The sequence below is a fragment of the Festucalex cinctus genome, chromosome 11 (genome assembly GCF_051991245.1).
Source record: "Festucalex cinctus isolate MCC-2025b chromosome 11, RoL_Fcin_1.0, whole genome shotgun sequence".
NCBI lineage: Eukaryota > Metazoa > Chordata > Actinopteri > Syngnathiformes > Syngnathidae > Festucalex > Festucalex cinctus.
This window is the reverse complement of record NC_135421.1, coordinates 17,776,527-17,898,422: the sequence shown is the minus strand read 5'-3', so window position 1 is coordinate 17,898,422 and position 121,896 is coordinate 17,776,527. Positions and strand designations below refer to the sequence as shown.

At 38.0% G+C, this 121,896-nt stretch overlaps 6 protein-coding genes across 19 annotated transcripts in view; 4 read left to right on the top strand and 2 right to left on the bottom strand.

Annotated features, from left to right (window-relative positions):
• Positions 1–929: 929 nt before the first annotated feature.
• Positions 930–7,562, bottom strand: LOC144030153 (TRAF3-interacting protein 1-like). 4 transcript variants are annotated; one of them, XM_077536169.1, is made up of 14 exons: positions 7,322–7,562; positions 6,923–6,991; positions 6,679–6,840; positions 6,445–6,573; positions 5,447–5,849; positions 5,258–5,281; positions 4,975–5,056; positions 4,809–4,901; positions 4,609–4,732; positions 3,249–3,285; positions 3,068–3,141; positions 1,660–1,874; positions 1,392–1,572; positions 930–1,246 (listed from the first exon to the last, which is right to left on the bottom strand). In XM_077536169.1, the coding sequence occupies exons 1-13, from the start codon at positions 7,451–7,453 to the stop codon at positions 1,410–1,412; spliced, it is 1,707 nt and encodes a 568-aa protein (XP_077392295.1). In that variant the 5' UTR covers positions 7,454–7,562; the 3' UTR covers positions 930–1,246; positions 1,392–1,409. The 4 variants fall into 4 exon arrangements, with proteins under 4 accessions (XP_077392295.1, XP_077392296.1, XP_077392294.1 ...); XM_077536170.1 differs by having other exon boundaries at positions 930–1,243; XM_077536168.1 differs by having other exon boundaries at positions 930–1,572.
• A 108-nt stretch (positions 7,563–7,670) lies between these two features.
• Positions 7,671–27,559, top strand: traf3ip1 (TNF receptor-associated factor 3 interacting protein 1). 4 transcript variants are annotated; one of them, XM_077536167.1, is made up of 15 exons: positions 7,671–7,772; positions 10,114–10,182; positions 10,573–10,734; positions 11,669–11,797; positions 11,875–12,273; positions 12,349–12,420; positions 15,739–15,826; positions 15,914–15,934; positions 16,275–16,341; positions 17,300–17,392; positions 17,472–17,598; positions 18,701–18,737; positions 18,828–18,901; positions 25,058–25,272; positions 25,988–27,559. In XM_077536167.1, exons 2-15 carry the CDS (start codon positions 10,135–10,137, stop codon positions 26,148–26,150), a joined length of 1,695 nt encoding a protein of 564 aa, XP_077392293.1. In that variant the 5' UTR covers positions 7,671–7,772; positions 10,114–10,134; the 3' UTR covers positions 26,151–27,559. The 4 variants fall into 4 exon arrangements, with proteins under 4 accessions (XP_077392293.1, XP_077392292.1, XP_077392291.1 ...); XM_077536166.1 differs by having other exon boundaries at positions 7,672–7,746; XM_077536165.1 differs by lacking the exon at positions 7,671–7,772 and adding an exon at positions 8,075–8,347 and having other exon boundaries at positions 11,881–12,273.
• Positions 27,560–28,135: 576 nt separating this feature from the next.
• asb1 (ankyrin repeat and SOCS box containing 1) lies at positions 28,136–32,332 on the top strand. Its single transcript, XM_077536174.1, has 5 exons — positions 28,136–28,446; positions 29,012–29,150; positions 29,610–29,912; positions 31,170–31,552; positions 31,778–32,332. The coding sequence occupies exons 1-5, from the start codon at positions 28,350–28,352 to the stop codon at positions 31,906–31,908; spliced, it is 1,053 nt and encodes a 350-aa protein (XP_077392300.1). The 5' UTR covers positions 28,136–28,349; the 3' UTR covers positions 31,909–32,332.
• Positions 32,333–45,303: 12,971 nt separating this feature from the next.
• LOC144030560 (uncharacterized) lies at positions 45,304–74,016 on the top strand. 2 transcript variants are annotated; one of them, XR_013287288.1, is made up of 3 exons: positions 45,304–45,393; positions 63,573–63,669; positions 72,815–74,016. XR_013287288.1 is itself a non-coding variant. In XM_077536982.1 (2 exons), exons 1-2 carry the CDS (start codon positions 69,352–69,354, stop codon positions 72,850–72,852), a joined length of 660 nt encoding a protein of 219 aa, XP_077393108.1. In that variant the 5' UTR covers positions 69,036–69,351; the 3' UTR covers positions 72,853–74,016. The 2 variants fall into 2 exon arrangements, 1 of the variants encoding a protein (XP_077393108.1); XM_077536982.1 differs by lacking the exons at positions 45,304–45,393; positions 63,573–63,669 and adding an exon at positions 69,036–69,973.
• A 15,185-nt stretch (positions 74,017–89,201) lies between these two features.
• Positions 89,202–91,880, top strand: LOC144030553 (twist-related protein 2-like). Its single transcript, XM_077536974.1, has 2 exons — positions 89,202–89,959; positions 91,595–91,880. Exon 1 carries the CDS (start codon positions 89,315–89,317, stop codon positions 89,921–89,923), a length of 609 nt encoding a protein of 202 aa, XP_077393100.1. The 5' UTR covers positions 89,202–89,314; the 3' UTR covers positions 89,924–89,959; positions 91,595–91,880.
• Positions 91,881–112,535: 20,655 nt separating this feature from the next.
• The window catches only part of LOC144030189 (histone deacetylase 4-like), a 112,407-nt gene continuing 103,046 nt past the window's right edge, over positions 112,536–121,896 (bottom strand). For all 7 annotated transcript variants that reach the window (XM_077536253.1, XM_077536255.1, XM_077536254.1 and 4 more), the window contains 3 exons: positions 118,989–119,073; positions 117,316–117,457; positions 112,536–116,050 (listed from right to left, as the gene is read on the bottom strand). In XM_077536253.1, the coding sequence (XP_077392379.1) occupies positions 116,008–116,050; positions 117,316–117,457; positions 118,989–119,073 (270 nt within the window). In that variant the 3' untranslated portion in view covers positions 112,536–116,007. The remainder of the gene's footprint in view (positions 116,051–117,315; positions 117,458–118,988; positions 119,074–121,896) is intronic.

The window sequence follows — 121,896 nt, the reverse complement described above, 5'->3', positions numbered from 1 at the left end:
TATTTACAATGAGCGTCGTTGCACTTCTATTAACGACAGATTGCTCGGCTTCCTTCTTGAAAGACACCAGGATGTTCGCCGCACGACAGCAGAGCGACACTCATTGAACTCATTCAAACCCAAAAACGTGTAAATACGATTTTAATACTTTGTCCTTCACTTCCAAAAACGTAATTATACGTTGTCAGATCTCGCTTTTACCCTGCCGGCTCTCCGTGTAATGTGTTAAAAGCTCCCCTTTATCTCCACCCGCAGCAACACGGTTAAAAGCAAGGAATTGACGGGAATGCTCCAATTACGGCTGCGGGAAGGATTTGTTAAGGTTCGTCACCGCCCCGGTTTTAGAGCGTCAGCCCGGTCTCGCTTCAGATAAAAACCCTGATTGAGGAACCCTTTCGAAACAAGGATAAAATCTTTTTTACAGCGGCTCCTTCTCTAAATGATCGGTTGCACTTGTTAAGACCTAAATAAGTTTAGTTGGTTTTGTTTATCTATTCTAAATAAGCCAAAGTAACTTTATAAGTTCAGGAAATAGCAGTTACCGATGGTAGGGTGTAGTTGTTCGTTCGCTAAAAAAATCTAATCGGTTATTGTGATGTATGACTAAGATAGATTCAAGATGGAAAAAGGGCTGAAAGTGCCTTATTATTTATACTTAATATGTTTAAGTGTATTTATAACTACACAAATCCACAAAAGAATTGTCCCAATTCAATTAGTAAATAAGAGCTACTTATTACTCAATAAGAATCTAGTATTAGAAGTAAATCCTACCATAAGGCGTTTATGCAAACTTAATCCCACTAAAAAGAGCCAAATTCTAACAAATACAATGACAAATATAGAAGTCTACCTGTTTTTATATTTTGTTTATGCAAGCGCAAACAGAAGGCTTTGATGCAGCTTCTGACATGAGGAGGTGGCTTAAAGCAATTGTAGTTATTACAAAAAAATGGCCAGCAGGTGACAACAGAGTATAAGAGAGCAACTAGGGCCATGTTGCAACAAGCTCTTTTCCCCACTGGTTTCACCAGGAATGTGAATAATGATGAAACTTCGCTCTATTCAAATGCTAATTGCTGCAAAAACAGAAACAGATAGAAATTTACTTTTTTTCCTGATGAAAGAAGAGACTCTAACCTTTCTTTTGGTAGGTTCCATGTTTTTATAGCAATCGAACACAATATTCTGTAGACCTTGCAAAATCAGTCAAAATCCAGGGGTGTTGATTCAGTGAAAATGGCTGCTGGGAGTCAATCAGTTAATGATGGGGGGAAAAAAACAAACAAGATCCGGATCAGGCAAAGATGTGAGGGGCCATAGTCGACTTTGACGGATGTGGAACGGATGCATAGAACAAAGCAGATGCTTGCTTGTCTATTTGTACTCACAAGGCGGCGTTTGTCTTTTCAGGACCTGGAGGAGGTGATTGCAGTCAACTTCTTCTGAATGTTCTCCTCATTCGTCAGGACGTTGGACCTCATGGCGCAAATCTTGTCCTGGTAATCTTTCATCTGCTGCTCCAGCTCGCCCAGTTTGGCTTTGAGAGGTTCCACCGCCTGCTCGGTCACTCTAGACAAGCAGGAAGAACAGCGGACGGATGGACGCTCGTACACGTTTGCCCATTTTTCAACCATTTTTACTTGTAAGCAAACTCACTTCTGCTCTTGGAGCAAAGTCTGCGCATGCTCCTTGTTTTCCTTGCGCCAGCCCTGCAGCTCGGCTTGCATGGCGTCGATGTCCTCCTGCACGTAGTCGATGATCTTCCCCAAGGGAATCGCGCTCTGACACACCAACTGGATGGAGGCGCGCAGACGCTCCACCTCCCGCGTCACCAAGTCCTGCTCCTTCTTGCGGGCTTCCTCCGACATCGGCTTCAGCACACGGAAGAGGATCAAACAACAGGTCAGGTCGATCACACTCTTCACTTTTGTTCTGTTGATTGTTCCTGTTTTTTTCCCCCTCCTTCACTTAACTCATTTGCTCCCAAAAACGGATAAATACGTTCTATTTTAAATGTTTTAGGTGTCCCAAAGACATATTTAGACGTTTTTAATATATTTTTTTTTATGCTAGAGCATACAGAAGGCTTTGATGCAGCCTCTGAACTGAATGCAACGGTTGAAGCAATGGTGGTTATAACACAAACGGCCAGCAGGTGGCAGCAGAGTATAAGAGCTCAACCAGGGCCATGTTGGAAAAAAGCTCAATTACTCACAATTCTAATTAGATTTGTCAATAATGATGACACTTAACTATGTTCTTATGCAAATTGCTCCAAAACGGAAACAGATAGACATATACTTTTTTTTTCCTGAAGAAAGAAGAGACTTCAACCTTTCTTTTGGTAGGTTCCATGTTTTTATAGCAATAGAACAGAAAATTCTGTTGGCCTTGCAAAATCAGTTCAAATCCAGTAAAACAGCCGGTAGTGAAGGGGATTGCTTCTGGGAGTGAAAGAGTTAATATCGTCAGTGTTGAATATGAAAAATGTTATGGAAATGTCCGTTTTAGAATAAGGCTTTAACAAAGAAAAATGTGGAAAAAGTGAAGTGCAATAATTATTGTACAATTCTGTATCATATTAATTACAAAGAAGAAATTAATTTGAGAATGTTCATATTTCTGACTAGCTGTTGCCAGTTGTCACACCATTCATCGTTGGCGGAGATTCTCCACACTTCACTTTTTAGCCACTGAAATATCAAATTACAAGTGATTTGATTTTTTTTTTTCATCTCAAACAAGCATAACAATAAAAACTGCATGATATAAGAAAAATAAAAAAATAGAACTATATGATGTAAATATGAGAGTACATTATATAAATACATAAATCTGACATTAAATATGAGGTAGTTTTTGATTGACTATTCCATCTATGACATTGCAACGCCATGTTCAAAGCCACACAATTGTACCTCGAAATTTGCTGACATCTTCTCTGTGACCATAACTGGGTAGCAAGAAACAATTTCAAAGTAGCCCAAGTAATCAGCCAACATTCATAACCATTCTCGTGTTAGAGACAAAAATAAATACATGCATAAAATGATGGTAAGAGTACCTCTCTGGATTTATTGGAGGTTGATGACTGTTCGTAGTCTTTCTTGGTCTCAAGGATCTTCTTCACGAGTCCACCTGCATGAATTGAAAGACAGGTGAGAGATTGTAGAACTCATTTGAAGGAATATCAAAGATTGTGTCCTATTTTAATGGATGGAAACAAAAAGGGGACAACAATGTACCGTGTTTTTCTTCACTGCTGAGGTCTTGTGCAGATTCCTGCAACAGAAGAGACGACACGATGACGCTAAAAACACGTTCACTTTCACTTATGCGAGACCACCTGTGCCATAATTTGGATCTGCTTTTAGCTGGTCTAGAGTGTAGTCCACTTTCAGTCATTTTCGGGGGGGTTTAATCGGAAACACCCTCAGTCTACCGAGGTTTTTTTTAAATTTTTTATTTTTTATTTTAAGAGGTTGATTCAACATGTCATCATCATTCTCTTTTTTGTGTGTGCATGTGTGTATTAGGGATGTAACGATATCGGCAATATCGTGATATTGTGATATTAAAACTAGCACAATATATCGTCGTCATCACGTCGCGATATTAAAGTAGCACATCTGTTTTAAAAGTCGCATTGCTTTCCATTTGTGCAGTTCTAGCACCATCTGGTGGCTAATTATTTAGTGCAGTTTAATTTTCACAAGGCATGTTTTGGGCCTTCTATGTTTCGAATCCACGTCAGATGAAGGGGAACGAACGAAATATGCTTGTGAACCGAGTCGATATGTGTCAATGTGGGCTTACTTTAGCAAGTAAGTGCCTCAATATATATAATTATATTTATATATATTTTTTTTTATATATAATATAGATTTTTGTATTTTTCATTGATGTAATGTACAAAAGCACAATATTGTGTGAATTTTTTTGGATGAGCGCATTTTTTTTTTTTTTTAAACAATATTGTGACCTTTTTTTGTATCGCCAACCTCCCCACAATATCATGATAATTATCGTGATAATATGGTATTGTGATGTTGGGATATCGTTACATCCCTAGTGTGTATACATGCACGCGTGTGTGAGTTTGTGCTCATTAATTCACCTGAAACCTTATAAAAATCCCATGACCCTTCACCTTAACCGGATAATTTGAAGTCTCGCCAGAGTCGTGAAGTTCAGAAGGTCAGGGGACCAGAGGAAAGATCAAAGGAAAGAAAGATGAAGCAAAGTGTAATCCAGCACCAAACAGACACCACCTGCCACTCACAGGGTTACAAAACCAGAATCTCTCATCGACCCCAGAAACATCTAAATTCCAACAGATTTGAGAGATCGCAAGAGACCAGAGAAAAAACTAAAGAAAAGAAGAAAGCAAGGATATATAGCGTATTCTGCAAATTCATAAAAATGGTAAACTAGAATTATCTCGGTACGAAAATGGAGCCCTGTATGTTGCCCATAGCTGTGATAGTGACGGTGTGTCCTTGATTGACTGGCGACCAGTCTGGAAAAATCAACTGAAGTCGGAGCCAGTTGGCCTGTGACCCGAATAAGGAAAAAGAATATCAAAAATGGAGGGATGATGCTTGCCTTCTTGTGGGCATCTGCGGGTTCCGGGGCCGCCTCCGCCACGAGGAACTGCTCATCTTCCTCGTCCTCGTCGTCAGACTGCTTCTTCCCATCTCTGATGACTGACAACTTGGCGCTCGAAAGCCTGCAAAGGAGAAGAACGTCAGATGCGAAACGACACACGACGCGGCTTCTGTTTGGAGGCCGGTGTCAAAGGTCACCTCTCAGGCGGAAACACATCATTGAAGCTCTCCTGTTTCTTGACCGGAGGAGGAGCCCGGCGAGCGCTGGTGAGGCGCGCCGGTCGGCTGTTGCTAGGCAACCAGAGACGCATCAATCGCACTGGTTCAGGTCAGAATGTGAAACGTTGGCGCGGTGGACACCCACCTGGAGGCCACGTCGGATGAAAGCGAGGAGCCGGCAGCATCTCCACTTTCCTTGGAAGGAGTACTCGGACCCTGCTGAGGATCTTTCGGGGGGGAAACAAACAAACGTGACACGGCAAAATTCAGTTTGTACTTGAGGGACATTTCATTAGATACATCTGCACAAACCAAAACTTCTCATGAACAGGCTCTGGCATGGCAGGCTCTGATGATGTTGCAGCATTAAAACTTTAAAAAAACAAAACAAAACAAAACAAAAAACATTTATCCAACTTGTAACTCACCGCTGGCTTCGGTGTCCGATTTATCTGTTGACAAAAGAGAAAGCAAAAGTTGGTTTGGGCAGCATCATGAAGCGAACAGTCACGGCATCAAATTCCTCAAGGCAATCCTTCCTCCCATTCTCAGCCAAGAAAATGAGGTTAATATTTGCATACATTTCCATATATTTGAGGGGAATGCAAAAAATGTACCTCCGAAGGTGTTTTTCCTTCTTTGCCCTTTGGCAGAAGATGGCTGACTCGTTCTTGCCTGACTGTTGGTGCATGACGAAGACGACGAAGGCTTGTGTCTCTCACTCTCGGCGCTTTTTAATTTTTCCCCCGTTATCTCTCTCGCATTGTTGCTTTCCTTCACTTGAACTTTCTCCTGCTCCCTTTCATTGCCGTGCGCGTTGTCTTTAACCTTGTCCCGCTCTCTCTCGCGACTCTTGTCGTCTTGCTTGCCATCTTTGGCGGGCTCCTGTTCTCGCTGGTGGTTCTTGGAAGTGTCGTGGCGGTGTTCCCTCGAGGCGTCTCGACGGTGCCTCTCCTGCGCTCTGGCCGGCTGCGGCTGCTTCTCTGGCCTGCTCTCTCTCTGCTCCGTCATCTTCTTCTCCTGGAATCATTCAAAATACGAAAAAGACTGTTTGCTTATAGGCCGCGTAGGGCCACCGAGGCCCCGTTTCAGACCACCTTGGATAAAAAAACGGGATGATCGTGAGATAATGCGAGACAGGCTGTGATTGCTGTGGATGCCTGGCGAGATTTTCAAACTGTCAAAAAAAAAGTGTAGTGGTGATCACAGTGTCAGCTGTAGTAAAAACGGGGCGCAACTAAACCTGATCATAGCTATCATTTGAAAGCTAAAGCATGTGCTTCATTTACCAATATTGTGTTTTTAGAAAAATACAACTTCGATAAAAAAAATTCAGAGTGTCCAATTTAGGTCCTCCACACCCCTATGCGCTTCTGTAAGCTCCCAGAACTACAGACAGAGAGAGTGAGAGTGATAGTGAGAGTGAGAGAGAGAGAGAGAGAGTGAGAGAGAGAGAGAGAGAAGGGGGGGATAGAGAGAGAGAAAAAAGGACGAGTGTGAGACAAAGCAAGAGAGGGAAAATGGGAGATGAGAGGGAGCAAAAGAGACAGATAGAGGGAGGAGAGACAGACAGACAGATAGACAGACAGACAGACAGACAGAGATAGTGACTGACCTCTCTCTCCGCATGTAGTTCGCGCCCTTCCGCAGCGTCCTTGCCGTGAGATTTGAGCGCGCTTTCCTTGGCCTTCACTTCTAGCCTTTCTCCAGCAAGAACTTTCTTCACCGCCTCCTTACTGGACATCTGTGCAACAAGTGAAGACGCGTCAACATCGCCATGCGCCAGTCGCGGAACGATGAAGGCCTCACATTTGACATCCTCAAGAACCACCAGTGGAGCTCAACCAACCTTGGTGAGGCAGCACTTGGCAATCGCCTGCAGGAGCTCGTTGGTCTTCTCGGGCTCATGACCGGCGACAATATGAGCCGGTCTGACCGCAAGGGGCTCGCCAGTGACCAGTGCCACAACATCGATTGCTTTCTGAAGGAACGCCATCTTCATATCTTTGTCCTACAAGTTTAATAAAAAACAAAACAAAAAAACGCCCATTTACCATCCGCCAGGAAGTTGTGTTAATTTTTGTCCAATTTACCTTTATACACTCTGACTTCAATTCATTCTCTTTGTACAAGCCTTTCAGAAAGCCAGTGGTCCTGATAATCTGGTGAAAGTGGAGGGAAAGTATCAAAATCATACATTCTGGATAGACAGACAGACACTATTGTGTACAAACATTTTAAACGTCTGCACTCCTTCCAGTCTTAGACAAAGTAACAGCACCACCTACTGGCTATTTCGTGTTTAAACAACGTATGCTGCATTCATTCAAGAGAACAAAAGTAAATACGTTTTGTTGTTTACGTTTTTCACTGGAAATACTAAGGACAAGCACTGAAGGCCTTTAATTTGTGATAATTAATATAATGTACGTTTGAGTTATATTTTGGTTGCCTGTTATTTCAACATTTCTTACGCTGCATATAGGTCTCACCTCAGTAAAGATGTCGTGCAGGTATCGAAATGGCGGCTTGCTTAGCAGTTTTTCAGTGAGAGCCGGTTTCTTTATCACTTTGCCCAACGTGCTTTGTGTCTTCTTGATTATTAGAACGTTCACGGCCGCCATTATTCGACAAAGAAGTGATCTTTTTATTTGGTCAGATACTTATACATTTGTCATTTTAACAATATGCAAACTGCCGAAGAGCCCGTGAAAATAATGATTTCGACTTTAATTCGTCATGTTGCTGTCTGGTGACGTCATACTTCACGTGACGAATACGTCATAATTTTCATTTGTTCGTGCGGGTTTGTCCATGTATAATCTATCATTTTTCAGTATGGGGGAATTAGTGTCGGTTAATCATTAATAATTCACTTATGGCCTCAATTGTCCGAACACGGTCTCGTGGAAGTCAGGTGAATATGTTTAAACGAACTGCAATGTACGTACACGTACTGAATTTATTTATTCTAACCTACATTTTATATTATTTGTTTCCAATTTTATTTGTTGAGTTGAAATTTGAATGTATATTTTCAATTTTATTAAAAAATGTTTTAAGAAGTTATTTATTTCGTATGTAGTACACTTGGCAATACTGTAATCGTGTATTATGTATGAAATGAAACCCCAACTCCATACAAATGACCGTTAACGCTTCGTACTGTACTGCATTTGCCATTATTAGCGGCAGGTGGCAGTGTGGGCAGCCTTATAGCTCCAAAATACTGAAAGATTGGTTAGAAGAAGATAAGGAACGCGAACGATTCTTCCTCCCAAATACGCAAGCGCGAACTTTTAGCCAGCTTGGTATTAAACAGAAGCGACTCGGTTTGATTTTTGTCTGCGATACTTTTATTTTCCTTTTTTTTTTCCTTAAAAAAAACTGCTGCAATGAATGCAGCTGTTGTTAAAAAGACACAAGACGCGCTCGGAAAGGTGATAAAGAAACCACCGCTGACTGAAAAACTGCTCAGCAAACCACCGTTTCGATACCTGCACGACATCTTCAGTGAGGTGAGACTGATGCTGTCATGATTATTTGCCAAATGTGGCATTTATGCTCATTTTATTTGCACGTCTGATAAACCAGCATAAACCAAATTGAGCTCGTCTGCTTGCGAGCTTAGCGAAAGTATTAGCTCGCTAGCAGTGCCGCTTAGCAATTTAATTCGCTAGCAATGTCGAAACTACAAGTCAAGGTGCATCATTTTATTGTTGACAAAACCTCCGTGGGATGGCTCGATACATCTGCGGTAAACAAAGCGACAATTAGTCCGAGTATTTGGGCGTTGCGTTTTGTCACCCGGTTGCCATTGACACAACGCAAACAGCGTTGTCGTCAAGTTGCTAGATGCGCTTCTGAGTCGATCTCTGCCGAATGCTTTCAAAATTCTGCATCAAAATAATAAGAGGGTGGTGGTCGTCCAAAATGTAATCTATACTGTTAGTTAGAAACACCTTTGCCATATAGTTCACCGGGAAATCATCGGCAATAAAAAAAAAAATGAAGTTATTTGGCCGTGACCGACAACTGCCTGCTTGCGCAATTTTGCCGTGAATCGCGCGAGAACAAGTACAAATCAAAATATCAACTTCCACAAAGTAATGGAAGTACTTGTTTACAAATAATGTGAAAATAAGTACTTCCTCCTGGGGAAAACCGTCTGTCAAAAAAATGAGAGACAATCTATGTGTAATCAATTAAGATGTAAATCAAACAAAGGTAAAGTAACCAAAACTATTTGTAGTTTGGAAGCACATACATTGCATCAAACGTTTCCAAAATTCCATCAATCCATGTTCAGAATATCCTGTTCAGAGTGGTCAGGTGCTGGAGTTTATCGCGAAAGGTGGACTAACTACACTTTGAATGAAATGCACCCCGCCTACCTGAAGTCAGGTGAATGTGCCACTATAGCATCAGTGACGTATATCTGGACAGACGTCCCTCAAGGCTCTATTTTGGGGCTATTTCGTTTATAAACGACCTTCCCCAAGTATGTACAAATGTTAACATGCAAATGTGTGCTGATGATACTGTTATTTTCACCCATGCAAAAAACTACATTCCTTGTATTGGACCTCATTAGATTATGAGCGTGTACCTCGTCAATTTATGTAGAACAAAGACAGCGCTAGCGCACAAATCTCCAAATGTGGACCATCAGATGCAAAAAGATTTCCCAAGACGTAATGGCACGTAACACCGGTGTCAAGTACAGTAATTGAAGTTTCCAGTTCTAAAAGGAGACACCAACACTCTTCTTCAGGGAGTTAGTGTTGTATTTCACCTTGCCTGTTTGTATATTTGATAAAGCACAATGTGTCAGTAGTTGCAGGTGTTTGAAAGGAGTCATAATTTAAAAGGGTTCCCAGGTGACTTAATTAGGTCCGACTGATATGTTTTGTTTTTGTTTTTTTCCCAGACTAAAATTTAGATAACTAATTAGACAATTTGTTTAAAAAATATATAATGATTTAAATTACGGTTTACGGTTTGTTAATGCTTAAAAAACTAACATTAAATTTGGGGTACTGTATTTCTTTAACTTTACAACACAGGAAAATCTGCAAAAATTGGGTCATTTTGTTTATTTTTGTCGAAGGTTGAATTTCATTATTTTTATCTTATGTTGTACTGTGTTTTAATAAAAATACACCCATTTTTATTTTATAAAAGAGCTAATTTTTCCCAATTAATCGGCCGAGTAGTAGTCTAAATGAAGATTCTCTGACATTCTTCAGTCAAATTGCTAAATAGTAAATTTCTCCACTTTCAGATCATCAGAACAACTGGTTTCATGAAGGGACTGTACAAAGACAGTGAATTGAAGTCTGATAACGTAAAGGTAAGGTTGCCTTCCTTACTTTGTGTATCCCTAAACTTCCATTTTGCACAACATTTTGATGACCGATTCTGTTCTTTGAGTCCTGTTGCTGATTGTCTGTCATGCATTCCATAAAATGTCACTCGGGTTTTGTTTGTGGGCAAGCAAGCTTGAAGTCTTCTGGCTGAAAATTGTACTCACTAGTAGATAAAGTGGTCAACTGAATAATTGTCATGTTCTATGAGTTTATGTGGTGACGCAGTTGGCTGAGTTCGCCATTGTTACACGCAAGTCGAAACTCAATACCTTGACCGTGACTCATTCGACAGCAAACTTGAAGCAATTGACCTCACACTATCTCATACTCTTGTGTTTACCACTGATTTTTTTTTTCATGTTCATGTCTTCTAGGACAAAGAGACAAAGATAGCATTCCTTCAGAAAGCGATCGACGTCGTGATACTCGTCAGCGGTGAGCCCCTTGCTGCAAAGCCGGCACGTATCGTGGCTGGCCACGAGCCCGAGAAGACCAACGAGCTGCTGCAGGCTATTGCCAAGTGTTGCCTCAATAAGGTTTGCTCATGCAAATTATTCAGCGTATGAATGTTTTGGACGAAGTCTTGAGCAGTCACCTCTGGAAGAGTGATGAAGTCCTTTAAATGAACCCATGAGTGCGTGGACGAGTAGATCAATTGGCACCCGGGGAATAACAAATGGTAGTTGTTTGTACTGTATGTCTGTTATGGAGAAGAGTCCCTGTAGATCAGATTTTTATTAATAGTCAAGGACACCGATAACCGATATTTGGAGCCGATAATCATTTTCACTAAGAAGGGAAAATATTGGCATCAAAATTTGGAAAAAAATACAAACTCTAGCTCTTAATTTTTTATTTTTTTATTTGTATTTTTTTTAGAATTTTAAAGCATATGTTTATTGAGCAACTTTTAGGGTTAGTAAAATATTGGAGTTTTTTTTTTTTTTTTTTTTTTTTAAGACTTAGACTTGACTTTATTTTTTTTTTAAATCTCAATAGACATCTTTATTTTTAAAATCTAACAAGTTCCGGGATCTCCCAGGGGCAGTACTATGTTTTCAAAAGTTAAATAAAAACAAACAATTGTTTTCTACACTAAATAATAGGGGTGTTAAGAAAAATTGATTCTGCAATATATCGCGATATTACAGTGCGCAATTCTTGTATCGATCCAATATGCGGGCGAATCGATATTTTAACGTCAATTTTTGATGGAAATATTCAACAAAAAGTCTTACTTAGCATGGAAAAATATTATACTAATGGAATGTTCAAACATGAAACAGATTGCAACCTGTTTGTTAAATACAGTTAAGTTGCACTTCAATAAATTATCATACAAATTTTACAGTGTACATTATTACATGATTCTTCAAAATGGCCGATGATGATATTCATCAAAATGTTGAATATCGGCGCTGATATTCGGCCTATCCCTAATTGAAAGACTTAAAAATATTTCATCCAAAGTTGCCCAGTGAGGAGGCAGTGAAACGAGTACTTTCCGGAGAGAAGGTGGACTTGAAAACCAAGGCCACATCCAAGTCCCAAGACAAAGAAAATCGAGAAGGACGTGAGCATCAGTCATCGGAAAGAGAGGTAAAAAAAAAAAAAAAAAAAAGTAAATGAAATTGTCATTCCATCTTTCACATTAATGTTATTTTGTATGAATTGAGGAAAAGAAGCGGATCGAGCGCAGTGGGAGCAGAGAAGACAAGGACCCGGGCCAGCCCCGAGAGCGGGAAAGACAGCGACGAGATGGCGAGCGAGACCAGCGCCGCGATCGGGAACATTCCGGCAAGAACCAGCGGCGCGAACAGGACCACGACAAGAGCCGCGAGCGAACGCGAGACAAGGACAAAGGGAGAGGGAAAGACAGAGACAAGGAGAAGGAGAAAGACCTGGAAAGACATCAAGACAAGTCGAGTCGAGACCGAGACGGAATGAGAGAAAGAGATTCTCACAGGGACCCCGAAAGAAGCAAAGACAAACGACGAGAGCGAGACAAAGAGGCAGAAAGGCGCAAAGACAGCGACGACAAGAACACAAGTAAAGAGAGAGACAGTAAAAGCAAGGTATGTCAAGAAAATGAGAATTTTTAAGCCCTATCAATATTTTTCTTACATTAAAATAAATGTCTTCGTACCCAGGATAGGTTGTCGGAAATACAACAAAAACCCACCGAGGACGAGCCCAGAAAAGCAGTCAAACCTGCACCAGTTGTAAGTTCTGCCCTTTGCAATACTTCACAAAATATGAATTCAAAAAATAAATAAATAAAAGCCAGCTATATATTAGATGTTGTTAGTAAGATGTTTTCTTTTTATTGCTCCTCGTCGCGTTCTTGGAAAGGAACCAGAGGCAGCTGATGAGGTATTCAGTCTTATAGCACAGTCGTGATTAGTGATTGCAGGCCTGACTTGTCTGTCTATTTGGGCCTCAAATCTATTTTTTTTTCTTTTCTTTTTTCTTTTTTTTTTTTTTGCTGAAGTGATCATTAGAATTGCAGTGTCAGATGTAATTGCTACTGTTCGTTTGGAAATTTGAGCACTATTTGTCTTAACTTGTATTGTTTGCATGTATAGCTTGCAGAGAAAGTTGAAAAGCAGGTAACTAAGATGTCATTCAATTAACACGTTATTTTTAACCCGACTGTTTTGATGAGGGTCAGAATGACCCACCCTGAAATCTTAAAAAAATAAAATAAATAAACAAAAAATAGAGATTGTTTGTTTGATTCGGTGTAGAAATTAGGGTTGCACAATATATCAAAATCCAAAATATCGATATTGGCCCATGTAATATCTATATCACAAAGGTATGCAATTTAATTAATTTATTTTTTACCAGTTAGTTTAGCCGCTAACTAAAATGTGCACCGCCATAATGCATCCACATTATCAAGAAGTGCCGTAATTACAAATAATTAACGAAGAATACTTTGAGTTTACTTATTTTGTCACATGAAAAAATGTAATGCTTTACTTAATTAGATGATAAAAATGTATTTTCTTTACGTACATGTTAATATTGCCAAAATATTTAATATCGCTATATTCAGCAATTATATTGCATATCACGTTTTTCCAATATTTTTTTTTTTTTTTCTTCAACTTTATTCCAGACTCTAAGTCCAATACAAACGAATAACAAAATATACACCATCAAAAAACAATAAAAGAACAATAAAAAACAATAAAAAACATTAAAAACCAATAAAAAACAATAAAAAACAGGGGGACTGTTATACAGTCATCAGGCAGTCATACCAATGTTTCCACATCCTAGACTGATACCGTACAGCACTACACTTAATATCGGTCAAAGACAGCACAACTTCATTCATAGTCCTATTCAAGCGACAAATAAAACTGTATACAAGCTTTCGCAAAGTAGCTTGTAATCCGTTTATTCTAGCTGTAACAAACAGCTCACTTGCTCTAGTCCATCTTGGTCTCCTAAGGAGCACCCGCAAAGCGTCATTGTAGGCCACCTGCAGCCTTTGCAAACTTCCTTTCTTGTAGTTTGACCACAGGTGAGCTGTGTACAGCGGTGTACAGTATGATTTAAACAATTCGATCTTCACCTTGTCCGTACAGAAACCAAACCTGCGAGCCAGAGTGTTTGCTTGTGCGTATAATGTCCTACATTGCCTATACATGTCATCATCATCAGACAGATCTTCTGTGAATATATGTCCCAGATACTTTATTTTATTCCTCACATGAAGCACAATATTGGACAGATAAAAAGCAGGAAATGTCAGACCTTTGTCTTCCCTCGTTCTACATATCATAATCATACTTTTATCTGCATTATACTTGATGTCATGCTCCAAACCATAACTAGCACAGGTGTTGAGCAATTGTTGTAAACCAGCAGTACTCGGGCTGAAAACCACCAAATCATCTGCATACATCAGATGATTTAGCAGCAAATCACCACTATAACAGCCAGTATTGCATGCCTTCAGCCTTACTGACAGCTCATCCAAATATAGGTTAAAAAGAACTGGGGATAATACCCCCCCTTGTCTAACCCCATTTGTAGCGCGAAATGGTAAGGAGACACTGTTCCCCCATTTAATTCTCATCGTCTGCTGAGCATACCAATAGGTTAAAATTCGAACAATATAATTTGGCACACCCCTCTGTATCAACTTCATAAACAGCTTCCTGTGATTTACCCTGTCGAAGGCCTTGGATGCATCCAAAAAGCACATAAAAATGGATGAATTCTGAGCTTTATATTTACTAATAATTTCTTTAAGAGCATAGATACACATATCTGTACCTAAATTTGCTTTATAACCGAACTGGCTGTCTGAGGATGTAACAATTTTTAAGATTTTATCCAGCAATATTGCTTCAAGAACTTTCGACACAGTACTGGCCAAAGCAATTGGTCTATAGTTATCTGAACTACCAATCTTCCCAGCTTTATCTTTAATAACAGGAACTAATAGCACAGTTAGCATGGAGTCAGGCAAAAACCCATGAACAAAAAAAGCTGTGAAACAAATGGAGATCAGGGGAAGTAACCTCGCACTTGCAAACTTTAAGTGCTCAGCTGAGATGCCATCCAAACCAATAGCTTTATTATTTGACAAATTGGAGATAGCTTTCAGTACTTCATGACCAAGGATTGTATCTGAGCTGTCAACTTCATTCACACAGTAAGTGTTACTCTGTACACAATTAAATAACCTACTATAATGTTGCCGCCATAACTCCAAGATATTATCTGTTCCAGTTTTACCATCAACAGCACATGGTAGAGAATTTTTTGTTTTCATGGCCCTAACCTGCTTCCAAAATTCATATGTGTTGTTACACTGCAGTTTCCTGGCCATAGAATCAGCTCTCATTGCCTGCTCATTTTTTACAATGAAGCGTAGTGCATATTTATATTGTGCATTAGTGACCCTCTTATACTCATAAATTGGACCACATCTTGGCCTTCCAGCCAGCATCCACTCTCTAGAAGCATCACGTGCCTTTGCATAGAATTCTGCCACATGAGCATTCCATCCCGGTTTTACTTTCTTTTTAAATTTAGGCTTTTGAAAACATTTACTTGACCTAATCAATGAATCCATTATATCCTCATACATAGAAGAAATAGCTAATATATGATCAGAGTTCTTACAGTTATTGTTATTGTACAGCCCTAGTAGAAATGTGACAAACCTTTCTGTGTAATTTTAAACAAATGACATACATATAAAATAAAAAGAAGACAAGAACAAATCCATCCAATTTTTACTTTTTTTTTCATTTTTTATTTTTATTTTATTTTTATTTTTTTAACCGTACATATTTATTTTTAAAACTTTTTTACTTCCTGATATTTTTTTAGTATATGAAATATGGTCAATTTGACCCATAACTTCAAAATAATAATATAGAAGAACATTTGATAGATAATTTGCATAACTGGCAAGGCTTACCCCTATCTTAAAAAAAAATAAAAATAAAAAAAATCGGAATCACAATTTGAGTTCCATATGCTTTAAAGATATTTCTTTGTGTTTTCTGAAGACCTCGTCCCAGTCGGACAGTCCAGCAAGAATACCTCGGCCGTCTTCTGCCAAAGGGCAAAGGAGGAAACCTCGAATTGCAGGACAGGGTAAAAGCGCCGTCCCCTCACAAAACACATTTTCATCGTGGAGCTTTTACTTTTTCTCTCTCTCTCTCTCTCTTTGTCTGTCTACAGATGAATCTGACAGTGAGGCTGGTAAGTGGTTCTATTTTCAGACCAGACTCAAATGGGGTGGTCAGCAATTAAGACAACACCTCGTCTTATGCTCAATTAGACATGTTTGATCATTATTATTACAAAATATTACAAAACTAGATTGTGTGACTGCGATTGGCTGGCAACCAGTCCAGGGTGTACGCCGCCTACTGCCCAAAGCCAGCTGAGATAGGCTCCAGCACCCCCCGCGACCCTTGTGAGGAATAAGAGGTCAAGAAAATGGATGGATGGATTGTGTGATAATAATTATTATTATGTGATCAAATTGAAAAATAATATGACGTAGTGAAGTAAACACCAGAACATTCACTTCTCACAGATGCTGACCCTCCCAAGGAAGGTGGCGATCCTGCAGGTGCCTCATTTCCATCGGAAATGAACTCCAGGTCTGTAGCAACAACACAAGTTCGTACTTTTGCAACACTTTTGTAACAAAAAAACTTTAAAACGAGGTAAAAAAAAAAAAAAATGTCGCAGTTGTATTATATATATATATATATACAGTGTATATATATATATATATATATATATATATATATATATATATATTGTTTTTTCTTTAAATTTAAAAAGGACTCAAAATCAAAGTTTTGTACGAAAAAATATATACCAAAAAAAAAAGACAAATGATTTATTATATAATAACATTTTGCACGTACACTTTTTTTTGCCCATCTACAAAAATTGCTGTCATCTGTCCTTTTTAAAAACCCAAATGTGGAGTGTATTTATGATTTTGTTACAAGCAAATGCAATCATTCAACATTTGGCTCTTTGTAGCTGTCACAATGTTCAATCATATTTTGGAAATAATCGACAGCAAGTTAACCATCTTAACTCATTCACTGGCAGCCATTTTCACTGAAGCCCCTTCGTTTTGCTGGATTTTGACTGCTTTTGCCCGCACAATATTGTGTTCCATTGCTGTAAAAACATGGAACCTACCAAAAGAAAGATTAGTCTTTTCTTTCATCAGGGAAAAAAAGTATATTTGTGTCTGTTTCCGTTTTGCAGCAATTAGCATTAGAATATAGCTAAGTTTCATCAATATTTACATTCCTGGTGAAAACACTGTCAAAAAGAGCTTGTTGCAATAAGGTCCTGGCTGATCTCTTATACTCTGCTGCCACCTGCTGGCTGTTTTTTTTTTTTTTTTTTTTTTTTTTTAATAACTACCATTGCTTTAAGCCACCTCTTCAGTTCAGAAGCGGCACCAAAGCCTTCTCTATGCTCTCTAACAAACGTATAAATAAGTTTTTGGAGTGAAGGACAAAGTAATAAAAAACATGTTTATACATTTTTGGGATTGAATGTTAATGAATTTATGCTCATTTCGTTGTGCAGCAATAAGCGACCGGCGCGGCCCAGCAGCGCTCGTCCGGCTCCTCCTCGAGTCAAGAAACAGGAGAACTTTCCCGAAGGGGTCCCAGCTGAGAGGTGACCCCCCCCCCCCGTCGATATATATTCATTTCTTATTGGACAACACTTTCATGACTTGCTTGATGTCTCTTTGCAGGCTTTCAAGTGCCAAGTCGTCAGTCATCAGAGACGGGAGGAAGCGGTCGGATGATGAAGATGAGGAAGACGAGCAGTTTCTTGTGGCAGAGGCCGCTCCGGAAGCTGCAGATGCTCATGAGAAGAAGGTCAGCCATGATGATAACAATTGATTGTCCAAAGCAGAAACATACTGTAGACACACAAGCAAATTGTCAATTGTAGTCTTCAATTGAATTAACAATAATATTAACTGGGGATGTAACGATATCCAAACATCACGATGCGATATTATCACGATATGAAGAGTCACGATACGATCATTATCACGATAGTGTGTGGAGGTTGGTAATATTAAAAAAAAAAAAAAAAGTCACATTGTAAAAAACAAAAAAAAAAACATGTACATGACAGCAATGCAAATAAACAACCTACAATCTCTAATAACAAATGTATGCACATATCGAGTTCCTCCACATATTGCCTCGCTTCACAAGCATGTCACGTGCCTCTTCATCTGACCATTAGCATGGATTTTCAACAGAGAAGGGCCAAAACATGCCTAAACTGCACTAAAAAACTAGCCACCAGAGGGTGCTAGAACTGCACACATGGAAATCAAGCTGACTTTTTTTTTTTAAAAGATGTGCTGCTTTTAACTAATTTGCTCCCAAAAACGTATAAATACGCTCTATTTTAAATGTAAGTGTCCCAAAGACGTATTCATACGTATTTTTATGTTTGTTTGTTTGTGTTTTATGCTTGAGCATACAGAAGGCTTTGATGCAGTTGAAGAAATGGTAGTTATTACGCAGCTGGCCAGCAGGTGGCAGCAGAGCAAAGGAGCTCAACCAGGACCATGTTGAAAAAAAAAAAAAAAAAAAAAAAAACCTATTACTCACAATTTGAAATAAATTTGTGAATAATGATGAAACTTAGCTATATTCTAATGCTAATTGCTACAAAACGGAAACAGATAGAAATATACTTATTTTTTCCTGATGAGACTGATAATCTTTCTTTTGGTAGTTTCCATATTTTTATAGCAATAGAACACAATATTCGATGGGCCTTGCAAAATCAGTCAAACTCCAGTAAACCATCCGGGAGTGAAGGGGATTGCTTGTGTGAAAATAGCTGCAAGTGAATGAGTTAATATCGTGATATGACAACGATATATTGTGGCTGTTTCAATATCACGATATTGCCATTATCGTTACATCCCTAATATTGTCGTCCTTTCTGTTCCAGGAATCTGCACAAGACCTCGCCGGTGATGAAGAACATGGTATGCTCATGTTGTTCTCCTCTTTGTGTGTTTCTATCCATAAAAAAATATTTGTCATAAAGTAATGTTGTCTGTTTCATTTTAATGCAGGTGGCCTTGTCAAAAAGATCCTTGAGACCAAAAAAGACTACGAAGCGTCACCATCCTCCATTAAATCTAAAGAGGTACTCGATTCTTACCTTTCCTTTATTGCCCACTAGAGGGTCCCCTTAACCAATAAACATGTGACATGACTGGTAGGCCTATCAACGACTTCAATGAGACGTTTGTGAAATGTCTCCGAATGTTAATCGCTCGGGCCGCTTTTGAAATGTGCCGTGCAACCCTGCTTATTATCACCGAGGAGATGTAAACAAAAAGGCAGCGCAGAGGTGCAATTACGCTGCCTTGAAACCCACAAAAATGCTCCCCCTTCACCCGAGTCGAAGGTCCAATATCCTTGACAAGCAAGCGTGGCTTTGCAGACCACACACACGCACGCACACAACTGATGCACACATCAAGATGTCTGGAGCGAAAGAAGCTCTGCGCTTGCTCAACAGCTTCACAAGTAAAAACGACTTGTGCTTTGCATGCGATATCATCAATGTCTGCGACGTATTCGTCCTTCACGTTACGGACGTTCGAGTGGACACATTTTCTGCTGGTGTGGCTGTTTTGTGTTGTTTTGACAGTAGCGAGGTGTCTAAGCGCTCAAAATAAGACGTCATGGTGGGTGGTTGCATATATAACTTAAAACTTACTGTTATGCAATAACAGTGGGCAAGATGTGAATTTTGAAACATACACACCCACCAGAGGTGCGACAAAAGATTACGGGTGTTGAAACAAAAAAAACTCGTCCCGCAAAAATGTTGAAAATGTATGTTGAAAATTCACTGAGATGGGTGTGCAATTGACCTTTGGGCATCATTTGAATTTTCAGGTGCACAACGAGTCTTAAAGGGATACTTGACTCATTTGAACAATTTTCAGCAGTGAAAAGTTCATATTTTGTTCAGAATGAATTTGATAACTTCATTATTTTTCATGTACAATTAATACCTTTAAAAACTTATTTTCCTGTTGCTGTTGACTGATGATTACATCACCTGTGCTGAGGAAGTAGGTAACGGCCAATCATGGCTTACCTGTTTTCTGAGTTTGGTCAGTAAACTGAGCCGAGATTGGTCGTTACTTACTTCCTCAGCACAGGTGATGTCATCATCAGTTGACAGTAAGTAGAAAAATGTACTTTTTAAAGGTATTAATACATGAAAATTTGAAAAATAATGAAGCTACCACATTAATTATAGACAAAATGTAAATTTTTTGCTGCTGAGAAAAAAAAGGGTACTAAATGAACTTTTTTTTTCCATGAACTTTTTACTGTTCTGCTACTATGAGTTGCTCAAAAGGGCTACCGCTATTTTTAATCAGTACATACATTTTTTATATATATATTTTTTTTACAAGAGCTTTATTTTTTAGTCTCGAGAAAATATAATGCAGCAGTTACTTAACGATTGATAGGCTAAATTAGTGTTGATTTTCTTCAGAAAGGAAAAAAAAAAACAGGACGGGCCCCGGCTTGGTTCCTCCTTCGTTCGGTCTTCTTCTGTGCAGCTAACTAGCAATCAAAACGAACCAAAATGCTAGTCCCGGTTCTACTCGATTCATGGTTCTCGTTGCCCAACTTTATCGCTCATCTGGTTTTTGGCATCTCGTCGGCCAATTTGACAGAAAACGGAAGCACATCGTTCAGACCTTGACGCTCTGGATAGCCGCCAGATGCGTCAGTTTTCATATGTGCGCTGGTCCAGGTTGTGGAATAGCATAGTGGCTAAACTCACGTCGCTAGCTTCTGGTAATCAATCGCTGCTAGTCTTGAAAGATTTGCCATTGCGGATTTAAGCTCGCACTAAAATGTTTGTCTCATAATGCACTTTGAACTAATTACTAGTACTCATTTATAGAAGGTGAACAATCATCGTAAGTTGTCAGTATAGTTGTTAGTCATGCTGGTTTGTTGAAAAAAAAAAAAAAGTGTATATTTCTGCATGATTGTCTGAACTAACACCTGCGTCAGCATTATTTCATTGTTGTTGTCCACGTGAAAGTTTTGTCTGCGTTTTGGTGGTGTTCTGTGGGTGGTCTTCTGCACTGAAGCGCACTTTCCCCCGCGTCCCCGTCTCGCCCACCCCTAACACTGATGGCTCGACTGCTTTGGACTGTCCTTCATGTAGAGAGGCCCCCCCGACCACCGTCTCTGACATCATCCGTCATAAAACACGCCACCGAGGAGCATCAAGTCATTTTTACATGAAATAAACTTCCAACCAGCTTTTTTTTTTTTCCAAATCTGAAATAGAAAAGGGCTTTGTTAAAATGATGTGAACTAACCGTGTAGGATTTATACTGATTATCCTAATTCAAGATTCTCAGTTTCCCCAGAGTCAAAACACGCACCGCAGACTATCATGTGCGGTTTCCAAAGATCGAGCGGCGCAGGTATGTGCGCACGTCTGCTCCGTTGGGGCCTTACCGCCCTCGTCGGCTGCGCAAAAGAATTCCAAATGACTTCCTTCCTGACATGAAAGTGCAGCCGGGTCAGTTGGATGGAGTCATTTTTCCTCGTGTAATCACGGCCTGAAAAAACGTAAATATTGAACTTGCTCATTCCATGTTGTAAGTCAGGTTTGAAATTTCAGCTGCCACCATTCCTGAAAACGGGCTCAGCGACTGCTCGGACGTTTGTGTCTTTCATTAAAATGCAGTCGCTGCTTGGCAGGACTGTACCTTTCGCACTAATTCAATTACGCTGGCGCAAGTAAGTCACAAGACATGTTGAGGGGGTGGCCTTGCCTTGACCCCCGTTGGCAGCATTGTATATTTATTCACGATACTTGCACAGAATTTGCCACTCGCAGCAGCGGCGTTTTCGTAAGAATGTTGTGTACTCTCGGGCCCGCTTTCAAATTTGGCTTGATGAAGGTTTGTAACGTATAAATAAACGGCATGGCACACAAATGGAAGGCTGGCGAGCGAGCGGAGAGGGGCTGGAATACTCTGTAGTCAAGAAAATAAATATTCTACTCTTGCAGCACCTTGTAAACATGGAGGGGGCAGACATTTTCTCGATTGGTGGTGGAGCACAAAAAGAAATGAACTTAAAGTTGAATTAATCGTCTTGTTTCTTTTTGACACTAAAGACAGGATTTGGTCGCATGCTAGTTGCCCGTGACGGTGGGGGAGAAAAAGCTAATTGTAAGCATTAGTGGTGGGACTGAACTGATTGTGATGACAAAGGGTACCCGTACATCAGGATAACTCAAGTTGATATCTGATTTCAAAATTGTGGTGACTTGTGTGCCAAAACACTTGAAATGAAGGCCAAACATGCCAAAAGCAATCCACTTTTCCCAATCCATATAGTGTGTGACACTTTTAAATATTGTCCTGTGAAATGAGGGTGGGTTTGACTAGATGTGTCCAAACTGTGGCCCAGGGGCCTTTTGTGGACAGCTGGCCATTTTTTTTAAGCACCATTAATAATAACATTCAACACATCTCCCAACACTATGAACTCTTTCACTCCCAGCACATTTTTGGTGTTTTACTAGATTTTGACATATTTTGCAAGGCCCACAGAATATTGTGTTCTATTGCTATAAAAACATGGAACCTACCAAAAGAAAGATTAGTCTCTTCTTTCATCAGGGAAAAAAAAAGTATGTTTCTATCTGTTTACGTTTTGCAACAATTAGCATTAGAATATAGCTAAATTTCATCATTATTCACAAATCTGTTTAAAACAGTGGAGAAAAGAGCTTTTTGCAACACGGCCCTGGTTGATCTCTTATACTCTGCTGCCACCTGCTGGCCGTTTTTGTAATAACTACCATTGCTTCAACCATTCTCTGCAGTAGAGAGGCTGCATCAAAGCCTTCTGTATGCTCTAGTGTAAAAAAACATAAATACGTCTTTGGGACGCAGAACATTTAAAATAGAACATATTTATACGTTTTTAGGAGCAAATTATTATTATTGTAAAAAAAAAAAAATTTGGTTCCCCTTTAAATGCTTGAACTGTCTGAGAAAAATGTTGTCAAAGTCCGCCTCTTTCCTCACTCTGCGAGAGCCGTGCTGCATTATGTCCCCTCAAAATTGGAAGTCTGGATATTTTTTATTTTTTTTAAACAATATCAAATGAAGAATTTCAAGAGTAGACACCCGCATCGACCTTTTTGTAAAGGCAGACTTGTGTGACGTCGATGTGTTCACACAGCACCGTTGGCAAAAGAAGTCGGCGTGCGGTCGCAAATAAAAGAAACGAAGACCCGAGTATCGTCTGCGCTACGCAGACCAAACCAAAAGCCTGGTCGAACCGCAATGTTTGCGTAGCTGCAGGTTTCTCAACACCCGCTCCGAAGCCACCCACCTCGATGGCGGACCGCGGCGGCGAGGCTTTTCCACTCTCGCGCTCAAAAAAACAAAACAAAAAAAACTCACAATCTTGATGTCCGTTCTGCAAGTTCAGCAACTCAATAGAGCGAACGTTATTTGCGTGCGTCTTTTTTTTTTTTCTTTCTTTTTTTTTCTCCATTTTCATTCATTCAGCAGGTGTCTACGCCGCCACGAACGCGAGTCCAACTTGAAAGGAGGACCAAGTGCGGCACTTGTTACTCAATACTGTAGTCAAATAAGCCCGCCGCCACAGCTTGTTACTAAACTAAACAAGAACTACGAGTGCAGGTGCGTCTGCACAAATGAGTGTTTATGTCTGCATGGATTGTGTGCCAGACACACGCGCACACTTGGACAGTGCGAAGGCTTTTGGACGGGCAAGCCCAGCTGAGCAAACATCCTCACGTATGTTGCGTGTTAAGGGAGGTACCCCAACTTTTTTTCATTAGTGTAAACCTCCACCCCACCCCATTGAGAAATTCTGTTAATTAGTCGAAGTCAACCTTAAATATTTCTTGACAATAATATATTCTATATGACCTCACTTAGTCTAAACATGACATTCTGATTCATATTACATTTGTGGAATAAATTATGACGCAAAATCCAGCCGTTTTTTTTTTATCTATCTTGGGGGCGGCCATTTTGCCACTTGCTGTCGACTGATGATGACATCACAGTTGCTCAGGTCTCAGGTAACAACCAAACAAACAAACAGTTCAGCTTCTGAAAACTGGTGAGCTATGATTGATTGGGTTGTTGCCTGAGCACTGAGCAACTGTGATGTCATCATCAGTCGACACAGCAAATGGCAAACTTGCTGGATGGATAAAAACGGCTGGATTTTGCTTCAAAACTGTTATTAACCAGAATATATTTAGACTAGTGGGGTTGCATAGAAATATATTATTGTAAAAATAAATAAATAAATAAAAAATTAGGATTGATTTCCCTTCTAAATAATATTTTTTCCTCGGAGAACACATCGTTGCTGTTGTTTCAAGCTGCAGTGCGTATCTTATATCGCCCCCTAGTCTCTGGGATTGTGCATTACATTACATTACCAAACAAAGTTGAAGTATTATTAGGTATTATTCTCTATACTGTATTGATATCATATTCTGTAGTAAACCAACCAAAAATTTGTGAACAGACATTTCTTTCTGACACATATGATGATTGGCCGATGTGTCAAAAATGTTGTATTATACTACCAACTACTGCCAACGAGGACTTGCTTGATGTATTTTTTTGGGGGGGTCTACAACCTCTGAAGTACCCGATAACTTTAAAATAGGGCAGGTATCAGTGCTTGCCATCCACATCAAAGTGTGCTTATGCCAACCCAAGGACCAAACAGTCTTTAATATCTCACTAAAGCAAATGACTGCTTAGATCATCTTCCCAAATTCTTTTAGCATTACATTATAATTTGAACAAAACTGGGTTATTTAATTTTTTTAGTCGTTACTGTGTTTTAAAAATAACAACAACAAAAAATCACTTTAAATCTTGAGGTGACATGATGATGCACGGCTCCTGCAGAGTGAGAAAAGAGGCGGCATTTACAACACTTGACAGACGGTGTTCAAGAGTGTAAATAAATTTGTTCTCAAGATGTTTTCAACACTATAAATGGGTTAATAATGTGTAAAAATAATAGTACAGTTGCGGACTTAACAATCCAGCCAAGCTAAAAGACATGTTGCGGAATACTGTACATTTATTGTTTTATTTCACATTTGATAGTTGGGCAGGTGACTCCACAACCTCACAAGTCATATTTGCATAATGTGTCCGCTTTTCAAAAAAAGCTTGTTCAAATGAATCTTTGCTTCATAACCACGCTAACATCACCTTTTCATGGGCTGAAGCCGGTGTCGGAGGAAGCCCGCAAGAAGGAGCAGGACTTGGTGACGCGCGAGGTGGAGCGTCTGCGCGCCTCCATCCAGTCGGTGTGCCAGAGCGCGCTGCCGCTGGGGAAGATCATGGACTACGTGCAGGAGGACATCGACGCCATGCAGGCCGAGCTGCAGGGCTGGCGCAGGGAGAACAAGGAGCACGCGCAGGCTTTGCTGCAGGAGCAGGAGTGAGTATTGCACGTCGCCCGATGATGCAAAAGATGTTTTGGAAGAACACGTGTATGGATGCAAATCACTGACCTGTATATATGACTGGATAGCCGATAGCCCATACGTGCCAGTGCAAGCCGTTGAAGTCACAGGGCGGCCATCTTGTTACTCCCACCTCGCGAGCAGACTACTGTATAAACTATATGGTATACGTACAGATGAGACATATACAGCTCATAGGCAGTTAGTATAAGGCCGGAGGCGAGGTGCCGGTGTAGTCACTATTTTTTAACAAGTGAAAAAGTAAATAGAAGACCCCCTTTTTTATTTTACCACTCAGTACCACTCAGGGAGACCCCAATATTAGATTTGGCAGAGGCATCTTTTGTTGAATTACAGTTAGAATTATACTTTTCCTCCTGTACTAAACATCATTCAGCATATAATTTATACATGTATTTGAGGCAAGTTGTAAAATATCTGAAGTCCTTTTGTTTATGTTTAATAAATTTAAAATACCATAAATCATGTCGTTTCTACTAAGTACTGTCTCAAATGCTCTCCAATTTGGATACCGTAAATGTAATAGGATCGTATGCCGAGCAACGTTTCTTGGGAGGAGCAATATGGCGGCCTCGCGACCTCAAAAGTCTTGGCCTGTCGGCTGTCCAGTCATATTGACTGACTGAATGTCACTGAATTGTGTTTGTGTTTGTGTTGATGCTTGCGCAGAGCGACCGAGCGGGCATTAGAACCTCTTAAGGCTGAACTTTACGAACTCGACCAAATGATCAAGGACTACCAGGACAAAATTTGTGCGATGAGGTCCAACATACTGAGAAACGAAGAGAAGATTCAAAAAAAGTTGACTGGAATTATCACCTCTTCCACTTGAAGTGAGAAATCTTAAAGCGTTTAAAAAATATATAAATATAATGGAGTGCATAAGTTGAGCTCCATTGTCTTGTAAATAGCCTCAACTAGTTAAAAAAAAAAAAAAAAAAAAAAAAAAAAAAAGACTATTTCACACTGGACATCTTTGTGTACTGTACACGCAAACATCTGTTGTAGTACCACAACTGACCTGTGAGAGGCAGCATGGTGCTACAGGGCATCCATGCTGCCAGAAAATATCAAGTAGAAAAAAAAAAAAAGGCTGCTAGGCTAACGGTTAGCTAATCTAGGAACAACATTTTGCAACTCTTCTCTTTAGGCTCTATCCGAATTTTTAGGAGTAACTTTTGGTACAGTAACTGCGTTAAGCACTCGTGTGGTCAGCGCTAACATCTCTGATCAAAGTGGTATTTGTACGCGCTTTGCAGAAAAAAAAAATAAATAAAGAATGCCACAAACTAAATTAAGTGGTTGCTAATTTCCAAACATGATCATTATAGTAATGATGCTTACATTTTATTCTTTACTTCTAATAGAGACACTAGTCAGGAAAATTCCGAAATACTCCAAAATGTATACATTGTGTTGCTAATGTTTACCGTCTGCCCATAAAGAGAAAAATATTGTAATATTTAATCCTCATTTACGAGTTTTATGCCTCTAATATTACAGTGCCTTTGAGTGATAAATTGTAATTAATATTTGGGCTTGAAAGTTGGATTTTACTGCATGTGTTTATCATCAGAAGTCGAGCATAATCCAAGATGAGCAATATTAAGAAACAAAAATCTTCCATTTTTGAGTTTATTTTTGCCATTTATGAAATCTTTCTGAATATATACACTTGGATTTTGTTAACACGCGGGCATCTCTTTGACTATTGGATGTAGAATATTTCTCTCGTGCACGTCCAAGTAGCTTAGCTGGCAGGGAGGATGTTTTGCTAAATGGCACATATTTTTCATATGTAAAAAGCTATCAGACATATCGATTTACATCTTCTCCTCCAAACTTTTCGCCCTTAGCAATATTTTCTATCATGTGCATTTGCGGCATTTTCAGACACAGCTGCACTTTGACGTGTAAATAGTGAAAGTAGCATTTTGAATACATGTTCATTTTATTTGTATTATTATTATTATTTTTTTAATAATAGTGTTCCCCAGCTGACCCTTGACCCTAAAATACTAAATTGATGGATGACTGAATGACAGTTTGCAGTAATGAATAAATAAAGTTGTTCTCACTTGTGTTAGGTCATATAAGTTATATGTACATCGTCAAAAGGGTTGCAAGTGTATTGTGAACCATTTACACTGTATATTATGTACATGTGGAGATTGTATTATAGCTCATATAATTATCTGTTTTTTGTAGTGAAGTACAATAATAAAATGTCTCCAATAAATATCTCCGACTCATTTTCCATCCTTGAAGCACTTGAGCAAAAATGTTTTTTCCTCAACTTTCATGTGAGCGAGACACAAAACAGCTGCTGCCACGTGAAACGCCACTTGAGCCACTTTTTTTTTTTTTTTTTTTTTTTTTTTTCCAAGCAGACCCTGACCCGCAAAGCAAAAAGATTGAAGTTGACTGCCCACCTGCTCTCAGCCTGGTGCACAACAGGTGGATTGGAAAACAGAAAGAGAGCTGCTCTTGGTTGAAGCCTTGAAAGATTGAAGTCATTCCTAATATCCCCCCATAAAAAGCTGATTTGGCCTTTCTTTCGTTATCCACAATGCTTCAGTTTGCTAATGAGTGATTAGCGACTACCTTTCAACGCATTTGTGTGCCAGGAAAGAGCTTATCCTTTTGAAGCTTTTATCATGACCTCCACTGGGGTCTCCAGCATGACCCCTGACTTATACAAAATGTGCTAATTATGGGAGTTTTTCCCTTACGTCCTGAATTTACGACGCATTTTTTGTCCCTACGACCAACGTTATAAAGCACGTTGAACGCCGCCGTATGTCGAGGACCAGTTGTCGTTGTGAGAACCTTTTGGGTGCGCTGCTGCCCCTTTAAATGCAGCCGAGCTCCATGCGGAAGTAAATCGTGCGCTCAGCTGACGCGCGTCCGCACTAGTGTCAACTTTGTTTGTTTCCCGATCACATCATCTCCGGCTTCCTGTTTACCGAGAAAACAAAACAAAAAAAGCCAAGGAAGGCCCCACGCGGTTCGACCTGGTCCTACAGGAATCATGGCCGAGGGTCCGGAGGCCGATGTCGACGAACCGCCTCGTTGTCATTTACCTCCTCTCATCACCGTTAACGATCTGCCCGGTGCTACTGCAGCAGGTAATTTGGCAACATGCAGGCAGCAACACAGTCACGTTCAAGATGTGTTCACGCAGGCATTTTGTGCCACTTCAGGTTGGTAAGACGATGGAAGATGCGCACGCAGCTCACAACGCCATCAGCACAATTCTATTTTTCAAAAGCTGGAGCAACACCTTTACTAAGATATGAATTACGTTCTGAAAGAGAACAATAAATAACAAACATTTCAAGATAGAAGCTAAATGCATTGTTTATGCATGTGTATAGCCAATGTATAATCATTTTGTGTATATAGTGTCTAGAAATGTAAGTACCGCTTCATTTAAAAAGTACAATCCAATTATTTACACATTGTTTCAAGAAACATGAAAAGCTGAAGTAATAAAGCCACAAATGTATTTTTTAATCTGATTTATCACTTGTGTGAATGCTTAAAAGACTAAAAGTCAAAGTGGCTGGTGTTAAAAAAAAAAAAAAAAAAAAAAAAAAACACGTGAAGATGACTTATTTGATCGCAATAAATAACAATTCGATTTTTTTTCAAATGGTAGAACGTTTGACGTCAATGGCGTGTCCCCGGCAGGTCGCAACCTGAAAGAATGGCTGGAGGAGCAGTTTTGCGACAAGCCTCTGGAGCAGGACGACATGCGGCTGCACAACGCCGCCTACGTGGGCGATCTGGAAACCCTCAGGAACCTGCTGCAGGAAGACGCTTTTCGACAGTAAGGCTCGCTCAGTCATGGGCAAAGATTGTCAAACTGGCAAATGATTTAACATAAACATTACGCTTGAAAATGCTCGCAGTCACGTGACTGCTACGTGGGTGAAGCTGCCCATAAGAATGGAATGATTGTGATGTTGGTAACAGTGGCAACGTAAGATGGCTGCCATCTGACTTGAGCTGTGAGGGAGGGGCCTGATTGATTATGTCCATTCATATATGTCAGTGTCACAAAACGAAATGTCACCGGTTTGATGCAAGGTTATTTTAGTTAACGAGATAACCCAAATTGAAATAAATATTTTCCATGAACAGAAAATGAAGAAAAACTCAAACTGAAACTATATTTTGTTTACGAAACTAACTATTGCGAAAATGACCTTTGTGTTTTTTTTTTGTTTTTGTTTTTTTAGCTAAAACAAAGCATTGTCAAAAACAAACTCCTTTCCCTCCTTTCTAGGCGCATCAACGAGAAATCGGTGTGGTGTTGCGGCTGTCTGCCCTGCACGCCTCTGCGCATCGCGGCCACGGCAGGCCACGCCGCCTGTGTGGCGTACCTGATCGCCCGGGGGGCCCAGGTGGACCTGGTGGACGTCAAGGGCCAGACGGCGCTGTACGTGGCCGTGGTTAACGGCCACCGCGACTGCGTGCGTATCCTCCTGGAGGCCGGCGCCGACCCCAACGGCAGCCGCCACCACCGCAGTACGCCGCTCTACCACGCCGCGCGGGTCGGCCGCCTCGACATACTGCAGGAACTCATCAGGTTCGAGAGGGGGAGGGAGAGGGTCGCACTTAATCGTTTAGTACGATTCAGAATCCTTTTTAAATGTCCCCAAAATGGATTTTATTTCAATTATTTTATACTGTCTTGCCCTTGTTTGTGTGTGCCTTTTATTGGGAGCGCATGTTCTACACGATTTGGTCACTTAGGGGCAGTGTGATATCACGTGTTCTGATACAGTCACAAAGTTATTCCAATAAAAGTTGTTTTTTTGCAGTGTAGGAAGAGCCTATGCCTGAGTAATTTCCACGTTTTTTCTAACCTTTATTATTATTGTTAGCATTCTAAGTTAGCATGATAAGCCTATGCTTAGAAAATGCTAAGCTAATACTTAGCTAATAGTAATGCTTAGAAAATGTTAAGCTAATGTTAATTTAGCATTCTAAGTTAGCATGTTAAGCTAATGCTAATACTGTTGTAAATGTTTTCTACCCTTTCATTATTGTTAGCACGCTAACTTAGCATGCTAAGCTAATACTTAGCTAACTAATGCTTAGCTAATAATAATGCTTAGCAAATGTTAAGCTAATGCTAAGCTAATGTTAATTTAGCATGTTAAGTTAGCATGTTACGTTAATGCTAATGTTAATTTAGCATGTTAGGCTAATGCTAATTAATAAAAATTATCAGCTTACTTATCAGTTATCGACATCGGCACTTTATTAATTATTGGTTTATCGGTATCGGTTGAAAATAGCATTATCGTCCATCCCTAATGAAAACATTATTCTAAATGCACTAAATACACAACATATATATTATTACTACTACTACTACTACTATTATTCGTAGCAATTACTAGTTAATTTCTAGAATAGCGTTCTTTTGAGTGACAAAAGTGCCGCGGGTAGCTCACTAATTAGCGTTAGAGAGTCAATGGCACTTTCCATTGGGTGTTAGCCTTGAGCTAGCTACGTTTGGGAAACAAGCTAAATTGTCCACTCTGTATGGTCAGTTAGAATGGAACAGGGTGAAACATACCAGAAAACTCTCTTTGAGGGAAGGCTTGCTGTCTTCTAAACTGTACAGAGGGCAGAATATACTGTAAAAGCAATTCAAATTTATAGCTATAGCTACATAGAGTAGCAGCTGTAGTCCATACACTGTTTTTGTGGCAAGAAAAAATATGTTCTTACAATTAAAAGCTTAGTTAAAAAAAAAAATAAAGATTCTCACCCTAGTGCATTTGTTGCAGAGAAAGAACGTGAAGGCGTGACGTGATGTTCTTTCTTTCTCCAGGTTTAATGCCGACGTGGACATGGACCACCTGCTGGGTCCCCGACTCCTGTTGAGCGCCCGCACCTTGAACACGTTGGTGGTGTGCCCGCTGTACATCAGCGCCGCCTACCACCACCTCCACTGCTTCCAAGCCCTGCTGGAAGCCGGCGCTCAGCCCGACTTCAACTACACGGGGCCCGTTTGCCGCGAGGCGCTGAGGCGCGGCCTGGCCTCCTGCCTGCTGGACGCCGTGCTGCGGCACGGCTGCCAGGCGGCCTTCGTGCAACTGCTGCTGGACCACGGAGCCCGGCCGGCGCACGTGGCCTGGGACGAGTCGGCGGTGGACACTTTTAACCGCAGCAAGGTGGATCCGGAAGCGCTCCGGACCTTCTTTGAAGCCAAGAGTGAGTCCGACCGTTTACAAATTGTTTTTCCTCAGATGCTTTCCAGATTGTCCTTTTGTCAATCCATCGACATCAAAAGGAAACTCAAGGTAGTCTAGATGTGTAACAAAAAATATTTGAAGAAAAAACAACAACAAAAAAAGTGTTAACATGAGCGTGCAACAACCAACCAATCGGTTAAACCTTTCTGGCTTCCTGATTGGTCCTCTGCGTCTCTCCTGCCAGGCTGTCCTCGCAGGCTGACCCACGTGTGCCGCGTCGCCATCCGCAGAGCTTTGGGCAAGAAGCGTCTGCACCATATACCCTCACTGCCGCTTCCGGAAGCCATCAACAACTTCCTGCTTCACCGAAACTGACAAGCTCCGTTGCTTGGCCGTCTTAAACACTGAATGACCATCCTCACTCGGGTGGATGCGAGTTATTTACAGTTGAATGCATTTTATTACTGTACTGACTGTCTATTTATTATTGTTTATTATAAGCAAAGAGTCTTGTATGTATTCATGCTATACGATTGACCTAAGTAATCAGCAGTAGTACAAGCGTGGAACCAGAACAGGTTGGACAAGAAATGTTCGAACGTGCTCATGTAGTCTTGTTGGGTTTTTTTTGTTTTTGTTTTTTTTGTTTTTTTAAGAAAATTTAATATGCTAAAGCGATCAACTATCATTAATGGTGTGGAAAGTCTTTTTCTTTTTTTTAAGTCTGTTTACTAAATGTGTGCTACTTACACTTTGTATTTTATCTTATTTAAATTCAGTAAAACCTTTATTAATCCTACGTTCTCTGCTATGTTTTCCATTGTCGAAATTGACACAGAAGGCTTTCGGCATGACCAGGATGTAAGAAAAATTCTCCCCAAGTAAGTTTTTCTTTTTCTTTTTTTATTTTATTTTTTTGTTTTTTCCCCCCTTACTGAGATCTGCTTCAACTCAGCATACACATGCAAAAATGTTAATACTCTCACCGGCTTACACAAAGTAAAACCACAATGGGCGCTGAAATAACGTCCATCTATCCATCCATCCATTTTCTTGACCGCTTATTCCTCACAAGGGTCGCGGGGGGTGCTGGCGCCTATCTCAGCTGGCTCTGGGCAGTAGGCGGGGGACACCCTGAACTGGTTGCCAGCCAATCGCAGGGCACACAGAGACGAACAGCTGAAATAACATGTTACTAAATAATTCTTAAAAATATATATATATTTTTTTTATTTAAAAAAAAAAAAACAGGCGCTGAAATAACATACTAAATAGCAATGATTTAAAAAAAATATTAAAATCGGCACTGATACCATGATACAATTTCTTTGAAATTAGTTTTTAATTAAAAAAAAATGGGTGTTGAAATAACGTGATACTAAATAACCATTCCTTTTTAAAATTATTTTTAATTAAAAAAAAAACACAAAAGGGCACTGAAATAGCATGATACTAAATATATTTTTAATAAAAAAAATGGCTGCTGAAATAACATGATACTAAATCATTTTTTAAAGATCACTTTTAATTAATTAACCCTTTGATGCACAACATATTCACATGCCTTCTAATGCACAACTTGGTCGGGTCACTTTTGACCCATGTTGTGCATCAAAGGGTTAAAAAACAAAAAAAAACAATGGGCATTGAAATAACATGATACTAAATAATTCTTTACAAATATTTTTAATTAAAAAACAATCGGTGCTGAAATAACATGATACTAAATGGCAATCCTTTAAAAATATATTTATTTTTAATTACTGAAAAAATCTTTTAGAAAATCAGGTATTTCTTGTGATTTTATTATACTGTACGGTTTCAAGACGTCTTGTACCCTAAGTAGCAAAGCAGCCCCAGAATATACATGTTAGTCTCCCTTCTCCATGTTTAACTTTTTTTTTTTTTTTTTTACTTTTGACCGTGATTGCCATTGCTTTCTGGATATGCCAATATCTAATGTAAATGACGTATTTGATGTATTGAATATGTTTTTGATTGCAAGTAAATAACAATTGAATTGTGGTTTACTAGAGGTTTCAGCTCTTTTTATGTAAAACAGTAAATATGCAAGTAATTATTTTAGCATTAAAAATATTCTTGGACTTAAAAGTTAAATAGATTTCTCCTTGTAAGCGTATTATGAGTTTGGTGATGACTGTTCTTATTTTAAGACGGATAATTAGGTACATGGTATAATTCAGTCTTCATGTTGGGCTACTTCACAAGCTCTTTTTTTTGAACAATGTGAACATTGAACAGCCTGTCACAGTCCAAACTGGATGTTCGAATTCACATTTTAGATTCTACAAAACCTGCCAAAATGAGTGACAAGCTTTTGTGGCGGCTTCTCCGAGGTCTCTAGATGGCACTGTCCTCCTTTCAAGTTTTCCCGATCAAGTGACGCGGTGCCTTTTTGTTTTCTTTCTGTCCCCTTCTCTCCAAGAGTCATCACTCATGTTTCCAGGACTCAGAATGTGTCTTCCAGAGGCACAAAAGAGACACGCTCGCAGAACTTAATTTAGGACGGATCCAGACACAAAACAGAGATCAGCAACTCGAGTGCGTGGTTGATCAACTGCCTTCTTCCTGTGGGAAGGCTTCGCTTTCAAACGCATTTTAGGAAGCCGCTTGATGTGGAAGCGTTCGTTACGGTTAAATTAGAGAGGGAAGTTTTTGGGCCCAGTTGTGAAGAAAAAAATAAATAAAAATCAATCCTGTTGTGGAAGACCAATTTTGAATGTTGATGGCCTCTGAGTGGAAGTTGTATGCGCCAAAGAAGAACCCACAGGCTGTGATTCATCATTAACAAGACGCTTGACCTTAGCAAAGCTGCCCCAGAACAAAATGGAGACCAGGCTTTCTTTCACTGGCCGCATATTTTGCTTCACAATTGCCGTGATAGTCTTGAGATTGTACTCTTCAAACCCCAATCCGTGCTGGGTGGAATAAAGCAGCCCCAAATCATAATCAAGATAAGCGTTTTTTTTTTTTTTTTCATTCAGCAGCCTTCCCGAGTCAACATGTCATCATCATCATGGCTCTCTTTTTGTGATTGTGCGCGTGTGAGTTTCTACTCTTTAATTCACCTGAAACCTGTTGGAAATCCAATAACCTTCACCTTATCTTGATACTTCAGAGTCCCGCCAGAATCGTCAAGTTGTCAGGAGACCAGAGGAAGGACCAAAGGAAGGAAATATGAAGCAACATGAGATCCAACACCAACCAGACAACAACTAAAAAAAAGCTAAAAAAAAAAAAAAAAATCCAGAATCTTTCTCCAATCCCAGATACGTCTAAATTCCAACCGGGTTAAGGAGACATCAAGAGACCAGTAGAAAGACTAAAGGAAGGAGGGAAGGATAGATGAAGCAGAGTGAGATCCACAAACGTCAAGACAAGCTCTCTGACTCTGGTCAGTACTTTTGACTCCAGAATTCCTCGTTTAATCCCGAGATTTCACCTTGTGCCAGATGTAGCCTTAGAACAGCCTCAGAACATTAATGAGCCAATTTGTAAAAAAAAAAAAATCGCACCTCTTACTACAATTGTCTGATTCTATGTGAACTGACAAACTTGATCTTAATGCACAATGCTGCCAGCTACACAGGTGGTGGGCATATATAAGAGTATAACAAGTTCTCAGGGCATTGAATCGATCGCAACTTGTCTTCAAAGACACCACAAGACAAGAAGGTGAGTTCTGTCCTCACTAAGCTTTGATGATGAAAACTGTCCAGGCAAATCAGGGAGGTAGAATCACACACCACATCACAAGATAGTCACTCAGAATCATAGTTTAGAGACATCTATGCCTGTCTCTGTGCCCACATTAGGAGCGGCCACCCCCCCACTGCCCCACCCCAACATGGAATGACGTGAAACCGGACATGTTGAGGGCTTTACTCTCAACAGAATTGGCGCAGTATTTGGGATCGAAGACGTCTTTTTCTCGCACATCACTTCAGCAAATTCCCATTGAACTGAGCGAAGACGGCTTCCGGTTACGCACGGGATATGTCATCACGATCACCTGACCAGGAACATGGCGTTCAACAATCTGATGCTTAATCAGTTCAGGGAATATGTGCTTCTATTCTTTGTACACAATGCCTAATCAAATACTGGTAAATGATTATTAAGTGTTGTATCGCTTTAAATTCCGTAGCCAAAGGAGCAATTTTCATTTGTGCTGCTCTCATCAAGCCCCCATTTTGAGCTTACGCTAACTTGTTACCATTTCGGTAATTGCCGCGTGTCTTAATTCGCATGATCTCATTCCAAAGGCATTCCGGAACTCTTCGTTTCCCCGCAATTACGCCATCACTATAACGCACATACGCATGCACGCAGATATTCTGCTGCAATTATGTCTTGAAGCCCCCCTTTTTTCTCTTGCCACACAGCGAGGTCGGTGGACTTTGTCTAAATAAATAACAGCGGTCCCATTTGCGACGACATAAAAGTGAATTTGTCGTGAAACGGTTCCAAGTCAAATACCCGCTTTCCGTTTGCGAGTGTGAAAATATTCCCCGTTTTTCATTCCGTTAAACCTGCGTACGAAAGGTTACGACTTGCATCCTGCGTCAAATTCCTTCAACTTTATTGATCTTAATTAGGATGTATATAGTCTGGAATAGCAGACTTGTGAAACTGGCGCTTCAATGAAAAACCTCAAAAGCGGCTTAATGAGACTTAATTTGACTGTTTTCCAAAGGAGCCAGTAATAGTGAAATGTGGCAGGAAGGATGTGAAGTGATTGCCTCTGTAATTACTCTTGCCGTCTGTAACGCGGCTCTTATACGTAATTGGTTCCCTCTCATTTGACTGATGTTTTAGTTATTGTGTACGTAATAAAGTCTGTCCGGTCCCTTGGCACGAGTAATGATGCTTTAAAAACAAAAGAGAAAAGTGTTGGAAAACAGCTGCGGACAGGGTTAAGCCTCTTTAACAAGTGGAGTATCAAGTGGTGTCAATGTTAACTACAGTACATTAGAAGTAATACTCAGACATGATGAATAGGTTCGGTTTAGTCTTGAGGTCGGAAAACAAACCCAGAACGCATGATTGTACCCTTCTGCTCTGGCTGCCTTCATACTGTAGTGAAAGTCAGGAGAACGTCGCAGCAAACAGGTGGCAAAAGTACTCGTACACAAATAGACTTACAGATGGGCCTTCTGGTTTAAAAAAAGACTGATTGATTCAACTTTATTATTCTTGATTTGACTTATTTACAAAACTAAGCTAGCAAGATTTGAATGTAGCCTCACTTCACTGATCCCTCCATGGCCCAAGTCTGACCAATTAAGCCTCATACTTCCATTCATAATTGCATGAATTGCATGAGCCGTGATAAAATACATACAGAGATCACATACGAATCCATCAATCAAATTACTAAGCTAATATTAAGCTAGCATTAGCGCTGTAAATAAGCCGGCATTAGCCACGGCTGCTACGTTGGTTGCATGACTTACTCGTATTGTTACTATAAATTTAAATGTTACAGGTTTGATGTTTTAGATTTTGGAACGTAATCAATTGAAATTTGAAAAGGGATGATAAACGTACTACAGAGATCACATACGAGCCCATCCATCAAAATACTAAGCTATGAGTAAGCTAGCATTAGCACTCTAAATAAGCCGGTATTAGCCAAGGCTGCTACATTGTTTGCATGACTTAATTGTATAGTTACTATAACATGTAATGTTACAGGTTTGACATTTTAGATTTTGGAATGTAATCAATTGAAATTCAAAAAGAGATGATAAACGTACTACAGAGATCACATACGATTCCATCCATCAAAAATACTAAACTAAATAAGCCTGCATTAGCCATGGCTGCTACGTTGGTAGCATGATTTACTCGTATTGTTACTATAACATGAAATGTTACAGGTTTGATGTTTTAGATTTTGGAATGTAATCAATTGAAATTCAAAAAGAGATGATAAATGTACTACAGAGATCACATACGATTCCATCCAAAAATACTAAGCTAATAGTAAGCTAGCATTATTATTATTATTACATATTATATATAGTATTATATTATTATAGCATTAAGCTAGCATATTATGCAATTAGGAGTAAATGAGGGCAGGGAATTTATTTATTTATTTATTTTATTTTTTATTTTTTTATTGTTTAAGCAAAGCAACTTAAATGCTAGGCCAGATCACACAATCACACAGTTGCTGTAGCGATTCATCTGATCAACCCATTAAGAGGGAATTCGGAAATCTAATCGGTCTAAACGCAAGCTAAGCTTTCTAGCGGTATATTTACAGAGTTACAAAGTGTGACTGCCTTGAGGTAAGCGGCACAGTCAGCTTCCAATAGCTGTTGGAACAGAGCAAAAAAAGATCATGGTGATTTGATTAGCATTTAGCATCAGCAAGCGATCCCAGCTAACGCAAGCTTTTATAGAAAATGGATGCTTCCTATTGACTATATGGTTGTAAAACACTTCCATTTCGTCCTATTAAGGTCCTGTTCACCTGCAAGTTGATATCCCATTACCTCCAGTCCACAGAAGCCTACAACTTGTTGAACTGACGCCACCTGCTAAGTTGTGCATCGTGTCCCGCCACGCACTTCATATGAAGTGTGCTGCTCCCAGCTTCCTCTCATTGAGTGATCATCAAGTGTTATTTTCAAACATTTGCTCTCGTGGGTGGCTTGGAGGGGGACCAGCCTCCCCGTTTTTCCATGCCCGCAGGTTGGGTCTCTCTGGTGTGGGATTCCCAAGCCCTCAGGAAAGCAGTTGACAACATTCCCACAGTAACGGCCACCGGATGACTTTCTTCCACTTCTTCTCTGGGCTGTGAAACTGGGATTTTGGCTTGGCCCTCTCGTTGTCAGCGGTTTGGGAAGCTGCCCAATGCTTTTTTTTTTTTGAGAAGGGGGCAAGGTTGAGAAAGAGGAAGAGGAGTCCCCACCCACCCCTCAATTCCACCCTGAGATCTTCTCGTTTAGGGTGCGTAGCAGCTCCACAGCTTTGTTCCACGTCCAAGTTTGCCCTCACCAGCCCGGCCCGCCCCTCTTTTCTTTCCGCGGGATCTACTTGGTGGCGGGAAAATCCTTCCCACAAGTAACTCGGGTCTACGGAAGTAATTTAAACATGGGTAGTTTTCTGTAATGGACACTGTCATTAACTAATCCCAAATCATTTATGTCATTCAATTTCAAGTTAAAGGGTTATAATAACTTGTCCACCGTGTCACACGCTCACATTCACACTTGTAAAAATAATGTTGGTGCTTTAGAGTCTTCAAGGAACCTAAGAAGCATGTTTTTAGGATACAGGAGGAGGCTGGAGTATCTGGGGAAAACTCACAGCAATGCTGGTAGTGGCCCGATACCGTAATCACCCATCCATTCTGTTTTGGGGGATGCTAGAAGGAATAAATGACACTTCCATTTGTTTTAATGGGGAACAATTACAAATTTCAATGACAAACATGGCTGCGGAACGGATTAAAGGCGAAGTCAACCCAAAAAAATGTTTTTTTTGACAAGAATATGTTGTTCTATGCAATCTAAATATGGAAGTCTGATTATTGTGCTAGTGGACTATCCAGCTGTTTTTTTGTTTGTTTGTTTTTTTATCCATCTCAGGGGAGGCCATTTTGCCACTTGCTGTCGACTGAAGAACACATCAACGTTGCTCAGTTTCTCAGTAATGTAAATTACCCTGCTATTATTTTTGTTATTGCATTTTTTGTACTACAGAATTGTTTTGTTCCATTGTGCTATTGTAATATAGGTGTCGCTTTTATTTTGAAGTAAACAGGAAATGGTGTCATAAATCGATATGAAATGACGTGACGAACCGACATACCGCCATTAGTAGCGTCGTTCCAAGGTCAAAGAAGACGTGTGTGTGCGCCAGAGAGAAGGAAAACAACTAAAGTTAAGGATTCACCGACCTATACATTAGCACCTGGTTGAGAAGGGAACGAGGTTCGTACAAGTCATGTTTACTGTTTAATTAATATCGCTACATTTCGTTGTTTGTGTGATTTGCTGCATTGTGTAACACTAACGTTTTCACCCACTAGAGTGTGCTAATGCACCACGCTATAGCTCAAGATTCTGTTTTGTTTCCTGAGAATTTGTATTTCTGTTTGGTTTATTTTTGTTTTAATGAAATGACAAAGTCAAAGGTCAAGGTTACAATTTTTATATACTATGATAATTGTAGGCAAAGAAGATATCGTAAAGGCTATAAAGCCACAATTTAAGGTAATGCATTTACAGTATATCATATACTGTAAATGCACGCACAGAACATGCCGTTTGAGTTGTTAATGGTATTTTATTTTATTTTGTATTGTAGCTCTCACGGTGTGTTCACAATAAGGGAAGGTCAATAAAAGATTGTGGACCATCAGTTGAAGAGACCACCTTTATTTCAACCCAGGATGCCACAGGTAACAACCAATCAGAGCTCTCAGGTCTTAGGTAACAACCAATCACAGCTCGTCTTCAGAAAATCAGGTGAGCTGTGATTGGTCGTTGCCTGAGCAACTGTGATGTCCTCTTCAGTCGACAGCAAGTGTCAAAATGGCCGCCCGCCGAGATGGATGAAAACAGCTGCATTTTGATTCATAACTCATATTCCACAAATGTAATATTAATTAGAATGTCGTGTTTAAACTAGTTGGGTCACATATAATATATTATTGTCAAGAAAATGTTTTTATGGTTGACCTCCACTTTAAACTGGAATCTCAAGGCCATTCAAATGTCTATTTTCCATAATATGTCTCCTATCAACAAAATTACTTTCACATTAGCGCATGTATGACATCATAACATAACATCAAGAGTGCAAAACTTGGATGACGTCATCTTCCTGTTCTCCAATTCCATACAGGAAGATACGACTCCTTGCATGCGCTGTGTGTGTTTGTTGACAGTGAGTGAATTTTATCTCATCTATTCAATTTCTGCCTGGGCACTTATGTTTAGTACAAGTGAGCGACGCCCAGGCAGGATATAGCTCACCTCGTGTGCAGCGAAGGCAGGAAATGACAGAGGACGCTATCTGCAAGCCGACCGCTAATCGGAGATACGTTTAGCGGCGTTTTTGTAACGTGCATAAATCAGCGCCGACGACATCCACCGCCGTGCGCGTCTGCTGCCAGTTAGCAATTAAGCCCAGCTCGTCTCTTTAATCGGCCGCCTGGAAGGGATGCCACTCCATGCCTCCTCTCTTATTTTCTCACCCGTCGTCTGTCGCCACACCCACTGACGGAGTGGGAGGGGACGGTCTGAGGTTTGCTAAATGTAGCAGGTGGACAGGTGCTGGACCTGAGAACTGTCTTTAACTCATTCACTGCCATTGACGGAAAAAGACGTCAAATGATGCATTTTTTTTGCTGGTCTGGCAATGAATGTGTTAATAAATAACTTTAAAAAAAAAAATCAAAGTGGCCCTTGCAGCTTTCTATTTTTCTGTCTGTGGCCCTCAGAGGAAAAAGTTTGGACACCCCTGCTGTACATTATATCAGCAATTTATAATTGCTTCATTGATTTTTACCACGTTTAACTCATTCACTGCCATTGACGGAAAAAGACGTCAAATGATGCATTTTTTGCTGGTCTGGCAATGAATGTGTTAAAGTCGACATTCATATTCTTTTTCACAGTTTAAAGCGGTGCCCAAGTGTCTTAATAACATGTCTGAGTCTTGCCTTCGTCAAAATAACCCACGCATTAAGAATTACAGCACACTTTTGCTTAAATTAGCCGGTTTAAGGGGAGGTCCTGTCATCCCGACCCATAAATAAGAATTAAGTTCTCAAACATTTTTACCAGGTTAAATAAACTAATAGCTCGTAGTTTACACCTATGAAGCTAAACAAAAAGCAAACCTAGTTGTGCACACGAGCTCCCACAAAGACAGCATAGATTGTATTTTCCCTTATGATGGCAGCACTTCATCACCAAGCAGCCAAATTACATTCGTCAACTAGACTAAGTGCAATTTCTGGAGAAATCGTGTGGTAAGGCTGAAAGCTGAATACTAATAGCTGAATGCTAAGATTTGAATGCATGCTTATGAAGTAACTAAATTGAGAGATAAATTATGGAACGATGACATCCTGGTTACTGGACAATGCACTTTACCAACTGCCAACGAGCAGTATCAAACACCTGGTAATGATGATAAGTCATATGTATGGAAGTGGGTGTGGAAAGTAACACTTAGAAATAGATCGATGTCTATCCCCTTGAAAATGAATGAGGAAAAGTTGACATTTAATTTAAATTGTGCGAATACTGTAAATAATGTGGGATCAGACAATATATACCCCGGGAGGCGGGAATGTTTGAAGCAAGTTGAAATTTGAACAGTGTAAATCGGAAGTATTATGTGGAAGTTGTTACATGGCAAAAAAGTGTGGAGAGTAAAAATCACAATAACATGTGGGAATGCTTCAGCATTGGGCTTTTTGATACTTCTGACCAGGCCATTTCAAAATAAAATACATAATAATAAAATTCGGTCAACCTCCAATTCATATTCAATGAATAGCTTGAAATTCTCCAAACATAAGTGGTGAACTGCTAGAGATAAAATAAATCAATCAATCAATCAATAAAAGCATGTAAGGTTACCCACAACCACAACTGAAAAATATTGTATATTTCATAATTACAGTATACAAAAAGTCAAAGCCTCCAAACTTAAACTCCACCGACACAAAAAAACAGAATGCAGCTCTACTTACCTTTTGGCTTTTGTGTAGCGTGCAACCTACAAGGCGCTTGCGTGAAGCCACCATTAGCTATTTTATGTCTAGCCACCTGGGGGGGATGATATGGGGGGGGAGGGGCGCTTGATATGTAAATTATCCGTTGCGTAACCATGTGACAAAAGTTCAGAGCGTCCCACATTTTTGGGGAACAGGCAGATAACAAAAGATGGACTCGGTTGTTAAATGTCACCCTCCAGAGACCCGACTATTTGTACACATGCACTCAAAAAGTCACTTTTTCATAAAATTGTCGCCTTTGAAGCACGAACATCATGTTTTGCCCAAATCAAATTCACGTGTTTTTTTTCGGACAGGAAACCTGTTTTGGATTAGCAATTTAGTTTCCTGGGAAACATCGGGGCGTAACTAATCATTCAAATATGAGAAGATGAAAAGGAATATGTGGCTTACAGAAAATCTGACAGAAACAATAGGCCTACGTTTTTAACAAGGCTGTTTATTTGCCCATGATATTGAGCAGATGGCTAACGATGAGTCACCCAAGCCAAAATACAAAAAAAAAACAAAAAAACATGCCACTTTTGGGCGTTAGTCCTATTAAACACGCTTCAATAAAGGCACCGTCCTCCGCACGCTTCGCACTCCATCAAAATAAAAGCTGGCAGGCCAGTCGCAACGTACCACTCGCTTTACATTTCAGCAGCTTCATATTTCTGCTTGATATTTGCTTCTGCGGAGGCCAAACGGCCTTTCAATGCTGCAATTCAACATCATCTGGCCAATAGAAATACAGATTCACAATATGAAATGAATGGGAATACAATATGTTGCTCAATTGCAGTTCATATTAGAGGCGGGAACCTCTGGGTACCTCACGATATGATGCGATATGCAATACAAGGCTCACCACAACGATTAGATCACGATATGACGATACTGCGATTATCGATATATTACTCCGGTAATAGATCCACGATAATCTACGATAAAACTAATCATATGATGATAATAACCTTTTGGCTAGTTGCAACAACCGGTCGTCATGGTAACAAACTAGCCAGAATTTAGGTGGGCAGTACTGTATGAACTAAAGCTCAATTCACACTGGCTGCGGAAAGGATGCGGTGCGTTTTACGTACGGCTTCCGCAAGGTCCTATTTTTTAAACAATCGCCACGCTTGCCTGTGTCACATCGATTTGCTTTTTGGACATTATTTCTGGGACTTCTACCATGGGCAAGTATGGTTTGTGTTTAAATAGTGATATTTTGTCATGTTTAATTTATTCTGAGCTATTTTTTTTGTCTTAAATGTCCGACGCATGTAGCTAGCTAGATTCCCTTAAAAAAAAAAAAAAAAAAAAAAGCAAGTTCGCAAATGGTTTTATTTTGAAGTATATAGGATTTACCTTGATGCGACACGCCCGACTTCCCGTCCGGCTGGTGTCACTTCTTCAGCTTCATGAAAATCCGCATGCGGCATCCAGAAAAAATAGAACGCATGCAGAAACCTTCCGCATCGTCGCAGTCGTTCCTCTGGTGTAAATTGACACGTAGACTTGAATGCGTTCTATTCCTGCGGCGTCTTTACGGCCGCCATATGGAAAACGCACCACATCCTTTCCGCAGTCAGTATGAATTGAGTGTGACGATATATCGATATCGTGATAAATCATGATACATTGTCTCCTGATAGATTATCAATAGGCCTACGCAAGTATCGCAATATTTTTTCCACTTGCTGTCGACTGAAGATGACATCACCTGTGCTGGATTTGGTCAGCAAACTGAGCCATGATTGGTCAACACAGGTGATGTCATATTCTGTTGACAGCAAGTGAAAAAAAACAATTTAAAAAAAAAACATTTTTCAAGGTATAAATTGAAAAAAAAAGAAAAAAAGTTTTTTATGTTGTCAAATTCATTCTGGACAAAATATTAACTTGTTAACTGCTGAAAATGTCTCAATGAGTCAAGTATCACTTTAATTGCTTAATTTGTATTATTTAACTTAGTAGACGCTAAATAAGACTTTTTAGGTTTAATCTGAATGCCAGAAATAATAATAAAAAAAAAAATTGAATGGTGCTTTTGCCTCTGACCTCTTCACTGATGTATGTGGCGTGAAGCCACACACACGCACACACACAATAATGTTTGTTTTGTTTGAGGTGTGCTTTTCGAGATGGTATTTGTGTGCCCGGCCGCGACGATAATGAACCTTCACGCTTTGGATTGCCGCTAACTTGCGTTTGTGTATTTCTTTTGGAGTGTGGAAGACCCACGCGGGAAACGGGCCTGTTGTTTATTTGCCTGCAACGCGTAAACATGTCAGATCGTGATACTCTTTTATTTATCACATCCACTTGACATGTGCTAATAGGAAACACATTTGGGATGAAAGCGCGCATGTGTGACTGAATGTGTGTGCGTGCATACAGGAATAAAGCAGGACTTTTTTTTTTTTTTTTTTTGCTGGCTGTGCAATATGTCTCACACGTGGGCAGCCATTCGCAGCCCTTACACAATCCGAGAAGTGTTGCATGTATCGTATGTGAAACTTAAATATGTTCTGAGTAAAGAATTATGATTATTATGATTATTATTATTATTATTATTATTATTATTATTATTATTATTATTATTATTATTTTAGAGGTTTTGAGTAAATAGTCCTAACTCCTCTCCCATTAAGAAAATCGCTAAAAATTTAATTACTGTTAAAATTCTATTAATAACTGTTATTGCTAAATTGATTAGAAATTTTTGTTGTTTTACATATCACTATTTATTATCATTATTATCATCACTATTATTGTTAATTGGAAAAAAAACGACAATATAAAGACGGCAAATCAAACTCAAAAATGCATGTGTCTCATTCTATTCATTTATTGTATAGTTCAATCTACAATGATCGTATCACAACATAAATTTACACTATTGTAGCCGGTAAAAAAAACCTAAAAAAAAAAAAAAAAAAAACCTACATCTTACCTGAACATGGTACAATCCAGGTCACCTTTGCTTTAAAATGCTTTGGTTTAGTTCATTCTAGGTTTGCTAGTTGGACTTGGCAACTTGGAATCTCAGCACCCCCGAGGAAACGTATAAATGCCGAAATCTGGTAAGCCCACGTAGATATGGATTCGTTAGTTTGTTTATTGTATTAAACGGCTTCTTGACATTGAACTAATTTCCCAGTGCCAAATTTTTACTAGCAAAGACTTTCAAGGAACACCAGTTAGCACTGCCTCGGCCTAGAGTGCATGCGTTAGCTCAACTTAGCATTTGTTTTAGCTACTTAGTACAGTATACATGTTTGTTTTAACTTTGTGCATGCTAGCTTAGCAAATGCTAAAGTGGAATGTTTTGACTGACCCCAAGGTCAACTTCACAAAAATGTTCAAAAGCAAACTTTTTTTTTTTTTTTAACCTCCCCAATGGTTAAGTGTTTTTAGACACCTGCAAATGCATCTTTCTTTTGAATGCGCAGTCAAGTGGACACATGATGTGTTTAAAGATAATTGTTGAAAGTGTGCAATTTCATTGACAAAAGCCGGATTTGAAGCTTTCTTTGAGATACTTGTTGATATTTTTTGTGTGCGTAATCAACGTGAATGTTGTGTTTATTCATGAGGTTAAGTAGTGGAAGATAAACTGATAAATTGAATTTTAAATCATGAAGAGGAACTAAAACGCATCCTTGAGGAACACCAATTGCTGCTGATACCCAATCCAATAATAATCAATTCATCTCAATTTATAATTTTATAATTTTCTAGTGTTTTTAAATAACCAGCCCCCCCCCCAGTTTGTTTGGTTTTTCAGTTGCTGTTTTTGACAACAAGACATTGTAAATTCAAGTCTGCGTTACACATATTTGCCTTATGTGGCTCTATCTATGACTGTGTACATGATACATTCCCACAGTAAAGAAGATGAAGAGGCAAAAACATGTAAAAGCAAACCAATCACCCAACAAACAAACATGGAATTGTCTGCGTGTAGAACCAGTGACAGAAGGACGCGTCAGGGCTGCGTAACCACACTTGAAGGGCAAATTCATCATTGTGCATCATCATAGCGGGGGAAAAAAAAAAAAAAAAACTCATCCAGCTGCGGTTGCTTCTTTGAAATTTACTGCCACATCGGTGCCCAAACAAGTCGGCATTTGAGATCAACACACGTCAACAGTCACTTTCTACACGACATTTGCTTTGTGATTTCATACTGCGAGACATTCTTTTGAGGGATTACATCAACGGGAAGGAGAATCAAATCACGCGTTCCATTGGAAGCCGTAAACGTGTTGTCACATCTCTGATTTAAAGGAGTCCGTTTCTTGACAATTTAAAACAGTTCCCGGTTGTTTTTCACGCTGAACGTCAAAATTTACAACAGGTGTTTGATCCATGGATGGGCAAGACATTTGCTACTTCAATTAGAGTTGGTACTTGTCAATTTAGACTCTTGAATGTGTTTTTTTTTATTGAATAGGATTAGGACCGGTGGGGGGGGGGGGGGGGGGGGGGGGTAGAAGGGTTGGCACGATTCTCACTTTAATCTCAGAATTCTGACTTTAATTTCAGAATTCAGATTTGAAACTGAGAATTCCGACGTTAAAGTGAGAATTCTTTTTATTCTAAAAAAATATGACTTTAAAGTGAGAATTCTGATTTTCATCACAGAATTCTGACTTTAATCTCAGCATTCCGATTTGAAAGTGAAAATTCCGACTATAAAGTGAGAATTCTCATTTTAATCACAGAATTTTGACTAAGAATTTTCACTTTAATCTCACAATTCTGATTTGAAAGTGAAACTCCCGATTTTAAAGTGAGAATTCTCATTTCATTCTCAGAATTCTTTTAACTTCAACTTGTATTTTATACTTGTGATGTGTTTATATTTATATGTTGAATAAAACAACCAACCCAAAAAATCTGACTTTAAAGTCAGAATTCTGACTTTAAAAATGCAAATTCTCACTTTAATCTCAGAATTCAGATTTTGTGATGTAGAGATATGCATTGGGGGAGTCAGAAAGTCAGAATTCTGAAAAAGTCAGAATTTTAACTTTAAAGTCAGAATTCTCAGAATAAAGTCAGTATTGTAACTTTAATCCATCCATTTTCTGAACCGCTTGCTCCGCACAAGCGTCGCGGGGGGTTTGGGGGGGTGCTGGAGCCTATCCCAGCTGGCTATGGGCAGTAGACGGGGTACACCCTGAACTGGTTGCCAGCCAATCGCAGCAGAATTGTAACTTTAAAGTCAGAATTCTGAGATTAAAGTTAGAATTTTCACTTTAAAGTCAGATTGCTGAGATTAAAGTCAGAATGCTCCCAACCTTTTTTTTTTTTTTCCCCCTCTTCAATGGCCCTAATCCTCTTCCGTAGTTTTTTGAATGTATGTAGAAACCATATAATAAAACCACACAAGCATGGCAACAACATGCCCCGATCCCAGAGTCAAACCCCTTGAACCACAAAATTGTGAGACGGACGTGCTAAGTACTACTTTGGTATGCTGCTTGCATGAAAACCAATTACTGTGAATATGGCCGTTGATGGAAATTGTAGGAGGAGGGGTTTTGTTGGTGCTGGATTTCACTTTGATGGATTGGATGTACTGGCTTCTATGGATCTCACTCTGCCTTATCGATCCTTCCCTCCTTCCTCTCTTTAGTTTTTCCTCTGGTCTCTTGATATCTCGCTAAATTTGCTGGAATTTAGAGGCTTCCGGGGTTGGCGTAAGACTTTGATTTTGTAATCAAGGGGAAGGCAGGAAGTGTTTGGTCGGTGCTGGATTTCACTTTGATTTATCTTTCTTTTCTCCTTATTTTTTTCTGACCTTTTCTCTGGTCTCCTGACCATTTAAACTTCACGACTCTGGCAAGATTCTGAAGTACCTGGTTAAGGCGAAGGGTAATGGGATATTTATAAGGCTTTAGGTGAATTAATGAGTATAAATTTATACGTATTTGCACGCACACGCACGCACGCAAACGCACGCACGCAAACGCACGCACACACAAAAAAAAAGAAAAAAAAAAAAAGAAAAAGAGCAATGATGATAAGACGTTGAATCGGTAAGACTACCGAATGAACAATTCTGAGCTCTACGGGGGGGAAAGAAAAAAAAAAAGGAAATTGTTCCTCTCACCTGCGTATCGCCTCGGTCACGCTCGCAGCGAAGGACCAAGCGTGTCTCGCCTCTCTCCGTGTCGCGGCCTAATTCGAAGCATCTTGCAGGGGATGAGCGTAGGATGTGACTGCGGAAAAATAAAAGAATCATAACGGGAGGATCAAAGAAGTCGTGAAAATCTATTCCTTCTGGACACGGCGGGCTCTGGCATAAAACAAAGGCCGTCAAAAGTCAAGACAGACCGAGCGCAGAACGGGGGACGGAAGGATAAAAGGGGAGAGAAGAAAGTCCTGAACTCTGCAGCTCACGAAGCGGCTCATCTGCAGCACGTGCGGCCGCTTGATTTACACGCGGCTCCACCGGGCCGCTTCCAAAAAGTAGTTCACCTCCACCTGCTTCCCGCAAGTATGATCACACAACACAGCTGCGTCAGGTCCATAATTCTACTGTCAGAGTGCACTTTGTGTTCTAATTTACCGGAACGTTTCATGTCAGTGTCTTCTTTTTTTTTTCTTCTCTCAATACAAGACAACACGCAGATGGCCTCGCTTCATTTCCATTTGTGTACTGCACGTAGAACCCAGCTTTGTTATCATTCTTGCAAGATAATGAGAAACATGCATAATATAGCACAAATGATAATATTGCTCTCAGAAATAAGCACCAAGGCAGTGATATGACTGTAAGGCTTGAAATAAGCAGTTCTGCGTCGTAGTTTGCTTTCGCAATTTGCCTTGTGCACCTCATCAATCGAGATGTAATGGCAACAATATCGTGATATTGCATGATTAAAATTGCCGCAATATCGTTGTCGTTGCGATATTGAACGCAGCACATCAGTTAACAAAGTGAGGGTGTATTCCATTCGTGCAGTTCTACCGCCCTCTGGTGGTTAACTCATTTGCTCTCAAAAACGTATGAATATGTTCTATTTTAAATATTACCATGGTCCCAAAGACATATTTATACATTTTTTTTCAATGCTAGAGCATATACAGAAGGCTATGATGCAGCTTCTGAACTGAAGAGAATGCTTGAAGCAATGTCAGTTATTACAAACACGGCCAGCAGGTGGCAGCAGAGTATAAGAGATCAACCAGGGCCATGTTGCAGGAGCTGTTTTCCCCACCGTTTTAAACAGATGTGTGAATAATGATGAAACTTAGCTGTATTCTAATGTTAATTGCTGCAAAACTGAAACAGATAGAAATATACTTTTTTTCTCCTGATGAAAGAAGAGATTAATCTTTCTTTTGGTAGGTTCCATGTTTTTATACCAAGAGAACACAATATTCTGTGGGTCTTTCAAAATCAGTCAAAATCCCGTAAAGGTGCCAGGGGCAAAGGGTTGCTTCAGTGAAAATTGGCTGGTAGTGAATGAGTTAATTAGTGCAGTTTAATTTTAATTTAGAATGTTTTGGCCACTGTGGCAGTTATTTTGTATATAAAGCAGTCACACCAGCAAATGTATTTATTTCTTTATTTTGGTGGGGGCAAAATTATAGGTTTTTACACAGTATTGTGAGTTTTTTTTGTTTTGTTTTTTTTTTAAATATCACCAACCTCCCCACAATATCGTGATAATAATCGTATCATGAGATTCCTATCGTAATATTTATCGTATGTTCCTATGTATCGTATGTTTGGATATCGTTACATCCCTATTCATCAACAGGTATTGAATAGCAAAACTGAGAATCAACCGCCAAGATAAGCGCCAAAATAAAGCAGAAGAAGAAGAAAAGGAGGAAGCTCTGTGCTACTTGTGCCATAGCAGCCAGCTAGCTGGCTAGCTAGCTAGCAGCAAGCTTTGGCTGGCTACAATTGCGCCTAATTACATTGAGGAGTCGCTCCAAAGTTAGTAATTATCGCCTCCGTTGAGACAAATAAGCTACATGACAAAAAGAGAAGCCATGCTAATTGTTAAGCTAACTTGAGAGTTACACGGCTAGCGCGGAGTTAAGTGCTTGGGTGACGGAGACCACTTTTTTCGTTAAAGCGGAGAACATACAACTTTAAACATCAGAGTTATTAAGTGTCAGGACTCAAGAGAGAGAATTCCACTCACTAAACAGAATGGGAACCAGAAATGAAATAACTTCCATTACACAGTACATCAGTCAAGGGGAGTGACCTGGTTTTGTGAGGTTGCGGCGTATATTCCCCAAAACTGCATGTTGTTGGCCACTTTATTCTTGATAGACGCATATCCATCATTGTGTAGCTTTTTGACATTTAAGATTTAAAAGTATGTTACAAGGGCTGATCCAATTTGCATAAAGCAAAGACCAAAGTCAAGCGGCAAGATGTTGGGCCACACTTGAACAATGCCGAACGTTTCGCAACACTTCAAAGAATCACAGGATTTAAAACACAAAACCAAAACATGAGAAATGTTCGCTGCCGCAGCCGCACGCTTTCTCTGGAGGAATAACAATTTGAATTCCCAAAAGCCATTTCAAAGCCGCTGCAATGAGAAACACATAACCCAGATCTCAGCGACTCTCATGTTTGGACTCGGAGCTTTTAGTGTTTTAGTGAAGGTGCCACGAGGTCTTGAGATTGTCACTTTGGGTGCAATTTAAGGGAAAGCGAAGTGTTTAGCGTGTAAATCACGACCTCCTTCAAGTTTCTCTGAAACAAAGAAGCTGTTGTGCGACAGCTTCGAGGAAGTCGCTCCGGTCGGACGATGGGGCCTTTGAGATCACCGCAAAAGAACAGAGCAGCTGAGTAAGTCCATAACTCATCCTCAAAAACAAACTCCCTTGTCTGTAAATAAGAGCCAACTCGAACCCCCGAGGGCGACGCGGAGTTTTTGTGGTTCAGCTTTAGGAAGGCAAACAATGCTGCAGACCGGAAAGGATGACACATTTCTGTAAAATATGACACTAGCGGCTTAAAACATGAGGATGCACCATAGTGAAACTGATAGTTAGATTTTTTTTTTTTTTTTTTTGGTCTGTCGCTATACATGTTAGGATTAGGAGTGAGACAAAATATTGTCATTCACCCCATAATTTACTGTCACTTTCCTGCTGCTGTCATAAAACCATAATTAAATTATTTTAAAAATGTCAGACGCCACACATGACGTAAATGATCAATTCAAATGTTCTACGCTTAAATCTTAACTAAAATAATGTGCCAACAATAAAAACGTGTATAATATATATATATATATATATATATATATATATATATATATATATATATATATATATATATATATATATATATATATATAGTTGAACGCTTCAGTTGCTGCAGTACTTACATATTCCATGTAATTCTTCTATTTTCGGCCTGGAAATGTTTCGTATACAAATACTTCCTGGATTTACGAATTTAGTACGCGCTAGCGAAGGTTCCTAGGGATGTAAAAACTGCCACAATATCGTCTTCGTCATGTCACGATATTAAAAGCATCACATCTGTTAGTATTGATGATTTCCATTTGTGCAGTTATAGCACCCTCTGGTGGCTCATTTTAATTTAGTGCAGGTTAATTTTCACAAGGCATGTTTTGGCCCTTCAATGTTTAAAATCCACGCTAATGTTCAGATGAAGGGGAATGTAGTATGCTTTGAAGCGAGTCAATATGAGGAGGAACTCAATGTTTGCTTGCATTAGCAAGTAAGTGCCTCAATATTAAAGGGATACTTTACTTATTTGGCCATTTTTTGCAGTCAAGCATGAATATTTTGCCTATTATAAATTTGATATTTTCATTATTTTTCATGTAAAATTAGTACCTTTAAAAACACATTTTGCAACTTGCTGTCGACTGAAAATGACATCACAAGGGCTCAGGTAACCAATCACAGCTCAGCTTGTGAATGTCACATGACCAAACCTAGAAAACAGGTTGTCATTTTCAGTCGACAGCAAGTTGGAAAATGTGTTTTTAAAGGTACTAATTGTATGTGAAAAATAATGAAGGTATCAAATTAATTATCGACAAAATATTAACTTTTTATTGCTATATTGGGCTAAATAAGTGAAGTATCCTTTTAAGTGTTATTAAAGATTGTTGGTTGTTTATGTGCATTGCTGTTACGTACAAAAGCACAATTTTTTTTTTTTTTTTTTGTATGAGCTCTTTTTTTTTTTTTTTTTTTTTTTTTTTTTTTTTTTTTACAATATTGTCCAATTCCAAGGTCAGCACAGTAGGTACCGGTACACTCCAGTAGAAAGGTGTTCATATCTGTCAATTCCATATTTAGATAAATGTAATAATCTAAGTTCACGTGATGACATTGTTTCCTTTACCTGTATAAGTGCGTGTGCTTCTGCCGTGTGGCAGCAGATCCTGGGTGGCCATATGCTGCGATTTTTGAAAACCCCACCACGGCTTTTCACCGCTGTTTTTCATTCGAAGTTATCGGCATATTGTTTGAAGGCCGCTGCGGACCTCACAGACTGCACTTATAACAAAGTGAGAAGCACACCGAGGCCTTAGGAAAACCTCGGTTAAGGTCATCCGTGGCAGCTGGCATGCAAGGCGGCCTACAATAATACACAGTTTCGTCCCTCTTGACGGCCATCAGTACACACTTGTACAGTCGCGGCGCGGCAAAGGCGCACGCTTGCGCTGACATCTCCAGACAGTGAAAAATAAACGGAAAGAAGGAGGGGGGAAAAGAAGACGCAGAACGAATTCCAGTGTTGTGAGCGAAAGGAAAGCCGAGCCCAGCCATCGTACACGACGACGTCCACGCGCGGAGTGTTAAAGTCGAGTACGCCTCCGCCAAGGAAGAAGCATGAAAGCAGCAGTCATTAAAATACTTTTGAGAAGACGGGATGCTTATCAAATAATATGAACCACATTGCGCCACTCTGGATTTAGAGTCGGGCTAGTGGAGATAGCGTTACCTTTTCAAGTGTGCTTTGATGTCCGGACCTTCAAAGGTGCTTCTGGGAAAATGAAAGATGTCTACTTTAGGTCAGTGGAGATCTGGCTTCTGTATAGTGGTGCCTCGAAATATGAGTGACCTGGCTTTCAAGTTTTTTATGGGCTATGAGCCGTCGTTTGGACCATTTTTTGCTTTACTTGTGAGCAAAAAATGGAACTATGAGAGCTGTCTGGCAGCAGGGAACTCGATTCGCTTCACAGCAAGCAGCAATATGACAGATAGTGAACAACACTTACTCACTTGAAGTTTACTGTCAAACAAAAAATAAAACTGACAATTACACATCTGTATATTAAGCTTTGGTTGAGAATAGAAACATTAGCTTATGTTATGCTAAACAATGCAATACGGCATAGACAGGCTAACTAATATTGTTGCGGTGTTGTAATCCTTTAACTCATTGACGCGCAGCCATTTTCTTTGCGAAACCCCTTTCTGATAGATTCTGCAAGGCCCACAGAATATTGTGTTCTATTGCTATAAAAACATGGACCCTACAAAAAGAAAGATTAGAGTCTCTTCTTTCATCAGGGCAAAAAGTAGATGTGTATCTGTTTCCATTTTGCATCCACTAGCATTAGAATATTGCTAAGTTTCATCAATACTCACATTCCTGGTTAAAACACTGACAAACAGAGCTTGGTGCAACATGGCCCTGGCTGATCTCTTATGATCTGCTGCCACCTGCTGGCTGTGCTTTTAATAACTACCCATGCTTTAAGCCACCTCTTCATGTCAGAAGCTGCATCAAAGCCTTCTGTTATGCTCTTGCATTAAAACAAAACAAACAACAAAAACAAAAAACAAAAAAAAGATTTTATTCTTGACATTCCATTTAATTATATCGTGTAGTTCATAACCTAACCTCCCGTCAGATGGTATGAAAAAACAGCCCCATTTATCTGGTGGATTTGCGCAACAAAACTTCCCCCGACGTTGCTGCCAGGCGTGATTAGACCTCAAGACGATGGCAAACCTCTGTAAAAACACCAATCAACATTTCCTCATAATAAACGTTGAGAGACGGATGGTCAGGAGGGGAAATATTTTCCATGATGCTCTTTAAATTTTCCACCCCAAGCTGTCTTAACAAAAGAAGAGCAAGGCATCGATTTACAAGACAGAAGCCAAGGTCACTCAGTCAGACCAGTTGAATTCTTCCTGCTGCTGTAGCAAAAATATTTTTGTTTTGTTACTTTGACTTTAATTGGAACGTGTGGCTTGATTGGAAACATCAGAGAGTGAGTGATGTTAAACAGGTTCTTTTTTTTTTCCCCATTCAGAAAGTTCACGCATTGTGTAATTCATAATATTATGTAACATTTTTGGACTCTGATAACAATGGAATTGTTACTTAACACTTTAGATACTGTTTGATAGTTAATGTTTACATTTTTCAGATGTTTAATATTAATAATTCAATCTGGCCACTTGGCCTTGTTTTTTGTTTGTGTGTGTGTGTGTGTGTGGGGGGGGGGGGGGGGGGGGGGTGATTTCATTTTGGAGACTATTGGAAGTTGGAATGAATTTTCCTTCTGGAAGAATGAAGTATCGAGCTAACTTGCTAGCTAAGTAGCCACCTAGCTATAGTAGGGGTGGAAATCTTTGACTGTCACACGATTTGATTCCGATTTTTGGGTCCGCGATTCAAATCAGACTCTATTTTCGATTCAAAATGATTTGATTGACCATGATTTCTGTTTGAACTTATAGATGAACAAACAATCGTCATGAGCTACCCCAGTGTGACTCGCTAATGCTAATTAGCTTGCTACTCATCCCACTTTTATCACTCAAAAGAACGGCAACTCACAAAATGTTTCAGGAATGTATACAGAGAAGCATCTTAAGATTACTCTCCGGCATGGACTCTTCTTACACTGCAAAAAAAAAACAAGTTTTATTGGCATAACTTGACCGTGACTTTTTCCTTCTACTCTCTAACGTGGCTACAAACGTAACTTTATATCAGAATGCGCGGAACCACACTGCCCCTAAGTGGCGTAATCGGGTACAACATGAACTGAGTTCTCAGTAAAGGCACACAAAAACAAGGGCACGTCGACAGTCTAAAATAATTTTAAATAAAATCGATTACAACAACTGCGATTGGCTGGCAATCAGTCCAGGGTGTACCCCGCCTACTGTCCTAATCCACCTGAGATAGGCTCCAGCAACCCACGAAAATGGATGGATGGATGGACGATTACAACAAAAGAAAAAAAAATATTATCAAAACAATTTCCAAGAAGATGAGCGAGGACACCTCAGAGTCACACCACAGGATAATCGGCCAGGATAATCTTTTCTATTCGAAAAGCTATCCCAGATACGTGTTTGCGGTCTTTCTATATGCACTTTAATGACGGATCGCATAAACAGGTCCAGAGCGCAGCCGCTCGACACGGCTGTCTGTCTTTGCCATTTCCCTCTGATGTTCTCAGTCACTCCGCCCTCAAATTCCTCCAGCATGCCTCATTCCTTTTTTGCTGCGGGCCAGGCCGTCTCCCCGGGGGCTCATCTTCAGGAGGAAATTATTTTTCATTGCCACCAAAACACTGCGACTTTGGGCCGGCTTGGCCTCTTGGCCCTCGTGATGGTCGTCCAGGTTGTAAGGTCGTACTTCCTCCTGCCAGTGAGATGGAAGTTGGAAGGTCAAGCCAAGCATCACGGTGAGCCAGTGTTGACTCCACTGAGCAACATGTGGTTGTAGATCACACTAAAGCTCCTAAATGGACTTCTTTAAAGTCACGGGGTGTCCAATCCATCTTCACTCGAGCAACTCTTGTCAAGCTTTGTGGACGTTTTTGACCGTAATGGCCCTCCGAAGTATTGTTTTGAGTCGGAATAGCCGTCACTTTCAGATTCTCTGAGACATCCATCCATTTCCAATATGGCTTATCCTGGCCGAGGTCACAGACTGCTGGAGCCGATCCCAGTTGACTTGGGGGCGAGAGGGAGGGAAGACCCTGGACTGGTTTTAAGGCACATAAACTATACAGGGAGTCCTCGAGTTAAGGCGCACTCGACCGAAGGCGTTTCGACTATACAGTTAACGGTTACGCCCGGTCCGCCAGTTTGGTCCCATCCGCCATTTTGGCTCTGCGTCCACCATATTGCCCACAGTATAGTGTTAATTTTGTCTACCATTTTTAAATTTAGTCTCAGTTTTAGTCCAGTTTCAGTCACGCTTGTTAGTTTTTATCACAGTTAGTCAACCTCATCCCATTTTTAGTTAGTCCATTTTTAGTCGACTATAAATATTTATTTTAGTCCAAGAAAACATAATTGTATTCGTCTAGTTTGAGTCAGGCGGCACAGCGGTTAAGTGGTTAGCACGTCCGCCTCCTAGTACTGAGGACGCAAGATCGAGTCCAGGTTCCAGCCTTCCTGGGTGGAGTTTGCATGTTCTCCCCGTGCCCGCCCGGGTCTTCTCCGGGTACTCTGGTCTCCTCCCACATTCCAAAGACATGCATGGCAGGTTAATTGGGCGCTCCGAATTGTTCCTAGGTGTGCTTGTGCGTGTGGATGGTTGCTCGTCTCTGTGTGCCCTGTGAATGGCTGCCAACCAGTTCGGGGTGTACCCTGCCTACTGCCCGAAGCCAGCTGGGATAGGCTCCAGCACCCCCGCGACCCTTGTGAGGAGCGAGCAGTTAAGAAAATGGATGGATGGATAGTTTTCGTCAACAAAAACTGTCACGTTTTAGACTAGTTTTAGTCAGGACAACCATTTTACCCCTGTATATATTTTTTTTGTCAGCAGATTATATTGAATCAAACTATTTCACATAAAATTTTCACATTTTTAATGGAAAAACAACTTGACATACAATTACAGTACAGTATATCAACAAGTGGCTACTATGAGCTACTATGCTATGAGCTAGCAAGTTAGCAATCATTAGTTAGTAGTCACATTAAACTTATTGTTGGAACATTATAGCCGTTGGATTAATGTTAAATTAGAACTATAATTTACTTGTTTTGTTTTTTAACCTTTCACAGTGAATCCATCTCCTGTCTGTCCCATGTGTTTGTACTGTGTGTCACATGACAGTGTCACAGACGTGACAGATTAGCAGACAAAATTTTACAAAATCATATAAATTTCATCTCGTTTTTGTTCATGACCTGAAATGTCCATAGATTTTAGTCCAGTTTTTATTAATCCATCCATCCATTTTCTTGACCGCTTATTCCTCACAAGGGTCGCAGGGGCTGCTGGCGCCTATCTCAGCTGGCTCTGGGCAGTAGGCGGGGGACACCCTGGACTGGTTGCCAACCAATCGCAGGGCACACAGAGACAAACAACCATCCACACTCACACGCACACCTAGGGACAATTCGGAGCGCCCAATTAACCTGCCATGCATGTCTTTGGAATGTGGGAGGAGACCGGAGTACCCGGAGAAGACCCACGCGGGCACGGGGAGAACATGCAAACTCCACCCAGGAAGGTCCGAGCCTGGACTCGAACCGGAGACCTCAGAACTGGGAAGCGGACGTGCTAACCACTCGACTACCGTGCCGCAGTTTTTATTAAGTGAAGTACATTTTCATCTCATCTTCATTGGTCGACGAAAATGCATACTGATTTAGTCCCAGTTATTGTTTATTAATGAGGGTTTTAGTCTAGTCTAGTCTAGTTTTAGTCTGGTGAAAGGTGTGTTGACGAAATTATTTTTGTCTAGATTTTGTTGATGAAATTAACACTAGCCCGCAGTGTTTTCCCCTCGTCCGCTATTGAACCCTTAGCTAGTGCTAGCGCTTATGCACCTGTGGGAGTAACTTTTGGCTTTTTCGCCCTCTTTTTTTTTTTTTTTTTTTTTTTTTTTCCCCCAACATCATGGCCCCAAAGAAGAAAGCTATGTCTTGTTTACCACAAAACTGATGTTGTTTATGTACAGCACTTTGTATACAGCAACACCTGTTCTTAAAGCGCTTTATAAATAAAGTTGAGTTGAGTTCTATCAATGTTGGTCCAGCCAAAAGAAAACCAATTACCATGGAAACGAAGCTAGACATCATAAAAAGACATTAGCAAAGACTTGGACTTCAGTCGGACAGCATCTTATTGTTTTATTTTAATGTATTTTAGATCTTTTTTTTTTAATGCAAATTATTTTGATGTAAATATTGACTTTGACGTCGGCCCGGATCTCAGACGTAACTCGAGGACTCCCTGTATTGTTTTGAACCAGTTCTTCTCACTGTGTCCCAATTTAGGAGAACAAGATGCGTGACTTTTGCTTTGAGAATGTGGCGACTCATCAAATTGTTTACACGCTTCTGGTCATTCAGGTGACTCAGCACTTTGTTCATTGGCTTCATTGATCACCGTTGCCACGCAATGGTAAACCAAAACAATTAGCTCATTTCTATTGTAAAAAACACAGATGTACCTTTCCTCAGAAAGGCCAAAAGTCAGGAGGAATTTACTAAGGAAGCAAAAGAAAGCCCAAGAGAGTTTGAGTGAACTTGTGGCCTCAAAAGCTGCGGGGCAAATTTGAGCTGCTTATCTCGATCAATTCATTTGAGGAGTCACTCTGGTCCGCGATTTTGCTGGCGACTAATCGTGGGTGTGCCCAGCTTCTTGCCAAAAGTCATGTGGGATAAGATCCAGCTCACTGACGAACCAAATGAGGGCAAGCACAATTGAAAATGGATGGATGAGGCGGCTGGAGTCACGCTGGCTGAAATGATTTCGCCAGTAGATCTCGTCTGTAAACAAACACAGTGCAGCACAACCATTGACATGCAGAAGTCACATCTGACATTCAACACCCACACTTTCATCATCAGTCTCGCACAACTGAAGGAGCTGAAATGAATTCATCGTAATGCATACTGATGTTTTTTTTTTAAAGAATAATATAGTAGGGATAGACCGATTATCAGCCGGGCCGATTAACGGTGCCAATATTTGTCAAAATGCCAAATATCGGCATCGGCCTTTTTACGAACCTGAAGGCTGATCAAGCTGGGTGGTGAATGCTTGTGAACGTAGCGCATTTAGAGTTTTCGTCAGGATTTGTAAGACGTTCACGTTATTTTTAACCAGCTCTGTTAGTTACTACCGTATTGCTGCTGCTGTGTTACTGCCGCGTCACAGGCACTGTTTGGAAAGAAAAGCTAAAGTATATTATGAAACCTTTGAAAACTCATTCGGTGTACTGTCTTTCTTTGTAAATATCTCATGTTTCAATGTGGGCACATGCGGCTTATAGTCAGGTGCGGTTTATGTATGTACAAAATGCTTTTTCCTTTAGAAAAGTACTGAGTGCGGCTTATAATCAGGTGTGCCTTATGGTCCAGAAATTACGGTACTTGCAAATGAATATCGGCTTGAAATATCAGTTATCGGTCTCCTTGACTACTAATAATAATCGGTATCGTATTGGCCTTGAAAAAAAATATATCGGTCTATCACGATAATATAGAGTAGAGACATTTTTGTTTTTGGTGGGAGGCTTAAACAAGTTATTGGAACGGACATTTCAAGGTTACCAATGGCACGTCTTGAACTACAGGGAGTCCTCGAGTTACGACGTTTCGACTTTACACCCGTGCCTCGTCCGTAGCATCTTCTTTTTCATTAATTTCCCACAGTTATCACGCCATTTTAAAGTTATTTCAACTTGTTGTTGTTGTTGTTGTTACCTTCAGGAACGGACGTCCATCGAGCAGGTCGGCTCGCAAATCAGACGCATCACATTTCTGTGTTTAAGTTTCCATTAGCTCCGCTCTGCCGTCCATCAGCAATAAATGTCCGTGTGGAAACGCAAAATATTGGTTCCGGTATCTTCTGGGTGGCACAAATTATGTTTTTCTTTTTTTAATTACTGTACAAAGTATTTTGATGTAAATATCGACTTTAACGGTGAGGACTCCCTGTAGTTTTCTGTTTCTCATACCAATATTTACAGTAATTGTGACTCAACAACCAGGTTAGCGATAAACTCCAATTTATGTCCAAATTCCGGTTACGTCACTGCCTTAGGAACGCTGCTGGGCCATATGAATCGCAGCCGTCGTAATGAGAAGGAAGCGGCTCGTCACGCTTCTCGTGAAGCCAAAGCTGATGGATTCAATCAATGTTGCTATCTTCTGGACTACACCAGACCGGCCCTGGACCTGATACAGTATTTGATTTCTTCGTATTATTTGAATTCCTTTCCCATTTTTGTCCTTCTCAGTTTCATGTTGCCTTGATCGTTTGCCCCCCGCCCATCCTTTTCTCGACTCAATGTTGAATCACAATGAATCACTGATTCTCGTTTTTCGCTCGTGGATGTTTAGTTTTTCCCCTCCAGCTCCTGGGAATCTAATTTCCTGTTTCTGCTCCCGTCAACTGATTGATGTTTACGTTTAACAATCTGTTTCTGTTTTCAACTCTTTTCTCCTTCTTTCCTCCAAACTTGATTCTTTGTCTTTTTTTTCCCCGCCAAGATTTGCTCGCTATTGTCTACACGGAACGTTCCGGCGCATAGCGGAGGATAAAAAAAGATGGTTTAGTATTTGGCAGCAGTTGAAGCAGTTTGAGAGCGGCAACACCTCCAATGTGCGACTTCAAATCCAACGTACACATCCGAGCGGGGACTTGAACGTTATTTGCGCTCAGAAATGTTTTCATTCGACATCAACTCATGCTAATGCTGTGGCACAAGTTGACGCTGAGGGTGAGAATGTAAAGACGCACGTCAAGCTGGTTGCTCTGTCAGGTTAGAGGTTAGCAATATTTGCATAGACGCAACTGGAGCCTCAAGGCAAGGTTCACACTTTGAGTTAGCATAATGCAGTTATTCCTCTGGAGTAAATACTAATTTATGGAGAAGTCTTTTTGTTTTTTTTAATTCAGTGTAAGTAGGCACTATTTATGGTGGGGATAGGGACTTGTAAATACATTGGAGGAGAAAAAATACTCAAAATTCTTCAAAAAAATGCTGTTAAAAAATGTAGGAAAAAATTACAAATGTTAAAAAAATTATTATTCTAAAATAACAAACAAAAAAACCCTCTATTTTTCAGGTTTACCATTCAATTCTTTATTCTTTGAATTTTCCTTTTATGATTTTTAAAAATATTGTTTCCGTTCCCATCTCGATTTTTACATGGTGCCGTCATCATATCGTGTGGGAGGTTTTGAATATTGGTTGTTGTGTAATTCAGATTTCAACATTTGTTTTCTTGGCTTATTCTGCTTTCCAAACACTCGGGCCTCATAGCTATTGCACATTGTTTCGGTGCATGTGGAGGTGCAATTGGCGGGGCGTGACGCTCCAAAGTGCCCCCCCACCCCACTGCAACTGTCAGCCGCTCATAGAAAGCAGACGTTTAATTGCTCTCAGATGGCGAAAGCGTTTGGTGCGAGACGAAGGGTGTGATCGTGCTCGCCGCGCGGATTCATCCATTACGCCAACCATTTTGTCCAAATGGGGTGTGGTAGCACATCAGGCCCAGGGCCAAATACTTGCAACTTTGATAACAAAATACTTCTGGGGAACACGTTTCAGTGACCAACTTCCTTCCAGTTGAAGTTGTTTGGCTGTCGTTCAGACGATGAAGAACGTTGAGATGTTTGTGTGCTGCTGACACATCTGCTGTCATTGACACTTAAGAACATAAATTGAGACTTGAAAAGACACATTTGGTCGCCCAAGTACTCGACAGTTGACAGCATAAACCAGATTGTTTTCCTGGATATGTGTTGTCTGATGTTTGGGGTGTACCACGCTAACTTGGAATCTTACCAAACTTGGAAAGTTTTGGCAGGTGGATGAAGATTCTCATTACGCTTCCAGAATTTAGAAAGTTTGACAATAATAGCTTGTAAACTTGTTCCGCTTTTATCAGAGAATAAACGACAAACATTTTTGATATCCCCCAAATGAATTATCAATCAATGAACTGTCAAAAGTATTGATGTCTCTTAAACGAGAGACAATTTAAAGACACGGATGTCATTTCTGGATACAGCAGTCCAAAACTGCTCAGAAACATTCAAATATCTTTATCATTCAAAAAATAAATAAAATAAATAAATAAATAAATAAATATATGTTGACCAATGTAATAAAGCAGGCCAAACAAATTGTCCCAGTATTATACACAAGTACAAGAGAAAGAAACTCCTTTTCAGGGGTGACTTGTGGGGACATATTATACACAGGTGCTTATTATTCATTGGACGTTACGGTACTTATTGGTTGTGTAAAAACATCCAACTGATGCGACCGGAATGATCAGAATTGACCGTTTGCTCAGCTAAGACTTTACAGTTACGTCACACATCTGGAGCAAAGCGTTTCCTGTCTTGTTCTGGAACATGTTGTGTGCAGTTGATGATTAGCTAGTTTAGCTAGCTAGCCTGATTGTAAGTTCAAGTCATTGTGAGTTTATTGTAGCTAATTAGCTATTTTTTTTATTCTGTGCTAAATGTTACATTATGTAAAATAGACCAAAAGAGAAAAGTCCAAATCTACTCTAACTCTAGTGATTGACATGTAATTCATATTGATATATAAAGAAATTAATATTGATTGAAACTACGGTAAAGCTCAGAAGAACCGTTCGTAGCCACTGGACCAACTACAGTATTTACCTTCCAGCTCTGTGATTGCACCCTCAATAGAAAGGTGGTGACAAGCTCCAATTGTAGATTCTTGCTGGTTTTATGGATATCCATATCAATTTTACTTGAATTCATTTTGGATTATTTTTGCTGTAATGCGACCCAAGCGTTTGTTTCCTTGTGACTTTGATCACGGGCTAATAAGAAACAAACCTCGGCACAGTTGAGAAACAACCACACAGTCCACGCTGATGGTGTTGTCTCATGAAACAGGAAGTTCATAAATCATATTTAGGAGGACTTAAAAAAAAGGCGCACAGCAACAAGATACTTGATATCTTACTGACAGACAGCTTATTGTCTGATTCAGTACTCTGCAAACCTTGCAATTTACCTTCAATGGTCAACCACGTTTTCTTGAGTTCCTGTTTGTTCCAATGTTTTTTGTTGTTGTTTTTTTCACTATTCAACTTTCTACTCTGAAGCACCTTGATGACCGAGACGAGCGGGTCAGCGGACAAAGAGAGATGAGACGATGATAAAGATAGCAGCTGGTTTCAGCAATGACCTAAGTCACCTTTTGCGAAAGGAAGATTCCGTCCGTCCGCGTGTGTTGAGTGTTTTCTTCGAAGGAATCGGAGTCTTAAGTTTGAGGACATTTCCATCTGCTTTCAGTGTCCTCATAAAAAGTTACCTGCAAGCTTCACGGCCAAATCCATCAGATCGTCAACGTTCCAGTTGGTCCGCATCACTGAAAGGAATTAACTTGAAGGTAAATGCTATCAATCTCTAATTTACTCAATTGATTTGATTTCAATTCACAAGAGTTTAGTTTGATTTAATTTCGATAGACGATCTTGCGTCCTCAGTACTGGGAGGCGGACGTGCTAACCACTCAACCACCATACTAAATGCCACATAAAAATGATCCAGTCAAATGTATTGTTTACATTTTCTACATGAAAAAAGTACAACAATCCCCAACTAGGGAGACTAAAACCGTGCCCAAACATACACTTGGATGTCCAGTGACTCCATGAATTCGTCCCTCCCCCACCAAACAAGGACTCGAGCTGCTCAATGACATGGTTGGTTGTCATGCCGCCCCTAGAAAAGCTCAGCTTGCGTTGGTTCTGACCCCCCGCAAACACAACAGTAGGACTATATTTCCCATGATTCTTAGACACGAAACCAGGAAGTAGTGCTAGTTCCGGGATAAGGAAAACACAACTTCTACCGATTTGAATGCAAATAAGATGAAACAAAGTTGAATTCTTCCTTCCTTACCTGGCCGTTCTGTCGGACTTCAGACTAGTGAAGCTCCACCCTCGAGGTCCTGTACCGCTGCTGTTGGTATGGTGTCAAAACATGATCCAGTCCAAATCAGTTGCACTTTTTGAACTGCACAGAATGGCGTTGACAGCGCAAAAGTCTTTGCTTCCCTTTCATACTTTCTCCTACCTGTTTTTATAAATCCAAGTGTGGAGTTTAAAAGGACACAGTCAAAGTCACATGATCTGCCTTCCACCTGTTATACAAGTTCTCAATGTCCTTTTAATCAAAGCGGAGGCTGCAGGCCATCCAGCCCAGGGCTCTTTTATTTTTTATTTTTTGCAAACGAGAGCCGGTGCCCCTGGAGGGCCTGTTTGCTTTGGGCCCACTTTACCTTCTTGATGCCTTTTACAGACTCGCTGCCTGAAAGGCAGACAGCAATGAAAACAGCGCCGCTTCTTGCCTTCAATTTGCTCCATTTTTTACAATAGTCAACCAAAACCTGCCGCAGTGCTGCCATTCACTTCATTTCCCGCATTTTTGTGTCGTGAACCGGTTCGGGCTCAGCTCAGCTCAGACGCGGCGGGCCGATCGGAATCCCGATCTGCCGAGTCGTCAAGGCTAACTTGCGCTCTGAGCTATCGCTTCGATGTGCCGTGACGCTCAAAACGGCCAAGTTCAGATCAAAGCGGTCAAAAAGATGCTCAGCCGCCAAGACGGATCCCATGAGGCCTCTGGAAGCGCGATTCTTATCTACCCTGGACACAAACAAACAATTCGCTCAACACAACTCTGCGGTGGTTTGCTGTAGTTGGGCCACAAGACTTTGCCAAGACTTCTTAATAGGGCTGGGAGATATGGCCAAAAATTAAAATCACATTTTTTTCCCCCAGTCATTCAGGACGATCACGATTTTAATCAATTAATAAACCCAAAAAACATTTATTTAAAAGATTTCAAGAATTCCTGTGCAGAATGTTCAGATAACAATGATTCAAAATATATTTTTTTTCACATCAACTTAACATTCACAGTTTGTGCTTAAATGGCATAATTAATTAATTAATTTAATAAATATCTTGCAAACAACCATCCGGGCATTAGGCCAAATTACAGCTCACAAAAACATTTAGTTGGAGCTGGAACATAAGAACAACAGCTTTTAATAATCCAGAAGACAAAACTCGATTTCACGATTTCGCAAATTTTCAACGATTCGATTTTTAACATGACGATTAATCAAATTAATTCAATTTATTGCCTAGCCCTACTTCTTAGTTACTCAAGCAAACGACTGTCCACAATTTTGAAAAAAAATAATAATAATAATGATATATGCAAATATTCCATGCAGTTGAATTCCCATGATGGTAGTTTGAAATTGAATTAAAATCTTGTCAAAGAATGAACACTGCAGGTGTTTTTTTGTTTTTTTTTATTTATTTTTTTTATAACTTTTTGTGACGTTCATTAAAATCCAACATCAATCCCGTTCTCGTCATCTCATGTCTTGAAAGGCAAGCGAGAGGGTTTTGTTATTTTTCTGTGTGAAAGTTTAGTTCACAGAACAATGTCTACTATATTATAAGGGATGTGAAAATGTGGTGATTGTAATTCCATTATCGATACTTGGCAAACTTCGGAGTGCGTCAGCCTTGACGTCATGTTTGAAAAAAAAATCTGAAACAAAATCCACTTGCGTGTAACGTCTATCAATCAATCGATTATCCCTAAATGAAAACTTGACAAGCATGCGATCGCGTCGATTGCGCAACAAGGATCCTCCCGAGCGCAGATGAATTGTGAGACTTGAAACAATTGAGGCCAGGCTGCCTGTGACAGGAGCCAATGTGTCTATAAGTGTCAGCTGGGGCTGAGCTGTCTTTGGCTGAGAGCAGCCAGAAGGTGCTGACATGCAGGGGGGCTTAAATTTGGTGGGGGTCGGCCCATGCAGAGTCGTCAGGTCTGGCTGCGTCCGTCGTCATCACTTGTTTAATTAATGAGGTAGAGCCTCCAAAAACGGAGGGAAATTGATGGAATCAATTGAGTTCTAATAGGATGAATATGTTCAATTTAATGACCAAAAATTGTTACGTTCTGAGATTGGATCCCAAAAACGCAGACACAGATAAGATTTTACCTATTTATTCACATCAAGAGGCGTGGAACAAACTTGACTAGACGAGAAACAACGAGAGTTGCACAGAGGAACAGAGGTAATAATCCGACAAAACACATTTCTCGGACAGCTTATATAGACAGTGAATCGATCTGATTGGTTGTGGCTCGACATATGTGTAACAGGACTGACATGGAATTATTTGATTGGCTGTTGACCAGATAAAGAGATTAAAGATTCTTGACATCACATCGCTCCTGACATCACATAGCTTAAGACCAGTTGAAACTTGACGCCGGTTACATCAGTTCAAAACAGACACTTGACCTCGCGGTCATGACCCAAAAATAACCCTTGCATGACCGTTAATATAAGTCTTACATGACCCTTGTCACGACAGTAAGCATAACCCTTACATGACCCTAGTCATAACAGTATAAGCATAAACCTTGCATGACCCAAACATAACCCTGGCATGACCCAGTCATGACAGTATTCAACTTCCCTGGCCTTGCTGTTTCGTGAATTTGTTTTTTTTAGCATGTTTTTCTTACGTTTTTGTTTGTTTGTTTGTTTGTTTGTTTGTTTTTTTAAACAGGAGTGTACCTTTTTGTTGGGGGGGGGGGGGTGTAATCCATGAATGTTTGAACTAGGGGTGTCAACATTAGTGCATTCATTTTGAGTTAATTTAAAGTTCCTTTAATGCCACTAATTTTATTAATGCGCGATTAACTGAAATTACTGGGGGAATTCCAGTCGCGACGCATGCAGCAGATAGGTCCAAATCAAAAGTTTGCAGTAATAAATGTAATAATAATGCATATATATGTGGACACTGAGGTCAGGTTGTATTTTCCAATTTTAAAAATGTGCAGAATTTCACAAGTTAATTCACATTCAAGATTAGATAGCGCTTTATATGAAAATGAAAAATGCACTGAGCTGTCACCACCGTCTGACAAATGCAATTATGCCATCTAGTGGCAGGGAAATGACCTCGACACAAATCAATATCACTTGTTTTTTTTACAGTACAGTTCATCTGTTTAATTTTAATTCAATTTTATGAATTATTATGAAATGATTGTATCAATGACTAAAACATGCAGCCATATTTCTATTAGTTTAACCTTTTTCCACTTTTATGTTAACATGAGTATTAAAACTTAGAAAAAATATTTTATTGTACATTTAGAGCAGATTGGTGATTAATCGTGAGTTAACTATCGGAGTAATGTGATTAATTATGATTACAAATTTTAATCGCCTGACACCCCGAGTTTGAACATTGAGTATTTAGACAAGAAATGTTAGAAAATGTTCACGCCTGTTTAGAAAAGTGTATAAAGTGTCTGAGGGGTTTTATAGATATAAGATATATAATAAAAGTTAATTAAAACACAATGCCCATTAAAATGAGGCAAACATTATTTAAGGCTTTACATTCTATTTAATTGTCATTCCGTATGTTTTTGTGATGCACGGCATGGAAAAAGGCTGCATAGACATTGTTATGGACTATTTTTTCTTTTCATGTTGTTATAGGCTTTGTGCACCTCTCAAATGACCTTAAGGTTGGTCTCATTTACTGAAAACGCAGCCGCCCTATAGCTCCCAAATTCATTAGGCAACATTTAAATCAAATTGACCTCATGTTTCATTCCTGCGTAATGCTGTTGACGTGAGGCAAAAACCACGACGGTTGCTGTCAATTACCATCACTTAATTGTCGGGAACGGCTTCAAAACAAACACGTGCGTGTTTATTTGGTGCGGCTTGTAAGATACAGGAGAAAAAAAAACGACAAGAATGCTGACATGATTAATGTTTAGATTGTACCGTCATCAAACCATCGCATGCGTTGCGTTGATTGCACTCACGTGCTTTTATCCCCCTTTTGTTGAAATTGCAGCACTTTTTCCACATCTATGACTTAAATGAACTGAAAAATTGTGTAAATAGTTTAAAATTACAAACGCCTGCTCTCACCTTTTTTGTCACATGCACCTGTCTTTGTTTTAGAATCAGCTGCTTCCGAGGGAAAAGCCCCTCTTCTGTCCTACTTTTTTTTTTTTTTTTTTTTTTTTTAAAGAAGTGCAGATTTGCTACAAATGAGGATTTTGTGGGGAAATAGAAAGCACGTGTTTGCAAACACCCATGATGGATTACTTTTTAATCCACTTTTCTTAAATTCAAATCATTTTTTTAATTTCACTCTTTAAAATGAAAGAAATGAAAGGGGACAGAAAGAAGTAATTGTTTACATTTTGCAAAGTAGATATATTGCGGACAAATCGCGATCAGATTATAATTGCTAAATAGAGTTGAATCATTCATGTGGAACGAATTAGAAAACTATAATCCATTTGGGGTTGTTTGTGCGTATATAATACGCAGTAGGATACTTAGGTACACCTGCAGCTGCAAACTCTAAAATATATGATTAATAGCGAAGTATTCTTTTGATTTAGCTCAATTTTAGTTTAAATCTATAAGCGTCATTTCCGTGTAAATTTGTCTTAGTGTCAATTAGTTTTTCTTCTTCCATTTTTGTCTTTGTCCAAACTCATTTTGAGGATTTTTTTTAAGATTCGAATTGCACGTACTGCCTAAAATGAATAAACACGCCACGTTTGTCATGAAATGAGATTTGTAACACTTTTTTTTTTTTTTTTTTAAGGGCTTTGGTGTGTTTCTGACAGTAGTCAGCTGAGTTTAAATAGATCCAACCGTCCCCATTCATGCAGCAGGCCCACGCACGCGCCGCATAATGAGCGTCGCAAGTCCTCCACTATAACTAAATAATAGTGAGTGTTTTGTCAATATTAGCAGGACTACTTGCATGGAGGAGGGCTTCGGGGTGGGGGTCCTAATTGGACACGTGTTCTTCCCCATTCTTTTTGTCATTTGGAGATCAACCGATCCTTTTGTAATTGAAAAAGTGAGAGTTCTCAAGAGGCTCCTTTCAGAAAACATGGAGGCCTTGCAAGTATATAACGTGCGCAATTTTGACGCTCCTCGCGTGGTCTTGCACCTGCATGCTCGCAAATCAAATCTTGAGCGATGGACGACGTTCTGTTCGATTTGGATCAAGATGGCTCGCCAGATTTCGCCTTTTGGGGTCAGATGGAGCACAACTTGCAGTTCCAGACGCAGCTGGACACTTTGTTGCTGGACTGCAGCAGCGCGGCGGCGGCGGCGGCGGCGGCTGCGGGCGGCCAATTGTCGCCTTGGTCCTCTCTGGGCTGCCAGTCGGTTTTCCCGGAGGCCCATGAGCTCACCTTCGCCGACTTTGACGCGCATGAGTCCCCCGGGGACGAGGAGCTAGCGGACGGCTTCCCCGCGGACGAGTCGTCGGAGGCGGCGGCGGCGGCGGTGAAGCGGCAGCGCGCGCGCCGGCTGCAGACGTGCCAGCAGCCGTACAAGGTGCAGAGGCGCGCCGCCAACATCCGCGAGCGGAAGCGGATGCTGAGCATCAACTCGGCCTTCGAGGAACTGCGCTGTCACGTGCCCACCTTCCCGTACGAGAAGCGGCTGTCCAAGATCGACACGCTGCGGCTGGCCATCGCCTACATCGCCCTCCTCCGGGAGATCCTCGTGTCCGGATGCGACCCCAAGTCCTACGTGGACGAGTGCATGAAGAACGGGTACAGGGATCAGACCAACGCCATTTGGAACACGAGTGGTGAGCAAACCTGATATAGATCTGCCTTCAAAGTGACAATGAGGTAGTTTTGAGAGAGAACAGAGGGTCCTCGTTTTACGACGGGCCTGACAGCTTTATTTTTTAGGTCTTTTTGAAAACAGATCCTGTATGTACTCCTCTTTGTCAATTGGCTCGTTACATATTTTCAACCTCTGTTGATGACTCAACATGACATAAAAAGAAGTAAATTGAGAGCCTTTTGTTCAACTTTGTTGATTGATTCACATTGGGGAAAAACAGGATTGTCGTCGATGATGACGTAATAAATTTGACGAAGCAAGATTTCCCCCATCCATGATTTATTTATATATTTTTTTTTCAGTTGTTAATTTAGCATTTTCTTTTATTCATTTGACAAAAGGGATCTTTTTCTTTTCTTAAATTCTCATAAGAAGTGTATTGCATTAACTTTGAGGAAAAAAACCCACCTTTTTTTCTGACTAATTTTTTTGGGGGGAACTTTGGGGTTTTTTTGAGTAATTTTTTTCAGCTTTTTTTTTTAGAATTTTTTTTTTTCTGATTTACTGAATATTTTTTTTCTGTCTAAAAAATATATTTAAAAAATTGGGGGAAAATTATTCAGAAAAACAAGATGAAATAAATAAATAAAATATATATATATATATATATATATATATATATATATATATATATATATATATATATATAAAATATTACGGGAATAACAAAATGGCCACCCTGTGACTTTTCAACGGTTTGCACTGGCGTGCATGTATGGGCTATGGTCAATCTAGTCATATATACAGTCAGTGGTCTGCAACAAGTTACTTGGAGTTCAGAGGTAAAAAAAAAAAAAAAAGTCAGAAAAACAGAAGTTGGTGCTCTGTTTTTTGGAATATTTTTTTCCCGTTTTTTTTAAATATTTTTTTCCTCCTGTTTTTCTGAGTATTTTTTCTCCTCTTTTCATGAATATTTTTTCCCTGTTTTTTAAAATATTTTTTATGACAGAAAAAAAATATTCAGTATAACTGAAAACAAATTATTCAGAAAAACAGAAAAAAACAACTCAAAAGAACAAAGCTCTCCAAAAAAAATTAGTCAGAAAAACGTTTTTTTTGTTTGTTTGTTCTCTGAAGTGAATGTGATATGCTTCCATATTCTCACTATGTAATTTAATATGAGGGAAACTATCAGGTTTCAACACCAACCCAGTGAGTTGTGCCATATACATAATCAGTATACATTTATTTTTTTACTTTTAAGTGCATTTCTGAATCTTTCACTTTTTTAGGCAGAGGTAGCAAGTTCTAGCTACTTGAGTTAAAAAAAAAAAAAAAAAAAAAAAAAGTTAAAAAATAGAAGTATAAGCAACAAATGTATAAAATGGTGATGATAAATTGCCTTGATGGGTCTCCAGTGTGGATTTATTGGACATAAGCCACCTATTAAAGTCAGAAGTAGAGTATATATGTCCAAAATATTTGGGTAAAAGTGGAACCACTGATACAACTACAGACTGAAATGTACTCAATAATTTCTATTTTCACAACGGTAACTTTAAAACACAAAATAGTTTCCCTCTTCTTGTGTAGCAATGAGAGGAAGAAAAATCATATTCTGCATGCTGCATGTCGGTAGTTACGGTATTTATTCAAATCAAAAGTTATCCAACATTTGCTTGACTTTTGCTGTCAAAACAGTGACCCCCCCCCCCCCCCCTTCCCTTTACTAAAGTTGTGAACTGATGAGAAAAAAGTGCTAAATTAGCTCATGATAATGTCCAAAACACGCCTCATAAATCCTCAAGATGTCAGTGTCTGAATCCCGTTTCTCTTTATAGTATCAAGTGCATTTTGACAAAGAAACTGGTGATGTGTTTTCAAAAGTAGGGAGTGAAAGTAAAAAGTTATCTTGATGTTTACAAAATTATGGAAGCGTAGAGCTTGCCAATATGGAGTAAACATTTTTGGCTGGCGACTATGTTTGAACATACTCGCAAATATGTTCGAACGTATTGAAATATGTTTGAACATACTCGCAAATACGTTCGAACGTACTTGTAGGCTACATGCTACAAAGTTAGCATTCCTTCCCATAATGCTACGGGGTATTATTTGCTCATGCGCAAGTGAAAACAAACACCTATTTTTTAGGCGTTTGGGCCACATTACCAATTCATTAGAAAATTAAGTAGACAAAAAACAGTGTTTATTTGTAACTTTTACGATTTATGTCTGCCGTGCATGATTTAGGTTCATCATTTTTCGCCCCATAATGCAATGGGGTATTATGCTTGTGAAAACCCCATGGCATTATGGGAAGGTATGCTAACTTTGTAGCATGTAGCCTACATGTACGTTCGAACATATTTGCGAGTATGTTCAAACGTATTTGCGAGTATGTTCAAACGTATTTGCGAGTATGTTCGAACGTGTTTGCGAGTATGTTCGAACATATTTCAATACGTTCGAACATATTTGCGAGTATGTTCGAACATACTTGCCAGCCAAAAATGTTTACTCCACATTGGCATCGCTACGCTTCCGTACAAAACAAAGCTTGTCAAACATGATTAAAAGATTGAATGGAAAGAAAAGTTATTATTATTAAATGGAAACGTCATTTCAAGTAGTGTGAGCTGCACACTTCCACTCCCAGGTGTGTTCCTTTTGGCTATTAGCACTCCAGATTATATCCAAGATTTTCCTTTTTTGTTTTGTTTTTTTAACCCCTACTTTATAAATTCTGCTCTCAAGTCTCATTGAGTCGTAAGTGTGCCTCCATATAGAAGTCGTTAAACAGTCATTGAAACGTATCAAAAACTGGCGTGTTTGTCCCCGCTTTTGTGTTTCCCCGCAGATCTGACAGCTCGTCTCTCGTGGATAAAGTGGGATTAGTTGAGGGCCGTGCATGGGGCACCCCCGAATGTGGATGGAGATCTCCATCTTGCTCTCTTCTTCGACATCTGCGGACTTCTCACTGGCTTCGCACGCGCCTCGGCCCTTTTAAGATTGTAATTTGTTGTCGGCCAGCGAGGCCTCGGAGGGACGGAAGGGCGTGGGCATTGTTTGCCCCAATGGATGCCACTTGTCACACTGGCATGAGACTGAACGACTTTCAGGGCCTTCGCATCCAGCGTTTGAGTGTTTGTTTGTTTTTTGTTTTTTTATTCCATGAGTCTTCATGTGTGAGAAAAGAGTCTTGATCATGTAAATGAGATGACGGAGAGATCCAGATGACGCCACTACGGAAGCTTGTTGACACTTGTTTGTTTTCCCACTTTATTTATTCATTTATTTATTGAATTCTTTTAATTATTGCTAATTTATCCTCAAAATGAGCCCCTGACACCTGTTTCATTAATAAACTCAATAATACGTCGGACATGTGCATCATAACAGGACGCACGAAAAGATCTCAAGAAGCAATGACTGAAAGTTTTAACTGTTCGCCACTTTAGTCTGGAGCGGTCATTTTAGGCAAATTCCGGGGCTCATACTTTAACAAACTCCAGTGAGGAAATTGTACACCAAATAATAATAATAATAATAATAATAATTTTGTAGCGCCCTTGTAAAGTTTGAAAATAAAATGGGCCCCCAACTCCAGTTGGACCATTCAACACAAAACTTGATGGGTTTGTCAGTCATAACATGAAAAACACAACAGGAAGTCAGCCATTTTGTTTGGAGGTATAGTAGGAAATCGCCCAAATGAGTCTCATTTTGAAGAGATGCAAAACTCTAAATAGTTTTAGTTTTTTTGGCATCATAGTTTGGTGATCATTTTGAATATTTGCTCCAGAACTCCTTACTATACTTTGAGAAACAAAAAAAAAAGAAAAAAAAAAAAGAAGTGATTTTGAAGGAAAATAAAAGGAGTATTCTAAGTTTGTTGGCCTCATTTCAATCATGCTTTTAAAAAAAAAAGTGAACAAACCAGCAGCATGTGAAGACCTTGCGAAGACTCTCTCGGTGGAAAACTTCGAAACACTCATTAGACTGCAACTTTGTCATATTTTTGATGAAACCTCTTCAATTAAAGCTTCAAGTTCACACTAATGCATTTTGATTGCTTCATTTCATTTCCACTGTCAAGAATATTTTGGAGACCACAATGAGTCAAATTCTTTGATTGTGAAGAACTGGCGTCCTATATTTTGCATCGGACTCGTTTATTGATTAACGTTCGGCGCATTTGTACTGACAAACATGCGAGGCAGGTGTGTTTATCGTGCCTAAGTCTGGATCTCGCATTTGTAAATACAATTAGATGCATCACATCCTGCTGGAACTATTGACGTCTGCTTCGAAAAATGTGTTCAACAGACCTGCTGTAAGGTCACATGGCTACAGTATCTCTCAAAAGAAAAGATCTTTCATTAACGTGCCAATGTGGCTTACTTGATTTTATACGTAATCAGTATGTTTTCAAAACAGATGGGGCTGAAAATAGCCAATTTTGAGATCTCATGCAAGTGAGCGATAGTTCAACAAATGCTTGCATTAATAGTGTAACAGGTGTGAAATACAATTCTATCAATCAGACACTTTGGCAGCCAGTGTGACTCTGAAGTTTTCCTTTTGAATCAGCTGGCTGACAAACTATTAACTGTGTTGTTTCACTCAACTGTTGATGATTGATTTCAATACTGTTGAGCTAGCTAGCTGGCTAGCTAGCGAGCTCACCAGTGTTGAAATCATTCATCATCTGGCTAGCTAGCTACGTCCGACTCAACATAGTGTTCTCGTTATTTTTATTAATGGCTATTGTTTTTGCCATCTTTATGCTTGTTTACATTAATAGTGTAACAGGTGTGAAATACAATTCTATCAATCAGACGCTTTGGTGGCCAGTATGGCTCTGACGTTGTCCTTCCGTATCAGCTGGCTAACAAACTAGTGACTGTGTGTTTCACTCAACTGTTGATGATTGATTTCACCACTGTTGAGCTAGCTAGCTAGCTAGCTCAGCAGCGTTGAAATCAATCATCTGTTTAGCTAGCTACGAACGACTCAACAACATAGTGTTCTCACTATTTTTCATTAAAGGCTACGGTTTTTGCCATCTTCATGATTGTTTACAAGATATCAACACTGTGTGCTGTTCCAACATTACGTAGCATTTCTTCTGTAGTTGTGTGTCAGCTTGTTCGTGTTTATTATTTCTCACTTGAGAAGTTTAGAATGAAACCACCTGACTTTCTGTGGAAATGATCCAGGGCTATCGAGCCGCCTTTGCTTGCTAGCATACCCTTCAAGCTTCCCACCATCCATGCCATTGAAGATGATGACCAAAAGCAATTATTTTTCACATTCTGGCTGAAGAAACTGTCAGGTGTGTTGAAAGGAGGTGGAAAGTGCGTTTAGTTGTTTTCATTGTGGACATCAGGAATTAGGAATTCATGCTAATAAACTTGTTTGGCGTAACCCACGCACATAACAACATACTGTTCATGTTGGCCAAATAAACAGTTTAGAACACCTGTGAGGCAGACTGATATGTAAAATTAAGTGTGCAACAAAAAACATGAATGGAATGACTTGTCCAATCAAATTGTTTGGTTGGAACGGTTGTAAAATAAATCATAACACACGAAAATCCTTCTTGTGAAATCATGTCTGAGAAGAGAAGAAAAACGCTGACTTGCTATAAGCGGCCGACACTCATCACCATGGCGACCGAGTGTGTTGGTACTTTAATAGCTGTGAAAGCCTTGTTAAAAAGCTCACCTGCTTTTCTCATTACATCTCTTCACAAGGGCTCTCACTGAACCTCAGCGAGCGCGTGAAGCCAAAAAATGCGGTGTCGTCTTTAAAATGTGTCCCCAGGGGCCCGTACTCAAGGCCCCCCGAGCAGTTGGGAGGGTGGGGGGGGGGGCGCATTTGAAGCCTTCTGGGATGAGCCCCGGAACATTAAATAATTCCTTGGGTGATGTAGTAACGCGGCCCCCCTCCCAGAGAACACAGCAAACACACGACATGGAGAGAAGTAAACACCAGCCGCCACCACCCGCTTTCGATGAGGTGTTAGAAATGTGAGCTCACGGGGCCATCAGGCTTCGTCTTAAAAAGCCGGCCAAGGCAGTTCACCTTTTTTTCGTCTCGCTTTTTATGATTTGTTTTACATCAGGTTACCTCATACACGCATCATGGTAATTCTCAAATGAGTGGGAGTACCATGGAGGTGTTTTAACTTCCACCACCCAAAAAAACAAAACAAAAAAAAACAGACAGTGCACTATGATTGTACTTTAATAGCTTATAATAATCAATTAAATGTAAAGAATTCAACCGTTTTTAATCACACTTTTTGCTTCAATTTGATGGACATTGTGCTCCTCCTTTAGGTGTGCAAGCCTTGGCCACCTGAGGGCAGTATAACGCAAACATACAAATACTCATCGATACGACTCACTCTTCAGTAAGTTGTAATATTTGACATTTGTTGCAGTTCGTGGACATAATGCATTCAAATTTCATATTTATTCACACATATATAGCATTGGTTAGTCACCAACTCCCCACAGGGCCATGTTTTTATTTTTTTTAAATAACTGACCAATATAAAATGCCTTTCTTTCTTTGAATATGCAGTTTTAACCTTTGCAACGGTTTCCTGAGACATGATGGCAATATCAGGTTTCCGCCCGACGCCAGCGATATGTTCTATTTTCTGCCAGTGTCCCTTCAACGTTTATGTTGAAATATCCGTTGCGTGAAAGTTGTAACACTGTAATAGATGCTATTCATTAGCCTTTAGCATTAGCATTAGCAAGTTTCTCATAGACAAGATGTAGACGTGGGTGTCAGTGTTTGATAATGCGTTGATGAGTTAATTGATGCCGTAATGACTGAAAAATTGCTACCTCAACTAAATATTGAGCCATGTGGCACCCCTTAAGTTTTATCTTACAAACTGTATCCTTTCTGTAACTGTCAAAAACAAGTGTCGGAGCCATAATCTGTGAAGGGAGTTGTGTTTTTTTTTATTTTTATTAATTGCTTGTATTGAAATAAATAATGATAGAAAGTGTATACCGTTGTTGTATTTCAGTCCTGGCTTTGAAGTCTTGACCAGAGTGTGGTCATTTTTGTTTACTATGCCCCCTACTGGCCATGTATGGGTACTGCATTTAGAGGTGTGCACTTCTTGCCAGGGTCAAAGGGTAAAAAAAAAAGCAAGATGTCTACCTTAAGTGTGGGTGTGCCACTGACCTGAATATATAACTGGGTAGCCGAGGGCACAGGGAGGCCATCTTGCTACTCCCGCCTTGCGACCAGACTATTGTATAAACCAGGGGTCTCCAAGTTCGGTCCTCGAGAGCCCCTATCCAGCCTGTTTTCCATGTTCTTCTCCACTAACACACCTGATTCATGATCGGGATCGTTATCAGGCTTCTGCAAAACTTGCTGATTAGCTGTTCATTAGATTCAGCTGTGCTGAAGGAAGGAGACATGGGAAAAAAGGCTGGACAGGGGCTCTCGAGGACTGGACTTGGAGACCCCTGGTATAAACTATACGGTATACGTACAGATGAGACATATACAGGTCTCAGGCAGTTAGTATGAGGCCGGAGGTGGGGTGGAGGATTTGTGCCGGGGTGGTCTATTTATTTTTATTTTTTCTGGCTTTTTTATCGCTCAGTTCCTTAGATTCCAATATTAGATTTGGCAGAGATACCATAAATCATGCTGTTTCTACTAAATACTGTCTCAAATGTTCTCCAATTTCGATACTATAAATGTAATAGGATCGTATGGTGAGAAACGTTTCTTGGGAGAAGCAATATGGCGCCCTCGCCACCTCAAAAGTCTTGGCCTATAGGCTATCCAGTCATATATTCAGATCAGTGGGGTGTGTGGACAATAGGTTAGGGATGCAAGCACGCTCCTAAAGCTCTCCAAGCCATACTGTTGAAATAAACAGCTTAACTATTTTTGGTGACACAGGTGACACTGAGTGGGTGACAGTAGACTGCAAAGGCCTCCTCTTTGTTGACACCCGCCGATCTTCACCCCGCCCGTCCTCAGCTCAATCAGCAGAATCAACACGGCCGCTGTTTGCTCACTCGTCGTCTTCTAGCCTGCCTGAACTCTGTCGAATTACGCGTTAGGGCGGCGCCTTCACCACTCAGGGACGGTTAAGGGGTGCTGGGGGGGGGCACCTGGCCGTGGCCCCGCATGGGGCTGTGAAATGGGCCCAACCGTGGTGCTAACCTTGGCACCCAGGTCACAAGTGCAGCGCTAATTACGCCAGGTTATTTGTGCACCAACAGCACCCGAGTGCGCAATCCCGCCGCTCGTTTGTTCAACAAATTCAACAAGTGCCGCACCATCCCCCACCACGCTCTTCACGCCTGGTTAAAGTTCAGATGCTGGAAGTAGTACATCATAATGGATATAATGATATTATAAGCAGTATAATTGCTCCACAGACACTGTTTTTTGTAACTGTCAAGGCAATGAAGTGCATTGGAGTTAATGGCGGGTTACGTTGCTGCTCTCAAAAAGCGAGAAGAAGTTCAGGCCGCCAACGGCGACAATTTCGTGGCAAATCTTTGGGAAATGTTGGACGCTCTGCTCGCATTAGATGACGTAGGCTATCGACGCTTTACAATTTTCAGCCCAGCTGTTAAGGATGCACGCCATTTGGGCTCTGTTGGACAAATTTTCCAAGTAGGAGTTCACCAAAGGACACAACTTGGAATTCAGCGGAAATTCTGGCTTCAAACCAAAATGGAGGCTATCTCAGGAGTGCTTTTTATTTTTTATGTGATATTTTTAAACTGACACACATGTCTATAGGGGAAACTTTTGTTGGGGGTTCATTTATTTATTTATTTAATTTATTCATTCATCCATATTTTGTTAGTTTCTGTTTTTTATTTTATTTGAGAGTTCTTGGTGAATGGGATTTGGGGACTCTGCTGCTATGAAAAAGCAAAATCAAATCAAGTGTATCAATTTATTGAAAAGGGTAATGTAAGTTGAAATTAATTTGTTTTGTGGTTTATTTATGATTTGAACTATTAAAACCCTATAATGCCAAACGTATCATATTAAATACAAGACATTTTGAGCCATCTATTTCACAAGTATAATGTTTTTTTTCATTAAAACCCTGACGTATATAATCTGACACATGCATTGCACAGATAATCCATTAGAGGGCAGTATCATCCATCTGATGGCTTGTCCAGTGACTTTGCAAGATCGCTCCAATTGAGAACGGAGAGACACCGATGGTAGTTATTAACTCATTTACTCCCAAAAATGTATAAATACGTTCTATTTTTAAATGTCTTAAGCATCCCAAAGACATATATTTTTTTACGTTTTTTTTTTTTTATGCTAGAGCATACAGAAGGCTTTGATGCAGCCTCTGAACGGCAGAGAACGGGTGAAGCAATGGTAGTAATTACAAAAAATGGCCAGCAGGTGGCAGCAGAGTATAAGAGATCAACCAGAACTGTTGAAAACAAGTTGATCTCTTCGCAGTTCACAAACAGATTTGTGAATAATGATGAAAACTTAGCTAAATTCTAATGCTAATTGCTGCAAAAATGAAAGAGATAGAAATATACTTTTAGAACACAACATTCTGTTGGCCTTGCAAAATCAGTCAAAATTCAATAAAACAGCCGGGAGTAAATGGGGTTCAGTGAAATGGCTTGGAGTGAATGAGTTCATAGTGGGAAATGATGTTTGAAAATATGTTTGATATGTCTGTTTATTGCCATGCGATTGGCTGGCAACTAGTCCAGGGTGACATAGGCCCATAGGCTCCAGCACCCCCCGCCACCTTTGTGAGGAATAAGCGGTCAAGAAAATGGATGGATGGATGGATGTCTGTTTATTTTAGTGTTGACAGTTATAAATGTACGAATTTAAAGCATTGTGACCTGATGTATCAAATATGACACAAATCAAAAGTCATATGTGGAAGTTGATTTTCAAATTTTTTTGGTCATATTTGTTTGTTCAAAAGGACCAATAAATACTCTATATACGATGAAGCAGGATTTTCTCTCATATATTTCAATATAGGCAACAATTGCCTGTGTTTGATGTTGGTCTAGTTCCCCCGAACAGTGCGGCTGTATTGTATTTCAGCGAGGGTCCAACGAAGGGTTAATGTAAAACTAGACCATCTCGGGTATGTTGGCTGGATTAGACGTCCATGACTCTATAGGGCAGCAAAGCATATGTCGGCATATACAGTATGTGAGTATGGGAGTGCATGTTTATATGTGTTCATGCAAAGGGGGTGGTTACTCTAACCCCCGCCTCCATCTTCATGTATCAAAGCAAACGCTGACAGTGGGGGTCCCTGGTATCCCGGGCCCCCTTCCATGCTGGAGACAAAGCAAGCGAGTCTGCACGGCATTAAAGAAAACTTTAAACGCTTCAAGCTGCTACACACTCCCAATTAAAGCTTTTATGAAAGGGCGATTTCAGAAACACCTTGTCATCAGACCGCAATTATGTGGATATGAATGAATGAATCAATGAATGAATCAATGAATGGCCGCTTGTTAGTTTGCTTACTGTCGAGTGTTGTTTTCTTGGCCAGCCTGTTGTTTCATTCACGAGACAGAGCTCGCCTCAGGATTATTATTATTTTTTTTAAATATGGCTGCCCACGTGGACTGTCAGCTTTTGCAATATCAAAGGATTGTGCCGTTTATTAAAAGCCGGGAAATCTCTCTCTCTCTCTCTTTTTTTTTTTTTTTAATCAGCTGTTATTACTTGGACGTGATGTAATCCTCTCGCGTCAAGCGATCTCCAAATTAGCTTCGCAATCAAGGCTGACGTGCGAGTTGTTATTCCGGAATGACTCGGATGGGTGAGTCACACTTTTACTGGAAAAGCAACACGCAGTCAAACACACGCGGCTCTTTGCTTTTTTTTTTTTTTTTTTTTTTTGCCTCGCAAATAATTCGGACAACAAAGGCGAGCAAAAAACAAAATATTCATACTTCTAAAAAGGCAGAAGATGATTCCTAAGCGAGTTGTGGGAGTTCATTTGGATCGCAGTGGGGAAATTTTTTTACATTTTTACTAACTAACTAACTAACTAACTAACCACTCGTGTTTTGGGAGTAACAACATGGACGCCTCATTGAAAGTAACAGATGTTCACTCTAAAAACAGTACTGTCAAATACAGGGTCAGGCAAAATGATCTGACACGTTTGATAAAAGACAAATAAAGTAAAGAAACAAAAATGTGTTTTTATTTTCGAAAAGTACGTATAATGCCATTTTTTTCATATAATGCGTTTTTGTTTTGTTCCATTATTTTTTATCATGTCTACCAAGTTTGAAGTGCAAACAGAACACTCATTGTGTTGCAGTTACAGATTTATTTGTTTTGATAAACGTTTACACAATGAACGCGCCATGTTCACCAGTCCAATTCATGGCATCAACTGAAAAAGAAACAAGAAATAATGGCACTATACAGAAAAAAAACAAAAAGGCATTATATGAAAATAAATGGAAATAAAACACTTTTTTGTTTCTTTACTTTGCCTTTAATTAAACCTACAAATGTGTCAGATCATTTTGCCTGACCCCGTATAACCCAAATTGGGTCAAAGGTGACCCAAATGCTTTGGTTAATCATTTAAACCAAAAAGTTGGGTCAAATGAATCACACGCAAAACAACCCCCAAAAATTGGGTTTTGGTTTATTTTTTGACCCAAATTTTGTTTTTTGTGTAACTGGTCTCACAAAAAAAAAAAAAAAAAAAAAAAAAAAAAAGTTGTTGTTTGGGGAGTTATTCATTTGACCAACTTTTTGGTGTACAATTTGAAGTAAATAAATAAGCTAAAATATTGTGTCAATCCCCCAAAATGGGCTGTTTTTGGGGATTATTCATTTGACCCAACTTTTTTGGTTTAAATAAATGACCTTTCTGACCCAATTTGGGTTATATTTACCCAGATTTTAGTTTTTCATACACAACCCCAAATGTGAGCCCCCCCAATATCAGTTGTTCTGTTACCAAAAAAGAAAAAAAGGGTTGTTTGGTGGGTTATTCGTTTGAACCAATGTTTTGGTTTAAATGAAGAAATCAAAACAGTCCCTTTTGGACCCAATTTTGGTTATTTGTTTTTAGAGTGTTGGGTCCATGCAGCAAACTAGCAGCAATGCCTCAAGCGTGTGAAAATATTGATTTCAAATCAGACTGGTGGCATGAAAGTTGCCATGCACAAATGACTGACAAACAAGGAAGCAAACAAAATTCGTACTACTCATTGTTGCTTTTTTTTTTTTTTTTGGTTGTAAAATTGGGTTCACCAGATTTTTTTTTTCTTGATGAGTATTTGTCACCACTTTTGATGACAATAGAGTCAAATTGATCTAGGAGTTTCTGTTGTTTTCATTTTTGAGAGATCACATGATCACATGAGATTTACGTCTTTGGTCACGAAGCGACAAAATCGGGACCAAAAACATCCTGATTATTTTCACGTGTGTGCCAGGCCTAATTGCTCTCACCAGGTTGTCAGCCACGGGATAAACAAAATGGACGAATGGATAAATGTGTGAATATTTGGATGATATTATCAAGTCAAGGAATTTTTGTTTGGGATGTTTTTGATACGGATGGAAAATAATTTTCTCTAATAGCATCTTGCGTGGCCACAAGTAGCTTGAAAAGCGATTGTGAGCAATGAGAAGCAGCTGGAGGTTTCCTCGCCCAACAATCTCGGCCGCATCTTGAAACACTTAAACGCACGCACACGTTGCATGAAGAGACAGGTGTAGATAATCAGGTGATAATGTATACAGATCGTTCGGGGTGAGCGTCACCACGCACGCACGCAGCGTTGACGTCCAACGAGACGCGATTGATCCTGGCGCAAATTCCGACGCCGACAAATCATCTCTTCCATAACGTCACTCGCAGATGCGAGGAGCGCTTCGGTCGACTTCAAAGTGTTTTCCACCGTTGACCTTTTGACCTTTTTTGGGCCTTCCTCGTCTCCGTGTCGTCAACTCTCGTGTGACTTGTTTTGTGTTTTGAAGGCAAGCAGAAGACAAAGGAAAGCTGGTCGAAGTGCGACTCGCTCGCTTTCAAGGCATAAAGACGGAAGCGCCGTCGTCGTCGTAACTCTCGCCTCGATTGCTTTTTCATCTGACCGATCATTTCTCCTGCTCGCCCACCTGCGTCTTCAGCTTCCGTACGGCCGCTTTCCACATTTTAGGCTCACTTTCAAAAGATTTTCTTTTTTTTTCCCCTTACAAATACCTGACAGCGTATAATATTTTGTAAAGTGGCACAGTTGACTGAGATCCAATACTAGAAATATTTTGGGTAAAAGTTCATCTTTTGAAAGTTAAAAACTATGAATACAAATAATTTAATGTTTTATTATATTTGTAGATGTTTGGATTTTGTGGCCTCTTTTTGGATCAATTTTGCTTTCAATCACTTCCTTTCATTGTTCATCCGTCCATCCATCCATCCATCCATCCATCCATCCATCCATCCATCCATCCATCCATCCATCCACTCATCTAGCTGTCTCTCCGTCCAACTATCATCCTTCTATCCTTACGGTTTTTATGCGATTCAATTCATCCATTCTATCATTCTATTCATACATTTCTCCATCTTTGCATCCATCTTTTGTTTTCTCATTCATCCATTGATCTATTGTTCAATTCATACCTCCATTCTGATTTCATTCCATCCGTCATCCTCAGTTCTGTCATTCCGTCCAATTCATCCATCATCCATCATCCATCCATCCACCCATTATCTATCCATCCATCCATCCATCCATCCATCCACCCATCCATCCATCCATCCATCCATCCATCCAACCGTCCATCCATCCATCCAACCGTCCATCCATCCAATCATGCATCCATTCATCATCCATTGTTTCGTCATTCCATCCATCATCCATCCATCGATCCAGTCATACATCCACCCATCATGTATCCATCATCATCCATCTATCCACCCATCCATCATCTGTCATTCATTTTGCCCTTCATCCTTTATTTCATTTATTTAATCCATCCATCCATTCAACCATCCATCCATCCATCCATCCATCGAACCACCTCCCATCCATCCATCCATCCATCCATCCATCCATCCATCCATCCATCGAACCACCTCCCATCCATCCATCCATCCATCCATCCATCCATCCATCTCTCTATCTACCATCCATCCATCCATCTGTCTGTCCACATCGATTCTATCATTCCATCCATCCATCCATCCATCCATCCATCCACCCATCCACCCATCTAACCACCTCCCATCCATCCATCCATCCATCCATCCATCCATCGAACCACCTCCCATCCATCCATCCATCCATCCATCCATCCATCCATCCATCCATCCACCCATCTAACCACCTCCCATCCATCCATCCATCCATCCATCCATCGAACCACCTCCCATCCATCCATCCATCCATCCATCCATCCATCCATCCATCCATCCATCTCTCTATCTACCACCCATCCATCCATCTGTCTGTCCACATCGATTCTATCATTCCATCCATCCATCCATCCATCCATCCATAATCCATTGTTCTGTCATTCTACCCATCATCCATCCATCTATCTATTCATGCATCCACCCATCATCCATCCATCTTTCCACCCATCCATCATCCGTCATTCAACTCGCCCTTCATCCTTCTGTGAATCCTTTTTATTCCATCTCTCCATCCTTCCTTCCATCCATCATTGTTCCATCATTCCGTCCATCAACTCTCCCATCCATCTGTCCTCCCATGTCGAGTCTCTCATTTCATCCATCCTCCAATCAAATCCATCCATGTTCACAAATGTCACTTGAGCATTTTCAAAGTGTGATCCGCAGATTCTGCATTGGGTCAGTTTTGCCGGGACACAAAATGTCGTGAAATGTGAGTCCCGCCGTCATTGTCATTGTCACCGTGCAGAGTGCGTCTCGCCGGGGCAAGCCGGCCCTCGTGTAACTGTTCACAAGCGTCATCAGGGGAAGGGATGGGCGAGCGAGACGTTGACTTGCACGCTTCCATGTGTGAAATATTACCTGTGTGAAGAGCGGCGCACGCGCTTCACATTCAGGGCCTGTTTCAAAATAAAAAGCGCTTCAGCGAAACGTGACGCAGAGGCCGTTCGTCTCAATTCTTGTAGGCCAACGGCAGATTTCAAGCACAAGTCGTGTTTTTCAACACACTACGATGTTCCGCTTCATTTCCAGTCTTCTTGTACAACATAAATATCCACTCGGGACACTGGAGACATTCTTGTCTGCAAAAAAAGCAAAGCGTAAATGAGCCAAATTGCTTCTTAATGTGATGCGGATCCACGGTTGACTGATTGGATTTGAGACCTAATGAGTGTAATTAACTTGCAATAAGAACGCTCTTATTTACATTGTGTCAAGTCAGCTGTTTGATTTTTTTGCTCTCAAAGTAAAACAATCATCATTTTTATTGCCACAAACCAAAGAATGACAATCTTTCTTTTTTTTTTTCTTTTTTTTTCCCTTTTGTCAGCTCCTTACACGGACGAGTCCACTCAGCTGATTGGGTCGCAGTGTGCATTTCTGGCAGCGGATGAAGCCGACGCTATAATTTGAGCCATGTGTGCACAAGAAACATGACATGTCAGATGACCTGCACGGCGGACTTCTGACGAACAACATGGACGACATCTGCTCCAGGTAAACGTATCGGTCGACGTTCTCGTGTTCCTTGCTTTGTTTACTAACTTTTCGGATATAAGATTTATCGAACCATCTGTCTTTTGGTTAGGGTTTGAGCCACGAAAGATTTTTTGTAGTCGACTCTCGTAGCCCGTAGGCAGTATTGTGACCCGTTTTTGGCTTTTTGGTTCTGACCAAGCCATCTCAAAATAAGATACCGCCTACGGGATAAAAGACAAGTCAAAGTAGCTTAGTCAATGACATCAATGATCGTTTTCTTTTTTTGTAGCCTATTACGGATGAGTTTCACAAAAAGACATATTTCGACCGACTGACCTACGACCGACCACATAGGTCGTTTTGAAAAGGTGTCATGTTATGACCAAATGTTGCGTATTTTAGTTGAGCGCCTTCTAGTGGCCATGTTTAGTAGCGCAAAAATACTCAAGAGAGTTTTGAATCCGGTCCGTGCATGTTTTAGTGCTTTTGTTTTAGTGTTGGCTACATGTTTTGTTTGTGTTGACTTTATAGGGGTGTGAATTGCCTCGTACCTGACGATTCGATCCGTATCGCGATTCATAGGTCACGATTCGATTCGATTTGATACCGATTAATCCCGATATGAATTTTCAAGTCGATTGTTACGACTTTTTTTTTTTTTTACTCAATTTAGAAAATACCATTCAGTAAACTTGTACATGTACACTGTAAGATTTGTATGAAAATTTATTATTTATTGATCTCAAACTTCAGTTTTATAACTGTGAGCCACTGTATTTAACAAACAGGTTGTAACCTTTTTCATGTTAGAAGAGCATTGAAATAAAATATTAAGGCTTAATATTCCATTAATATAACATTCTTCCATGCTTAAGGTGTGAAAGTTAGACGTTTTGTTGAATATTGTTTCATCAAAAATGGATGTTAAAAAATCGATTCGGCTGCCTATTGAATCGATTCGAGAATTGCGTGCTGTAGTATCGCGATATATTGCCGAATCGATTTTTTTTTAACACCCCTAGTTGACTATATGTTTTGTACGACCTCACTGTGCCTTTTCCTAATCTCAACCATTCGTGTCCCATGTAGATGTAACATGTACTGTACAAACCTCATCCTAACCCAAACCATTACACTAAAAATAACCGCAATGATTGTTCTTGGACGGTTAGCTCAGTAAGTTATATGTCAGTCTTTTGCACAGAAGATTCGATAGAGGTCGCTAAACTACAGTATGTGACACATGGTCGTATTTTGGTGCATGGTAAAACGACCAAAATGGTCGTTATTGTTGGAGGACTTGTTGAAAAAAAAAAAAAATAGCCGTGATTGGAAAAGGCTAAATGCTACTCTCATCCACCAGCAGCTCATTTGCATACTCAAACCCGCAGTCGTCTTGTTAGTTGCCAAACTTTTTGCTCCACCGCCGGCAACAGCAGCATTTGGTGAGTCGGGTGGCGACTGGAACACGAGATGCCAAAATCCGGATTAGCAATTAATTGACTTCAAGCTGTTAACGAGGAGTATTAAAGGCGACTAGTTGATTAGTCGACTAATTGGTTCAAAAACTGAAGTAAACAAGAGTGACTGTACATGATTATAGCCATTATTTGTACATTTTCTATCTTGCTGATCTATTTATTCATTCTTCAATCTATCATCCATCCGCCATTCCAGTTATCCATCCATCCATCCAACCATCCATCCATCCATCCACCTCCCATCCATCCATCCATCCATCCATCCATCCATCCATCCATCCATCCATCCACCCATCCATCCATCCATCCATCCATCCATCCATCCATCCATCCATCCATCCATCCATCCATCCATCCATCCATCCATCTAACCACCTCCCATCCATCCATCCATCCATCCATCCATCCATCCATCCATCCATCCATCCATCTAACCACCTCCCATCCATCCATCCATCCATCATCCATCCATCATCATCCATCCATCATCATCCATCCATCCATCCATCCATCTAACCACCTCCCATCCATCCATCCATCCATCATCATCATCCATCATCCATCATCCATCATCCATCCATCCATCATCATCCATCCATCCATCCATCATCATCCATCCATCCATCCATCCATCCATCTAACCACCTCCCATCCATCCATCCATCCATCATCCATCCATCCATCATCATCCATCCATCCATCCATCATCATCCATCCATCCATCCATCCATCCATCATCCATCCATCCATCCATCCATCCATCCATCCATCTATCCATCCATCCATCCATCCATCCATCTAACCACCTCCAATCCATCCATCCATCCATCCATCCATCCATCCATCCATCCATCCATCCATCCATCCATCCATCCATCCATCCATCCATCCATCTAACCACCTCCCATCCATCCATCATCCATCATCCATCCATCATCATCCATCCATCCATCCATCATCATCCATCCATCCATCCATCCATCCATCCATCTAACCACCTCCCATCCATCCATCCATCCATCCATCCATCCATCCATCCATCTATCCATCCATCCATCCATCCATCCATCCATCTATCCATCATCATCCATCCATCCATCCATCCATCCATCTCTCCGTCCATTGTCCCTTCATTTCTATTTGTCGAGATCACACGTCTCAAACTCCAGTCCTCGAGGGCCGCAGTCCTGCATGTTTTTGAGGTTTCTCTCCTCAAACACAACTGAATCATATAATGAGGATCATTAGCAGGTTCCTGCAGAGCTTGCTGATGAATCAGGTGCGTTTGAGGAGAGAAACCTCGAAAACATGCAGGACTGCGGCCCTCGAGGACTGGAGTTTGACACCTGTGGTCTAGATTATTTTCCCCCAACCTTGATCGAGCTAAGGCACATATTTGACATTAGCAAAATCTCCCAAACAGAAAGAGTGGAGAAGCGGTAGTAAAACAGGCCGAAATCCATATGTAAGGCATGCAGTGCAAAATCATTTGTGGATCATTGTGAAATAATGTGTAAATTGAGAATTAAACATCAGAGGCAGCTGTCCTAATTTCCGTGGGCACTCCAGTGCCAAAAATAAACAATATTTAAGAACCTTAAACTTATGTTTCCGACATCCTCATACACTAACTCGGCATCAGACCAAACCTTTGTTCTCTCCTCAGTTTACTTTCAAAATGAGCTGAAGGTGCTTTTTATGGTCCAATATGGAACTCTCTCTTTGCACTATAATTAGATTTTTTTTGTCAAGGTGAAGTTCTCACCAAATCCCTGCGAGTAATGCCCCCAAATTTCCAGCCACGAATCCAGAGCGCAGTTGCCGTGTAAATAAGTGACATAAGAATTTGCAGGAGGACGCAGGCAGGCCGCAAGCAGGCTCCCCCTCCAGCTTCAAAAAACGCCCTCCCCCTTCCAGCCTTCAAAGTATTTAGCATCCCAACCCGGGATGAGGTTTCCAAAAAAAATTAGGAAAAACTTCCTGCGCGAGGAGAAGACATGCCAAGCTCCACTCGGACGCCAGCAGTCGCCTTTTAAGTGCACAGGCAGGGCGCGTGGAGGGCTCCGGCGTCCTTTTTCCCCTCATCTGTCGGATACTTTTTTCTTCCTTTCTTCGTTGGCTCTTCGATTTGTGCACCACGGCTTCGAAGGTGGACGCCGCGTTCCCCTCGCTCCCCTTGCATTTCTTCAAGCGAGAAATGGAAGAGGGCTCGGGCTCCCCGGTGTCCCCCGCCGACAGCCTGGCCTGCACCAGCGAGGAGGAATTCGCCGAGCGCCGGCCGGGCAAGCGCTCGTGCGCCCGCAAGCGGAGACCCAGCAAGAAGTCGGCCGCCGGCGACGACAGCTGCGGCAGCGGCGGCGGCGGCGGCAGCAGCCCGGCGCCCCTCAAGCGCAGCAAGAAGCCCAGTCCCGGCGGAACCGGCGGCGGAACCGGCGGCGGAACCGGCGGCGGAACCGGCGGCGGAACCGGCGGCGGAACCGGCGGCGGAACCGGCGCCCAGTCGTACGAGGAGCTGCAGAACCAGCGCGTGCTGGCCAACGTGCGCGAGCGCCAGCGGACGCAGTCGCTCAACGAGGCCTTCGCGTCCTTGCGCAAGATCATCCCCACGCTGCCCTCGGACAAGCTGAGCAAGATCCAGACGCTCAAGTTGGCCTCGCGCTACATCGACTTCCTGTGTCAGGTGCTGCAGAGCGACGAGATGGACAACAAGATGTCCAGCTGCAGCTACGTGGCCCACGAGAGACTCAGCTACGCCTTCTCCGTCTGGAGGATGGAGGGCGCCTGGTCCATGTCCGCCTCGCACTGAGGGCGCGCGCCCGCGGGGTTCGCGGATGCCGAAGCGGTGCGTAGACCACACCTGATCCCATTTATTTATTTATTTTTAAATAATTCATGCTTGTTTTTTTTTGTTTTTTGTTGTTGTTGTTTTTTAACTATAAGTCTCAATTAGTTTCGTCACTTGGTTTTATAGTTTGTTTGTTTTTTAATGAATCACTTTTTGGTTTTTTTTAATAAAGCTTGTATTTTTTTCGTTTTTTTTTTTTTTTTTTTAACTATGTCTCAATTAGTTTCGTCACTTGGTTTTATAGTTTTTTTTTTTTAAATGAATCACTTTTTTTTTTTTTTTCTTTTTTTTTGTATTTTGACCATTTTCCAGTTTTGATCCAAATGACAATATTTCCAATATGGGAATCGTTATAGTCCATCGTATTTTTTAAGTTACACCTTTAAATCTCAATTTGAATAATTGGTAATTTTTTAATCTCTTAATTTTTTTTTCCTCCCTAAATTGTATATTGTAATTTTTTAATCTTAGTATACGCTCAAAAAAAAAAAAAAAAATCCTGCAGGAAACGCCCATGGGTGTAGCTATATAATAATAATTATCTTTTTTTTTTTTTTTGCCTTGTACTCCTTTCATTACACATGAACAACTTTCGCATTATCATTTTATAAAGTCTAGTGTTGTTATTCGTGTGGAGAGCAGTTGAAAATAGGGGAAAATATGTAGGAAAAAAATTACGGGAAAAAATGAAAAACATTTGAAAGAATGTAACAAAAATAAGGAAAAAATGTTTAAAATAAAGGCAAAAATCTGCATGTTTGTTTTTTAAATGACGTAGGCCTATGCAAGCACACGGGCAACTTCAAGTTTCTTCATATATCACTTCATAATCTATGTACTTACAGTGTGGAAAATGGCACATGGTACTTGTTATTAATAAAAGGGAGAACAGGAAAAAAACATTGAAGGACTAAAAAAGAAAATAAAAAGACAGCAAAACGATTTATTCAATCTGACTCCATTAATTAAGGCTAATATACTAATAATTAAAAGACATGTTCCCCATTTGAATTTTTTTTTTTGTGCAACTGGTCCTTTTCACGCATGAATGGCAGCAAAATGAAGCTGCAGCAGGCATGCAGGCCTCCCAGCCTCATCTGCTGAATGCGTGCGCACCGCAGGAATGAGTGTCAAAACTGCTGGGCAGGACAAAATATCATTTTCAAAAAAGCACACAAACGGGGTGAGATATTTTTTTTTTGCGGGTTTGCAAGAAGAGCCAAATAATGAAATGGTGTTCATGTTCAACTGGATTGAAATCAATATAGAAAAACGTTGAAATATTCAACAAGGTGATTCTAAAACATTATTTCGTCACAAGAAATTCAAATAAACAGACCCTCAATATATTTATTTTGTTTTCCCTACCGGTGCCAGTCGTGTTTTTGTTTTGTAAACCCTTTCAAAGTCTATTTTCTCCTTATAAATAAATAAATAAATAAATAAATAAATATGTCCTCCAAAAGACGAGTTATTCATGAAAAAAAATAACAAGCCGTTATCCTGCATTAAATACCGTACAGTATCTCATTTAATGACGTCATAAATCCTAACCCTCAACATTAGAGGTTCTTTCAAAAAAAAAAAAAAAAAATACCACATCCTCATTTGTGGTTGATTTTTCTCTTGCAGACTGTCACCAAAAGCCAAATGGACTAACGAAGAGCCCATGGACGCATATGTGACACACTGAGGAGTGCGCATGCGTGTGGCCGCACACTGCCTCTGACAGGACGTTGTTGAGCTGCTGTTGGGACGACGTGACAGACAGCAAAAGTCGAACAGAAGGATATAAATATATTTTCTTTTTTTCTAAAATTGTTCCCCAAAGACTTTCCCAGCAAAGTTTAGATGTGGACATGAATGCATCTTGTACATAAATGTGTCCAAGTGTGCCAATAATAGCCTGCAAAAGGACCAAAACAATCCCACACGTGGTCACTCTAAACATTTTTTTTGTAAATTTTTGCTTATTTATTAAAACATATTTTTGAAGGAAATGTTGTGCATCTTTTTTTTGGGGTTTTTCATGTGATGAGTAGAATTTGTAACCTGAGAGCCAATTTCTGGTCTGCTGAATACATTTCCACATGCAGCATTCATGGTGAGGGCCTTGGATAATGTACCCCCACACCCCCTCCTTTTTTTTTTTTTTTTTCCTCACAGCCCTTGTTATGGTAAAGATCATAAAAGTCACCTTCATTACAGCGGCAGGAATTTTCAGCCACTTTTACAAGGCGAGCACATAAAAAGCGTGCTAATGATTCCAAATGAGCCCCCCCCAAACAAAAGCAAGATAAGAAGGACAACATTGCGAAGGACTCTTGAGGGCGCTTAAAAACATGAACGTGAAATTGTTGCCTTCTTGTTTTCCCAGACGTGCTTTTGATGCAATCGGAACTCGTGTGAAAGGACTTCATTGTTGAGGCGAGCCCGCCTGGCCAATGGGAAGGCGGCAAAAGTGTGCGCTTGCATTTCACAGCCTTACAAAAACAATCGACGGCAATCTGGCTGCATGGCTGGACTAACAACTGAAGCCGTAAGCTTGCAAAATGGGGTACACACATACCGATAATTGGGCCCAAGTCATCAAAGGTCAGATTATCGTTTATTTTCCATGTGTGATTTCTCCTCACTGATCTGCTCGGAAACCAACAAGCAAAAATGTCACATTTGTTCAGTGTTTCAATGATCATAATCGGGCTCATTCCTCTCCAATGAAAGTCGGCAAAGGTCCGATTATCAAATGTCTCAGATTATGCTGATCCATTATCCTGTGGTGAGCGTTTATTATTATTTTTTCTTTCATGATCTTCTTGCAAAAAGGTCGGGCCAATAATCATAAATACGACTAATCCTTGTTGACATTTAAAGTGATGTTACACGCATGTCGATAATCAAACTTTCCATTCAGTCAACAAATGCCAGATTATTGGATCTTCCTCAAGGATTATTCTGCGTGATTATCCTGTGGTGTTTGGTGTGTGGTATGATTTTATCTCCCCAATCTGCTCTTCAATCATAAATTTGAAATTTGCTCTATATTTAAAGTGTCGTACACAAATGATAATCGGGCCAATTTTGAGCCTGAATATCTCCCTTCTGTTCAAAGTCGGCAAAGGATTGATTGTCGAATGTCTCGGAAAGATTATCGTGAGTGATTATCTTGTGGTAAGATCAATAATCGTAAATGTTAAACCATTTCACTATTTAGGATTGCAAATCTTGAGGTGTGTTTTGTCAACACGAGTTCGGAAAAGTTACAGATCGTGACATGAAATCGATCAATTGATGGCAATATCGTTTTGTGTGCGGTGCGCTGTGTTGCCCATCTGGAGTACACCATACACGATAATGACGCGACACGGCACTGTTTAGTTTCAATTGTCCTGGTTGTGCAACACGGAATGCTCATGATTGTTTTCAACCAAACCAAATGATTTAGGATGAAAAAAAAATCTGAATATGATGCAGAAATGCATCATCCATGTTTTTTCTTTAAATGGCCAGAGATGATAACTTGTGTGCCTCCCCCCTTTTGGCTTGTGATGCATCACTTTTGCGTCATTGGTGTAAAAAGAAAAAAAAAGAAAAAATGCCTGTGGTTTCTTGGGCTGTGTTGTTGAAATTTGAGCCGCTCAGATGACAAGATGCACTCAAATGACTCCAAATATGGAGCCTGACCTGCACACTGATTGACAAGTATATGAAGTTCTGTCTTCATGAGTAGAAATGCTTGTCTTGTCGCAACACCCTAGCATCGCCTCTACCCCTCCCGAAACAAACCTGATTGACAAGTATATGGAATCTGGCAGCTCCGTGAATTAAAAGGTTTTTATCCTATTCACAGGCAATCATGTTTTTCAACATTCTGGGCTCCACTTCAACAATTGAAGCCACTCGCCTAGTCACAACGCCCTGGCCATACTCCTGCATACTGATTGACAAGTGTACAAAGTGCTGCCTCCATGAGTGAAAAGGTTTTCATTTTATTCAAATGACTTTTTTTTTCAGCATTTTGGTTTCTGCTTTGGCAAGTAAAAGCAGCTCGCCTAGTTGCAACACCCTAACGCCGCCCCCCCTCTCACGTTGATGGACAAGTGCAGGAAGTGCTGCCTTCACAACTGAAAATACTTTGATTGTCTTTACGGACAACCTTTTGAACATTCTAGGCTCCACTTCAACAGTAGAAGCCACTCCCCTAGTCACAACGCCCTGACAATACTTCAGCATACTTATTGACAAGTGTACGAAGCGCTGCCTCCATGAGTGAAAAGGCTTTCATTTTATTCAAATGACTTTTTTCAGCATTCTGGTTTCTGCTTCGAAAAGTAGAAGCGGCTCGCCTAGTCACAACACCCTAACGGCATCCTCCCACACTGATGGACGAAGTGTAGGAAGTGCTGCCTTCACAAATGAAAATTCTTTGATTTTCTTGATGGTTCAACCTTTTCAACATTTTGGGCTCTGCTTCAGAAAGTAGTAGCCTTGTTGCAACACCCTAGCATGATAATGAAAGTGGCTCAGCAGTGTGGGGGCAGCGAACACCTGGGAACTGCTTTACTGCTGAAAACCATAAAAAATAAAAATAAAAAAAAAAGTCTCCTTTAGATGCTTAAAATATTCACACGAAAGATGGCATTGTGTGTGGACGTTTGGCGCGGTGGTCTGGGTTGCCGCCGGCCGCCCCCCCACCCCTCGCTTCTTTCTCAGTGGGAGCCCGTTTGATACCCGCTCGTTATTCCGGGCCCTCGCAGCTGAGTGGCGCACAAGCACCCGGGGGCCACGCTGCTCTCATGCTGGTGCGAGCCATCCAGATGTTTCCTGTAAAATCCGGCGGGGAAAAAAAGCTACAAAAGTTTAATTTGCTGTAAAAGGGAATTAAAGGGATGGTGGGGGGGGGGCGCTTACGTTCTGCGCACCTCAAACGGAAATCGGTCCGGATTGGAAAGAGAGGACAAAATATTGTTGAAGAGGCCAGAAGATTCTGGAGACAAAAAGTCGAGGTCGCTAAATGCTTTCAATTTGGGGTCAAACTCGTATTCATCATGGGACACAACCTCTGGGTTACGAGACGACACCCCCACACCCCCATTCCACTGACCCCCCCCCCCCCCCCATCACCACCACCAAACATGTCATTCATTTGGATGATTAGTTTGATAGTATTGTCAAATGAGTTGAGTTGCATTCACTGTCCCTGTACCGTGCGTGTATCTCAAATGATTTCTCAGAAGTCAAGCAAAAACGGAAAAACTGATTGTACTTCCTTGATCCCAATCCCTTTTTTGGGCATCTTACAGCATTATAGTGAGTTTTTCAGCAAAACGGGAGGGGGGGAATAAATTACCCCCAAAATGTTGAATAGGAAGTCGACAATGACTGTTCGCCTTCTGTGTTGACATGGCAACTCGGTCAAGATAATAATAATAATAATAATAATAATAATAATAATAATAATAATAATAATAATAATAATAATAAAAGGTCTGCAAGAGAAGTGAAGAGGCAGACTAGTCTTGGCTATTGTTGCACTGCACATATCTTTTCTTGTGCACACAAGGACGGTGCAGTTATATAAAGCGTCTTCATTTTCCATTACGATGATGGCGTTCATCCCTGAAGTAATCAAGCCTCATCAGCGTCTTTTGTTTCCTTCCAGTTTGGCACTTTTTTCCACTCACGAAGGCCGCACTGACAATTTCACCTCCGCGCCGACCCGAGCACATCTCCGAGCGGATCGAACTTTGGCTTCGCTCTCGTTAGCCAAACGGTAATTAGATTTTTCGCAATGCGACTTCTAACTGGGGAATCTTTTCAAGGCTTGTTATAATGGCAACAAGCAATCAAGTGCAATAAACAAAGCCAGTCCTTGTTCCGTTTGAACATTTCACATTTGTTTGCATTGTTTTCACTCGGCTTCTTGTGGGGCTGCAAAACCTGCTGGAAGAAGTCAGCGGAGGCCATTGAGGCAGACGCCTCACGCTTGTTTTTTATTTATTTTTTGCCTACTGATGAGCAAAAATCTTTCCCTGCGCTCATTAGCGGCAGCGATGGCCACAGAGGTCAGCCCAAGTCAGAAGGTCGCACTATTTCAGGAGCCCAGTCGCTTGCTTTTGTTTGGACTTTTACTCGCGGGCCGTGCCGGACCACCCCCGGTGTGAGAAAAGGGGGGACGGGAAATGGAGGCAAAAATAACAACATGACAACCACAGCCGTGATTTTGAATCGATACCTCACGTCACGTGTGGAAAGATGATGAGCAGTGACTGTTACACACTGTAAGGACAAAAAAAAGTGGATCACTCGAGAAGAGAAGGACCTTTTTAACAGTTCCCACATTGAGCATTGAAAAAAAAACTAAGGGGCTTAAGCTTGACCCTTGATGAACACCCCCCAGGTGTCTTCTAAAATTGATGATTAAAGTTCTTTTTTTTCTCTTTAAGGTAAAAGTAGAGCAAAACATGATTAACTCATTCAATGCCAGGGACGGTTTTTCACGTCTTTTAAAGGGATACTTGACTCATTGAGCCATTTTCAGCAGTAAAAAGTTCATATTTTGTCCATAATTAATGTGGTTAGTTCATTATATTATATTTCTACTTGCTGTCGACTGATGATGACGTCACCTGTGCTGAGGAAGTAGGTAACGACCAATCACGGCTCAGTTTACTGACAAAACCCAGAAAACAGGTGAGCCAAGATTGGCTGAAAATGGTTCAGTGAGTCAAGTATCCCTTTAAGAATCCAGACCTTCAATCGAAGGTACATGTTTATGTATTTAAAAAAATAATAATAAAAAAAATCATGTGGTAGCGTAAACTAGAGTGTGAAAATGGCTGCCAGTAAATATTATGAACAAAGTACATTTTTACCTTCAATTGTATACAAAACCCATTTAGATAATTGGCACAACGTAAAGAAACTGAAAATGGTTGTTGGTGACTTATCACGTCACTGACATGAACAAAAAAAGTTGCATGCTGTTGTTTAAACCAAAAACTAGCTAGCTAGCTTGGCCCACCCCGAGATGCCTTCTAAAATTGATGATTAAAGTTCTTTTTTTCTCTTTAAGGTAAAAGTAGATATGGTCAAACTCATTCAATGCCAGGGACGGTTTTTCATGTCTTTTAAGAATGCAGACATTCAATCCCAGGTACATCTTTATGTAAAAATCACGTGGTAGAATAAACTGGATCCAATGTGAAAATGGCTGCCACCAAATATTTTTGAACAAAGTACTTTTTTACCTTCATTTATATACAATAACATTTGAGATTATTGACACAGTGTAAAGAAACTCAAAATGTTTGTTGGTGACTTACAATGTCACTGACATGAACAAAAAAAGTCACGAGTGGTTACAACAGCTAGTAGCTAGCTAGCTAGCATCGACTCGACTTCAATCCTGTCAAAATAACTTTACTAGAATTTTGCTAACATTGTGAACCGAGTAACAAAACCCAACATAACTGTAAATGTTTTTCCGATTACAAGGTTCCAAGTTCGAGTTTTTTTTTTGTGTTGGCTACAACAACGCATGGCTGAAAACATCAGCAGCATCAAGAGGTTTTGGGATGATGTGTTTGTTTTCATGCCTTGTGAGTTAACAATTCAAAACAAAAATAAAACAAACAACAATCACAACGTTTGCTGTGACCAAAAAAAAAAAAAAAAAAAAAGGATCTCACAAGGGGCAAGAGAACATCCGTGTTTACGTTTGGATGTTTATTTTGCCACCCTGTCCGATTACAAGAGGCCTGTGGTGGTCTTCCTTTTCCACGCCTCGTTTTGCGGCCTATCCAAAAACGATTGTAATGACCGTGATCTGTAATTAGTCTCGCTTGGCCCGATCGGCATCGCTCATTTAGACGCTGGAACCTGCAATTAAAATGTGCTGTGTGATGAGTCCAGCTGCGTGGATGCGCGCACACGCACACACGCGGGTGGCTGCGTAATGATAGAGCGAACTGACAACGGCAGACGCTGAGGCCGCAGACCGCAAAATGTCACAGCGAGGAATCACGCGGAAAAAGAAGCTCGCGACGCGCGGAGGTGGGCGGAGTGTTGCCATCATTCAATCCGTCGTGAGACGTTTGCGCGCTTTGTTGTGGCGGCAGGGCGGCCATCTTGCGGGCAGGCCCTCAGGAAGCAGTAACGTCCTCCACCTCGCTCCTGACCCGACTTTGCGGTCGGGTCACCGGGTCACGCGTCGCTTCGCGCTGCCCATGATGAATGTGCGCACACGTACGCGGTGTGCACGCATACTGACTTGCAAGCTTCCAATTAAAAGCTCAAAAAGTGGATGTCTCTAAAAGTAGAAGTTTGAGGAGTGTGATTTTAATAATAATAAAATAATCAGGGGTCTCATCCGATTATCATTTTTAATTGTATTGCATGACTTCAATATTTAACTCACGGTTAATCAAATTAAATTATTTAAAACCTTTCCATACTAAAAAAAAATGTTAAACTAATAGAAATATGACTGCATCTTTTAGTCACTGATAGTAATTTCCTAATAATTCGTAAAATTTAGTTAAAATTAGGGATGTTCGATACCACTTTTTTTCAGACCGATACCGATACTCAGACCCTCAGTACTCACCAATACCGATACCAACTGCCGATACCAGTAGTACATTTTGACAAATAAAAAAAGTCACTAAAAGATATTTTTAAACAAATATACTTCCTTTAATTTTGACAAAAAAAAAACAGCACAGTCACTCTTCAATAGTTTTAACGCTCAAAATAAAACACAAAAATGCTCTTTTAGTTTAAGATTCACAATTTTGAAGGATTTCCAAACCGGTGAAGTTTTGGTGAAAAACTGCTGCAAGCTAGCGCCAGTTACAGGCAAGGATGACTCAGTTAATGTCTGCCATCGGTCGCTAGTACTTGTCTGCGTCACGAATACTCGAGTACTTGAAAAAAGGCTGTTATCGGCCTGATACTGATACCTGGTATCGGTACTCGCCCATCCCTAGTTAAAATTATAAAGATGTACTGAACCTAAAAAAAAAAAAACGAGTCACATCGATTTGTGTTGAGGTCATTTGTCTGCCACTAGATGGCGTAATTTGTAGGCTGTTGGTGATGGTTTAGTGCATTTTTCTTTTCATAATAACTCATTCACTGGCAACCATTTTCACTGAATAATCCCCTTCTCTCCTGGCTGTCTTCCCTGATTTTGACTGATTTTGCAAGGTCAGCAGAATATTCTATTCAAAATTTTTGTATTTTGATGTTACCACATTAATTATAGACAAAATATTTTTATTGATGAAAATGGCTGAATGAGTCAAGTACCCCTTTAAATAAAACGGTAAATATGATATGATCTTTATTGTATGATGTCATGAATATACGGTGCCGGTTCGGTTTCTGACAGGACTACCAACATGATTGAGGGGCCGGTATTTGTTAAATGCTGAAATGCTTCACGTGGGACCTTGGCTTGAATTACTGTTTGTGTAGCCCCCTTTACGCTGAGCTGAAGTACATAGCAGCATTGCGAGGCACAGACGGACGGACGGACAGATGGGGGGGGGTTGTTGGCATCATAAAACCGGCGCATTCTTGACCATCGTCTCCCCTTTGGGATCTTTTCTTCATCAGCATGGGTGCAAATATTGTCTGTTGAGCTTCGTCGCTTTGCCTTTCACGCGTCCGGATGATTTACACAATCTGACCAGCTAACAAAGTCCGAGCCGGCGGCCGCTATTGACACTCTTGATACTTTCTTAATTCTGACTTTGAGACTGGAATGCGCGTTTGTTTGAGAGGAGCTCAGGCGCTCGTCGTATTTGCTTTTGAAATGTGTTGTCTTTGCGTTAGTTCCACCACCGGCAGGGATTCGCGGCTTGTTTATTTGGAGACAAGCTCAAACCTTTGACCTTCCCCCGATGGGTGGCGAAACCCGGACCAAGCTACTTGATGCTGTTACTCAGCGGCTGCCCTCGAGTTAACACTCAGTGATACTCTACTTAGTGGACTCTCCCTTTCCAGTCGTCCAGAACTTGGCAGTAGTGTTCATTTTATCCGCCATTTTTAAATTTAGTCTCAGTTTTAGTCCATTTTCAATCACGCTTGTTTGTTTTTAATCATAGTTAGTCATCCTCATTTAGTCCAAAAAAACACAACGATTTTATTAGTCTAATTTTAGTCAACTAAAACTGTCAACATTTCAGTCTAGCTTTAGTGAGGACAACCATTTCACCCCTGTATTGTTTTTGTCAGCAGATTATGCCAACAAGTGGCTACTATGGCTCCATGCTACGAGCTAGTAAGTTAGCTAGCATTAGTTAGCGGTCGGTCCATTGATGACAATTTTTTTTAATTTATAGATTTTTTTTTTTTAAAAACGACCATGCATAGTAAGGCTTTTTTTTTTAAACTACCATTTTTAAATTTATATATATATATATATATACACATATATTTTTATTTATTTATTTATTTTTTAAAAAACAACCATGTATAGTAAGCCGTTTTTTTAAAACAACCATTTTTTTAAATTTATATATTTTTTAAAAAACAACCATGTATAGTAAGCTTTTTTTTTAAACGACCATTTTTTTTTATTTATATATATTTTTAAAAAACAACCATGTATAGTAAGCCATTTTTTTTAAACGACCATTTTTTTTTTAAATTTATGTATTTTTTTTTAAAAAACAACCATGTATAGTAAGCTTTTTTTTTTAAATGACCATTTTTTTTTTATTTATATATTTTTTTAAAAACAACCATGTATAGTAAGCCGTTTTTTTTAAAACGGCAATTTTTTTTACATTTATATATTTTTTAAAAAACAACCATGTATAGTAAGCCATTTTTTTAAACGACCATTTTTTTTTAAATTTATGTATTTTTTTTAAAAAAACAACCATGTATAGTAAGCTTTTTTTTAAACGACCATTTTTTTAAATTTATATATTTTTTAAAAAACAACCATGTATAGTAAGCCATTTTTTTTAAACGACCATTTTTTTTTTATTTATATATATTTTTAAAAAACAACCATGTATAGTAAGCCATTTTTTTTAAACGACCATTTTTTTTTATTTATATATATTTTAAAAAAACAACCATGTATAGTAAGCCATTTTTTTTAAATGACCTTTTTTTAATTTATGTATTTTTTTAAAAAAACAACCATGTATAGTAAGCTTTTTTTTTTAAACGACCATTTTTTTTAATTTATATATTTTTTAAAAAACAACCATGTATAGTAAGCTTTTTTTTTTAAACGACCATTTTTATTTATTTATATATTTTTTTAAAATCAACCATGCATAGTAAGCTTTTTTTTTTAAACGACCATTTTTTTTTATTTATATATTTTTTTAAAAACAACCATGTATAGTAAGCTTCTTTTTTTTTAAACGACCATTTTTTTATTTTTTTATATATACTTTTAAAAAACAACCATGTATAGTAAGCCATTTTTTTTTTAAACGACCATTTTTTTTTTAATTTATATATATTTTTAAAAAACAACCATGTATAGTAAGCCATTTTTTTTAAATGACCATTTTTTTTTAAAATTTATGTATTTTTTAAAAAAAACAACCATGTATAGTAAGCTTTTTTTTTTAAACGACCATTTTTTATTTATTTATATATAATTAAAAAAAAACAACCATGTATAGTAAGCTTTTTTTTTTAAACGACCATTTTTTTAAATTTATATATTTTTTTAAAAACAACCATGTATAGTAAGCCATTTTTTTTTCAAACGACCTTTTTTTTTTTACATTTATATATTTTTTAAAAAACAACCATGTATAGTAAGCTTTTTTTTTTAAACGACCATTTTTTTTATTTATATATTTTTTTAAAAACAACCATATATAGTAAGCTTCTTTTTTTTTAAACGACCATTTTTTTATTTATTTATATATATTTTTAAAAAACAACCATGTATAGTAAGCCATTTTTTTTTAAACGACCATTTTTTTCATTTATATATTTTTTAAAAAACAACCATGTATAGTAAGCTTTTTTTTTTAAACGACCATTTTTTTTTTTATTTATATATATTTTAAAAAAAACAACCATGTATAGTAAGCTTTTTTTTTAAACGACCATTTTTTAAAATTTATATATTTTTTAAAAAACAGCCATGTATAGTAAGCCATTTTTTTTTTCAAACGACCTTTTTTTTTTTTTAATTTATATATTTTTTTAAAAACAACCATGTATAGTAAGCTTTTTTTTTAAACAACCATTTTTTTCATTTATATATTTTTTTAAAAACAACCATGTATAGTAAGCTGTTTCTTTTAAAACGACCTTTTTTTTTTATTTATATATTTAAAAAAAAACAACCATGTATAGTATGCTGTTTTTTTTAAACGACCATTTTTTTTTTATATATATTTTTTAAAAAACAACCATGTATAGTCAGCCATTTTTTTTAAACGACCATTTTTTTTTAAATTTATGTATTTTTTTAAAAAAACAACCATGTATAGTAAGCCATTTTTTTTAAACGACCATTTTTTTTTAAATTTATGTATTTTTTTAAAAAAACAACCATGTATAGTAAGCTTTTTTTTAAACGACCATTTTTTTAAATTTATATATTTTTTAAAAAACAACCATGTATAGTAAGCTTCTTTTTTTTTAAACGACCATTTTTTTTTCATTTATATATATTTTTAAAAAACAACCATGTATCATAAGCCATTTTTTTTTAAACGACCATTTTTTTTTAATTTATATATATTTTTAAAAAACAACCATGTATAGTAAGCCATTTTTTTTAAATGACCATTTTTTTTTTAATTTATGTATTTTTTTAAAAAAACAACCATGTATAGTAAGCTTTTTTTTTTAAACGACCATTTTTTTTAATTTAGATATTTTTTTAAAAACAACCATGTATAGTAAGCTGTTTTTTTAAACGACCATTTTTATTTATTTATATATATTTTCAAAAACAACCATGTATAGTAAGCTTTTTTTTTTTAAACGACCATTTTTTTTATTTATATATTTTTTAAAAAACAACCATGTATAGTAAGCTTCTTTTTTTTTTAAACGACCATTTTTTATTTATTTATATATATTTTTAAAAAACAACCATGTATAGTAAGCCTTTTTTTTTTTAAACGACCATTTTTTTTTTATTTATATATATTTTTAAAAAACAACCATGTATAGTAAGCCATTTTTTTTTAAATTTATGTATTTTTTAAAAAAAACAACCATGTATAGTAAGTTTTTTTTTTAAACGACCATTTTTTTAAATTTATATATTTTTTAAAAAACAACCATGTATAGTAAGCTTTTTTTTTTAAACGACCATTTTTTTTAATTTATATATTTTTTAAAAAACAACCATGTATAGTAAGCTTTTTTTTTAAACGACCATTTTTATTTATTTATATATTTTTTAAAAAACAACCATGTATAGTAAACTTTTTTTTAAACGACCATTTTTCTTTTATTTATATATTTTTTTAAAACAACCATGTATAGTAAGCCGTTTTTTTAAATGACCTTTTTTTTTTAAATTTATATATTTTTTTAAAAACAACCATGTATAGTAAGCTGTTTTTTTTTAAACAACCATTTTTTAAAATTTATATAATTTTTAAAAAACAACCATGTATAGTAAGCTTTTTTTTTTAAACGACCATTTTTTTTTATTTATATATATTTTTAAAAAACATCCATGTATAGTAAGCCATTTTTTTTAAACGACCATTTTTTTTTAAATTTATGTATTTTTTTAAAAAAACAACCATGTATAGTAAGCTTTTTTTTTTAAACGACCATTTTTTTTAATTTATATATTTTTTTAAAAACAACCATGTATAGTAAGCCATTTTTTTTTCAAACGACCTTTTTATTTTTTTAATTTATATATTTTTTAAAAAACATCCATGTATAGTAAGCCATTTTTTTTAAACGACCATTTTTTTTTAAATTTATGTATTTTTAAAAAAAAACAACCATGTATAGTAAGCTTTTTTTTAAACGACCATTTTTTTCATTTATATATTTTTTAAAAAACAACCATGTATAGTAAGCTGTTTCTTTTAAAACGACCATTTTTTAATTTATTTATATATTTAAAAAAAAACAACCATGTATAGTATGCTGTTTTTTTTAAACGACCATTTTTTTTAATTTATATATATTTTTAAAAAACAACCATGTATAGTAAGCCATTTTTTTTAAACGACCATTTTTTTTTTAATTTATGTATTTTTTTTTTAAAAACAACCATGTATAGTAAGCTTTTTTTTTAAATGACCATTTTTTTTAATTTATATATTTTTTAAAAAACAACCATGTATAGTAAGCTTTTTTTTTTAAACGACCATTTTTTTTAATTAATATATTTTTTTAAAAACAACCATGTATAGTAAGCTTTTTTTTTTAAAACGACCATTTTTTTTAATTAATATATTTTTTAAAAAACAACCATGTATAGTAAGCTTCTTTTTTTTAAACGACCTTTTTTTTTTTAAATTTATATATTTTTTAAAAAAACAACCATGTATAGTAAGCTTTTTTTTTTAAACGACCATTTTTTTTCATTTATATATTTTTTAAAAAACAACCATGTATAGTAAGCCGTTTTTTTTAAACGACCATTTTTTTTAAATTTATATATTTTTGAAAAAACAACCATGTATAGTAAGCTGTTTTTTTAAACGACTATTTTTTTAATTTATATATATTTTTAAAAACAACCATGTATAGGAAGCCATTTTTTTTAAACGACCATTTCTTTTAATTAATATATTTTTTTAAAAACAACCATGTATAGTAAGCTTTTTTTTTTAAACGACCATTTTTTTTAAATTTATATATATTTTTAAAAAACAACCATGTATAGTAAGCTTCTTTTTTTAAACGACCTTTTTTTTTTTAAATTTATATATTTTAAAAAAAAACAACCATGTATAGTAAGCTTTTTTTTTTTAAACGACCATTTTTTTTCATTTATATATTTTTTAAAAAACAACCATGTATAGTAAGCCGTTTTTTTTAAACGACCATTTTTTTTAAATTTATATATTTTTGAAAAAACAACCATGTATAGTAAGCTGTTTTTTTAAACGACTATTTTTTTTAATTTATATATTTTTTTAAAAAACAACCATGCATAGTAAGCCGTTTTTTTTTTAAACGACCATTTGTTTTATTTATATATTTTTTAAAGAACAACCATGTATAGTAAGCCATTTTTTTTTTAAACGACCATTTTTTTAAATTTATATATTTTTTAAAAAACAACCATGTATATTAAGCTTTTTTTTTAAACGACCATTTTTTTTCATTTATATATTTTTTTAAAAAACAACCATGTATAGTAAGCCGTTTTTTTTAAACGACCATTTTTTTAAAATTTACATATTTTTTTTAAAAACAACCATGTATAGTAAGCTTTTTGTTTTAAACGACCATTTTTTTTTATTTATATATTTTTTAAAAAACAACCATGTATAGTAAGCTTTTTTTTTTAAACGACCATTTTTTTTTATTTATATATATTTTTAAAAAACAACCATGTATAGTAAGCCTTTTTTTTTTAAACGACCTTTTTTTTTTTTTCATTTATATATTTTAAAAAAAAACAACCATGTATAGTAAGCTTTTTTTTTAAACGACCATTTTTTTTTCATTTATATATTTTTTAAAAAACAACCATGTATAGTAAGCCGTTTTTTTTTAAACGACCATTTTTTTAAATTTATATATTTTTTAAAAAACAACCATGTATAGTAAGCTTTTTTTTTTTAAACGACCATTTTTTTTCATTTATATATTTTTTAAAAAACAACCATGTATAGTAAGCCGTTTTTTTTAAACGACCATTTTTTTTAAATTTATATATTTTTGAAAAAACAACCATGTATAGTAAGCTGTATTTTTTAAACGACCATTTTTAAAAATTTATATATTGTTTACAAAACAACCATGCATAGTAAGCCGTTTTTTTTTAAACGACCATTTGTTTTATTTATATATTTTTTAAAGAACAACCATGTATAGTAAGCTTTTTTTTTAGACGACCATTTTTTTTTATTTATATATTTTTTTTAAAAAACAACCATGCATAGTAAGCCGTTTTTTTTTAAACGACCATTTTTTTTAATTTAGATATTTTTTAAAGAACAACCATGTATAGTAAGCCATTTTTTTTAAACGACCAATTTTTTTTTATTTATATATTTTTTTTAAAACAACCATGTATAGTAAGCCATTTTTTTTTAAACGACCATTTTTTTAAATTTATATATTTTTTAAAAAACAACCATGTATAGTAAGCTTTTTTTTTAAACGACCATTTTTTTTAATTTATATATTTTTAAAAAACAACCATGTATAGTAAGCTTTTTTTTAAACGACCATTTTTTTTTTATTTATATATATTTTTAAAAAACAACCATGTATAGTAAGCCTTTTTTTTTTTAAACGACCTTTTTTTTTAAAAAATTTATATATTTTTTAAAAAACAACCATGTATAGTAAGCTTTTTTTTTAAACGACCATTTTTTTTCATTTATATATTTTTTTAAAAAACAACCATGTATAGTAAGCCGTTTTTTTAAACGACCATTTTTTTAAAATTTACATATTTTTTTAAAAAACAACCATGTATAGTAAGCTGTTTTTTTTAAACGACCATTTTTTAAAATTTATATATTTTTTACAAAACAACCATGTATAGTAAGCTTTTTTTTTTAAACGACCATTTTTTTTTATTTATATATTTTTTAAAAAACAACCATGTATAGTAAGCTTTTTTTTTTTAAACGACCATTTTTTTTTATTTATATATATTTTTAAAAAACAACCATGTATAGTAAGCCTTTTTTTTTTAAACGACCTTTTTTTTTTTTTTATTTATATATTTTTAAAAAAAACAACCATGTATAGTAAGCTTTTTTTTTAAACGACCATTTTTTTTTCATTTATATATTTTTTAAAAAACAACCATGTATAGTAAGCCGTTTTTTTTTAAACGACCATTTTTTTAAAATTTACATATTTTTTTAAAAAACAACCATGTATAGTAAGCTGTATTTTTTAAACGACCATTTTTTTAAATTTATATATTGTTTACAAAACAACCATGCATAGTAAGCCGTTTTTTTTTAAACGACCATTTGTTTTATTTATATATTTTTTAAAGAACAACCATGTATAGTAAGCTTTTTTTTTAGACGACCATTTTTTTTTATTTATATATTTTTTTAAAAAACAACCATGCATAGTAAGCCGTTTTTTTTTAAACGACCATTTTTTTTAATTTAGATATTTTTTAAAGAACAACCATGTATAGTAAGCCATTTTTTTTTAAACGACCATTTTTTTAAAAATTTATATATTTTTTAAAAAACAACCATGTATAGTAAGCTTTTTTTTAAACGACCATTTTTTTTCATTTATATATTTTTTAAAGAACAACCATGTATAGTAAGCTTTTTTTTTAAACGACCATTTTTTTTAATTTATATATTTTTTAAAAACAACCATGTATAGTAAGCTTTTTTTTAAACGACCATTTTTTTTTAATTTATATATATTTTTAAAAAACAACCATGTATAGTAAGCCTCTTTTTTTTTAAACGACCTTTTTTTAAAAAATTTATATATTTTTTAAAAAACAACCATGTATAGTAAGCTTTTTTTTAAACGACCATTTTTTTTCATTTATATATTTTTTAAAGAACAACCATGTATAGTAAGCCATTTTTTTTAAACGACCAATTTTTTTTTATTTATATATTTTTTTAAAAACAACCATGTATAGTAAGCCGTTTTTTTAAACGACCATTTTTTAAAATTTATATATTTTTTACAAAACAACCATGCATAGTAAGCCGTTTTTTTTTAAACGACCATTTGTTTTATTTATATATTTTTTAAAGAACAACCATGTATAGTAAGCTTTTTTTTTAGACGACCATTTTTTTTTATTTATATATTTTTTTTAAAAACAACCATGCAGAGTAAGCCGTTTTTTTTTTAAACGACCATTTTTTTTTAATTTATATATATTTTTAAAAAACAACCATGTATAGTAAGCCATTTTTTTTAAACGACCAATTTTTTTTAATTTCTATATATTTTTAAAAACAACCATGTATAGTAAGCTTTTTTTTTAAACGACCATTTTTTTTAATTTATATATTTTTTTAAAAACAACCATGTATAGTAAGCCATTTTTTTTAAACGACCTTTTTTTTTTATTTATATATATTTTTAAAAAACAACCATGTATAGTAAGCCATTTTTTTTAAACGACCAATTTTTTTTTATTTCTATATATTTTTAAAAACAACCATGTATAGTAAGCCATTTTTTTTAAACGACCATTTTTTTAAATTTATATATTTTTTAAAAAACAACCATGTATAGTAAGCTTTTTTTTTAAACGACCATTTTTTTTAATTTATATATTTTTTAAAAACAACCATGTATAGTAAGCCGTTTTTTTTAAACGACCATTTTTTTTCATTTATATATTTTTTTTAAAAAACAACCATGTATAGTAAGCCGTTTTTTTTTTTAAACGACCTTTTTTTTAAAAAAATTTATATATTTTTTAAAAAACAACCATGTATAGTAAGCTTTTTTTTTAAACGACCATTTTTTTTCATTTATATATTTTTTTAAAAAACAACCATGTATAGTAAGCCGTTTTTTTAAACGACCATTTTTTTAAAATTTACATATTTTTTTTAAAAACAACCATGTATAGTAAGCTGTTTTTTTTAAACGACCATTTTTTTAAATTTATATATTTTTTACAAAACAACCATGTATAGTAAGCCGTTTTTTTTTTTTAAACGACCATTTTTTTTTATTTATATATTTTTTAAAAAACAACCATGTATAGTAAGCCGTTTTTTTTTGTTTGTTTTGTTTTTAAACGAGCCCTTGCTTAAAACATGGAAGCTTTCACTTGTGGAAAAAAAAATGGCAGAAGTTGCATGTTAAATGTATCTATAATGTCCTACTCACTGTCTTGCTGGGTAGCATGGAGGTCAAGGTTGCTAAAAGGTAAGTTTGCTGGAGGTCAAAATGAATTTTGAGGACCAAAATGAAAAACAATTTATCACTGTCGTGTCCGCCATTTTGGTTGTTTACTTTCGCCTCTGACGCTTTCAGGTCGGAACTGGGAAAAACCAACTCGGATATATCCGACTTCCGACCATCCTCGAATGCAGTATAAAGTAGCGATTGGAAAAATGAGAATGCCATCTTGAGGAGTCAAAAAAATATCCCAAGTGCTTCATGAAGCTTCATTTTCCCATCACTAGTGTTAAAATCAGCTCTGTGAGAGTAACTGTACTTCCGTACGTGGCGGAAGTTGCTTCCTCTTTTGTCTTGGAAGGTTTCGCCCAATCTGACATGAAGTCAAATGAAAAGTGCATTTCTGCTGAAGCAATCTTCAAAGCGAGCCCAACTCATCCCTGGAGTCATAAAGACATCACGCTCGTCTTCAGACGAATGAAGGGCGAGCGCGCGATCTCGACGCTCGTCGTCAGCAGAGAAAAGTCAAGCCCGAGCCTAAAAAAACACTTCCTGGTCCTGTTTGGACTCAACTTCAAAACGTTCCCAACACAAAGAAGCATACTTCCTCGTAATAAATGGAAATGGTAGCAAAATGGATTGTTGCACTTTTTTCTTCTAACGGCGGAGGCAGACAGACGCGCTCGTCAGACGCTGCTAGTTTTGGCTCGGCGGGGGAAACTAAATCATTCAACGGCGGAGAAGGCCAGTCGGCCGCTGTTATGATAACTGGCACCGCTGTGAAAAAGCTGCTGGGAAGATCGCGCAATGGCTTGGACACAAAAAATAAATAAAAATAAAAAGCTTCTCACTCAGAGGGGAGCCAGCGTGTTTCTATTCTCAACTCACTCTTAACATGACAAATCGCACTTTTGTGCTTTTGGGGTCTCATTTAGACACATTACGACTCCACGTCGCAACATTATGGAAAACCTTCGGCAGCATTCCTGAAAATGAGTCTGTGAAGCGAGACACAATCCGTTCCATGATTTGGAGGCTATGCTGGATGAAGTTTTGCCACTTTCAAGTTACACCACACTTAAAAAATTTGGATCAAACTCAAAAGCTTTTTTTTTAACAACTATACATAGTAAGGCATTTTTTTAAACAACCATTTTTTTTTAATTTATATATATTGAAAAAACAAACAAACGACCATGTACAGTAAGGCGTTTTTTTTTGTTTTTTGTTTTTAAATTAATGACTATATATAGTAAGGCATTTTTTTAAATGACCATTTTTTTAATTGATATATATTTTCTTTTAAAAAAAGTCCATGTATAGTAAGGCGTTTTTTTTTTTAAACGACCATTTTTAAATGTATATTTAAAAAACAAAACAAAAACGACCATGCAAAGTAAGGCTTTTTTTTAAAACTACCATTTTTTAAATTTATATTATTTTTTTAAATGACCATTTTTTAAAAATTATATATATTTTTAAAAAACGACCATGTATAGTAAGCCGTTTTTTGTTTTTTTTTAAATAAAAGGCTTTTTTGGTTATTTTTTTTTAAACAATCATGCATAGTAAGGCTTTTTTTTTTAAACAACCATTTTTTAAATGTATATATATATATATATATATATATATATATAAAAAAATTTAAACGACCATGTATAGTAAGGCGTTTTTTTTTAAATGATCATTTTTGTTTACATTTATATATTTTTTTTAAATAAAAGGCGTTTTTTATTTTTTTTTATTTTTATCAACCATGCATAGTAAGGCTTTTTTTTAAACGACCATTTTTTTAAAACAACCATGTATATATATATATATATATATATATATATATATATATATATATATATATATATATATATATATATATATGTATATTAAATGCCCATGTAAAGTAAGGCGTTTTTTTTTGTTTTGTTTTTTTAACCACCATGTATAGCAAGGCATATGTATATATATTTTTTAAAACGACCATGTATATATAGTAAGGCGGTTTTTTTTAAACGACCATTTTTTTTTCATTTATTTATTTATTTATTTATTTTAAACGAACATGCATAGTAAGGCTTTTTTTAAACGACAATTTTTTTTAATTTATTGATTTTTTTTTAAAACAAAACATTTTTAAACGACCATTTTTTAGATTTATATATTAAAAAACCCCAAAAAAACTACCATGCATAGTAAGGCTTTATTTATTTATGTATTTATTTATTTATTTTTATTAACGACCATATATATATATATATACGCCAAAAAAAACAACTTTTTTTAATGACCATGTATAGTAAGGTGTTTTTTTTAAAATGACCATTTTTTTACATTATATATTTTTTTTTAAAAACAACCATGCATAGTAAGGTGTTTTTTTTTTTTTAAACGACCATTTTTTAAATTTATATATTTTAAAAAAAATGACCGTGCATACATAGTAAGGCGTTTTTTTTGTTTTGTTTTTTAACTGCCATGTATATAGTAAGGCATATTTATTTAAAAAAAAAAAAAAAAAAAAAAAAAAAAAACGTATAGTAATGCGGTTTTTTTTTGGGCGGGGGGGGGGGTCATTTAAAAAAGAACGCCTTACTATCCTTTTTTTTTTTAAATTTAAATAAAAGCTTTACTACTATTCATAATCATTTACACAAAATAAAAAATAATCAGCCTTACTCTATGGTTGTTTTAAGAAAAAACAACAACACCTGACTCAGGGAATTTGAGACGATCAGTTGTCATTGCTGCGCTGCTAATGTGAAAGATATGTGGTTTGTGTCAAATCTGTTGGCCCTTTGGGGGGGGGCCTGCTGGCTAAGGGGCTAGAAGCAATTGCCTGCCTCCCCGAATGGAAAACTACGCCTCTGGCAATTTGTCCACTTCAATTAGTAAACCAATCTGAAATGTGGCGAAGTGCTGCCTCCGTGAATGAAAATTATTTTATCATCTTTACAGCGACTCCACTCTCTAATCTTGACTTCCACAAGTAGGATGTTGTTGAACCTCCTAGCTCCGCCCCTGGTCGTCATGGTAACCTCAGTGGCACTAATCATTGGTTTCACTGTACAAGTTTCTAATTTTCATGAAAACAGGACAGACCAACTCCTCTAAACAGTTTTGGGAGGTTTCAACAAGTGAGCAGATGTCTTGGAGAAGAAAATTGTGGAAAAGAGGCAAAATTATTGACTGCTGCTTACGCTTCTATTCGTCAACTGGAATCCAACCGTTTACTGCCATTGACGGAAATATTCGTCATAATTTTCAACGGGAAGAGTGCCTCACCCAGCTTGTGAAATTCAGGTCTATGAACCACTGTCATGACTAACACATCCCCTACATGGCGACGTTGCATCGCTTTGGATTTGTCATCCCCACAGATTTTGAGGCGAGGAAGAGAAACGCCAACTCGTTCAGAGTATTTCTCAGATTTTTTTTTTTCTATTTGAAAAAAATACTTTTGTTTTGGTAGGTTTGCTGCTTATATTGTCACACAATATAACACAATCCGTCAAGTCGGTCGTGAAAGTTTAAAGCCGACAGACGTCCTTGAAGCTCACCACAGAGTTAGTGAATTGTAAAATCCAGATTTAATATCAGTCTCAGGTGTGTTGAATTACTCAAATGTAACATTAACATAGAAAACGCATGTTCGTCTACAATCCAAATCTAGCAGGTGAGTTTGTAAAAGTACAAATATGAGCATGACTCGATGAAGCAAGACGGAAATGGAGTAAAAAAACAAAAACAAAAACAAAACAAACAAAAATAAAACGGCTCATCGTGTTTGCCAGTCCACAACAAAAGGCAACAAAACTGCGCCTTCAGCAACAGCCCAGCAAAGGGCTACATGGAACGTACAGTATATATACTCCTTATAGAATATAATAATTTCTTTCTCATATATAGAACTCTACTATGAACAGACAATACACAATTGTATACAAAGTAGAAAGCCCCCCCCCCACACACACAAAAAAAAACCTTCAGTTCATTTCAGACCCTCATCAGTTTTGCAATGCAACACAAGGCAATGAACAAAATATACAAAATAATAAACAAATAGGAAAAAAAAAAAAGATTAAACAACCCTGCAAAGATGAAGATGTGGGAGGAAGATGGATGTTTTTCATGTCAAACACAAACAACAAAATACACATTTGGGCGCTAACAATCAATTCAGCTTTTTTGTTTTGCGACATGAAAGGGAGAACGTAGCCAAGTCTAACATAAGATGAGACAACCTTTATTCATGCCAGTGTCACTCGAGTAAGTAAACACGGAGGGATTTGGCTAAATAGGAAAGTGTAAGTAACGTGTAGCCATGAAAAACAGTTTTTCAAAAGGTTGAAGGATAATTATATTTCATTACGGTGGTGCCTTAAGATGGGTGTGACCTGAGTTTTTCGAGATACAATCTGTCAAACCTTGACTTAGGAGTCTGCTAGCTTAATGCTAACACATAATGGGAAATGCCTAAGATGGGCTAACATAACTAGCATCGGTGACGCTGTGCATTAACACTCTGAGAAATGGATATTCCAACAGTGGAGCATAACTTACAGATAAAAAACAAAAAACAACAATATTCAACAATTCTTTATCCTCTGCAAAGAATGACTTTTATCACTAAAGCCTGACTGATTTTTCTCTTTCGCATTCATTTATATTCGGAATTGATTGTATTATAAGACCATCTCCTTGTACGTTAAATCCATGTCTACATTATACTGCCCCAAGTGGTCAAGGCACACGCAACAGAAGGGACAGCACAATGGCGATTGAATTGAAAGGAAAAAAAGGAGTAAACCAATTTCCAATTTATGACGTCTTTACTATCTTTTTACAAAACACATTCCAAACATATCAGTTCTGAGCATTGTCACGGCAACAAATTAAACTTAAAAAAAAAAAAGTTCACGGCTAGGTTGAGAAAATAAAACCAGGTAATACGGTGAGGCTACATAAGGGGGGGTGGGGAAAAAGGACAATTAGGGAGCAAAAAAAAAAAAAAGACAAAATGTGGTGGCCATGTTGGATGTGCTCACACCTGCCACACGCGCCAGCAGCTGACATTTGTGGAGCAGATGTGGAAGCAGCTGCACCTCTGGAACCTCCCAGGTGGTACACTGGAGTAAAGGAAAAAAGCACCTCGTCATGAAACACAAGGCCGGCGACTCTTTCCATCCTCACATGGCAAAACTTTCACGGCGACGCCCTTTTCTTGGAATATTCCACTTCTGATGAATACTTCTGCTAATGACACTGTGTTCCACATTATTAGGCACATCTGGATGAAATTACAATATCGTGGAAAATTTTTATTTCGTTCAGTAGTTCAAATTTTTTATTTCAACCACATCAGATGATAAATATAGAAATGATGAACAAATTGAATTTTTCTCTATCTATTGAATCTTGAGAGCTACTTATTAGCAACTAATTAATACAATGGGCTACCAGAAATAACACATTTGCTCAAATAACTAGACTAAGTGCAATTTCTGCAGAAATTGCGTGAGAATGCTGAAAGCTGAATTACCATTAGCTTAGCATCTGCATTAGCTTAGTATGCTAACCTAGCATGCTAAATTAGCATTATCTTAACATTAGCGAAGCATTATCTTAGCATTCTAACTTAACATGCTAAATTAGCATTAACTTAGCATTAGCTAAGGATTATCTTAACATTAAGATTAGGTTAGCATGGTAACTTAACTTGATAACTTAACATCCTAAATTAGCATTATCTTAGCATTAGTTAAGCATTATCTTAGCATTAGCATTAGGTTAGCATGCTAACTTAACATGCTAACTTTCAGCATTCCCACAATTGTGAAAAAATTATGTAAATATAAGGTAATCATAAAAAAATGTTTTTGGATAGGAAGGATATAAATGATGTTTTATGTTTCATATACAGCACTTTGTATACAGCAATGCTTGTTAAATAAAGTTGAGATAAATAGAAAATCAATTGTCAAATGATCTCTTCTTACCACATTAGTAAGAAATTCCATCAAACTGTTTTTTAAATGAACTTCTAAAAGAAATTAACTCATCCACAAAATGTACATTTTTAAATGTACTGAGTCCTTTTTTTGTTGCATTTTGCTGAAACAGTGTTACAACAAAATGTCTTCTTTTTTGCATTACATGGCTGTTCTTTAAAAAAAATATATATTCACGATGGGGTTGAGGTCAGGGGATGATGACTTTTCCTGTCAAATGTTTAAGTTAAAATCAGTAATAATTTGGAACACAGTGTTGGTAAACCCTTTTTTTTTTTTTTTGCCTCCAAGATTAAGCAACAAGGAGATGATGGATATTTGTCTTGCTGCAGGGAACGAGAAATGTCACCAATCAAGTTTGTGCCACAAACACGCACACATGGCACGTCTTGTCTGATTGGAAAGAAGAGACGCCCTTTTTATTGAGCCCGGTTTTTAAGGCATAGCTTTATAAGCAAATATCCAAAAATATCCGTACGATTTCAAACGGTAAAAAAAAAAAAAAAAAAAGGCACAAGCTCAAGTTTTTTTTTTTTCTTCCACTGTCAGTCATTTTGGAATGCGAACACCTGCGGACCAGATTACATACTGGAAAAAAATGGGAGCAAATTGAATCTCTTTGTTCCATTCGTTCAGATAATGAACAAAAAAAAAAAGGCAGGAATGTTCCAACTAAGTGCACAATCACATTCGTAATATCCTCCGCTGGGTTTGGATGAAAACGGGCGCACAAAAAAGTAGACAGATGATCAAAATCAGGATGCGGATGATCCGTTTTTGACTGGCATTAAAAAAACAAACAAACAAAATAAACGTGTTGACTGTGTATGAAAAGTACTGGCACTAAAGGCTGCGCAATGGCGGCGTCCATTTGTACATATCAAGGTAGAGTTACATGAAAATTCTGTCGTGTGGCGTCCGTTTTCTCGTCCGTCACACCAGCAGAGTGTTGGGAGTGGTTTGGACTCGAGACACGTCAGGATGGCGCGTTCGCGCAAAGTCTCAGTGCTGGAAAGGCAAACGCGGCCCATTTTACATGGGGGGGACGTCTTCTTCCATTGGCTCCTCGTCAACCCTAAAAACAGTACAAAAAATAAATAAAAAATCAGCAAGTCTCATTTTATCATGACAACTGTTTTTACTTCAGAAAACGATCAAATTAGTAACACAATCCCCTCCTTTTTTTTTTTTTTTTTTTTTTTTAAATCACTATACGAGTGTGATTATGTATCTGTATTTGTTTTGTGTCTTTGTTCATCTGTTAGTAGAGTAAAATGGTCAATTTATTACACAATACCAAATGAGAATTTTTTTTTTCTTTTTGTTATCTCATACTTGGGAAACACCCTGTATAAAAACAAAAACTAATACTAAAACTAATGAAACAATCACTAAAAATACCAAAACAAAAACTAAAGCTAATCCTAAAACTAATAGACAACAGAACATTTTTTAGAAAAAAAATACAAATCAATGAAAATAAGTGCTTGAAAAACAAATTAAAACCATCTTAATTTCATAAAAATAAAACAAAAAATAAAACTAATAAAAACAATATAACATGTTTTTGAAAAATAAAAATTAATGAAAATAAACGCTTGAAAACTAATTAAAATCATCTAAATTTCATTAAAAAAAAATAAAAAAATAAAAAAAATAAAGCTAATACTAAAACTAATAAAAACAAAAAAATCGAAAAATAAAAATGAATGAAAATAAGTGCTTGAAAAACAAATTAAAACTATCTCAATTTCATAAAAACTATTCGGGCTTGAAGTGTTGGCAAGTCGACTAGAGCTGTCAAAATGAAACAATTAATCGACAAGTGATCGATTATCAAACTAAGCAAAAACTATTTTAATAATCAAGTAATCGTTTGGAGCCATTCTTTAATGGAAAATGGTCCAAATCGTCTGATTTCAGCACATCAACATTTTAATAGTTGACTGATTTCCGGAGCCCTTCATGAAGGAAGACCGATTATCTTCTGTTTAATCCAAATAAGACTTTTGCAAACATCTGTTTTTACTTTAGAAAACAATGATCAGATCGGTAACACAGACCATCAACCCCCCCCACCCCCTTTTTTTTTTTTTTTTTTTTTTTTAATCACTATACGAATGTGATTATGAACCAATCACTGGTTAATAAATAGTCAGGAATAAATAATCAGGAAGATAAATTAATCGATTGAATAATCGACAGATTCATTGATTCTAAAAATATTCAGTTGACAGCACTAAAGTCGACTTTATCACTCCGCAATGACAGTTCAAGCTTATGCTCGTATGGTAGTAAAGTGCTAATCATGTCAATTTGTTAAGTGGAAGTAAGACTTACTTGTTGGCAAAGTGCTTGTTGGCGACGGAGAGCGAGGCCATGGCGGAGACGGTTTCCGCCTCGTCGGCGTCCCGTCGAAGGGCTTCGCTCAGAGAGCACGCCAGCGTGGAGGCGGAGCGATGTAGCGAGCGCCAGTACTTGCCTGCCACAACACAAACATGACGACGTGCTTCAACGACATGATTATTACACTTTACCAGAAACTAGAAAGAAAACATTTTTGTACATGAAATAAAATGTGAAAACCATCAATGGAACGACATTTTACGTTCACAAAACTAAAACTGTAAGTCGAGTGGAAATGTCCGCTTCAACTAATACATTTTTAAAGTTAATTTTGAATGTGGTTGCCCTCTTAAAATAATCGCCCAAAGTCATTTTTTTTGCATAAATGATGTTTTTTACCTAAATCATCTCCTCATGATGCAAATGGTTCATTTTTTGTGTTTCCTGAAAAATCTGAAACAATGACTTGGCCGATGTATTTTTTGAAAAATCGATACAACTCATGTCATGATTGTCATGCAACTAATCAAACCTGAGCAGCAGTTATTATGCACTACAAATTTGCACTTCAATTTCACCTGTACAGTATTTGTTTTGTGGCTTCGTTCATCTGTTAGCAAAGTAAAATGGTCATTTTACTACACAATACCAAATGTGATCTTTTTTTTTCTCATACTTGACAAATACACTGTATAAAAACTATAACTAATACTAAAACTAATAAAAACAGTAACTAAAAATATCAAAAATTTCTTTTTTGAAAAATAAAAATTAATGGAAATAACTGCTTGAAAAACTAATTAAAACCATCTCAATTTCATAAAAACAACAAAACAAAAACTAACGCTAATACTAAAACTAATAAAAACCATAAAACATTTTTTGAAAAATGAAAATTAATAAAGAAAATAAATGTTTGAAAAATAATTAAAACCTGTCAATTTCATAAAAACAACAAACAAAACAAAAACTAAAGCTAATACAAAAAATAATAAAAAATCAAACATTTTTTGAAAAATAAAAATTAATAATGAAAATAAATGCTTGAAAAACAAAAACCATGACAATTTCATAAAAACAATAACAAAACTAAAACTAAAGCTAATACTAAAACTAATAAAAACAAAACATTTTTGAAAAATAAAAATTAATAATGAAAATAAATGCTTGAAAAACTAAATAAAGCCATCTCAATTTCATAAAAACAATATCAAAACAAAAAATAAAGCTAATACTAAAACAAATAAAAATAATAAAACGTTTTTTGAAAAATAAAAATTAATGAAAATAAATGCTTGAAAAACTAATTAAAACTATCTAAATTTTATAAAAACAATAAAACAAACTAAAGCTAATTCTAAAACTAAAAACATTTTTTTGAAAAATAAAAATTAATGAAAAGAAATGATTGAAAAAAATAATTAAAACCATAATTTCATAAAAACAATAAAAAAAAAAATTGAAAATAAATGCTTGAAAAACTAATTAAAACCATCTCAATTTCATAAACAAAAGTCAAAACGAGATAAAAAAAAAAAAAAAAAAAAAGAATAAATAAAAATCGCAACTGTCCTGGTTGCGTCCGGATAGCAGTTTGAACATGCTTCACAATCACATCCAACATCATATTGATATGAGAAGTTGCAATTGTTGTTGTTGTGACTCACTGTGAGCTTCAAGAACTTTCTCCATGGAGTGGACGGCGTTGTCGTTCGGTCTCCGACGCAACACGTCATCCGGAATGGGCCCCAACTGAAACAAAAAAAAAACGAAATCAGCGTCATCGCCACGCGACTCCCGACGACCTCCGTTAGCAACTCGTTTCGAGGTTTCGTCATTGGACGCTCATTTCGACCATTCCTTTAATTTCATGGACATTTACAGCCGGCGCCATTTTATGCACGTTTTGTTTATTTGAGCGGATTCGTAAACATCAGCAAGCTGTCAATTTCAATCACCAGAGTTATTATAGTTTTGGAATTTTTCATTTCAGTTAGTTTTGAGTTTTGTTTTTTGAAATTTAGTTAGCTGGGTGGTTCTGTTAGTTTTTATTAGTTTTAGTTATTTAATAAATGCTTCGTTTTTTTTAGTGTGTATAACTTGTAGGCAATATTTAAAAAATACCATGGAAGTGATGTCATCTGAAGGTACTTTTCTATTGGCTGCTGCTAGATGACGTCACTTCTGTGTGTATCAATTGTCCTTTTTCTGGCTCATCTCAAAATAAATCTACTCAAAATCACATTTAAAATCATCCCTAATAGCTCATGCATTAAATTAATTACCAAAGACTAAAACAAACGGCATTTTTACTATAATGCTAGTTAGTTGGAGTTAGTTTTGTAAACATAAAATGCAGTTTTAGTTTTCGTTTTTTAAAAGTCATTTTCATTTTTATTTAATTCAATTCAAAAACACTATTTGTCCCTGAGGGGCAATTCAATTGCATACGAGCAGTGTTAAAAAGCAGGCATTATACCAATAAACATAAAAAACAAAAATACTACAGCTCCATTCCGTTTTTATTTTATTTCATTAACGAAATTGTTTTTTGAATTTTAGTTTTTTCATACGTTTTAGCTCAATAAAATAACCTTGGCTGGCATATGTCACAGTAGAGAAATTAGATGGGCGGGTGGCTATCGTGACAAAATTTGTACAATTAGCAGTCCTATAATATAATATTTATATATTCTTGATACTTTTTTGAGCACTATAAATTGTTAAAAGCAACAACCAAAACAGTAATGTTTTCTCTTTTTTTTCACATTTTGTGGAATATGGCTTAACTACAAATTCACCATCAGTAATGTAAAACTTGCGCAATGAATAACAGAGGACCTACAATGGAACCCTGTGGTACTCCGTCGCTCCCCACTTAACAACACTACACGCCTAAATGTCAGACACTCCCTCTAGACATTTTTCGTTTTTATTTTTATATCATTAACAGAATTGTTTGGTTTTTTTTTATTTTAGTTTTTTCTTTCGTTTTAGTTCACTAAAATAACCTTGATTAGCGCTGGCAGAAACTGGATAGGATACGTAATGTTGTCTTTACGCTGCCACGACGACATCACCCGACTTGACTGTGAGCAAATGTGGGAAATGTTAGTGTGGCTTCAATTTTGCCGCTTGGCACGGTAACCTCACATGAACTCTCGCTAGGTCACCTCTTACAAGCCAAGATGTGGACGAGCAACTAAGTTGCTGACACACGATTAAAATGCTCTGCAGTTCCACACCTACTCATGCTATGACAAAAAAATAAAAAATAAAAAAATAAAAAAATTAAAAAAAGTGGACAATGTGCTCTTTGTACTGTGACCCACCCCAAGGACACATGGAAAAAGAAAAAGTGCTTGCTCACACCAAAGTATACACGCGAAGTTCAAACACAATTCCTCACCACTTTTGTGTCCTTTCAACAATCCATAAAGTGGTTTGCATATATACATACATATATATATATATATATATATATATATATATATATATATATATATATATATACATATATATATATATATATATATATATATATATATATACATACATACATACATACATACATATATATATATATATATATATATATATATATATATATATATATATATATATATATATATATATATATATATATATATATTTATTTATTTATTTTATTTTTTTAAACGACCATGTATAGTAAGGCGTTTTTTTTAAATTACCATTTTTGTTTAAATTTAGATTTCTTTATTTCTTTTAACGTACACAAAGACAATGTTGATGTTGACGACTTAAGTCAACTTAAGTCGACTTAAGTCAGATTTCACCGTTAAAGTCAATATTTACATCCAAATACTTTGTACGGTGATTTTTAAAAACATTTGCGCGACCAGGAAGAACCAATATTTCCAGTTTCCGCACGGACATTCATTGCTGCCGGACGGCAGAGCGGAGCCAGTTCATGCTTAAACACAGAAATGTGACACGCCTGATGGCAGGCCGACCTGCTAGACGGATGTTCGTTGCTGGTGGTAACAAACAGCACAGCTTTAAATAACTTTAATATTGCGTGATTAACGTGGAAAATTAATGAAAAAGAAGGTGCTACGGACGAGTCGAAACGGCGTATCTAGATGACTCCCTGTAATCTTCTGCTGAATGTGGAGGAAGGGATCCCCGTCAATTAGCAGGGTCACAACAGGAGTGTCAACCACCCCCTTATAAGTATAAGCACAAGAAAACGTCACATTTGCTACTTAAGAGATTTCCCAGCGACAAATTCTCGAAACATTTAGTTGAAAAGTTGCCTTCCCCCAGCCGGTCAAAAGCAGACTAACGTCGTTCACTCGCTTGAGCTCTCTGTCAAACTGAGGTCAGGGGTTCTCGGGGGTTTGACGGGGCTCACCTCAGCGAGCGCACGGATGGGGGGGGGGGGTTGTGGAGGCTCAGTCTGTCTGCGTGATTGACAGCCGGGCCCCATGCTTATAAACTTTAATGGCTCATGTCAGGGACCTCTGGGGGTCCCCACCTGGCAGGAATGGCAAAGACGCTATATGGAAGCTTACAAGGTCCACGTTGGTGACA

What these genes read in the sequence shown, in the direction of transcription:
- LOC144030153 (XM_077536168.1), bottom strand. Translation starts at nt 7,453, where the DNA reads ATGGCGGCCGTGAACGTTCTAATAATCAAGAAGACACAAAGCACGTTG. An exon ending in AAGGAAAAACACCTTCGGAG is followed by an intron (nt 5,282 to 5,446) that starts GTACATTTTTTG and finishes TTTTGTCAACAG; the next exon opens with ATAAATCGGACACCGAAGCC. An exon ending in TCATCCGACGTGGCCTCCAG is followed by an intron (nt 4,902 to 4,974) that starts GTGGGTGTCCAC and finishes CTGGTTGCCTAG; the next exon opens with CAACAGCCGACCGGCGCGCC.
- traf3ip1 (XM_077536164.1), top strand. Translation starts at nt 8,225, where the DNA reads ATGAATGCAGCTGTTGTTAAAAAGACACAAGACGCGCTCGGAAAGGTG. An exon ending in CGCCGGTGATGAAGAACATG is followed by an intron (nt 18,738 to 18,827) that starts GTATGCTCATGT and finishes ATTTTAATGCAG; the next exon opens with GTGGCCTTGTCAAAAAGATC. An exon ending in CCTCCATTAAATCTAAAGAG is followed by an intron (nt 18,902 to 25,057) that starts GTACTCGATTCT and finishes CATGGGCTGAAG; the next exon opens with CCGGTGTCGGAGGAAGCCCG.
- asb1 (XM_077536174.1), top strand. Translation starts at nt 28,350, where the DNA reads ATGGCCGAGGGTCCGGAGGCCGATGTCGACGAACCGCCTCGTTGTCAT. An exon ending in GCCCGGTGCTACTGCAGCAG is followed by an intron (nt 28,447 to 29,011) that starts GTAATTTGGCAA and finishes TGTCCCCGGCAG; the next exon opens with GTCGCAACCTGAAAGAATGG. An exon ending in GACCTTCTTTGAAGCCAAGA is followed by an intron (nt 31,553 to 31,777) that starts GTGAGTCCGACC and finishes CTCTCCTGCCAG; the next exon opens with GCTGTCCTCGCAGGCTGACC.
- LOC144030560 (XM_077536982.1), top strand. Translation starts at nt 69,352, where the DNA reads ATGGACGACGTTCTGTTCGATTTGGATCAAGATGGCTCGCCAGATTTC. An exon ending in CGCCATTTGGAACACGAGTG is followed by an intron (nt 69,974 to 72,814) that starts GTGAGCAAACCT and finishes GTTTCCCCGCAG; the next exon opens with ATCTGACAGCTCGTCTCTCG.
- LOC144030553 (XM_077536974.1), top strand. Translation starts at nt 89,315, where the DNA reads ATGGAAGAGGGCTCGGGCTCCCCGGTGTCCCCCGCCGACAGCCTGGCC.